General features: G+C 38.1%; 1 protein-coding gene across 2 annotated transcripts; it reads left to right on the top strand.

The window, feature by feature from the left end:
* Positions 1-39322: 39322 nt before the first annotated feature.
* Positions 39323-122972, top strand: LOC127159541 (BAH and coiled-coil domain-containing protein 1). Of its 2 annotated transcripts, XM_051102351.1 has the most exons (29): positions 39323-39525; positions 41909-42213; positions 85189-85371; positions 93356-93481; positions 93622-95775; positions 96084-96198; positions 96289-96494; positions 96653-96808; positions 98676-98920; positions 99495-99840; positions 100541-101410; positions 102100-102269; positions 102830-102966; positions 103280-103393; positions 109823-109937; positions 110082-110289; positions 111213-111407; positions 113024-113197; positions 113286-113545; positions 113895-113975; positions 114187-114316; positions 114435-114552; positions 115067-115142; positions 117144-117252; positions 117392-117502; positions 118124-118261; positions 118456-119669; positions 120138-120374; positions 120754-122972. In XM_051102351.1, exons 2-29 carry the CDS (start codon positions 42042-42044, stop codon positions 120961-120963), a joined length of 8370 nt encoding a protein of 2789 aa, XP_050958308.1. In that variant the 5' UTR covers positions 39323-39525; positions 41909-42041; the 3' UTR covers positions 120964-122972. The 2 variants fall into 2 exon arrangements, with proteins under 2 accessions (XP_050958308.1, XP_050958314.1); XM_051102357.1 differs by lacking the exons at positions 39323-39525; positions 41909-42213 and adding an exon at positions 80883-81401.
* The last annotated feature ends 21207 nt before the right edge of the window (positions 122973-144179 follow it).

Below are 144179 nucleotides of genomic sequence, written 5' to 3'. Positions count from 1 at the left end.
CATACAGAAACCCTATTATAATTGTTAAAATGGCCAAGTATCATTAATCTCCATATTAAACTGATCATACAGACCAAACCGTAAGTCGTAGAGACTTAAAACTTGGAGGAACGGTAGTACTCACACCGTCTAAATGTCACCAAGACACGCCCAATTGGCCTGACTGGGGCGCTACAGCGAACAAAAGTACAAAATCGCTTAAAACTCCTTAAAGGAGAAGTCCATTTCCAGAACAACAATTCACAAATAATTTACTCACCCCTTTTGTCATCCAAGATGTTCATGTCCTTCTGTCTTCAGTCGTAAAGAAATTATGGTTTTTGAGGATTTTTCTTCATATAATGGACTTCAGTTGCGCCACCAATTTTGAACTTCAAAAATGTAGTTTAAATGCAGCTTCAAAGGGCTCTAAATGATCCCAGCCGAGGAAGAAGGGTCTTATCTAGCGAAATGATCTGTAATTTTTTTCGGAAAATAAAAATGTGTATACTTTTTAAGCACAAAAGCTCGTGTAGCACAGGTTCTGGCATGCGCGTTCACAACATTACGTACTATTGAATCATGTCGAACGGTCACGTCGAATGTAGGTGGAACTACAGACCCAGTGTTTACAAAGCGAATACATAAAGACTAAGTGCAAGTAAGTCAAACGCTGTTTACAAACAAAAAGGTACAACGTGTCGCCATTCTCGGAGTACACAGACAATGAACTCAGACGTGATTGGTAGTAGTGATGGGGAGTTCGGATCATTTTACCGACTCAGAGTCTCGTTCAGCAAAATGAACGAATCTTTTTTTCAAGTCATTTCGTTAATTTTAGCAAAATCAGCATCACGTGACAGCCTCATAAGATGAACGAACGACTCGAAAAACCTGAAGACTCGAAACAGGAGAACTAATTCCAGTACAGAACCTAATACGATGTTGCGCATGCGCGACTGAATGAATCACTCCCCCGAGACGACTTGTTCTTTGTGAGTCACATTAAAGATTCATTCAAAATGAACGAATTGTTCAAGAACGACCCGTGGACGTGCATCCGAGAGCCTGTGCTACGCGAACTTAAGTGCTTAAAAAGTATACAAATTTTTGTTTTTCAGAAAAAATGACTGATCGTTTCACTAGATAAGACCCTTCTTCCTCAGCTGGGATCATTTAAAGCCCTTTGAAGCTGCATTTAAACTACATTTTTGAAGTTCAAAATCGGGGGCACAATTTAAGTCCATTATATGAAGAAAAATCCTGAAATGCTTTCCTCAAAAAACAATGCACAAAGATTCCCTGGAGAGTGAATATAATTATAATCCAAAAAAGTTGAATTTTTGACTCTGTTGCAAAGGGACGTCAAAAGGTTTGAAAGAGGCAGGGCCGCCTTTACTAAAATGGCTATAGCTTTTGAACGGAATGAGATATCTCTGACAAACATTCAAAAAGTCATGGAGTTTGGCCACTTGGTGGCACTATAAGAGAGAAAAAAAAACAGCCATAACTACGCAACCGTTTGTCCTATCGATGTGAAAATCACTATGCACGGTCTTGGTCCAAAGTGCCACAAGCGTCTATAAGGACATTTTGCGTATCTCAAAAAACATGGCAGCCATAGGCCGATGAATTTTGAGCACCTATTAGTCAAGGTTAACGGAGGCCGACTGGAATAAATCTCGGTGGGCCTGCTTGACTCACGTCCATAAAGGTCTGTAAGAAATTTGAGAATTCACACTTTTCAAGGGCGTAAACGATTGTACGACGCGTGGTTAAATTTTAAATATTTAAATTCTGTGGCAAATTACCTAAAGCTTTTTGATATCATTGATTTAGTTGGTTACAGGTTTGCTAAATAATATGTAATGCCTTTTTTCGTATGTGCTTAAAGTGCTTGAATCCTGGTAATCGCTGCTTGCAGCTATATTTATAATAGCTTTTTAGTTCAGTTTTAACAGAAAAACAATGTAATGTGACTACAATATAAAAATTTTGCACTTTATTATCTTGTTTATGATTTCTTGTTAGTTAATCAAAGAGTTCTTAAAAAAAAAGAATGTGATGTGATTAGAATTTTATAAAATTTGCATTTTATGATATCTTGTTAGCTAATCAGTTATTACCATGCAAGGCCAGTAGGCTTAAATTGTTAGCTTCCATCAACTGAAAGAAAACAAAGAAAGGGAAACATTTAATTTGAGCTTCCATAATATGTTATTTGAATTAAGGCATTAATTAAATGGTTATTTGCCCAAAGATTAAAATTCTGAACATCTTCGAAACAGAAATCATTTTTCAATGATTGACACACCTACATCTAATATGGTGAACACGGAAAAAGCTCAAGTGTCAAATGCATGATGTGCAAAACCCAATGCGGTTTGTTTTAGAGTGTGATGAATGTACATTTGACGGTCTATGTTTATCATATTTGATGCGCTCTATGTTTGTGCATTGATAAAAGTCAAGTGATAAAGTAAGTGATAGTCAAATATCATAAAAATGTTGCTTTCATTATTGTTTTTTTAAAACAGCATTACTTTTAGGGTTGAGTGCAACTCAAAGACTCTAAAAGAGCTCTTTCCTCTTCATCTCATCCTGTCTTTTATAACCCTCTCCAAAAACAACCCTCAAACCCCCCCTGTTGTTGAAAGACAGGGTCATCAGCCCAGTCACCAGCATGAAGTCTCACAGATAGTGAACACTTTGGGGAGACCAAAAGAAGAGAAGATACTGAACAAGGCCAAACACAGCTGTTATACTGTCTCAATGTCTCTTTAAATAAAGCAAATACTGGGTTCAGTCTTTATAGACTTTCTCTGTATAGCTGCCACACTGTGCCAGTCTCACGGTCTGTGTTTAATATGTGCCCTATTCAGTTTCACACAATGTGTTGCAGAGACACTGAGCATTAGACGGCTCTGTTTTACCAAATAAATGCTGTACATGAGACCCTGGTCCAGCAAACCCATTTAAAAGAAAGAGTTCATGCTGAAAGTAACATTTACTTATCCTGGTGACTCATTTATGTGACTTACTTTCTTCCGTTAAACACTGCAGGAGATGTTTTGCAGTCACTTAATTCAAATCTGTCATGTCATATTTGAATAAACGAAAATGTGGATCAAATCAGTGAATAATGACTTAATTTTCAGCCTGGTCCTCACACAAAGCTATTGTATGGCTTCAGAAGACTTTAAATGAAGCATTTTTATGGTGTTTCTTTTTTGTCTGCTTGGAGATACGGGTTTGGGACAACATGAGGGTGAGTAGGCAGACATTTTTTTTTCATTTTTGGATAAGCTGTTTCTTTAGGAGTGCCGTCATGTTAAAAACCTAAACTGGTTTCACGTTAGTGGAAGAACAAAAGGAATGGCAGCCTGTTTTCCTAGCTGGGTTTTGAGTGATGGGCTTGCTGAAGTGACTGATGTGCTTTATTTCTCTAGAAACACATGGTTGTTTTTACATGTCTGTTTGTTTTGGCTGACTTGCAGTGTTGTGAGGTGTGCAGATGGTGGTGGGTCAGCTTTCTTCTTTAGTTACTGTTTTAGATAGATACTTGTAAGTACGTAAACAATGTGGTATAAATAATGTAAAGTAATGTGTAAAGAAATCCAGACTTTAGTCAACATGTGTTCACAATCCATCTAGAGTATAAGGTCTGTTAGCATGTAATGTTAGCAAGTCTACTCTTAGAAGTCCATAAAAATAGGGCCCTACTGTGTTCAAAAGAGGGAATTTTTCGTACTGATCTTTCCATTTATTGTGATGTACAAATCGCACTGTACATAAAGGGTCTGTCACACTACACTTTTTGTTGCAATGACTTGCATTTATAGATTGTTTTCATCAATCGGCCATATTGGCGACACTGAACGTAAACAATGCCACTGAACCCAATGAAACTTGCATATTTAGTAGATTATTGCTGCTGAAAACTATCAATTATTATCATGCTTTGGGCTGTACTTGGTTGGCGAGGAAAAACATTTGGAGTACTATAGACTGCCAAAAGTTATAACAAATCAAGGAGAAGAGTGCAAAAAACTGTCAGAGGAATAAAAGGTGATTGTGGTTGGCTAAACTGAATCAGGATTTTCAGGGCATGAATCTTGACAACATTCGTGTTTATTCTTATTCTAGTCAGTTAGGTGCAATATTAGAAAGCCTAATATCTTAAACAATACTGCTCATGCGTATCTTTACCACCTGTTAAAAAGATCATTGGATGCCCATTTTCCAGTTGATATGATTCTTTATGGTCTTAATGAAAAGTTTATAATATACTTTGGTTAAAAATTCTTAACGTTAGTGTAAAACAACACCCTTTTTACCTTATCAAAATGAGCTCTGCAAAAATCAACCCATTCTGATGGATTGTTCCTTTAAATGCAAATTAGCACTGCTCGCCCCGCCCCTCTCTTCTCTCTGTGGAGTGACGATCTGTGCTTGGAGAGATTGTTTACTTTAGCTGCGAAAGTTGCTAACTAGCCCATTATTAGGAAATGTGATTGCAGAGATTCATACAAAAATCCTTATACTCACTTCTGCTGTAGGTGAAGTTGGATCACGAATGATTTGCACGAACATAGACACATTTATGTAGATCAGGAGGCGCATTCCCCTCACAAACAAACGTAATCTACTGCATCTTCAGCGGCTCAGATGTCGGGAGTAAATGACGACCGCTATGTTCATTATTACATCCAGCAACACAACACCTCAATTGCTCATCTGAGATATTCTTGTCTAACTTACATCGAAACAATGGAGATTGGACTGTTACAGCTGATTTAGGGCGGGTCTGAGGTAAGACGTTCATGTCAGTAAACTATTGTGGGAGCGACCTCTGTGGGTGTGAAGCCACACCGACAGGCATCTGAGAATGGCTTGGTTTGAAAAAGGGGATATTATTTTTACAGATTAATTAAAAACCACTGCATGGATTTTTATCATTATAGGGTAGATTTGTACATATGGCAACACACATTAATGTTCAAACAACATGTAAAAGTGAACTTTGCATCCAATGACCCCTTTAACTTTAGTTTCTCAAAATATTGCACCCTTTCCTGCTTACTAAGTCCTTCTCTATATGATTTAGTAGCTTCCACATGCTTTTTCCATGGTTCAGACAGCATAAATTAGCAGAACAACATAGTATATTAACCATGCAATCCATGCTGTTGTTTACATCTGAGAATAGCCAGTAACTGCCTGGGTAGCTGACCAAATTGCAATGCAAGTGCAAACCCTCCTACACATAAAATTGAGGCAGACAGAAGTCGCAAGCTCGTGAATTTTTCTGCATTCCACAGTTTCAGTTTGGTGAACTCCAATCTACGAATTCCAAACATTTTGGAATTTTGATGTGTTACATGTTGAATTATGTTTTTTAAATAAGATGCTGTAAAGTGTGAAAAGTCTAGTGTTACTGCAGATTTTAAAGGGGTCATCGGATGCCCATTTTCTACAAGTTGATATGATTCTTTAGGGTCTTAATGAAAAGTCTATAACATACTTTGGTTAAAATTTCTCAATGGTAGTGTAAAACAACACCCTTTTCACTAAAAAAAACCCCTCAAACTCAAAAAAACTATTTCAGTGCATGTCCCTTTAAATGCTAATGAGCTCTGCTCACCCCGCCCCTCTCTTCTGTGGGGTGACGAGCAGTTCTCTTGATACTGTGAACTTTAGCCACATTTAGTCGCGGAACTTGCTAACTAGCACATTATTATGAAAGGTGATTTGCAAAGATTCATAAAAAAAGATGTAGATGAAGCTGAATGATTTGCGCGAACAGGTGCATTTAGGTAGATCATAGGGCTCATTCCCTTCAAAAGCGAAAGTAATCCTCTGCATTTTCTGCAGCTCAGATGTTGAGGAGTAAATGACGACTGCTATGTTCATTATTATATCCAACGACAGATCACCTCAATCGCTTAGGAGACATTCTTGTCTACTCCTGCTCCGGCATCGAAATAATGGCGGACGTCACACGGTGAAGAATCTGAGAATGGCTTGATTTGAGAAAGGGGTAATGAAAAAAAAAAAACACTGGGTGGATTTTTATCATCACATGTAAAAGTGCATCTAATGACCCCTTTAATGGATAATGTCCTGGCAAAATTACAAGCTAATTTTTTCTGTTTATTTTTTTATTGATTTTTGTTTCTTATATATATTCTCTGTTTCTTTATAAGACTTTATAAGTCTCAGCACCGGACAGAATGCCTACAATCTGTTCATGTCAGTAAATTGTTATGGAAGTTCTATAAACAAAACCACATCAAGAAATGTAAAACAGAAAGCATATGGAAATATGCAGACTTCACAGGGCCTAGACTGTGTGTGAAATAATGATTTAAGACATACATAATTTTCCACTAAAAAGGAGCTTTTTAGGAACAATTGTAATTGTTTATGTTTGCATGGTGCACCTGTTCTTTTATTGGCTAGTTTCTACTATCTTGTTGGAAACAGAGAGTAAAGTCAGAGAATTTAGTGGTTTAGTTTGTGACCCCTTTTATGTTCTCAATTAGTGAGTGTGACAAATCTCTGTAAAAAGGGTCAGATTTCAGTCAAAACACTTAGTAGGTGTGATGTACCTAACCAAGGTGCCACCAGAATAAGCTGCAAAGTGGACCAGATTTTGTCCTTAATCAGGCTTTCTCATTTGTAAGTTGCTTTGGATGAAAGCATCTCCTCAGTCAATAAATGTAAATGTAAAATCCTGGCTACACAAAACCATACGGTCTATGTTCCATACACTGATCTGAAGAACCTGTAAATGTAACACCAAGAACATTTTCATCTCTAAAGGACCATAGAGCAACTCAAAAACTATACAGCCAAAAGAGGTTCTTGACAAGACAAGAATAGGTGCTGTAAGGAACCATTCAACAGCCTTTACTTTTAAGAGCATTTCAGTGGTTTCACAACAGATCTGTAAAGACCCACATAAACCGTCTCATGTTCAGATGCAGGGCAGATCTGGTATGTCCCATCTGTGTAGTAACCATGTGCTCATTCCTGTGCTGCACACTGGCGGCAGACAAGGTGCAATTTGTTCCATTTGGACTATAACTGTCAGGAAGAGATATACCCCCACTTAAATAGCAGCCCATAATCTCCTCCACTCCCCATATTATCCTAATTGAACCCATGGGCTGCCAACCCCATCAATAGCTGAGCTCATCTCCAAATTAATAAAACATAGGCCCCCAAAGCACGGCCACATTACAGCTGAAGGCACATGGATACAGGGGCAGAAAATGGGCATTAGTCAAAACACAAAATCTGGAACATGCAGAAAAAAAAAATATATACATATTGGTTTGCAAAAATATTTATTTTCATCCAAAATAAGTCTGTGAGCAGGTTTTGTAGATGTCTATTAGCAGTTACGTAATGTATGTTATGCAATCAGATTACTTTTTAAAAGTAACAAATATCTGAGTTACTTTTTCAAGTAATGGAAAATACTTTGTTTTCCCTTTTATTCACTGACACCTCTTCTGTCCCTGTGTTGAGAGAAATAGGGAATGAGGTGCAGAGGAAGAGACACTTTCCTCAGCCAGAGGCTCATTAATTTCACTTTTGGTAAAAGGGCTTTTACAGCTGCCAAAAATATAACCTTTGGGTTTTTTGTTATTAAAAACAAATAAGCAAGCCCAGCCCAGGTGCAAAAAGTAACACAAAAGTATAATGCATTACTTTCTGTAAAAAGTAACTAAGTAACACAATTAGTTACTTTTTATGGAGTGACGCAATATTGTAATGCATTACTTTTTGAGTAATTTTCTCCAACACTTGAGATGTTCATGTAACACTTAGCATAAAACCTTTAAATTTGCTAGCATTTCAGCCTAGAATATTTCAGAAGTGAAGAATCTTTTGCCCATTAACACATCAAAACCCAACAGCATGGACGTGTATTGTTCTGTTCAAAAGACTGCTAATAATGCAGCGTGTTAGACACGTGTAACATTGCACTCCCCGTATTTACTGGCACAGTGAGGGGGGTATCATAATAAGACTGTGCCTGTAATGAAAGCAACTTTAAATGGAGGCTAACGCAGGCAGTGTGAAGCCTTTATTAAATACATTTATCATGTAGCGGTAACAGTCACCGCAGTCAGTATTTTAATAAGTGGCCTGTACTCCAGTGTTTTGCTTCAGTGAGAGACCCGTACTCATGCCGAGAGCAAAACAGATCAGCGCTCACAACACATACAAACACAGCATGTCTTTGTTCTTTTTCTCTACGCTACACGGCACTGCTTTCTTTCTTGGCAGCAAATACAAAACAAAAAATTTCCAGGGAGCTTGCTGTTTCATCGCTCGTACCTCTCGCATTTCAGGTTTTGTATCCTTGATTTCTCTTGTCTAAAACAGACAAGGTTGCTTGTAGAGAAACCAAAGGCAGCGGGCCCTTGAGTACTCCTCAAATGCTCTTGCTATTCAGCTTCCTGTTTTCAGTATGACAAAGGAAGCTAGCAGCATGTAATGAATGCGGAATGCTGTTCAAGATGCTGTTACAGTTAGGTCCTCAAGGCTAGAATTTCAAAACTCTTCTCGTCTGCTTCCCAACATACAACCCGAGGTGAAATGAATCTCCACGTCGACTGCTGCCACATCGATCACTTGGTCAAAATCGCTGATGGGATGAAGGCCGCTGCCCAGCTGAGGTATGCTATTGAAGAAGCTTGTCTAGATTCTGATTTACATACTAGGAATAATCAAATCATCCTGAAAAGAACAGAAAAAGTGTCACAAAGCGCTATGCGAATGTTGTGTGTATCACGGTGAATGACAACCCTGCACTGATCTCATTACGGAGATGACCTACATAAAGTCAAGGCCCAATTCAGCTGAATTATTGCAAGAAATGATAAGCTGAGGTCTGAAATAGCAGCAGCTCGAGATGTGAAACCCCTTCGGCTGTTCGTGACAGTGTCGTAGTACTTGAGACCGGACCTGGTTTTCAGTCTCGAGTCAAAGTCCTTATTATAATGTACTTGGAAGCATTTGGACTTGGTCTTAAATCGAACTCAGTCTTGAGTACTACTGCAGATATGTTTTGTAGTAGTGACACTGATGCGAAACCAGAGTTTATTCTTCCCAAAGAAAAGCACATTCAGATTCGTTGTCTTGTCTTGGACTCGAAGCTAAATGGCATGCATGCATACATACACACACAGTACATACACACAGCACAGAATACACACACTCATTTTAATGTTTTCATACGGAAAATATGTTTTTTAGTGCTTTTGATCACTGACTTTAAGATACACAGTGCTCTTTACAAGACATTTTGGAGATGTGCATATGCTATTCTCTTCTGGTTTCGAATATTACAACACTGGGCTGTGAGAATAATAATACAAGGCTTAAGCCTAGTCCCAGACTAAAATCTTGAGTTGTTTCAACTAAAAGAAACTTGCACTAACTGATCTTAATATCAGTACCTTTGTTTTGTCTCAAGATGGACACCATTAATGTTTTTTTTTCATGTTTATAAAAATACTTAAATTTACCAGTATGTGAAGTTCAGTGTAAGGGAATCTTCTTGAAACTGTAGTTTAACCAGCTACAAGCTACTCGTAAATTAAAGTAGTTAAAGGAGAAGTCCACTTCCAGAGCAAAAATTTACAGATAATGTACTCACCCCCTTGTCATCCAAGATGTTCATGTCTTTCTTTTAACAGTCGTAAAGAAATTATGTTTTTTGAGAAAAACAGTGCAGCATTTTTCTCCATATAGTAGACTTCTATGGTGCCCCATGTTTGAACTTCCAAAGTGCAGTTTAAATGCAGCTTCAAACGATCCCAGCTGAGGAAGAAGGGTCTCATCTAGCGAAATGATCGGTTATTTTCATAAAAATAATACAAATTATATACTTTTTAATGTCAGATGCTCGCCTTGTCATACTCTGCCTGAACTCAGTTTTTTTCCGGTTCATGACACTTAGCGTATGTTGAAAAACTCCTATCTCATGATCTCCCTCAACTTCAAAATCGTCCTATATCTGTCACGGGTATGTAGGATGAAGCACACGGTGAAGGGGTAATCCAAAATAGAGTCTTTAATTTATCCAAGAACACAGGAGACATCTACCCAATACAACTTTAACGCAAGACAAGGTAACTGAGGAAAACACCAGGCTTATAAACACAGGGAACGTAGGAACTAAGGCTGGGGCAAAAACATTGAACACAAAGTCCAGGATCCTGACAACATCGCTGTTTTACCTTTTTTGTTAAGGGTGTTTAATCTTCTTTGCACTGGGTTGGGGTACTTCTGTAGGATGATTTTGAAATGATTCTTGAAGTTAAGGGAGAAAATACGATTGGAGTTTTTTTTCGACATACCCTAACTGCCTTGAACCAGAATACACAGAGTTCAGACAGAGCAAGACGAGACGAGCGTTTGAGATTAAAAAGTATTTAAATACTTACACCATATATAATACTCCACCATACCTGTCCATTATATGGAGAAATATCCTGAGATGTTTCCCTCAAAAAAACATAATTTCCTTTCGCGTGAAGAAAGAAAGACATGAACATCTTGGATAACAAGGGGGTGAGTACATTATCTGTACATTTTTGTTCTGGAAGTGAACTTCTCCTTTAAGCTACATTCAAGCTGGCCTTCTGAAAAATTATTTTAATTATTTTATTTATTTATTTTTTAAATTTATTTTTTACATATGGCAAATAATGGAATAAATGTTAATGAAGAAATATAATGAAGTTATAAGTAAAATACAATGAAGTTATGAGGAAAAGATATTTGGGGTTTAAAACAATATACTGTAAAGCAATCATGATTTTAAAAAATAGGGTGAATTAGGGTGAAGGGTAGGTGAATTTGATTGGGACACATTTTTCTGCATTATTTAAATTACAAAAAGTGTCCCAATAGTTAGATTTTGTAAACTATCCGATTCACACAATAATAAAATATAGTAATATAGTTACATTATCTCAAACTGATTGTAAAAGTGCAAAATTGCTACAAACATGACATCAGTGCAAGAACAAAATATGCAACTTATCAGAGTTTTAAAATAAGCAGGTTAAAGTCACAGCATGCTGTATTTACTGACTGGAGCCGCTCTGAGATGTCAATCATCAGCTGGGCTTTGTGTGGAATCCCGCCACAACCATCCTTTGCCAAATGATACGCACACTATATTGCGATTTTATTTTCTGTTTGATTAGTGTTCATGACAAAACTTGGGGCGGGGTGGGGGTGGGGGGGTGTTCATGACAAAACGTCATTATACTATGATGGTTCATCATTGCAAAATAGACATTTGATTAGAGTGCAATAAGTCGTCAATGTAGACCAAATTTTAATCTTTGTTTTGCATAAAATACAGTTGATTCATGTGAAATATGCAAAATCATCGATCTCTTGCCAGTGGCCAGACCCCAAGACGCAAGATGCGTGACATCACAACAGATGGCGGTATTAAATAAATTTAGTTTGTGATCTAGATTCTAGTCAGATGACGCTGCGCTGCACTACAGAATGTAGTAAAATGGAATGTAGCTTTTGGTCACACTACAACACTACTTGCTGGAAAAAGTAATTAGCTACTGGAAAAGCTACGCTGTTTTAAAAGTAGCTGACCTACTGTCACGCTACTAGAAAATGCACCAATAGCCTCACGGTTAGTGTGCCAACATACAGTGCATTTGCGCTCACGGTGACCTGAGTACGAATCCCGGCTTGTGGTCCTTTGCCAATCCCACTCCCCTTTCTCTTCACCAAATGCTTTCCTGTCTAATCTACACTGTCCTGTCCAAATAAAGGCATAAAAAAGCCCATAAATAAATCTTTAAAAGAAGAAAAGAAAATGTAGTTATGTTAGCTATCTACTCCCCAACACTGGGGAAGTTGTAACATTACCTGTAAATTACCAGTATTTTTGGTGTGTGAACGCAGAGTGACCAGTATGAGCACGTACAAGTTCAGAAGGTGCTGACGTATAACGTCCACTTTAGGCCAATCATAACATTCTGAAGCAGATGACGCATTTACACCGCACTGTGTAGCTCGGTTTGAAGTGGTCTAATACAATGTCTCTGCAAAAGAGTAATTTCTGGTTAATTAGTGGCAAATTAGTGTTAATTAGTGGTCATTTCTAGTTAATGATGTCACAGAATTTACCACTATTTTGAAAGTGTGTGAATGGCATTGTACCGGTAAAAGACGGAACATCATTGCCTGTGTGAACAGTGCATTTTTGTATCGGTAAAGTCCAGTAATTTAACGAAAATTTACTGGTATTACTGTGTGAAAGGGGCTTATGAGACTAACTCATGATCTGACCCTTTTATATTGATCATTTTAGACATGACACTAGGATACATTGCCTTACTTGCTCAGAAATAGGTTTGAAATATACACGTGAGTCTGTAAATGCAAGCACTTCTAGCTAAGCAAGCTTCATTTCATGCATCCCTGTGCTAAATGTGTCCGAAATGCAATTCAGAACTTAAAGCAAGAAAATGTTGCATTTTCAATGTTCGTTCAAGAGACACTAGCAGGGACTATCATAAATTAAACTGGGATGTGTTTTGCTAAAGCATCATAAGTCGAAGTTGATCATAGAAACCACTGTGCTGTTTAATCTATGTATGCTTGGGACACTTTGGGGAAATGCAGACCTCGTTTATAATACCTACCCTGTTGAAAAAAACAACAACAAAAAAAAAAAAACAGCAAATGCTGGTTAGGTATGTTTTGAAGTATTGCTGCTGGTTTGAGCTGGTTTAAACTGAACATGTGCTGGTCCTTAGCTGGTCCTGAGCAGGCAGTAGTTGCTTAGGACCATCTTAGGACCAGCACATGACCAGCTTAAACCAGCTCATGACCAGTTAAGGACCATCTTAAACCAGCAGCCATGCTACAAAACATACCTAACCAGCATATACTGTTCTTTCAACAGGGTAGAGAGAGCTATATCCTGCTGAAAAACAAAACAAAACAAAAAAACAATAGAAACAATCACAGATATTCTACCACTACAAACATCACAAACCATCAACATTTAACCATTAAAATCATTAAAATGGTTTTCTGTAGTGTGTTTTGGGACATGTTCCATTAGGATTTAGTGGTTTTAACAAGCCACCTATAAAAGGCGAACAATTACCAGTAGAAACCCACAGGGTCCATTGCAGTTTCCATTAAAACCAATACAAGTCCCATTATAAGCAGTAAAACCATTACAAAATTTTGTGATGGTGTCCTGTTTTTTTCAGCAGGGGCCATTAGCATTAGTGTGACTAACTGGCCCATACTAACCAGCAATACCTTTGTATTAAAAAAGTTACTCTTTCGGTGAAGGCTGAAGACAGTCTTGCTGTGCAAGTTAGTTAAAGTAGAAAACTGTCAATGTTTAGCTAGCTAACACAATAATGGCATATCTGGGTTAGTCAGAACTCAAGGATAGTAGAGTTACCTTGAAATGTGTGTGCTGTTTATCAATATGTGTTGTTATTTAGTCTAAAATCAAGCTATCTTTAAATTGTTGTTCCACTATGACAGTAGTTTGAAGATACTGTAGCAGAGGACAATTCACGCTAATGGCCACTTATACAGCTGCGTTTTTGGCAAACACTGTGTGTACTTCTGTAACATTATAGTTTGTATTCTGACACATTTCGGAACACAGCGGTGCATGAAATTAAGCTTGTGTTGCTAGAAGTATCCGTGCTCATGTACCTGCGTATTTGTTTCAGGCCGTACTGTAAACTCCTAGCTACTCATCTATGTGCTGGCCTGTTTTAGCTGCAAAAACTTGTTCTTGAGGTCAGACAAGAGTGGGGCTACTAGAACAGCAGGCAACTAGTCAGAGACAGTATAGCAGACAGTAGTCTGAGCTTGTCTTTGAACGAATGCTGTATTATTTACACTTCACTTCACTGTTGTTTTTGAGTAATTTGAGTTATGTAAGAAATCACACAGCTTGGCTGGTGTTTGTTGCGACAATAAACATTTGATCTTTCAGTAAAACGCTCTTGCTATCATCTGAAGCAACACATTAAACGTCTGACCTCGAGGACACTAACTAGAGAATTTACTACTGTCGTATATTAGAGAGCCACAAGACCTTATGAAGTCCTTCAAGCAGTGTTAGTTTTCGCTCTCCGTCACGCTCTGTTAGTTTTCTCCCCTGTTGCTTCGGAGTGCAATAGCTCTCTCTTTATTTTCATTGGCATTTAAAGAGTGAATGTGCTTGTTTAATGCTGGTGTTTTCAGAGCACACGCAGCGAGCGCTGACCGCCTCGCTCAATGCCCACTAAGATAAGTATGAAAGCATTTCTGCCTGTAAACGCATGTCATCGGAGGGGCAGTAATTGATCGGTTTGCTTCCTTTCTCCTTTGTGTTTGCTTTTTGCTTCAGAAATCCTGAAACTTTGTGACTTCTATTGAGCTTTTTTCTTTTCAAATGGATCTGAAAACAGCAGTCTAGAAAGACAAACACACATTCTCCCTTTTGTTTGCTTTGTACTTTTACTGTATCAGTATATTATCCCAGAAGACAATATTATTGCTTTGATGTTTTATATATATATATATATATAGCTCTGTAGACTTACTGGAGGTCTCAGTTCATAAAAGTAAGAACTAAAGAGTGGATAGCAGCTAGGATTATTTGGGTCACATTTTATTTTAAGGTCCAATTCTCACTATTAACTAACTGTTATCTATGACTTTTGCCTCAATAAACTCTGCTTATTAATAGTTGGTAAGGTAGTTGTTAAGTTTAGATATGGGGTGAGATAAGGATGTTGAATATGATCATGCAGTATATGTGCTTTGAAAGTACTACACTCTAAAACTGCTGGGTTAAAAACAACCTAGCGTGTGACCCAGCGCTTGGGTTAAATGTTTAACCCAACCTTCTGGGTAGTAACCCAACCGGTGGGTTGGCCCATATTTTACCCAGCACTGGGTTGTATTAAACCTAGCATTTAAACAACCAATATGTTAGTAATATGCATGTTAATAAGCAACTACACTCTAAAAAATGCTGGGTTGTTTTTAATATGTTTACCCAGGTGCTGTGTAGTTTTTTTTTAACCCAAATGCTGGGTTCAGCTTGTTGTGTCATTTTACTGGGTTATTTTTTAATATTTTTTACTTGCTGGATCATTTTTAACGCTGGGTTATTATTATTTTTTTTTTCTTTATTGGGTTATTTTTAATATTTTTTACTTGCTGGGTCATTTTTAATGCTGGGTTATTTTTTTCTACCCAAATGCAGGGTTAAAAGGGATCATCGGATGCCCATTTTTCATAAGCTGATATGATTATTAATAGACACAATGGCGATCGGGTAGGATTGTTACAGCTGTTTTACCCAACCAGCTGGGTCAAAATAACCCAGCATGTGTTCTGTCCAATATATACTCAGCGCTGGGTTGCCAAATAACCCAATAGTGTTCCCTAATCTAAACTGTTACTGAAATCTCTTGCAGACGATCATATCTTGTCAGCTGAATCATGGCTGAATATCACAAATCTCATGGCCAAGAATATGTCTATATTAAATATCAAAAGAAAACAAATGAATTCCAGTGTCATTGTGCCCATTGATTGATTGATAAATAAATGAATAAATTAATGAATGAATAAAAAAATAATTCTCAGTATTAACTAACAATTAACTATGACTTTTGGCTCAATAAACTCCTAATTCTCTGCTTATTAATAGTTAGTAGGGTTGTTGTTATGTTTGGCTATACAGGATTTAAAATATGATCCTAAGACATTAATATATGCTCTAAAAAGTACTATTAAACAGCCAATATGCTAGTAATATACATGCTAATAAGCTACTAGTTAAATAGTGATAACTGGTCTTTAAAAAAAAGTGTAAGTAAATAAATAAATATTAATGTGATAGAAATAATGCTATAAGACTGTAACTGGAAAATATTCTATTAATAATCATTTGTATGCTACTGAGAATCATCATCGAAAATAATGTCACATGTTCATGTTTTCCTGAGATTCACCATGACAAATCTGAGCACAAATTTGAGACATTTTTCAGCTCTTCTGAAACTCTAGAGGAGACGCATATAAGGTCCCAGCCAACATTTGTATGTGGGGCCCATATGGGTATGAACTGGACTTAAAAATGGGCCCCATATAGGATTGTCCGTGGGTTGCATAATGGCCCGATATTAACTGCCCACATGGATTTCATATAGGATTGCACTTGTCACAAGGTGGGACCCAACTGGGCAACATGCACATGACCCATCTCGGTCCCAGCTTTAACCCAGCTAACATTTGATTGTGGGGCCCATGTGGGTTTGAAATGGGCTGAAACATGGGCTCTATGTGGGATTGTCCGTGGGTTCCATAATGGCCCAATTTTAATTGCCCACATGGATTCCATATGGGATTGCACTTGCCACTGGGACCCAACTGGGCAACATGTGCAAGACCCATCTCGGTCCCAGCTTTTGGGGACTGGGGACTTTTCTTAAGGGGGTCATCGGATGCAAAGTTCACTTTTACATGTTGTTTGAACATTAATGTGTGTTAGCAGTGTATGTACAAATCTACCCTATTATGATAAAAGTCCATGCAGTGGTTTTTAATTAATCTGTAAAAATAATATCCCCTTTTTCAAACCGAGCCATTCTTAGATGCCTGTTGGTGTGGCGTCACACTGACAGAGGCCGCTTCCACCATAGTTGATTGACATTAGCGTGTTACCTCAGATCAGCTGTAGCAGTCCAACCTCCATTGTTTCGATGCCGGAGCAGGGATGTAAGTTAGACAAGAATATCTCAGATTAAACGATTGAGGTGTTGTGTTGCTGGATGTAATAATGAACATAGTGGTCGTCTATGTTCACGCAAATCGTTTGTGATCCAGCTTCACTTACAGCAGAAGTGAGTATAAGATATTTTTAAATGAATTTCTGCAATAACCTTTCCTAATAACACACTAAATTCAGCTACAGTAAACAATCTCTTTGAGCATAGCTCGTCACTCCACAGAGAGAAGAGAGGGGTGGGGCGAGCAGAGCTCATTTGTATTTAAAGGAACAATCCCTCAGAATGGGATGATTTTTGCAGACCTCATTTTGACAAGGTAAAAAGGGTGTTTTTTAACACAACCATTAAGAATTTTTATAGACTTTTCATTAAGACCCTTAAGAATCATATCAACTTGTGGAAAATGGGCATCCGATGACCCCTTTAAGAGAAAAATCTGAGCAGTAAATCCTTAGTTTGCTCTCCATCTAATATCCTTGCTTTTTAGGAGAAACAATTTTGATTGTGTTGTTCCCTATAGGGATGCCATCTCTCTCTGATTTGCAAAAGCACTAAATGATTGCTATGTATTTTCATTAGTGATTTCCCTTATTTTTAAAGACAGAAACACAAAACAGATGTTTGCAAAGGTACATCTGGCACAGCTGGAGAGCCGAGAGCATCTTCGACCTCCCAGGTGTGTGAGGTGGCACACATTGCCTCTTCAATATCCACATTTATAATAAGATATCCTCGCATATTGGACTCTGCCTTTAGTCACAACACATGACCCTATACGCTCACTCATGCTCTGAAGGCAGACACAATGCACAATGTTGTGTGTTGACTGCAAGAAGCCATCATGACCTTCCCCCGAGTCTGTCACCACATGATCTCATTCTTGGTCATAGTGGCAAAAATGGTGTTTGCAGTTCAGTGGTGTTTATGTAGAAAGAGCGCAGAAATTACAAAGTGATTATTTATCCATCGCCATCATCACAGTACCCAAAGCCTCTTCTGACAAACAGGTCGAACACACAAGTGCAAAGATGTGACAAAGAGCGTTTTTACTGTATAATGAAAAGTCCAGCAGAAGTTGATTCAAGTCAAGTTGAATTGAATCTAATCAAATCTCTTAAATGCATTAGTCACTGCAGCAATTGTAGTGTTTTTTTTTTTTTTTCTGAGTTGAGTCGAATCAGTCAAACTGAATTGAATCAAGTTTACATTAGTCACTGGTCTACTTGACATTTATTTTCATCCACTCTCATTAACCCCATTTTCCTTTTAATTATTTCTTTCATCATTTTTTTTCCTCTTGTTTCTCTACTGGTCCATTGTTCTTTTGCTCTAATGACCCACACATCTCCTGAATCATCACATCTGCAGAAAACTTTAGACAAATAAGGATGAGGAACATTCAAATTAAAGGGAACATGAAAAAAAAAAAAAAAAAAAAAAAAAAAAAAATAGAGATAGAAAACATGTCAAAACTACTTCACTGCATGTTAGATTTATGCTGGGTGCATGAGGAAAAACTGTATACTGTATGTGATAATAAAAGACTTTCAATAAATACAAGGGCAAGACATATTCAAACATTTTTCTGTTCATTGTACTTATTTTATGGACAAACGTGTCCTTGTTCTGTGGTCTTTTTATTGATATAGAAAGAACTCCAGTTCAGTGTCAGAAGAAAAGACGCATGATTTGTTTCCTTCTCAACGCATCTGAATCCTCAGTGTGTCTTCACAGTCTCAGGTAATCGTTTTACTAGTGTTTTTCTTTACTCTCAGAGCAGGAATTGGCTTTGACAAAGCTCAGCTCTTTCCACAGCTGACAGGCTATGTGTTTGGTTTTAATTGAGCCCCATTTTCATCTGCTCAAATGGAAAGCACATGGAAAAAGCCTTGCACCTGGATCTGATCAGCTACTGAGTCAGACAGCCGCACACTCAAATTCCCAGAGCCAGAAGACTAAAAAAGGAGATTCCTCAATATTTTTAGAGAAGATCTAAACTGAATGTTTTTACTGGTTATTATTTAGTCATTTGGCACAGATGTGCTATGTAGGTTTAAACCTTCATTACTTTTGACATGAGAGACACTTGTCAGTCAATGGTAGTTTTCAGTTTCAACCACTAGAGGGAGATCAGCACACTGTGCTATCAATTCGGACACATATTCTCAGCATGCAAATTAAATTTCAAATTAGATATTTAACTTTAAGTGTAGTTCACTCAAAACTGCAAATTCTACCATTGTGTACTCTTGTTGTTCAAAGGTATTTAAAAAGATATTTTGAGAAAAAAAAATCCCACAGAAGAAACAGACATGGTGTTTTGTAAATTATGAGTGAACTTTCCTTTCAGATGCCTTGAATTATTTCCTATTCTTGTACTAAATATAACTAGATTTGCAGTTCCTCATAGAAAAAGCAGTGCTTAAAATGCATTACTAAAAAGTTTAGATTTTACATTCCAAAAGGGTTTTTGCAGCTATGCCATAGAAGAACCACTTTTGGTTCCCCAAAGAACCTTTCAGTGAACAGTTCCTCAAAGAACCATTTTGAAGAACATTTTAAAAATCTAAAGAACCTTTTTTCGACTATAAAGAAACGTTTCTGCATTTGAAAGTTTCCATCGATGTTCAAAGTTCTTCACTGATGCCAATAGAGAACCTTTATTTTTAAGAGTGCAGCTTTGGTTCTGTAAATAAACAGAACTAAACAGTACCTTTGGTATGTTAAATAAAAGGGCTGCTCTGATGCACAAATAAATATAAATGTTAATTTTAACATTTCTTCCATCTACCCATCTTTGATTTTTTTCTTTCTTATTAAAAAGGACAGTGTCTGACTTTGGGGAGCTATACTGTTGGACAAAGCCTTTCTTTACGCCTCAGTGGAATCTGAGCAGGTGTGTGGAGTGACAGCTGTGGCCGGATCCAGATGTTTAGCAAATGGAATCCCATATATCTTGATGAAGGTGGGGAAAAAAATCCAGTGATGCATGAATCACATTTATTGCATTTTACATTCAAATTCAGCTTTAAGCAAAATTTACCCTAAAAATAAAACCTCTCACTGTCTATAGAAGCCTAATTTTTTACCACAAAATAAAAGAAATCTGTTGGAAATCTGAGAAAAGTCAGAACTGTGAGGTATAAACACAGAATTGCAAGTTTATATCACGCAAGCAGTCCATATTCCAAGTCTTGCAAAATGATACTGTGTGAAAACAGATCCACATATACAGTAAACTATTATTCCTTGAGATTCTCCCTCTCTGCTGCAGTTTTTGTAAAAAAAGAAAATGTAATATTCTGCACTTCACTTTTCTAAACTTCTGAAAAGTGAAAAAAAAGACAGATTTTTAAAAAAAATTCTGGCTAAAGTGTTAGAAGTAGCAGTCTGTGTATAGACATACACTTCTCAAAGGTGAGTAAGAAAGCATCTGATGTAAATATGGAGAGGAGATCATCATAACCTTACACGGATGATACTTTTCCTCTCCTCCTTCCAGCTTTACTGTCCACATCTGGTTTGACCATCCACCCCCCCAAACGCACCTCATCAATCCTGCGTGTCATCATTACCACAGTCTCTCTCATTGCCAAAGTAAGCTGTGACACACAGACGTGAAAATGATGAATGGATTTTTCCGGACAGGAAACGACGGCCGAGGAGACACCCTGCATACTCTCATCTCCACAGCAATTTTTCATTCAGCTTCCCTCTGCCATGTCTCCCCAGCCCTGTCACTGCTCTATAGACAGCGTACAGCAAAATCACATCAAGATACCACAAAAAAGTCTGTTTTTCCTGTTGTGTTCTTCTTGGTATGGTCTTAATCTCACGCTTGTGTGAGGCTCATGCCGCCCACCAGCCACGGGCGGCATTCCTCGGCAGGGTGGACTCGATGTTGGTCAACACAAATAATAGTGAGAAAACTCCAAAACCGGCCATCCTCTCATTTCTTCTGTCTATATTTAAACTGTACATTGATTTGGGTGGAACGGTCAACCAGACTCCTCCACCGTCTAGAGGACATTCACATCTACAGATACGACACTGTGTCCAACTACGCCTGCAGTATGAAAGCAGAAAGAGTTTTTAAAATTTTAAAGGGATAGCTCATCCCAAAATTATTACTTACCCATATGTCATTCCAAACCCTTAGGTTCATCTCTGAAACACAAATTAAGATATTTTTAATGAAATCCGAGAGGTTTCTGTTCCTCCACTCAAAGTCCATGCAACAGAAACCCAGAAGATCCAAAAAAAGGTCATAAAGGCATATTAATTGAGTAGTCCAATCCAAATTTCGTGAAGGGATAGCTGAACTGAAGAGACTGAATGTTTAGGCTTGAGCTGAATAATGACACTATTAAATTCTATAGAGTGTTCACAATTAAGTCACAATTTGGTCAGTTACCCAGATGCGCAGCAATATTTGAAATACTCGGATGTAAACAACAGCATGGATTGCACGGTAAATGTATACTGAATACAATGTTTTGCTAATTTATGCTGTCTAAACCACAGAGAAAATGTGCTGAAGCCGCTAAATCATATAGAGAAGGACTTAGTAAGCAGGAAAGGGTGTAATATTTTAACAAACTAAAGTTAATAGGTAGTAAAGATACATATGAGCAGTATTAATTAAGATATTAGCCTAATATGTCACCTATCTGACCGGAAATGATAAGAACAAACACGAAAGTTGTCAAGATTCTTGTCCTGGAAATCCTGGTTCAGTCTGGCCAACCACAAATGCCTTTTGTTCCTCAGACAGTTTTTTTCACTGTCCTTGATTTATTATAACTTTTGGCAGTCTATAGTACTCCAAATGTTTTTCTGACTTCAGGTAGCCTAGTACTTATGCTGCATTCTGTTACTAAACAAAACTTGAAATTCAGATTTTTCCCACCTCCTACTTGGATATAATGTCTAGAACTGTGGTTCCCAACCACGTTCCTGGAGGCCCCCCAACACTGCACATTTTGCATCTATTCTTTGTCTTAAACACCCATTTCAGGTATTGGAGTCTCTACTAATGAGCTGATGATCTGAAAAGTCTATAATATACTTTGGTTAAAAATTCTCAATGGTTGTGTAAAACAGCAACCTTTTTACCTTGTCAAAATCAGCTCTGCAAAAATCATCCTATTCTGGTCGAGGCTGCTTTAAATGCAAATGAGCTCTGCTCACCTCTTCTCTCTGTGGATTGATGAGCCTGTTTACTTTAGCCGCATTTAGCCGCGTTTAGCCGCTAAACTTGCTAACTAGCACATTATTAGGAAAGGCGATCACAAAGATTCATAAAAAACCCTTATACTCACTTCTGCTGTAAGTGAAGCTGGATCACGAATGATTTGCACGAACATAGACACATTTATGTAGATGCATTCCCTTCACAAACAAACGTAATCCACTGCATCTTCAGCGGCTCAGATGTGGGAATAAATGACAACCACTATGTTCATTATTACATCCAGCAGCACAACACCTCAATTGCTCAATTCTTGTCTAACTTACATCCCTGCTCCGGCATCGAAACATGGAGGCTGGACAACTGATCTTAGATAAGACGCTCATGTCAATCAACTATCGTGGGAGCAGCCTCTGTGGGTGTGACGCAACAACGACAGGCATCTGAGAATGGCTCGATTTGAAAAAGGGGATATTATTTTTACAGATTAATTAAAAACCACTGCATGAATTTTTATCATTATAGGGTAGATTTGTACATACACTGCCAACAAACATTAATGTTCAAACAGCATGTAAAAGTAAACTTAGTATCTGATGACCCCTTTAAGGAGACATGGAAAACATGCAGTGTTGGGGGACCTCCAGGAATGTGGTTGGGAACCACTGGTCTAGAACACCTCTTGAAGTCAGACATCCGACCTGTGAACTTGGGGCAGATCAACCAACCCCGACTTCAGCAAGACATGTCATTTGACGTCACTGCTTCCAATAAGCTACGTCATGTCAAACTTAAAAACATTACACATCAAGTTTATAAAATTATACCTTCATTTTTGCTTTTCGTCTGCTGTTTTTAAAATGAATGGCAGCCTTTTATGTTAATTTTTTCCCCTGTTTTTTGGCATAATTGACACAAAAACACAAAATATTCTGGTTGGCAACATGATAGTGACATGATAATAAATGTAACTTATTAAGGTTGAAAGTGAAGTTGGATGTTCCCACTTCAGATCTCATCTGAAACGTGGCTTTAGGATAGCAAAGTCTACTAAAGGAGGTAGAGCACTCTGGAATAGCCTTCCTGATACCGTTTGTGGTTCAGACACACTCTTTCTGTATAAATCTAGATCACTATTTCCCAATCCTGGTCCTGGAGAACCCTCAACACTGTGCATTTTAGAAGTCACAATTCAGCTCATCAGCATGTTAGTAAATGCTCCAAGACCTCAAATGTGTGTGTCAGATTTGAGAGGCATCAGAAGCGTATAGTGTTGGGGTTCTCCACAACCAGGACTAGGAACCACTGATACAGTTTTAGCTGTTTTTTGTTTTTTTTTTTTTTTTTTTTTTTTCAGCAGGGATTCCAGTCATGGGGTACCACTACTCCGCATATTTTAGTATGTTTCTCTTATCTGACACTCTTGGTTCAGTTCATGGATCTAAATGAGCTGATGATTTGAATCAGGTGCGTTAAATAAGGAAGACATACGAAATGTGCAGAGCAGTAGATCCCTACGGTTAAAACTGAGAACCACTGATCTAGATTAAGGACACAACTCTTTAACCAAGCATTCACATAATTTATCTCATAACCCTGTACTCCAGTTATATCTGATCAAATGCACATAATTATTTTTTGCTTGAAAAATCATGAACAGCAGCTACACTAATTGTTTCCCTGCTTGTTTTATTGTTTCTACACCAGGATGCCCAACCTGAAGGAATTGTGCCTACAGCCTCTGATGAAGATTTTAGATTACCCACCACCTGAGAAGAGATGAGGCTAACCCCTGCAAAGACTTCACATGACGCCAACTTTGAAGAAATATACAAAACTGCCACATTTTCCTTACATAGTCATTGTGATTACAACATGTAATCAGTGGCTTAATTGTTTCACAGTTTCTGTTTGAATACATGTCATTTACTACCTGCGTGATTTGTATTGTCTACATTTCTGCCATATGGTCATTACTTTGACAGTCATCTCTTATAACATATTACTATTAACTGCACAGTAGAAACATGCATCGCCTGTAAAACTGCTTTGAAATTCTATAAAAAAGCGCTATACAAATAAACTTGAATGGAACTGAATTGAATTTATTTCTGTAAAGCTACTGCCATGAACCGCTATATAAATAAAGGTGACTTGACTTGACTAGACTAGTGACCAATCAATAATCATTTAAAAATAAGAAAAAGACCACTTAAGAAAGAGACAAAGCTAAACATGCTGAAACTGCTTGAAGTTTAATTGAATGACCTAATGGCTTCATTAATTTGACGTGCATTTAGCAGAATGACATATAATGTTGTATTATGTATTAGGGGCAAGATCTGGTTTCTTCCTGTATTCACATATGCTCATATTTCATCATGAGACTATACAGTAGCCTATTTTTCTCAGAGGACTATGAAGACGTCATTGTTGCATTCAGCCATGCCAGGTCATCTGCCATAACACAATGAAGTCCAATGGTTTTTTTTAAAGTTAACATTACTGAACAATCTGTAATGCACTGTCCTAGTGTCAAACAGTATCAGGACTAAACTGTAGAACTGGACTTGTGTGAAGGACTTCTCTTTGTATAAAATGCCATTGGAATAACGTTAAAGAAAACTCTTGAAAGAATAAAATAAATAAATAAATAAAATTGAATGCTGAATATGAGTAGGTGGAGATATGCGTACATATTGGGACTTACAAAAGAAGTGGACAATATAAGTAACTACTAACTTCCTCGGCACATAATTTTGACTAGGACATGGAAGTTGAAGGTCAAGTAATTCATTATTTTCATTAAGGTCATTATTTTCTAGCATTGCTGTAACCTTTAAAACACTACAGTTGAACACAATTACTGCCGTAACTATAGTCAAGAAAGACTGCATCACGTACAACTGTAGCCTAAAACAACAGCAGCAGTAAAACAATGGTACAATCAACAATTAACCAAAAATGGAAAGTTATTTTGGAAGCAGAATCAATTTAGACATTACTTATTTATTTATGTTGATGAAGGATTACAAAGGCAAATGTTTTTATTTCTTCAGCGTTTTGATTTCACATATTTCATATATTATACTATACAATGTTTTTCAAGCATCCACAAAAGAAAATTCAATTTAATTGCACTTAATATTTATAATGTAATCAGAACCAACATTTTTCCAATTCTAACTATTCTATTCTGACAGCAATGAAATTACTAAAATACACACTCACTGAATTATTATTTTGAATCTGTAAATTGTCATGTACTCTAAACTGATGCACTTGAATGGACCAGAATTTAAAATTACACATGAGAGATATAATATATAATGTTTCGTTATTACCTTGGTTACATGTGCATTATGATGTGACATTAAAAACACAGATTTAGCATTTTGTCACACTACACTGCTACTGCTACAGAAAGAAGTAGCTCATTAGTGGAAAAGCTACACAGTTTTATAAACGAGAACCTTCACACTATTGGTAAATGTAGTTAAGTTGCTGAAATGCTGCTACTTTTGACTTGCCAAATCAATGTTTTAATCTAATGCAGTGACATTCAGACATTTTTATGTGTGACTTAAGTGTCATTTTCTACAGCGTTATCACAAACAACACACTTACACATGTGTGCAAACACACTGTAGAAGTAAAACTTGGAATCGTTAATGATCTAGGAAGGTACCGTACGAGTTAACATCAGGCAATTTCCAAACTGTGTTTTTGCACCCTTTAACACTTGAAACCCTTCAACAAGCATTGTGAAAGGTATATGCGATTGTCACTTCAAGGAAGTTTTTTTTTTCATAATTTATGGTCATGTGACCCAGGGTGGTGAGTTCTTGTGATTCATTTTAAAGCTAGATGTTTGCTAGAGTTTAAGTAAACGTATATATACAGAATAATTGCTTTGTTTTATTTCTGAGATTTTACATACATTTTTTGTCACACATTTCAAATGAAGTTTAAATGGGTGTAATAGGTAAGAAATATATTAAACAGTAAAACTACTTGCAGTGTCCAAAGAAGAGATGTCAAGTTTTTCAGTAGAGGGCAGGGAGGGAAAACACACTTACGAAGCATATTTTAAAACACCCCTTACAAAATCTGCATTTGTTTATAGCAATTATAATAACAGCAATAATAAAAAAAGTTCCTGTTGTAAGAACAGCTAATGGGGTGATGGGATTGTAATAGGAACATTCCATATAACCATAATAAGAAAATTAGACTTTCTTTTATTGTTCCCTCCACCTAGTGTGTTCCAAACGGCTTCATTTTAACACGCAAATGCCCTGTTCCCTCCAAAGTCCCCACTTTAATGTCTCTGACCTTCGGAGTGAGTAGGGCATTGGGATGCTTGCTTCTGACTGGAACCCATCTATAATCAGCAAGCCCACAATTAAAACCACCCGCTGAACAAACAGTTTGGTGTTCCTCTGCAGAGAGCAGCCATCTCTTTCCATGCTGCACAAAAACAGCCATGTAGCAATGTAGCACTGTTAAACTTCCAAACTGCTCCAGCTGTAATGACCTCTTTGTTTGCTATTCACTGTTGTGATGAGAATGAAAAATCAACGCTGGGATGTTGGAGTTTTGTGGATGTCACATAATGAAAATACAACACACTGCAGAATACATAATAAAACACAATAATCAGTGTTGGGGGGGGGGTTAACACATTACAAGTAATGCAAATTGTGTAATCAGATTACTTTTTTCAAGTAACTAGTAATGCATTACTTTTTTAATTTATTATTGATTAAAATACAGTACTGTGCAAAAGTTTTAGGCCACTAGTATTTTCACCAGCTAAAAATGGTTTAATGTAAGTTATTTCTATCATTGGCTGTAGTGTGTCAGTAAAAAATATCGGTTTACATTTCCAAACATTCTGTTTGCCATTAATTGTAATAATCTAGTGAGATTTTTGTTTGCACAAGGAGTCTGACAACAGTCAGTGCTCCACACTGATCTAATCTCATCATCATCCAGTCTTCCTGGAATGACAATGAAGACACAGAACAAACTGAAACAGAGTAAATCCAGAAGAACTGTGGCAACGTCTCCAAGATGCTTCAAGAGACCTACCTGCAAAGCTACCTGAAATATTTTGCGCAAGTGCACCTAGGGCAAAAGCTGCTGTAAATGCAAAGAATGGTCGCACCAAATGTTGATTTCATTTAGTTAATAGAAGGCAATTGATAAAGAAAATCTATTTATGACAGCATCCTCATTTTACAGCATTTTTACACAAGTGCCTAAAACTTTAACAGTGCTGCAGCTTTGCAGGTAGGTTTCTTGAAGCATCCTGGAGACTTTGTCACAGTTCTTCTGGATTTAGTCTGTCTGAGTTTGTGCTGTTTCTTCATGTCATTCCAGACAGACTGGATGATGATGAGATCAGATCTCTGTGCAGAGCACTCGCTGTTGTCAGACTCCTTGTGCAAACAAAAATCTCACTGGATTATTACGATTAATGGTAAAATGAATGTTTGGAAATGTAATCTGATATTTCCTACTGACACACTACAGCAAAAGAATGACTTTAACTGACTTTAAACCATTTTTTAGCTGATGAAAATACTAGTGGCCTAAGACTTTTGCACAGTACTGTATATAAGTTACTCTTTCAAATAAGTAATGTAGGTTCTCATTTATTGACTAACAGCTCGCCTGGCCCCATGTTATGAGAAATCAGCAGTAAGTGCAGAGGCGTTATGTGCACTGTGTAACATGTTGGTTACTGTAGTTCTAGACTAAATGTGAATGTGCATTTATTCACCTCACTTGCACAAAAATGTAAACTCAGAATATGACACAAACCTGCAATAACTAAATCTGTTAAATAACACAAAAGATCCTTTTTGAATTGAACCCAATTTTATTAAACCGTGTCTTTGCTGCTGACCTACAATAATCCAGTTCATCCATACTAATAAACAAAAATGATTTACAGAAACATTTGTGTTTCATTTTTCATTTATTTTTTTTATTTTTGAGAGAGTTGGAATTTCTTCCCCTTCGTCCTATTCTTCATGCAATCCAGAATTACGGTAGAGCTGAAAAGTTTGTTTGAGCTGCGCCCTCTACCTTACAGACGTGAATTACATTTCCTGCAGGCTGAGGCTTATTTGTTTCACATTTGGTGTGAAAGGGCTTTTACCTTTGCCAATAATAGAACTTTCTTATCCTAAAAACAAACAAGAAAGCCTGGCCCAGATGAGAAAAAGTAACAAAAAAGTAACTAAATTAAAGTCTGTAAAGTTCTGTAAAGTAAAGTTCTATAAAAAGCAACTAAGAATAAAGTAATAAAGTGCATAGGTCATATTATCTCAATGTCAAATGCAGAAACATTAATTCATGTGTTCATGACCTTAAGGATAGATTAATGTAGATAGCAGCTAGAGTTATTTTTATTAATTTTTTAAATTTTGCAAATTACTTATAAAGCCCTACTGTAAATGATTTAGCACCTCAGTACTTGAGCGAGCTCTCACCACATTATAGTCCTTCATGTCTGCTGCATTCTCAAAGCTCTGGCCATTTGATAATACCTAGAATATCAAAATCAACTGAGGGCTCATTTTCTCATTTAGCACTCAGATTCTGGAACAATCTACCTAACACTGTTCAGGAGGCAGACACACTATGTCAGTTTAAATCTAGTCCCATCTCTTTAACCTGGCTTACACATAACACACTAACACATTTCTATAATTCAAATCCATTTAAAGATTGTTAGGCTGCATTAACTAGGTCAGCCGGAACCGGGCACACTCCCCATAACACCCAATGTACTTGTTGCATCATAAGAAGAATGGCATCTACGCTAATATTAGTCTCTTTCGTTCTTATTCCGCGGTCACCGTAGCCACCCAGATTCAGCCCTGAATGTCAACTAGATGAGACCCAGAGACAGATCCCCAGTGAAGATCAGCACAAGACCACAGGAACCAGATGAGTCCTCTGCACAATCTGACTTTACTGCAACATGGAACAAACTGCTGGTTTGTCTGGCCAGAGGAGAACTGGCCCCCTGACTGAGCCTGGTTTCTCCCAAGGTTTTTTACTCCATTTATGTCACCAATAGAGTTTTGGTTCCTTGCCGCTGTCGCCTCTGGCTTGCTTAGTTGGGAACACTTAATTTCCAGCGATATTGTATACTATTTGTACTGAACTGAGCTGGATGATGACATCACTGAATTTGATGAAATATAAGTAACACAATGTTGTAACTTTCTCCAACAATGACAAAAATAATTTGTCTTTAGAGATATCATGAACCATATCCACTGGTGTCATTAGAATTACCTGTAGTATGAGTCCTCTGTAATAGGTGAAAAGCTTTTCATTCACTTTTTTGAATTCAAAAACAAAACATTATTCTGGGAGGGAAAGCAACTGTGTTATATAATTTCACCAACAAAAGCTAGCATCATACAAAAAGATTTCAGGTAGGATGGGTATGTGTCAAGGAGGAATCGAGACATGAAAGAATGCATCTCCTGGGATTGGATGCATCTGAGGATGCGCTTCTGTGTCAACATCCTGAACGGAAGCTTGTGAAGGGCCCAATTCAAGACTCGCAGATCCAGGATTGGCCGGAGGCCACCACTTTTCTTGGGTATGATAGAGTAAGGGCTGTAAAACCTCTGTTTCATCTCGGCTGGAGGGACAGGCTTGATTGCACCCTTTACCAGCAGGACAGGGCGCCTCAAGAATGCTGCTGAACCTGGGGGGGTCACCTGGCGAACTGTCTCTGCAAGTGGCACCAAAGGCGCCAAAGGTGGTGCAGCGGTGGGGAACCTTGCTGGACAACCCAGAAGGCATGACGTCCTGGGTCACACCAACAGGATTCCGGGTGTCCCCGAAGGGACTGGCTAGAGATGCGTGAGGAGGCATTTCATCCTCGAACCATGGTCTCTTGACCACTGGCGATAGGGGCATTGACACTGGTGTGGACGAGAGTGAGGAAGCGGTGCGTCGCTCACTGTCAATCCATGAGTCTTAAAACCCAGAGGAAGAGGAAACTGCTCTTTTTTTTTTTTTTTTGAAAAAGTGGGTACCATTGGACAGTTTTTGAACAGAGAAAACAAAAACAGAAGATTCTCTGCCTGTCCCTCCTCTGGGGAAAGAAGTGGCACTGTCCCCCCACCTCCTGAGAAAGAGCAGCTGCCACAATCTCCGGGTTGTCTGTGTCAGGGCCGCATTGTTGTCTTCCTGTAGGATTTAGCATGGGCCTGAGAGACAGGGGCCAGTAGCCTCGTGGCTAGTGTGCCAACATACAGTGACCCGAGTTCGAATCCGAATCCCGTCTTGTGGTCCTTTGCCGATCCCACTCCCCTCTCTCCACCCAGTGCTTCCCTCTCTGTTCTCCACTTTCCTATCTAAATAAAGGCATAAAAAACCCCAAAATATAACTTAAGAAAACCCAAAGATTTCAAGCTTGGTCTCAAAACTGGCTTCACATGGAAAGATAGACTATGGGTCTTCATGCACAACAGGTTCAAATGGAGGTGTAAATGAATATGTGTCACAGCTCACTAGCCAACGTTTTCCCAGCGGAGCACTTTGGGCCTTCCTCAGGCAGTCAGAAAGGCATGGAGCAACCTCAGAATCACATATGTGGCTTTCTTACCATTTGTCTCTTTTGTTCAGATTTAGTCAGTGGTGATTTAGGGGGAAAATGGGCACGCTGTGATGTTGTAAGAGCAATGATTGTGTGGTCAAAGCAGCAGACAGCAGATGTGGACTTACATCTTAGATTAGAAGCTTACTGAAGCTCAGACCTGCTATACTGCTGCTGCTCCCTGCTGAAAATAACAAAGTGGCTGCTCACCAGCATATTGTATATTGGTGGCTGGTTCCCAGCATGTGCAAGTTTGTGGTGCGCTGGTGTCCCCACTAGGTGCCTGTACCACAAAGCCGGTTTGGGTTGCTAGCCACACATCACTCACACATCCCAAATAACTGTGAGCACCAGAACATTTCTGACAGTCACTCCCACTGTCTCAGATGCTTTAAATGAAAACACACTGTACAGTGGAAAAAAAATGGACAAATTTAGATTTTCATTATAATGATTTATTCCAAAGATTAATGAGATTCATGGGTCTTTTTTGGTCAGCGTTGTAAGGCAAACTTTAAATGTGTATTATTGTTTCATGATTCTTTGGTAACTAAAACTATTTTCCACTCCATATTCCATGCTTCCATGTTCATTATAAAATAATACACAAACTTTTTTACATGAACAATCCTTTGCATAAACATTAATACATCAGCTATTTTTAATATTTTATTTAGCTTTTTTTTCTTCATTTCAACAATCCTCTCAAGCTTCTGTGGTGTTTCTTCTTACTGTGTAAATGTGTTTTCATTCTTCACATTTATAATGATTGTAACACTGTTCATTGTTCAAAGATCTCATCAGATCAGATGTCAGTTGGGCTTACTGCTTACTGAAGGGAATTGCAGTGTCATTCTTGCTTCACTTTATGGATATCTTCTCCAAATGTCATATAACGAATGTACCACTTCAACAAGGTTGCATTTCTTCAAGGTTGTATCTAAACCAATACTGTAACCCTGAGCTTGTTCAACTTGTTTCAAAGTAATGGCCAAGCATCTCCCTCTACATACATTCATTGACTATGTTTGGGGCCTGTGGAAGAAAAATTTATTTTACTCATCTATGTGCTTATGGAATATTGTGTAAGGGTCTGCTTTATTTGAACCTGCTGTGAGGATGACGTAAGAGAAGGGTATCGGGGCCCTAAATATAAAGGTTTGATTCTTGGGAATATGACGTAGCAGAATGTAGTTATCTGACTCTTACTATGTGTGGAAAGTTACCGGTTAGGAGATGTAACCTTGAAGGCTGGGGGAGTGAGCCCTCCCTTCTGGGTCGCACTCTGCAACAACCTGTGTTTCTGTATGACTGTCTGACCTTCTTTGCAAAGAATACATTTATAAAAGACATTTGACTGAGTTTGTCTCTTACTTTGGTGAGAGTCGGTTTTATTTTGCCACAACAATTTGGTGTCAGAAGTGGACTTCCTTGGATGTGCCTTCTGGACCCGAGAACGGATGGTGATTGATCATCCTGGACTTAGAAGTCACAGCCCTACCCTGATTAGATTGAGGGATGAGGGACTGACCGCCAGGGCCCGGGAGGGACACCACTGGAATCAGTAAACAAACCCAGGTGGCATCAGAACTCTCCGGTAAGAGACAGATCAAAATATTCTAAAGACATTTGAATGAGTTTGTCTCTTACTTTGGTGAGAGTCGGGTTATTTTGCCACAACAGGGCCTTATTTCTAATTTCATGAGTGGAAAGCATATAGTGACTGTTTTTATTACTGTAGATGCACTCAGTAATGTCTCATTAAAGCAGTTTTTACATTAATGCACTGCAAGAATTACTTCATCTACCTTTTGTTGCTCACTGAAAGGACTGCCACTCCCAACTGTATTAGTATTACAGCCATATAAAATGCTTCCAAAGTCAGTCCATCTGGTGCAGTGATTCTCAAACCTGTCTTGGAGACCACTAGTGCTGCACATTTTCACCCTTATTGGACAGACAAGTCTTGTAGGCTACACCAGGAGTGTCCAGTGCTTCTCCTGAAGGGTCACTTTCTTCTAGAGTTTAACACCACCACGCCTGCCTGAAGATTTTGATTAGCTTGTTCAGATGTGTTTAACTTTCTTGGCCCTACAAGAACAGGACTGGATATGAGTCAGTGTTTCCTAACTCCTTTGCTGGAGGCACCACAAGCGTACAGATTTAAGAAGCCTTCCCTATCTGACACATCCACTGGAATCCTCTACAATTGAGTTGAGACAGGTGTGTCCGAGTTTCGAAATGTATAGTCTTTGGCTACGTCTACATTAATCTGGATACATTTAAAAACAGCGTTTTCGTTTTAAAACAATCTCTGTCAACACTAGAGGTTCCAAAAATTTCTCATCCACACTGAAACGTTGGAGAACGTTAAATTCACCTTACTGCGCCTATGGTTAACTCCTGGTTTAGACTACAAGTCTTGTCTGTCCAACAAGGGAGAAAATGTGCTATACTAGGTGCCTCCAGGAAAGTTTTGAGAACTACTGCACCAGATGGACTGACTTTGGAAGCATTTTACATGGCTATAATACTAATACAATTGGGAAGTGGCAGTCCTTTCAGTGAGCAACAGGGAACAGATCTAATATGTTTTCATGCAATTATTCTGGTAGGATAATTTTATTTATGAAAATATCTTTAGCATTTACTGATGCGTCCAGGTCGTTTTGCTGTAGGACAGCAATAAGAAGGTTTGCACTTACGTCACAGTTTGGTCAGTTACCCGGATGCATGGCCATATTAGTGATACTCGGATGTAAACAACAGCATGGATTGCACGGTTAATGTACTACTGAACATGTTCTGCTAATTTATGTTGTCTAAACTATGTGGAAGCTGCTAAATTATATAGAGAAGGACTTAAGCTGGGCGCACAGTAGGCCAATTTTAAGCCTGATATGCACCCACAACGTTCGGGGGGCGTGGCCTAATTCGAAGCTTGTCGCAAATGATTTTTTGTCCAAAAAATCCTCTATTGTGTGGTGTCATTATGATTATTTAACTGCTTCCGATCAAGTCGAAGCATCCCCAAACTCAAATTGTAAATATCAAACATGTTTGATATTTAGGATTCTTGATCTGGCTGCCTCTAACATGATACCCAATGAGAGCGAGCAAGCGTCACTTACCAGATGTTGTGTGCTTCTATAGCTGAAAATTGGCAGCCACAAAAATGCCACGAAAGCAGATACATCACCCATTTTCTTTTTTATACTTTGCTTTTCACTGTGTAACAGAACGCGCACCAAGAGAGCCAGCTGACGACGTCGATTGTCTTCCATTTGCTTTTCTTCGCTAGTCATGTTTGATCTCGGGAGTCTCCATGAGATCTCGTGTCACTGTGAAATTTTTTTCTACATTTAACAAGTGTGTGGTCTTGCGGTCTGGTCGATTCATCTAGTGTGTGTGTTCACAGAATTATAAGGTAAAAAATCATCTAGAACTGTCTTTATGTCTGTGGTCACCCATGGTTAAATCGGTTAAGATTTGAAAATCGGTTAGTGTGCAGCCAGCCTTAGTAAGCAGGAAAGGGCACGATATTTTGAGAATCTAAAGTTAATAGTTGGTAAAGATACATATGAGCAGTATTAAGTAAGATATTAGCCTAATATTTCACCTAGTTGACCGGAAACTGACTCTTGCGCTGGATATCCTGGTTCAGTTGTTGGCCAACCACAAACACCTTCTATCCTCAAACCCTCTATTGTGAGTACATTTTCTGCCATCTTTGCTGAACTGTAACATAAAGAGTGTAGAAAAGTAACATATATTTAGGAACAGTGTGAAAGTGACTATTGGTACAATATGCGTCACACGACTAAACCGGTGTCATTGTTTTTAAAAGCCTTTGTTTTAACAATTCACATTGCAATGCGAAAACAGCATTGTCAAATTTATCCACTTTGGAAAGTGTTTTCAAAAACCTCAGTTTTCCTTGACAAAAATGCAGTCTCTGTATGGACGGAAGGCCAAAACGGAGAGAAAATGATGTGTTTTCAAAAGAAAACATTTATGTGGACAAGGCCTTGTGGTGCCTACAGGAAGAGTACTGGGAAACACTTGTTTAAACCAGTGTTTCTCAACCCCATTTCTCATGACCCATCTCCCAGAATGTTTTAACTTACTGACACTGATTTACCTCATCAGCTTGTTAGTGTATTAAATAGAGAGACATATAAAACATTCTGTGAGGTGAGTGCCAGGTCCTGGAGCTGAGAAACACTAGCCTAAACTAATGAGCTGATTCGGGTCTGTTTGATGAGACATACAAAAATGAGTGTTGCACTGCTCCTGGAGAGCTTCCATCCAGCTCTCCAGAGTTTAACACCAACTCTAATCAAAAACATCTAAACCAGCTAATCTAAGTTAAGTGTCCAGCATTAAATGAAAATGACAGGCAGGTGTGTTGGAGCTGGGTTGGAACTGAAGCCTGCAGGAAGGTATGCCTCCTGGAACAGGGTTGGCTAACATGATCCTTTGGGGAGGTGTTTCCTAAGCTGCATTCCATTTCACTTATAGACAGACACTTGCAAACTTCCCTAAGCACTTCCCTTCGGGGGAATCCCTGCTGCCATTTTGAAGTGCGTGAGGTGGACCAGGGAAGTTTATATGGACAGACCCTCGAGCTCTCAAGGGAGCACATCTATTTCATATGTACACTTCAGGCAGCTCCATGTATCACAATGCAACACGATTGTGACGTCACAGTGGATCATGTTTAATTTACCTCTACCCAAAAAAACTCTATATGAACTAAATCCCATATACATATAGTATTCTGCATTAAACAAATTCAGAAGGGAAAAAATGTAAATAGTAAATCAACTCTATTTGCAAATTCAAAGTGATCAAAGGGTTAGAACATTCCGATTCAGCCCAAAGCAAGGGTTTTGCCAGTAGTGGGCAACATAATCAATGACGTACATCCAAGTCAACAAGACGGAGGGAAGTTAGTGAGTGGAATGGAGTCCTACAGGCAAACCAACAATAAACATTTTGGATGTCTTACTTATCTAACCCATTATTTTTAGGTCTTGAGGTCTCTACTAATGAGCTGAATCAGGTGTGTTTGATTAGGAAGAATTTAAAAATTTGTACGGATGGTGTGCCTCCAGGAACAGGGCTGGGGAACAAATGATGCCTATGTTATTGTTTGTGGAGAGGTTTGCCCACATTATTTGACACTTTTGCTTGTGCATGATATTGCATCCACACTTAGAGGTGTCAGTATAAGGCTTGAATAGCTGCCATATTGTTTAGCACATAAAAAACTAAAAATACTGAGTGCACCTTTAATACTAGATTTCTTTAAATAATAATAACATGAATTATAAAGCATAGTTATTCCCAAAATGAAATTTTGAATTGTGTCTATACTCATGTTGTTTCAAACCTGTACTTTCTCAACTGTTTTAAAAACCAATTTGAATTGAAAGTAATTTAAATCTATTCAATTCAACTCCATGAACTTTAGCACAAATGATTAACTGAACGATGCTTAAAAGCGCTAAAATTTATTTATAAAGTTTGCAATACTAATTAAAACACATACACATTTCCACACACACAGCATATTTTGAGAAGAAAGGAGAAAATCATCACGTTGGTTCATTATAATCTTGGATATTTATTATACATATGAGAATGTATTTTAAAATCCTGCTGCAATCTGCTGCTTACATACAATTTCAAATGTGTTATGCTTCATGATTTTGTCATCAAATCCTAATAAGATATGCAAGATTTTGTCCAAATCCTGGCAACAGTTTAAAAACAGTTTATGTTTTCTTTCTTTCTTTCTTTCTTTTTAACAGAAATGTACAGTCTGGCATTTAATTTATTTCTTCCAAACAAAAAGCAAGTGTATCTTTGTGGAATACATTAAAGAAATAATATATAGAACACAGAGATACTCAAATGGCAGCAAAGGGGTTAACTGAGACAGCTGACGTAAGTATTTGGGGGTTGGTAAATTTAAAGTTACAGAGAGATCATTAGTACCATCCATCTAGGATTTATTAATACATATTAAATAAGGTTCTCAGATGATCAGCACTGGTAAAACTGATCTGTCATATGCGATCATGTGATCATTTATGACAGATCAATTTGATATCACTTGCAATTGTTTATTAAAGCAAGCAGAAAAAAAGGCTGGTCTGTAAAAAGGCTTTCCCAGAAATTACTTGCTGATATTTGTGTTTAGTGTCAGGTTATCTCATTGAACATCTATTATGCACATTTCAGCATGAATCATGAGTACAAAAATAATCAAATTTAAATATTTATTGCATATAGGGTTACATGTACTGTATATGATAACTGCACATTGATTTCCCACCTCTGTAAATCAAATAAATTACATGTTTTTAGCATTCCATGTTCTATCAACCATATTTTCACTGAAGAGTAGAAAACAAATGCTTTATTTTTTATTTTTACCAGCAGCCAGTGTGGACTAAATTATTCTGTGCTACATTTAAATTCAGACCTAACACAGCAATTCTCATTTGGATGTAAAAATTGCTTTGAAGTGGCATCATCAGCAAATTCAGTATTTTTTCCTCTATGCACTTTAAAGCAGCCTTTATTAGATGCAAACGGTTGAGTGTTTGGGCCTATGCAGTCCTGTCCATTGGTTTATTTAATGCAATACAACTGGCCTGAATGGGACACACAAAGACAAACACTGTTCTCTATATGCTGTTTTTTTTTTTTTTTTTTTTTAGTAACAAGTAACAAATGGCTGTATCAAAAGAAAAAAAAAATGAATTACAGTAAAACGCACAAAAAATCTAAACTGTACAGACAAAGCAGTTAAATAGGCTAAGCAAAGACAGACAAAGCAGGGGGATTTTTTGTTTGTTAAAAAGAATTGCATTTGTTTTGCATATACTCAAAATGACAAACAATGTCCAGGCTCAATTTGTAAGGAGGACCTATTGCAAGATGTAGCAATATTTTTTTTGGAAAACATACCTTACTTGCGTGATTTATAAAAGGCTTTTGGTATATTTATTTGTTTTATATTTTACATCGTTTACACCAAAACATAAATATGAAAGCCAATTTTGTGTCTCCTTAGAGAAACAGTTCTTGCTTCCTTTGAGCTGGAGAGATAAAGCTAGACTGTGAATCAGAGACCTGTCATTCAATCCTCGTCATATGTTCTTCTTTCTAAAGTGAAATTGCTCATTCTGTATACATTTATTTTCACTACATTTCTGTACATATAATTCACACTGACACAGGGTCCAGATGATGAGGAGGAAAAAATATACAATGTATTAAATGTATCTCACTACACATTCCGGTATGTACACATCACTACACAAGGTCAGGATTGAGAGAAAAATAACATAATTTTATAGAATTTTGCTGTGCATGAGACAATTTTTATGTAACCTGAAAATCTCAAACATTAGAAGGCCAAAATGGCCAAAGGGCTAAAAATGTAATTAGATTGCAGGATAAATATACATATAGTTATGCAGTCTACTATTTGTAAAAGCACATTTCCTCTTAGATAAGAGCACATACCTTTCAAGGAAACAGATTGAAGAAAAGAATGTAAACACAGTCTGATAAGTTACACTTCTTAATGTACCTTTAATGTATTGTCTTAAAATATCTTAGCGGAGCGTTTTCGCGTGTCCTTGTTTCAATTCAGTCGGTCATTAATCTTAATTTATCTATCCTTCAGTATAAACGAGTTCGAGTAAGGCTGATCCAAACTACTCTTTTTCCGTTTTTCTTCATTCGTACTGATGTGTTCAGAAATCCGCCTTGCGACTGCACGGTGTTTATCCGTTCCAGATCCGAAGGTATCGCACAACGAATTTTTTAATCCTCCAACATATCGAACATTTATTTCTCTACTTCTTAACGTGTTCTCCGAGTATAGCTCCAGGGCCATAGAGGGTCCGCCTTTTGGAGCGCCTTGAAACTGTTCCTTCTTATCTGTTTTCATCATCTAACCTGGGACGCCTTGAAACCGCAGATCCAGTTATTTCTTTCTTTTTTTCAGATAGCCCAATGCGGACTGGCGAGCAGCCAATCAGAGTCTTGTTTACGCTCTTTGAGTGACAAAACGCTGGCAACGGGCCAACCAATCAAATCCTCCTCAAATGGAGCCTTTTTTAAACGCGTGTTCATAAACCCACACACGGGCTATTAGCGTTAAATAACCTAATGCAAACTATAACATACAGTGCAGCTGAAATCATTTCTGCACTTAAGGTATTTATGGCAATGTTGCACTTACACACCCATTTTTGAAGCCTCTATAGTGTTTACACTCAATAGTGTTTGTTTTTATTCATCACATGTATTGAAGGATAGATTATTTTTATAGAAAATACATGACATAAATACCTGCTCAACGTTGGTAAAGACAGCAGCTACGCAGTAAATTCCTCCAGGTCGGAATCCTGTGCTCGTTTGAAAAATAAATATTTAAGGTTTTAACACACTGTGTGCAGTCTTTAGTATTCAGCTTGAATTTGCCGCTCGCCTCATTGCTCTCGTTCTCCACGTCGAATTCCCATTGGTTACTGATTTCGACCAATCAGAGTGCGGAGTGTCCCCGGGCGAGAGACGCCAGCTCATTATCATTCGTGAATCTGACCAATGAGCGCGTGTGTTTACTCTCCCGGAGTTGAGAGGCACGATCGGCGCCGGACAAGAGAATCGCCGTTCGGAGACTCGATTCGCGACTTCAGTGGCCTATAGAAGCCCGAGACCGGCGAGCGACAACTGCTTCAATCGTATGAGAGGAATTAGGACTGAACCACTGAAATATGCTTTTTAAAATAAGCGACATCATTGCTCTGAATATTTTTCTTGATTTCTAATTAAAATTATTTATTGTTATGCAAGGATATAACATACCAGTAAGTAATTCATTTATTTTTTATGTCATGGTTGTGTCGCCTTACGTCGAATAAAATCAAAAAGGCCTTCAAAGAAATAAAGAAAATAATGCTACTGGAACAGTACAAACAATTATGCTGGAACATCCAAAGAGGAAATGGAAAACCTATAAATATAGCATAATTAATAAATATAGACACTTAATCACCGTGCTACAGCCCGGATTTTTTCGCTTCATTTAAAGATTGTAATTTACATTTCTAAGGCATTTGTTTCATATGTAATTTTGCGAAATGAATATTTCTCACTTCAAGCTTGTACGGCCTTGTTCAGTTTACTACTCAAATTACAAGTGATATTTTCAGGAATTCTGTAATCACGCACATATTTAAAATATCATCTGTATTGATATAGTAGTTGTTGCGCTTTTCTGTTTACTATTTCTTATATCTACAAATGAATATATATATATTTTTATTGTTACATTTGAAATATTTTCTCTAAAGATACTGCATCGCAGTCCCTGATTTGAAACATGACAAGGAAAAAAATAAAAATGAAACGTGCATCATCCAAATTTCCAGTTGTCCTTTATTATCAGATTCAGATCGGTGTTTTTCTTCGCTGATCAATGCTTACTTGTAATCATCGATTCTGATTTTCTTTCGGATCGGCATGAGAGAGGCTCGTTTCACTGCTTGTGTCCGGGCAGCGCGTTTCTCCCAGCCGAATAACATTACCGACATACAAGCTGTAAAATATTGTGATTTTCTTTGTGAGTTTCTGTTTTCGACGAGCACAAGATTCCCAGTTGAGTTATCGCTTTTCCTCACTTTGACATATTAAGACAGATTTTCAAGCATTTTACTTTGTGCATTGTCATGCACGAGACAAAAACAACTGCTGTATTTGCGTCGGGATTATGCAAATATTTAACAACATTCACGTTTCGGCTGTTGATACAAAGCATTAAGTATTCAATTGCATGCAGAGGCTTAGATTAAAACAAAGCATGCCGTGTGATTGAATGTTGTGAGCTCGAAATGGACGGCTGTTGTGGAGTATTGGAGCTGCACGGTAATGGCTGACGGAGAGCAGCAGTCCTCACACGGAGACAAAAGCTGCTTGCTGTAAGGCCACCTTGGTTTGTATGCATGGCCTGCTACAGCAGAAAACACTGAATTTATTTCATATGATATATTCTTAAAATGCTGTAATTGATAGTAACCCTCGAATATCAATTGAGGAACCCCCTTCAAAATTAATTTATTTAGTGACATTCTGCATTTTCTTCAAATCTAGTCACCAGAAAGAGAGAGCACAAAGCCTTGTTGAAGGGAAGAGATAAAACAAATGAATATTAGCACAATATCAGCTGGAACTTGACACTAGATATTGTCTGTTAGGTTCTGATAGATTTAATTGCTCCACATAAAAGCTAAAACAGGTCAACCAGATAAAAGGAAATTGCAGTTGTTTACATGCGTACGCACACACATACACACACACACACACACACACACACACTCTTGTGTTTCAAGGTATTCTGATAAAAGCTAAAAAGGGATTTTTGTTAGCAAATGGTATTTAGTTTTCATGTTGTTGCTTTTTATTTTAATCATAATGGTTTTGTATATATTGCTATATTAAAAGGGAACTGATGCCATGTTTATTCAAAGAGCATGTTTCCACTATCCTACTATATGTGAAACAAAATATTGACATTATAATATAAAATATCGTATGATATATAAAATACCACACTTCTTTTTTTATATATATTTAATTCATGTGCATCTAATAAATGTCATAATTTTATTTTTTTTCATTCACATCATGCATATATCCAAAAACACTATTTATTTCATCAGATATCATTAATGTGTAAATGGTTTGTTCAGTTTTCTAACAATGAAAAAAAAAAAAAAAAACTGACGGGGCTGAAGCCAATACATTCATATTCTGAAAACAATATATGTCACTTGTTGTCAAGTCAGTGTTTGCATATCATTTGTTTGCCATCAAAATGCGTGCATGCTTGCACTTGTAAAACACGAAGATACTATTTCAATTTAAAACACATTTTTTTCTCCGTCCTCGAAAAGGTGTGCTTCTTTATCACGTATCCATACACTCGTATCCATACACTAAGAGTCGGTCTCTATTAGGCCTATTCAATCACTGCCATCTATGGCCTTTTCACATCTCTTTCACATCAATTCAATGGACGCTTAAAAAACGAATGCAGTTCTTCTCTAAGTGAATGTGCATCAAATTTAGGTCTCGATTTATATTCCAGTTTTCTTATATGTGACGAATACTGAGAGCATTAAGCAGATGTATGTCAGCTGTAGTGGTGTGCCATTCCGAGATTATAACGTCTCTTCTTTTCTTTCTTTGTAGAAAAGATGATTGAGGACTTCAACCTGAGCAGGAGAGGCGAGCTTTTCACTGAAGCAAACGCAGACGGATTACAGTACATAGGTTTCATCTGATTTCCGCTTGATTTTGGATTATATCGGCTGTTTTCTTTGGAATGGAGGGTCGTGATTTCTCCGCTCCAGCACATCTCCTTTCAGAGCGGGCCACTCTAGTGCATCGCGCCGCCTCTCGCATCTCCTCCTCCGGCCACGGCTCCGTGCAACATGCGCCTCATTTTCCACCCGGGAAATATTATCCATCTCACTTACCGATGGCGGCGCATTCAGGTTTGTTGCGTTTTCTTTGATTCGCTGTCATTTCTATGGAAGCTCCACAAGGATTTCACACACTGTTTCAGAAAATAGCGAATGTTCATGTTTAGATTTAGGCCTGTTTTTGATTATTGCTGATTTATGTTTAGGATTTATTATGATATAGCTACACTGCTCTAGAAAAACTACAATGTAACATCAAAGACTTTTAAATCCACATAGCAATCCAAGAACCATATACACGAAAATCTGGTTACAGAAGGTTTTATTATTATTATTATTTTGCTTATTTTAAGTGCTACAAAGAACCAACGTAGATAGATTTAGCTGATATTACCTTTTTTTGTTTGTTATGCTCATTTCCTGATTGAAGTCCATTCTTCAGACTTAAAATCCTTGTGTCTACATAAACCGAACTGAGGAGGTGTAAATGTGATTTTGATAAATATGAGATGAGCACATCTCGGTTTAATATGAATTGTGATAGGCAACGGTTATTGTGTATTTAACAGCTGATGTTTTTTGTAAGGTATAAATTGCCCTTCAAATTACGATTTAAGAACAGACTCAACGCTTTGAATACCAAAATGCTTTTTTTTTTTCATTTATATTTAATATTTGAGTATTACTGGTGGTATATTTTTAAGTTTAAAGTTAATAGCCTCAATTCGAGCTTTCTGATTATTTTAGAATACAGAATACAGTGTTGCTGTAAGAATAAGCAATTAGATTTAGTCAGATACAATTTCCTTAATATTTTGCACCATTCTTGAACTAAGATCCAAACGGTCCATTTTACATTGTTCAACAATACTTAAGTAATTCCCCATTCATAGACAATAATAAATAAAAATCAGTAGAATGAAGAATATGCTTGTTTTGCACTATTGAGGCCTTAATGTTCCAAGTCACATAAATATTGCCATTCATTGTCTTGCATTTAGATAATTTTGAAAACAATTTAGAAAACCTATCAAAGTTATGATTTTAGAATTATTTAGAATCATTATTAGGCTATAAATTATTATAACCCATTTATACTGCTAAATGTATTACATTTTATTAAAAAGAAAATGCTTATAATAGAAATAGCTACAATAAGGCAATTGTTCCAGCAGTTTCCATACACTCATGTACACTTATATTTATAGTGGTAGATGTATCCATTTGCTCTTGGGCAATGGGTATTTAGGCTAATGTTAGCTAAAGGGTGCAGGTGTGCTGTTAACCGGATATGACAATGTCTTTTGGTCGTACACTCACAGCTTGCGCCACCATGCAGCCGTGCCCTTAACTGTCATCACTGTTCAATGATTGAGACAGGTGAGGCATTGTACCTAGATAAAATTCACAGAGCCCAGAGTTTTATAGCTTTGTCTGGAATATTACCGTCTCAACCATGTCTCCTACTTGATTCATGTGGTGACATTCAACTTGTGTGTTATTACCACACCTCCACCACTACACCTTTATTCTAGACCAGGATGACAAAGGGCAATTTTGCATTGTCTAAGGTTGATAAAAAGCTCAGGTTTTTACACTGTTGTATGTATCTAGCAGGACATGTGAAAGAGAATGCACATTAGTGATAGAATGATATATATTTGAGATATTGATCATCGACTTAATAAATGTGCTATTTTACAGTGGACATTATTCTTTTTTTCATATTTGGCCCCACTTCATATTAGCTGGCATTAACTACTATGTACTTACATTTAAATCATTTGATACAATTGTGTATCACATACACAGGTTTTTACATTGTACTTATATTTTTAAAAATACCTGCAAGTAATTACGTGTAATTAATTTCTGCAATTACATTTATAATTACATTGTTAAACCATCCCTTACATCTTAACCCACACTTAAACCTACCCATTCCAGGAAATACCACCCATACCTGTCTCTAACCTTATCTGTATGTGGTAAAGTGTTTTGCAATACAGTTTGAACACTAAGTACATTTTTTGATGTAAGTACATAGTAGTTAACACCTCATATTTAACAGTGGGTTTTGAATAAATATTGTTTAATATATGTGTATAAAATATATGACATCCGCCATTAAAGGCACAAATGTGTAATTTCTGTTTCCTGAACGTTCCTCCTGTCTGCCATTTGGCGGACAAACAGATACCAATTGAGCTGACTGGGATGCTCAATGCAATGCTGTCATAGCTTAACTCAATCAACATATTATTGTGCAGAGTGTGCATGTTATTCTGCATGGAAAAAATGTAACAAAATATTAAATACCTAAATTAAAAAAAATATATGTAACTTAAACACCATTATTTGTTTAATTAAGGCAAAGCTAAGAAAAGCACCATGGTCATGCAAACCAAGCTGGACAGTCACCAAACCAGTTTTTTTCTCGTTAAGTGAACGGACCGGTCAATAGCGTCCCACAGGCGTAAAGGGGGTGTAGCTGCGTTAGTGGATTCGCTCTATCCCTCCAGGGACTGCCTCCCTCACGGCCTCACATGAATTCTTTACAAAGAACATGAATATTTCAGGGAATTGATGTACAAATGCATTCAGATGCAGGTTGGGATCCAGACTCAGTGAAAGACCTTCTGTGGTGTCTTTCAGTGGCTTTATTATTCAGCTGCTATTGGACTCGGAGGCTTGTAGAGACAGAGGCTGCTGTCGCAACGCTCTCTTGGCTTTGAAACAGCGCTGTTCCTCAAAGACTTATGAAATATGGGCTCATTTCGGAGAAAGCTCTCAATTTCACTTCTCCTCTCTCGGTTATTTCAGTTGATCCTTTTGGTTTGATGCTTATGTTTAGATTGAAGTTGCAGTTTTGTGCTCATCTTGGGGCAATGTTTTGCGGTGTATACCTTACCTGTTACAGGAAAAGAGATCAAATGATTCTCAACTGAGCATTAAAAATGTGACTTTGTCATGGTTTCTTCTTTAAAACCTCATGCATGTGAAACTGAGATGTTCCTGATTTGCATTTGTAACAAGTTTTACTATTATGCATACTTAGGGTTAGGCATCTTAATTGTCATAGACCTAAATTAAAAGAGAGGTCATATCTATAGACCAGAATATCATATAGATGGTATCATTCTTAAAAAAAGTTCCAAAATGGGGTTCTAAAGTGGGTTCCACAAAGAACTTTCAGTGAATGGTTCTTAAATAACTCTTTTTTCCAGTAACACTTTATTTTACGGTTTCTTAACTAGTTAGTTCTTAAATTATTAGCATGCACATTACTAGAATATTTGCCATTTATTAATACTAATTAAGCACATATTAATGCCTTATTCTACATGATCTTATTCTACATCCTTAATCCTACCCAATACCTAAACTTAACAACTACCTTAGTAACTATTAATAAGCAGCAAATTAGGAATCTATTAAAGAAAAAGTCCTTTAGTGAATAAGTAGAATGTAGTGAATAAGTGGTACCCTATTCTAAAGTGTTACCATTTTTTTCTTGTAATTTTCTTGTAATAATTTAAAGTAACTTATTCCACTATAAAGAACCTCTTTGTTCAGTGGAACGATTCTATGAATGTTAAAAGTTCCTCATTTTTTTACTTTAAATCAGTTAAAGTTGTTTCATAACCAAAGTTGTTTTCAACCACTGAAACAACCACAATCACCCACAAAATCGTAGCATCAACACCACTCCCATTTAAAGAAAATCTAAAAAAAATCTAGCTATTTCTACTCTTTATGTGCCTTCATTTCTTAATTTATCTATTTAAACACCATCATGACTGGTTTATGGAGTTGTTTGATGGATCCTTTCTTGAAAAATTTCTAATTTTAAAACATCATGTGTAAGCATATTGTTATTGAGGCTTGATGTTGCATTAAACATTTGGTCTCCATTTCCTCCAAACCCTTGATTCTCCTGTTCTTCTTACCATGTCTTGTCTGGGGGGGTTGAGTTGGCTTCCTTCCTGCAACCCCCCACACCACAAACACGCACACACACAAACCAGAACCATTGTTTCCGATCACAGCTTTGTGTGTGTTTTACAGCATGTTGCTCAAAGATAAAAACACACCCTCCCTCCTCTTTTATTGTCTTGGAGGGGCAGAACGTCCCTGTCTGTCCCCTCATTCTTATATCCTGCCTGGATATCCCAGCAACCCTGTTCTGTTTACAGGTTAACCCCGCTGACTGCCGCTTACCCTTGTGTTTTACTTTCCAGAGGGGAATAAATAACTGTACTGAGAGATTTTATTAAAGGGCTCATTGCGTGAATGTCTCAGAAGAGGGGGTATGGGGATGTAAAGGCAGGCACAGGTGTTTAGTGCTGTTATGAAAGCATGTCTGGTGTTTATGGCAGACCTGATGAAGGGGTTTGTAGGGAGATATGAGGTTGGCAAGCCATAAAGTCTCTCTCACTTCCCAACAATCTCAAATAGCAGTTTTAGGGCCCACATCAAGGCCTTCACTGATATTGTTAGAAACCGTTTCTATTCTTATCCTGCATGCTTTAAAAAACATGAAATGAAAATGTAATGCACTCACCTGCTCTCTGTAAACTTTTAATCAGTGCACATTAATAAAAAAAAAAAACAATCTTTCTTCTTTCATCAAAATATATAATAAATTGCTCCGCCTCTACAATAACCCTCCTCTCCAACCACCGTGTTTCAAATTGGCGATGTTACACAAATCTTTCAAAATCCAATCAATTCTTGTTAAGTGTTTTAATGTTTTGTGTGTGGCTGTAGACAGAGATTCTGTGGAAAACCCAACCTTGCTAAAACCAGCACCCGACTTAAAGCCTGTTCACACCAAGGACGATAACTATAACAATAAAGTTTTAACAGTCATTCCAATTCTATGAGAATTAGGAAGCCGGCGCCACAACGATGGTGATATTGTTCCTCTGTGTCGTTACTGTTGGAAGCAGTTTCAGAACGTTATTTTTCCATCTGATGGACAATAAAAACACTGACAATCAGCCAGTCAGAATCTACCAGACTTCATCAGAGCTTCAGCATGTAAAGCAGCAGATGACAAAACTGCAGTGCACTTCTAATAAAGAGAATGTTATCATGCTGATATGGATGATAATGTATTTATTGTTATAGTCATTTTTAAAGAAGTTCACTTCCAGAACAAAAATTGACAGATAATGTAGTCACCCCCTTGTCATCTAAGATGTCATGTCTTTCTTTCTTTCTGTCGTAAAGAAATTATGTTTCTTGAGAAAACCAGTGGACTTTTATGGTGCCCGCAAGTTTGAACTTCCAAAATGCAGTTTAAATGCAGCTTCAAAGGGCTCTAAACTATCCCAACCGAGGAAGAAGGGTCTTATCTAGCAAAATGATCAGTTATTTTCTAAAAAAAAGTACAATTTATATACTTTTTAACCTCAAATGCTAATCTTGTCTATTCTCTGTGATGCGCATGCAAATTCTGTGTAATCCTCCAACTTCAAAATCATCCTACATTGCTGCAGAAGTTCCAACCCAAGTGTTTATGAAGTGAACATGCGAAGAAGATCAAATGCCCTTTACAAAAAAGTTAAAACAGAGATGTAGGATGATTTTGAAGTTGAAATGAGATGGGAGTTTTTCAACATACCCTAATTGTATTGACCCGGATTACCAGTGTTGCTAAGTCTGTGGGTTTCCAGTGGGGGAACCCCGCCAAAAAAGCATGTATTTTACCCCCGGAATTTTTAATGGGGAACCCCCTCAAAACATGATTGGGCTACTTTTGGGCTAGTTTTGAGAAGCAGTTGGGTGGGTTTTGTTGTGAAAACCTGGCAACCCTGTGGATTACACAGAGTTTGCATGCGTGTCACAGGAAATAGACAAGACGAACTTTTGAGGTTAAAAATTATATAAATTGCACATTTTTTGGGAAAATCACCAATTTTTTCACTAGATAAGACCCATCTTCCTTGGCTGGGATCATTTAGAGCCCTTTGAAACTATATTTTGGAAGTTTAAACTTGTGGGCACCATAGAAGTCCACTATATGGAGAGAAACCTGAAATGTTTTCCTCAAGAAACATCATTTCTTTATGACTGAAGAACGAAAGACACAAACATTTTGGATGACAAGGGGGTGAGTAAATTATCTGTAAATTGTTGTTCTGGAAGTGAACTACTTCTTTAACATTATCGTTCTTGGTGTGAACTGACCTTTACTCTACCTTTACCACAGACTGTTCCAAGATGTCCTCTTTCAACAATTTTAATGAATTCAGAAATTGTAAAAGCTGCATAAATATGTTTTTGTGCATCATTTTGTGCTTAATTTATTGACCTGATTAACAGCTTTGCTGGGGAAGAATTAGCTAAAGGATTTTTTGATTGAACAGTATGTTTGTGTGTGAATGTGTGTACAATTAGCAATAGTTTGGGGATCAAATTGTCCCCAGAAGTAAGGTAAATTGGACAGAACTTGGAGAACTTCACTTGGAGACGTCTGGGGACATTTTTGTTTGTAAAAAAACAATCCATAAAGTAAATAAACTGCCTGACAGATTTTAAAACAAAACATTTTCTTTAAGGGGTAGAATCTACATTAGGCTTAGTCTATAGTAATTACAAATGGCTTTATAGAAAAACAACAGCAGTCTATGTCTTCGTTTCCACAGCTTGTAAACGTGAGTTGTAACTAATTTGACAAAACACCTCTTTCATGACATTTTGGGACGTTGTCATTTGAAATCATGTAAAAATAGGGCACAACGTGCTGTATTAATGTGAAGAAATTTTAGTATTATATTTGGAGAGTTACTAATTATAACTGGCTTTATATAAGAACAATGGAAGTCTATGTAATGTTCAAATTTAGTTTGATAAGCGTGTGCATGCAGCGTGGCACTGTGCCACACAGCCGTGGCGTCCCCTCACGCTGCAGGTCAGGCGGGCACTGAAACCCTACACAAAGAAGACAAGCTGGGCGGGCAATCCTTCCTGTATCACATAACCGTATCACGTTTTCAAACCCTGCCGCAAATTTTACACTTCAGCAGAGGAAGCTCACACTTCCCTTAACCTACAGCAGCTTTCGAAGAATAAACCATTAAACAAGACAAGCAAAAGAGATGTTTAGTGGACCTGCAGGTGAAGGAAGCCGTCTCTCTCCCTCTGTCTGTCTCCCTCTCATCAGGCGGCCTCAGGCCAACCGCCGCTTGTGGTTGTGCTGCATGTGACAGCTGTTAGACATTATTAACGGCTCAAGCAGAAAATCCAGATTACTTGTTTTTAATTTCAATTTTATTATTGTAATCTTTCAGAGAAAAGAGCAGAGGAAAGCATGTTGTGTATTGGATGGAGGTGGATTGTGGGTCTGTGTTTTGAGGCGTGTGTACTGACCTCAATAATGGGTCTGTCTCATGATGAACCTCTGAGAGCTGTCATATTCCTAACAACAATGTCCCATTAGTTAACAATAGTTAATGTGTTAATCAGGGGTGGGAATCTTTCAGTACCTCGTATCAGTTCTTGGTTACACGATTTGATTAAAAAGCAGTTTACGATTTGTAAAAAAAATTTTCATTACGATTCACAATTTATCATCACATTTTTTGTGCACACTGGACACCAAACGCATCAGTATTTTGATTGGTAATGCGTTAATTAGGGGTGGGAATCTTTCGGTACCTCATTCTTCGTTTCACAATTCGATTAAAAAACAGTTTGGGATTTTTACATTTTTAAATTACGACTTTTTTTGTGCACACTGGACTCCAAACACACCAGTATTTTGATTATTAATGCGCTAATTAGGGGTGGGAATCTTTGGGTACCTCATATAGATTCTTGGTTTCACAATTCGATTAAAAAACATTTTTTTTTTTTTTACAATTTTTAAATTACAAATCACAATTTATCATCACATTTTTGTGTACACTGGACACAGAACGCATCAGTATTTTGATTGTTAATGTGTTCATTAGGGGTGGGAATCTTTCGGTACCTCATATTGATTCTTGGTTTCACGATTCGATTAAAAAACAGTTTACGATTTTTAAATTTTTAAACTACGATTCACAATTTTTCATAATTTTATTTTTTGTGCTCACTGGACATCAGACACACCAGTATTTTGATTGTTAATGTGTTAATTAGGGGTGGCAATCTTTCGGTACCTCATAACGATTCTTGTTTTCGTGATTCGATTAAAAAACAGTTTACGATTTTTTGATTTTTAAATTACGATTCTCAATTTTTCATCACATTTTTTTGTGCACACTGGACACCAAATGCACCAATATTTTGATTGTTAATGCATTAATTAGGGGTGGGAATCTTTCGGTACCTCATATCGATTCTTGGGTCCATGATTCAATTAAAAACAGTTCCGATTTTTTATTTTTATTTTAAAATTACGATTAAATTATGTTTTTTCACACTGGACACCAAACGCACCAGTATTTTTATACAAAAACACACTATAATATGGGTAGTCCTGATTTAGGAAATCAGTGTTTACTATTAACTATTAACTTCCTAATAAATCAGAAATATTTTAACAAAAGATCAGTAATTAATGTAATAATTTTCCAAACACTAGCTGAAAATGGGGTATTTTTGAAAATGGGCGATTTTTGAAATTTGTGAATCAATGCAAATCGCTAAAAAAAAGTAAATGTGAAAATAAACATTGACTAAGATTAATAAATGCTTTAGAAGTATATTTCTTTATTGTGTACAATTATGGTATTTATGGTCAAACAGTCATGGTTACCTGATAATGGCGAAAAATCTATCCCTTAGTTTGTACAAGCAAACAAAAATGTCTTGACACATCCTACATTGTCCCACTGAATTTAGTTTTTATTTGTATTTGTAACTGAACTTAACATGTTTAAATGAACTAAGAGATTCTGCACTATTATTTTTATTACATTACTGTGCGCACTTTGTCAGTTTGTTTTGATCATCTTTCATTAAAGCGAAATTACTTCTGCTGACTTTCAGCTGACACAACCAGTGCCACGTGGACAAAAACAAAACAAAACAATATACATCTAATTCACATCCTTAACATCCAATCAAATCCCAATTACATTTTCATATAGTAAATATACTGCTGATTATGTTGTCTTTAATCATTTTTACACTCCCTAATGCTTCATACACAAAATGTCATTACGTAGCTAATAAGTAGCAAAACACTCTTATATTGCTTTGATTGTGTCAAGTTAAACTTTTGTTCCTTACTATCAGTTCACACTCACGAATGACAATTTGTCACTAATTGGCTGTGTAAGTCATCAGAGTGACAGACTTGACTGATACACTGTACTGAGTAAGAGTTGTGCCAATAAATATACATGCCGGATTCTTTTCAAGGATGTGTCGGCCTTTTGTGCATAAACAAAGATTAGCATCAGAAATTCCAATTTAATCAGTCTCAAGGGAGGATGAACGCAGCTGCCTGTGTCTCAAATGCACAGCAACTTGTTGCGCTCGGAGTGAGCGTATAGAATGCATTGTCATTTTGCTCCTCACAGACACTCCTGAAGATATGAATCTGACTCAAACCTTTTTAAAACAAGGACTCTACATTTGTGGAACGGTTATAATCATACTAACATCTAATTTTATAAGCTACTAATTGGCCTGAGACCAATACTGATTGTAGTAGAGTAGAGAAGGCAAAAATCTGGTAGATACAATAGTGAGTAGAATGCTCATGTCAAATTTTTGATTTACCTCTATATATAAACAAAAATTTGCACACTGTACATGGTATACATACTGTATATTACAGAAATAGTAACAGTAGTATGATAATATGCATAGCCTTTGTCCTCAGTCTGCCCTAGTGCACACTTTGACCACTAGGGTACACTGCCTCCTCTTTCTCTCTCTGTCTTTTTCTCTCTCTTTAGCTCTGATCAGTATTTTTTTTCCCTGTCAGATGGGAGGTTAAATGACAGCAGTGATTTTTATGTTTTTAAAGAAAGAAATGTGAGAAAATCTGAAATAAAGCCTTATTCACATGATTGTATTCACTTGTGTAATATTATTTATTTCTATTCTGAAAACCTTTGGACAGAACCAGTTACTGGAGAACAGGTGAGCAGCACTATTTGTTCACAGTAATGATTTGAACACATCACCTTTGGTGTTTTACTCATCTCTCAGTGTTTGTTCTCCAAATGTGAATGATGCCTCAAATCATTCGGCCCATTGAGGAGAAGTGTTTTGTTACTTTTCTAACCATTCGGGTTTATGATTTTTTACCTGGCGGATGATGAAATGTCAATAAATCCTGACAATAAATCCTCTAGAATTGCACAGAAGGATCCATATCTACACAACTTAAGGCCCCTTTTGACACGGGCTAGTAATTGACCATCAAGAAACCACCTACGGCAATATTGTGGCTACAGATCATTTCAAAGCAGCTTCACATTAACAAAAAGAAAAATAACAGTGTTAATGTTGTAAAATTGAAATTATAAGGAAGTTTAATTTAGTTACAAGCGGCTCTACATTAGACAATAGTGTTATTATTCAGCTCAAGCCAGTTTGATGTTTATTCAATTCAGTTCGAAGTTAAAACTCAGTTCTCATCTGATAATGCCAGTGCAGTAAACCTGTTAATATTATTGAATATGAATTGCCTTTAAACCCCTCCAGTGTAGTTCACTCACATTTTCTCCCTTAAATAGTAAGATTTCTGCTGGAAATTTGAAACAGTAGCTGTTTGAGACTCTTCGCTTCTAGGATGTGTGCTAAAAGCACATCGTTTAGAGTAGAGACGGTTAAAGAGGTTAGTGCGAGGGATTAGAATTGTATAACATCTATCTAATATTAAAGAGACAGCTGCGGTGCAGGAGTTAATCCCGTGCTATGGGGCAGGAGTGATGATGATTCCTCTCTGGAGGCCATGGGGAGATCCAGGCTGGATTTATGGCTCTAAGGGCGTTTCGTGGCAGGAGTGGCCCGCGCCGGGCCTGCCTGGACTGATCAACAACACCCCTGCCCCCCCTCCCCAAACTCACTGTGGCAGGTGTTTTGAGTAAACGGCTGCGGGTCCAGGCACAGAGCCCAATGTACGCAATGAGAGCCAGGTGTCAACACCTCACTCCATCTCTCTCTCCTTGATTATTTTATATACTTTACAATATTGCCAAAACAATGCAGATTAAATACTATATATATAGTTTTTGAACAGTAAGATTTTTAATGTTTTTTAAAGGTTATGTCTCTTCTGCTCATTAAGCCTGCATTTATTTGATCCAAAGTATAGGTAAAACTGTAAAAAAAAATTAAATATTTGTACTATTTAAAATGTTTTCTTTTTGAGTATATTTTAAAATGTAATTGATTCCTGTGATCAAAGCTAAATTTTCAGCATCATTACTCCAGTGTCACGTGATCCTTTAGAAATCATTCTAATATGCTGATTTGCTGTTTAAGAAACATTTATTATTATTATCATCAATATTTAAAACAGCTGAGTAATTTTTTTCAGGATTCTTTGATGAATAGAAAGATCCAAAGGTCAGCATTTATCTAAAATAAAAAGCTTTTGTAACATTATGCACTATACCATTCAAAGCTTGGAGTCAGTATATTTTTATTTATTTATTTATTTATTTTTTGGGAGATAAATTCCAGAAATTATTATTTATTTTTTTTTTTTATTTAGCAAGGATGTTTTAAATTGATCAAACGCAATGATAAAGACATTTCAAAATTCTATTTCAGATAAATACTGTTCTGGACTTTCTATTCATCGAAGAAACCTGAAAAAAAAAAAAAAAAAAAAAAAAAAAAAAAAAAAAAACATCTGTTTCCAACATAATAACAACAATAAGAAATGTTTTTGAGCAACAAATCAGAATATTAGAATGATTTCTGAAGAATCATGTGACTGGAGTAATGATGCTAAAAATTCAGCTATAAAATCACAGGAATAAACTGCATTTTAAAATATATTAAAATAGCAATCAGTTATTTTAGTAGTAAAAATATTTCCAAATGTTACAGTTTTTGCTGTGCTTTGGTTCAAATAAATGCAGGCTTGGTGAGCAGAAGAGACTTCCTTAATAAGTTTTTTTTTTTTTTTTTTTTTTTTCATTCATTATCTTACTGTTCAAAAACTTTTGACTGGTAGTGTATATATATTCAATAATGATTGCCTAATAATATATGAACATAAACATAAAAATCTCTATTCATGATTATTTTACATATTGTCATATGTATATGTGTTACATATACATATGTTTTACAAAATTGTCAAAACATCAATGCAGATAATAGTAGTAGTAATAATAATAATAATGTACAAATATATATGTATATATATATATATAGAGAGAGAGAGAGAGAGAGAGAGAGAGAGAGATACATAGATCAAAAAAAAAGGCATAATGGCAATCACCCTGTCATTCCCAAGTGTTGCTAAATGTTGTTTGTTAATATTGTTTTAATAACTTCAATAACATAATGTTTTAAATATTGTTTGTCGTGAATTCTTCTGATTTGAAGATAGCATTAAAATGGCTTCATCTAGCTGACTAAAAATATGGCAAAAATAGTAATTATGGTGAATTTTCAAGAATGACGTGTGTCATGAAAGCATCGGTGCTATCAAAGTTGGCTTTTTTTGTAACTTAATCTTCTGTACTGGAAACCAAGGCCTTAACCATAATGGTCCTTTTTATTTAAAGGAACAAAATAAAGAACTCAATTTAAAAGTGATTTATGCAAGTAAAAATAAATAAAGAAAAATAATAAAATAACTAGAATTTATTCCGAAGTAATCTATTTGAATGAATGTATATGATAAAATTCACACATTCACTCTTATTTGTATGTCCGATATGCCAAAATGGATCACTTTATCATAGCTTAAACTTTTAATTGAAAATAGTGTAATTTGAAAAAAAAAAACAAAAAAAAAAAGTTTACATCAAGAGACATTTGTAAAACACTTGTCACTTTTGAAGCGTTACACTGTAATTGATACTCAGATCACTGAGGCAGACCAGCCTAAAAATGTAAAACATGTAATACTTTTTGTCATCCTAAAGACAAAGAAAGAGGGCAATGAAGTGCAGCCGAGCAACATCAAGAATATCAAATATTAAGAGCCGACAATTTGGCCGTATCTGATTACTGCAGGGGACTTGCTCCTCTCAATGTCAGTCGAGTTATGGCCCTGCTGCAAACTATAAATATAAATATCTGACGCACATAAAAAAATTTGTTGCTGATTTTTTTTTTTTTTTTTTATGGTAGGTCCAGTGAATATACTGTCAGGCAAGTACGAGCACTGACTCAGCCAGGCCACCAGAGAAATCCTTATTGTTGAGCTCTAAAAAATAAAGCAGTCTCTCTCCAGCTGAAGTGACAGGTGAATTAATTGGTGCTGATGGTGTGATGAGGGTGTGTTTCTGAGCGAGGTGTGAACTAAGTCAAGTAATGATTACTCTGTTGTGTAGTTGTGGGGGTGGAGGTGGTTAATGCTCGAGGATTGAGGCAAGGTTGAGTTGGGATTTGGGAATGGGGGGTGAGGGGTGTAGGATAGCATCTGATTAATAGCTGGGAATGCTTTGAAGTGACACCCAAGCGCAGCGGCACACTGGGTAATGGTGCTAGTGCGTTTCACTTCTTAGTCTTTATTAGCCTGCATTCTTTCACCGCCATCTCTTTCTTCCGCAGGCGTCATTATTGTACAGTAATAATGGAGCTTTTATTCTTTCATCTTTTCACACGTTGATGCCATTTTTCTCTGTCGTGCTCTGTAAAGCGGCCGATTGTCTCCCATTTTCCGGCTCTCGGTTAGAGGGACGTTGTGAAAAGAGGAAAATGGGTGTCAAGCAAACAGCCGACTCTACACTTGAGTTATGTTTGGAATAGCATTCTAACATACTAACATTAATATGCTACAGTGTGTATACAGTGCACACTATGCAAATGTTCTGTATGGAGCAGACGGATGACTTTTGCCAAAATGTACAACCAGGCACACTGTGTGAGAACTGTAACCCACAAATCAAAAGAAGTTAATATCATGTGAGACCTGTTACATCTCTTTCTCGACTTGTTATTTGTTCAGACTACCAGGAGCCAGACTCGCAAAACATTCTTTAGAATAAAGTAACAGAATAAAATAAAATGTAACACTTTTGTTTATGGACCAGTTCTCACTAGTGGCTTATTAGCATGTTTATTAACCTCATATTGGCTGCTTATTAGTGCTTATAAAGCACATATTCTGCATGAACATATTCTACATCCCTAACACCTACTCATACGCAAACTACCAACTACTAATATGTAGCAAATTTGGAGTTTATTGAAGCAAAAGTTATACTTAATAGTTAGTTCATAGTGAGAATTGGAGCTTAAAATAACTACCTGATCTCATGATGAAAACGTACCTATGAGAACTTTTTCATATGTCATGAAATCACTGTAGTTTCCAACAGAAATGAACACTAGAGGCGATAAAACAGTGAGCACTTGTAATTGTTTTCATACGTATTTATGATTACAGCTCCATATGTTTCGCTTTCTGGACATAACAAACTTGCTTGGTAGCTCAGCCGGCATGGAATTGGACTTAGGATGCTTGGGTGCGAATCCCGTCAAAAACATGACTCGTGATGAAACAGCTAAAAGATGAGAGATACAAGCTAAAACAGCATGCTTGCGTTTGCGTTTTTACGTCACATTCGCTTTTGTTCATACTATTGGGTAGGTTTAGGTGTAGTTGTACATTATTTTAAAACGTCACAGAGCATTAGTTATAGCACCACTCAACACACATTTCAAGTCAGAACTGCGGTGACACGTACAAAACTAAAAATGTACCATATATGCATTCATCTGTTCCAGGGGGAAAAAACGAACACTGTTTTACACACATTTCACATCGAATATATCTTAAAAAGTACATTGCGGTACGTATTCCGCGTCTTTCCAAAAAGCTCCCACAGGTACGTTTTCATCATGAGTTGTAAATTAAAATGTATCCAAATAAAAATAACAGAAGAAAATAAATAGTCATTTTCTAACTTTTGAAACTGCAATTTCATTAGAAAGGTGCGAATATTTTGTATTGCCAAAGAACATGAAAATATCTTTTTTCTTATCATGATTTTTCTTAAGACACAACAAATTCAAATTCTTGAATATAATGTTCTTGAAAGTCATCGTAAATAACTATGGATACATCCATCTTGTCTTTAATCCCCAAAAGTAAAATGTTTAACAAATTTATAAGGTTGAATCAAATGCATTGAGGTAATTAAAGGGTTACTTTTGTCAGCAATGTAATTAACGCGATCAACACCCAGAAACGTAGCCAGGAGAACGGTAAAATAATCCATGTGACATTAGGGGTTCCACCATAATTTTACAAAGCTACGAGAATACTTTCTGTACAGAATGAAAACAAAATTAACTTTATTCAACAATTTGTCTCCTCCGCGTCACCCCAGCGCCATTTTCGAGAATATCCACTGAACGCAAAACGCTGTTTTTTGACAGCTGCGCCACGTGGATACATCCTGTGTATATTTACACTTTTATTTGAATGAAAACTATTTATCCGTAGTTGGTTATGGTGCAGCTGACAGAGAATTAATTGCATACGCTGTTTGCATTCAATGGATACTCTCGAAATTGGCACTAGGGTGATTGCAGTAGAGACGAATTGTTAAATAAATTTGTAATTTTTGTTTTCTTTGAGTACAAAAAGTATTCTCGTAGCTTCATTCAAAATTACTGGTTGTACCCCTGATGTCACATGGATTATTTTACAGATCTCCTTGCTGTATTTCTGGATGTTGAGTGTGTTTTTTTAGATTACATTGCTGTCTATGGGAGGGACAGAAAGTTGTCAGAATGCATTAAAAATATCTTAATTTGTGTTCCGAAGACGAACAAAGCTTTTATGGGTTTGGAACGACATAGGGGTAAGTGATTAATGACACTATTTTCATTTTGGGGTGGAGTAACCCTCTAAGCATTACAACATAACACTAGCTGCATAAAATATATATAATACTGCTGTGAGGGTTGAACACAAGTACTGTGATTTTACACCAATTTTCAAAATGAAAACAATACATGCAGTGACTTTTTGTAGGATTCGATAGTCAAAAACAACTCTACAAAAACATGTCAAATAGAGATCTCGTCTTTCATTTCTGTAGTTGTTATTGAATAATGAATGATGAACTTCAGTCACAAAATAATATATATTTAATATGGAATATTATTAGTATATATTATTATATATAATGTTTAAATTGTTTGTTACAACAGCATATTTGACAGAGATAAAACTATTTAAAAATCTGGAATCTGAGGGTGCAAAAAACAAACAAACAAACAAACAAAAATCGCTTTTGAAGTTGTTTAAATGAAGTTCTTAGCAATGCATATTACTAATCAGAAATTAAATTTTGATATATTTATGGTAGAGCATTTTCAAAGTATCTTCACGGAACGTGATTTTAATTTTGACCCATACAATGTATTGTTGGCTACTGCTATAAATATACCCATGCTACTTATGACTGGCTTTGTGGTCCAGGATCCCACATATATATTTATGTATGTGTATATTTATTTATTTTAAGTTTTCATTTTGCAATGTGGTATTCTACTGTTTGAAACATTTCCCACTGCATATTGCATATTGCATACTATTTCACCCCCTGTTTTTAAATAGTAGTCAGCATACTGCGTTTACTGCGCGGTATTCAGTAAGTAGTCAGTATTCCTCTCCAAACATAAGCATGGCTTTGGGAGGGACAGACACTTGCTTTTGGTCTGCTTGTGTTTGTGTGTTGCTTGGCTGTGAGTTGCGAGTTATGTATTAGTCGCAGGACAGCGTGCTGTTTCCTGCGAGATGGCGATAATTGCAGAGAGGTCAGGCTATGATTACAGGCTGCCTGATGCTCTGATGTGTCTTCGTCTTTCTCTGGCGGTGTGTCAGAAGCTGCTCAAGTGGCTGAGAGCCTCTAGCCATTCCTTTGTAAAGATGGGCGTGTGTGTATCTATTTGCGTGTGTGTAGTGTTTTGTTCGTTTACAGGCTGTTTCATCTCACTTTTCAGCTTGTTGTTGCATTTAGTCTTGCGGAGCCAGACCTTTGACTGAATGGTAAAAGGTCTGGTCCATATTACAGCTTATTCTGGCAAAGAACCACCCATTTAGACAGAAAGGTCTAAGTGACTGACATGGAAAACCAGCGATCAGGTTTCGTTTTTATTATCTGAGGTAGATTATTACAGCAATAATAAACGGTTAAATAACGATAAGGCAGATGCCGCAAACAATTTAGAAAACAGTTCTATTCAGAAATTAAATTTCACAAACATAACTTAGAAAACATAGCAGAGTATAGAGTTCAGAATAGAGGACTTTACTAGTTCTCATCATAAATACACTGTAAAAAAATCTGTTTTGTACCTTTGTAATACACTGATAACCACCAAAAGCAGGTGGTGATGAGAAAGTCACATGATGAACCAAAGCCCATCACAAACAGCTTTTAAATATGAACATATATAGAAGGTGCACAGTGTCAGTCACACAAACACTAAACACCATCATGGTGACTGAAATTGAAATAATGCAGTAAAAATTTATGTGTGTATATATATATATATATATATATATATATATATACAGTCTTTTACCGTTTAACGGGGTTTTACTGTAGCATTTTTACAGTTTTTTACTGTTAAATTCACGGTCATTTTTCACCGTGTACAACCTTGTTTTCAAAAAACAATTTGCCTGTTAAAACAATCTTACATTCCTTAACTCGAAATTATAATGCTCAAAAATTGACAGCATGATGGGAAGATAATCTATTTTTTTGCAGTAATTGTAGTAACTGTTTTTTATTATCAACTTTTTAACCCTGCTACCAAATTTATTGACAGAAATAAGTCAAAATGACTATTTTTAAGATTTTAAGATTTCTTTATAAGTTTACAGAAAGCACTTTATTCTTTCAGCTGTCAATAAAAGTGTAGTACTTTTATGTCCATTTAAATTTTTCTCCCCCAAAATAACTGCAAAGTCTTCATATTTTGTCTGGGTCATTTTATCAGTTGCGACACGCTGCTGTAAATTAAGGAGCATTAACGCATCTCTCCGAATGATTCAGCTCACCCTTTGAAACTTTATGATATTCCATCAAATTTAGTTATCAGCAGTTACACAGTGTACTTGTTCCTTGCAGAAAATGCTTGTCTCTACATTTATAGGAAGGCTGTAACTTTAATGTGAATTAGGACCTGACCAGTAAAGCGTAGTAAAATCACTGTATTACCTGCAGTCATTGGATTTACAGAGAGATCACAGGCAGCTGCACGGGATCTTGTCCTGGGCCCTTTTTAGAGGTCATTACACAGCTTAGTTCAATCTCATTAGAAGTCTTCATATGCACTTTAAAACAATGATTTTAGTTTAATTTAAACAAAACATGTCTTTCTAAACTTTCTGTTACTAAAATCATACCAGTCAGATTTTTTGGGAAACTGAACTAAAAGACCAATTTTGTCCCGCATGTGAATATGTCAGTCAGACTACAACTGACCTTGGCATTGTGCACTTGTTCTGAAAGATCGAGTTGATGCACAACGTGTACATATTTCTTCAATATTCAGTCACTCATATCTTGATTATATCTTGACCAAGAACTGCATGTTCTTTATAACAGCTACGTTGTAAATCAGCATCCTGATGGAACTATGGAAATTTATAAGTGACTAAAGCCATATTTACACTTCAGGACTTGATTTGGTTTATGTTTTGTTGACCATATCTGTTTTTGTTTTTTTTTGTTTTTTTTTGCTGACCAGTGTTCATAATCTTTTAAAAGTGACCTATGACCAATATCTGCATTTACATTTTACACTTGACAAAACAACCCAACGTAGATGTACTGACACGTTAACAGGGTTGCTAGGTCTAAAAAAAAACAGGCCAATTGCTAATCAGAACTAGCCCAAAACTAGCCGACAGGGGGACCCCTCTGTTGAAGAAACATTCCAGAAGAAGGGAGGAGATTGCTTTAATCAGTGGACAAAAAAGTAAGCTGCATAGCCCAAAATTATCCCAATTCCATGATAAAACTGCAGACTTGGCAACACTGCAGAAAAGTGCCCACCTTTTTCAATGATGTCATTTTTTCAATGATGTACGACTTGCATTGATAATGGAATATCCCATGGCATGGCAGATGCAAATACATGTATCTGATTTATTTTCACATTTGAAAGAAGCTTGAATCTGATCTGAGCATATCTGAATACATGTGCTTTTTTCTTGCTTAGATGTTTGTGGGTCATATCCAGTCTGTTCCACAAAAATTGGGAATTGGGTCACTTGAACCATGTAATGTAAATGTGACCTGATTTGAATCACTTAAGTTATGCAGCAGCTCCATGCACAACACAAATATTAGATGAACTACCTTGTTGGTATTAAATAATCTATCATGATAACTCTCAGAGGGTTTGGCACGGTAATATACATGACAATGTTAATGTGTTTGGTCTTGGTGAAACAGTTTTGACTTGCTGCTCCTGCTGTTGCTGCTGTGGCAGAGCACCTACCGAGACTTGCTACTGCCAGTACTTCCACAACATGCTGCTTGAGCATGTAAGAAATACTGCTGCTGCACATATATCATATAAGTCTAACTCCCATTTGTAGCATACATGAATCACCCTGTAGCAGGTCTATACAGGTGGAGTTGGGGAAGGTGGAGGGTTCCTGAAGCACTTAGTTAGACCTATATCACTGCACCAGCTAGCTTTTCATGACAGAACTTTGAATTTATTTAGCCAATATTGCTCTTAGCAGAATGCATTTTTTACTGAGCTTGTCACAATACATTCTGGAATTACCTGCCTTTTTCGAAAATATGTTGAAACTAATTTTCTGTGAGAATCATGCCATGAGCTACCACCACTGCGTCCTTGAGCAAGACACTTAACCCCAGGTTACTCCAGAAGCTCTGTTGCTGCAGTGAGGTCACAGTACTGCTCTTTGGCAACATGGTGTGGTTATTGTGGAAACAAATTCCATTAGCCTTGGTCAAGTGATTAAACATCAAGTAAAAATGTGTAAAAATGTGATGCATACCAAATCTGAAGTTACCCAACACTGTAAAACAACAACAACAACAATAATAATAATAAAATAAATAAATAAAATAAAACAAAACAAAAACACAATAAGTCAACTTAAAATAATTTGTTACCCTGCTGCCTTCAAATTTTAAGTTTAGTCAACTCAAATAAGTTTAGTCAACTTGAAATGTTAAGTTGTACTAAGTGACAACTTAGATATTTGAGTTGACAAAAAATTTGGTTTGTTAAACTTAAAAGCTGGGTAAGTTACCCAGCAGCCATAAAATTGTAAGTTAAATCAACTCAAATATCTAAGTTTTCACTTAGTACAACTTAACATTTCAAGTTGACTAAACGTTTTGAGTTGACTGAACTTAAAAGTTTAAGGCAGCAGGGTAACAAATTATTTTAAGTTGACTCAACAAATTGGTTTTTACAGTGAAGAGCATCACGCTTAACGCTACGTAGGTCAGAATCAACAAAGCAATGCTGGCTTGATTCTAACATCTACATTATTACGAAAGCATACAAATTACTTCAGAACAGAACCAACTCTCACTATTAACTAGTTGCTTATTAGCATGCATATTACTAGCATATTGGCTGTTTATTAGTACTTACAAAGCACATGTTAATGTCTTATTCTGCATGACCATATTTTAGATCCCTTAATCCTACTCCATACCTAAACTTAACAACTACCTCAGCTATTGATAAGCAGCAAATAAAGAGTTTACTGAGGCAAAAGTCATACTTAAAAGTGATAACTGGTCCCCAAACTAAACTGTTAACTAAATAGTAAATTCTGCTGGTGTTTATCTACACTGAACTGCTTAGTAGGAGCCTTTTGTCTTACAGAGTCATGTCTGTAAGTCTTATTCTGTGGTCCCCCGACAGGTTTGGCGTTGTTGTAGAAGTGTAAATGTGTATATGCATATATGTTTCAGCAGATACTGACAGTCACATTGACAGGTGGGATGTGTTTGGAAAGTGAGAGCTTACTGGCATGCAAGTGTGTCCATATATATACACACAGACACACACACACATAGCTAGATCTCAGGCAATGTTCTTCAGTGAGACACTTATACTGCCGCTGAACAGATGGCCTCCTAATGAACACTCATATGAAGTCCTTCAATTCTTTATCATCAGTTTACCACATGGCCGCAGTTACTTTCATTTCTATTCTGCCTTATAGTTGAAACATGTCTCTAAAGGCGGACTGTTAAAGTAATGAACTGGATACTGCATTCAGTTTCATTAAAAATCTGACCTAAGTTGAATTGGACCCGGAGCTGTGCTTCTGTGTTTATGTTGAAGATGCAGATGTAAATGCATTTATTTGACTTATGTATTTTCACAGTGATGCCATTGAAAAACCATTCTGGGTTCTCTAAAGAACCTTTCAATAAACAGTTCTTAAAAGAAATTTTTTTTCAATGTGTAAAGAACATTTAAATAATTTAAAGAATGTTATTCCACTATAAAGATTCCGTAAATGTTAAAAGTTGTTCATGGTACCATCAATGGCAAGTAAGATCCTCTATTTTTAAATGTGTATAGTACAAAAGCATCACAGTAAACCAAAAATGTAAATTTTTAAGCCATACAAATCAATGTACATCAACGAATCAATGTACATCAATGAATGTAAGATATTCAGTGGTAAGCAATGCAGCAACTGGGTGAATCTCTCAAACTGGCCAGGGACTGTGGGCCATCCTGACTGTTGAGCCCTGGGAACTTGATTAACCTCAAAATAAACAGTATACCAACATCTCGGTTAACAGTTTACTTATTTGTACCATTGCATGGTATATGTTGTCATCATGCCACCCCCCGAAATAGTTCCTGTTAGCCTGCAATGCCAAGGTCACGGGTTTGATTCCCAGGGAATCACACATACTGATTAAAAAAAGAAAGAAAGAAAAAAATATACAGTTGGATATACTGTAAGGTGCTTTGGATAAAAATATCCGGCAAATGAATAAATGCAAATGTAATGCATGAAGGTGAGTTGCATGTGTTTGCAGTATGTGACATCTGTGTCTTTCACCTGAACATGTAACGCTTGTTTTTATGTGACAGCGCGTGTGTGTTTGAAGACGTGCTGCTCTGAAACACTGCTATAACTGTGAGTGATTTTATGAGCGTGCCAGAACACCCCGCCAACTCACGGTTTCCCGGCGGGCCGGGCGGCCGTTCCAGCACGCTCCATCTGGGGAGAGTGTGCGTCATGTGCCGTGTAAATCAGTGTGACTTTACAGTATGTGGCGTGTGTGTGTGTGTGTGATAGTCATACAGTATTTTGTGATCTTGCAATCCACAGTCCCCAGTCAGGGCTGCAACGGTGACCCAAAAAATACAAACAAAAAATAAAACTTGGTGACAATAACTAAAAATACAATCACAATTTGCTGGCAAATTGGAAATCCTACAGGGTAATTCAAGGGGTGAATTTGAGGTTTTAAGAAATTTATTTTGTGAGGAAGAGTTAGCTAACTAAAATCTTTATTTCCTGCCCTGCATTTTAGCATTTTTTTGTTATGTTGTAACAACAAATAGTGCAATATCTAACTCTCAAAAGAATGACTCTTATGAGCTCTTTCTTTTACATTAGTCATTTTTTTCCTCACTTTGAATCAGTGTGTAACAATTGACTCACTCACTAAACTGTGAGTCATCTTCGATCATGCAACATTGATATGAACTATTATGTATCCTATAGGGTTTGTCAGATTTTAGGCATAAATATTGAAATGACAGTTTGTACAAACTCATAACTGAGCTTTGTTGTAATATAAGGTATTCTAGTGGATACGATATTATTATTATTATTTTTTTTTGTTATTATTTAGCTTAATCGGGCCCAATTTTTGAAGTTAAATCGGCTGTAATAATAGGAACGTTGAAAGTTAAAGTGCAAAGTAGGGGAGAAAAACTGTAATAAAAAAAAATGATCATGCAAAACATAAGTTGCTTAAAAATAATGTAATTAAGTTATTTACAAAACATGACAATTAACTGATCAAATGAATCACATAAATAAATATTTGCAATAAAAGCTCTCATTTAAAGATTACTCAAATCTTAATTGTAACAGAATTTATAGGTTTAAACCTATCGACTAAAAATTTTTCTGGTTGACTAGTAGTCCTTTATTTTAAGCAATAGTCAACTATTAGTCGCACGTGTATTAATAAACCATATAAATCATAATAATGAGCTTTTAATTGCCTACATAGTCTAATGAGCGCTCAAACGCATACATAATGCTTGCCATAGGGCACCGACAGATATAATAATTCTGAATGTTTCAGGGAAAAACAGCAAGGAGACTACATTAACATTTAGTTAACTAGTGCAACTAGTGCTTTCTTTGTTTCTGGCTTAAGAGATGAGTTCGGCAACACTGACTCATCTCCGAAGTAGTGGATGCACCTGTAAGTTTCATACGGATTACACTTCTCTATAGATATATTTTTCATGTCTGTAGGTCAAGTAGGTCAGAGTTTCGATGTTTTGCGCTCAAAATCACAGAGACCGAGACAGCAGAAAGCGCAATCTGTCTGCTTTAATTATTTTACAAAAGTGCAACGTTTTGTTGTTATTGTGAGTGCACACAAAACTTAGGGTCTTTACAGATTCTAAAGATGTATTACTTTGATCTGTATTAGCAAAAATGACGGAGTATTTTAAGAGCAAGTGACCGCACCGGCGCCTCCATCTGTCATGCAGTAAGCACGCTACTGTTCAGCTTCCACACTTGAACTGCTCATTTTTTTTACGTTAACATTAGATTTGGATGTCCTACCTGATGTACTATGCTACCACATAGACTAGCCGTTAATGATGTGGCCGTCATGGACTGTGTGACTGCCACTTCCTGTGGATTTTTTTTCTGCGACTAAATGACTAATAAAATTTTGGTCGACCAAGCCTCTTCTTGTCGACTAACTTCTCGTCGATATATATATATATATATATATATATATATATATAGTGAGATTTCAGCAAAATTGTCAATTAGTGTAGAGATGTAGAGGTGTAGCGATGTAGAGAGGAATTCATGTCACCAATTTGAATACAAACTTTTGGGGAGCATAAAAAATCTGATTGCACAGATTCCTATTGAAATGACTAGATTTCACATACAAAATTGTGCAAAAACAATGGTAAAGGTGACCTTCAGTTTATCATTTATAGAGTCCACAGCAAACCATACAGCCTGAACATGTTTTTGTATTGTATCTGTGTTTTTTATTGTGTATTTTTTATTGTTGTATTAAATTGCTGGCCTGCATACACACTGTTAATAGTAATGGTAGTAGTTATAGTATTAACTCACACTAAATTAACTGATGGCCCTAAAACAATTAGTTGCATTCTAAAAGTTTAATTTTAGGAGCCAGTGGCTGTCTAGTGATTCTCTTAGTCTGAATCCCTGCTGACTGATGGGCTTAAAAGAATAATCTTTTTATTTGTCACATTTGATCTCTTCTCTTTTTTGACTCATAATATAACACTGTTATCATTCACAGTATTGTGTCGATTTTATGAGAGCAGTTAAGGGCTTTATCAAAATCCTGTGTCATCTGTAAATGATATACACTAGCTTTTAAAGGCGGCGTCTCACTTGGAAACTCAGAATAACTTGATTCTGGTGTGTGATACCAAATCTTCCAACTGCTTTTGCTGAAATCTCGCCCTCTTCTGTCAGATATCTGTCACACTCACCGATTAAAAATGAAAAATGGGGGAGACAGACCAAATGCCTGCCTCCGATGTTTCTCTCCCATTGTCACAGACTGCAGAAAAAAGAACTGCAGTATTAAGCGAAAATGAACGACAGAAATAGACTGAATTGGGAATGTCCTAAAAGTATATGTTCCCTTTATAGTCGTTTACTGCTTTTTGCCTTTTGTAAAATTTTAGGTAGAAAACTACCAAACTATTACAAATTTCATTAAAACGCTATTAAACTAAAGCTTTCTAAATTTCAAAAGGTCCATAACACTCTGTATACATTATTTTCTCTCTTTCTCACACACACATTGGGTTTCCATGTTTTATAGGTTCAGTCCAGTGGCGTAATGTGCACAAGTGTATTTTAGAAGGTCAGTAACACTGTTTTGAACATTCAACACCCAGAGCCAGAATTATCAGTTATATAAATTATACATAACCAGTGGCTCCAGGTTAAGTTTCAGCCTGTGTATTTTAGTAGATGTGTCTATCTACCTTTTGAGTTCTCTTGTCACATTTGCTGCTTTTTTCATGCCAGGACATCTTAGGTCTAGTTCTGCTCAGTAGCCTTATATTACCCTGAACACTCATCCTGCTGTTCCACAGACACTTCTGACTTGACATGAAAGGTTGCTGAAACATGTTGTTCTGCTTTGCTGCGTGAGAAAGCTTGTAGAAATGCTACATCCCCCTCACCAGTCATTCTGTTCTCCATCTGATATTCCCATGATCCACACCAGCACTCTTGCTTTCCTTCCAACCCCTCTGTCAAAACTCAGCCAGGCCAGCTGACATGTTTTATGGGAATAAAGCCTTCATGTAAAAGAGGCTCAGCTAATACATGCTAAGCCACACCTTCAAAGCTCCGCATTTACTGTAAAGCCTGTGGAGGGAAACTGAGCTTCATTTAAGATAAATGGTGCCAGCTCTGTGAGAAATCATCTGGAAAAGTTGAGTTTTTAGGCGCTGAGTAAGAGAGTTAAAGAATTAAAGGTTTCAGGAAATCTGAAGAGAGCTTGCACCTCAGTCATTCATTTGCAAACAGACACTTTCATTTGAAGCCTTTTTAATCAGACAAAAGCATAGAGGGACAGATAATACTGATGTACTCTAAATTAAAACATTTAATTTGACATTATTGTACATTATTATATACTCAAGTGTGTTAAGAAACAGTCATGAAAGTGTAGCATCTTTAAGTACATTTAAGTGGCTATTTATTTCATTATTTTATCTGCAACTACAGTTTTTAATATACTTTTAAGACTTGAAGAACACCACAAGTGCACACAGAATACAATTAAGGGCACTTCTTTTCAGAAGGGATATTATGACATTCAAAATCATCACACTATACAGGTTAGATATTGTGGTAAATGGTGAAATCACCCTAACTGTGAGCAGTGTTGGGGAAAGTTGCTTTTAAACTGTAATGAATTACGTTACTTTTCCATTATTTTCTGTCATCTGGGCTGTGTCTGCTTATTTGTTTTTAATAACAAAACCCCCAAAGGTTATATTTTTGGCGACTGGAAAGACCCTTTCACACCAAAAGTGAAATTAATAAGCCTCAGGCTGAAGGAAGTGCCTCTGCACCTTACTCTCTCAACATGACTTGTTGACTTCTCATGACTTCTCTCAAATTCTCTCAACAAAAAGTAACTTGCATTATTTATTTGAAAAAAAAAAAAGTAAAAGTAATGTGTTATATTGCTACTTTGCTAATTATGTATCTCATGTTACTTGTAATGTGTTACCCCCAACACTGACTGTGATTGTGCATTGTGCAGGGTCAAATTCAAATTGTTTTGATAATTATTGGCCTAGAGAGTGTAGAGAATTGTACTGCAGTTTTTTTTTTTTTTCAGACTGAGCGAAAAACCTAGGAGTAGTTTTCAACAGTAGGTTTTTTAAATAATGTCAAACATTCAAACAGCAATTTGATTGACAGCAGTAGTCCTAGAGGCAAAGTTGTTTAGAATCAGGAGATCGATCGTATGATGGGATGTTTGATGTATGATGAACGTTTTCTGCAAGTTGAGGCAATTTACCATAGAAACCTTTTTAACTGTTATAGTGCCAGCTGTGGTCTGATCCCCTTAAAACTTTGCATGCTTGTTTAGAATCACATGTCCCATGTGCTCAGCAGGTTTTGTGAAGTCTTGAGTTTTTCTTTAGGATTTATAGAATTTTGGGTAAATTCAGACAGGCCTCTTTATAACTTCTCAAAGGGTAAATGCAAACTTTTTTGGATAATTATTGGCCTAGAGAGTCCAGAATGAGTGAAAAACCTACAACTATTTGATTGAAAGCAGTGGTTCTAAGAGGCAAATTTGTCCAGAATGAGGAGATCTATTGTATGATACCAATATTGTATATATTTGTGAAAAGTGCAACGTACAATTGTTTGTGCCCTTGAAAAACGCGATATCGCCCCCAGTCGATTTCTTTCAAATTCTCTCAGACCTTTGGGGCCATGAGTCGAACAGACCCACCAAGTTTCATTCTGATCAGCCTCCGTTAACCTTATCTAACAGGTGCTCAAACTTCGTCGGCCAATGGCAGCCATGTTTTTTGAGTTACATAAATGTGCACACCCTTTTTCACGTTGATAGGAAATGGTTACACAGTTATAGCCATTTTTTTCCTCTTATAGCGCCACTAAGTGGCCAAGCTCAGCAATTTTTTTCCTGTGACCTTAGACTGAGCTTTTACATAAGTGCTTTGCGTTTGGCGGAGATATCTCATTTCGTTCCGGAGGTATAGGCATTTTACTAAAAGTGGCCCTGCCGCTTTCGAACATTTTGGCGCCCTTTTCCAATGGTGGTTTGAAAGTTCAACTTTTTTTGATAATTATCGATATTCACTTTCCAGAGAACCTTTCTGCACTGGTTTGGCTCTGATCGGGCAAAAAAACCTACGTCTAGTTCGCAAAAGTAGGTTTTTCTAAAAATGTGAAATATTGATAATCCATGACCAATTTAACAATTACAATAGGGTTTGTAATTTATTATCTAAATGAATAAATTTTTTGCCTATGGACTGTGACATTGGGCTTCATGCGACTGCAAAAAAGTTGCTTGGAAAATGGAAAAATGGATGAACCGATCTGCTGAAATTAATGAGTTATGAGAGAACAAACTTTCAAGAATAGTGCATTTAATTGTTGACTCAAATTGGTTATGAGGCTGTCCAACACACTGTGACGCTACATCACTGCTTCTTGGGAAAAAATGTATTTGTGTATGTGTGTCTTTGTGTTGTCTTTTAGATCTTGATGCTTTGATTGCAGTAGCAACCTCTGTCTGCAAGCACAGAGTCCAGATGTACAGCATCTGTGTTTTGCTTTCTCACTGTCTCAGAGGACATAGGCTAGAAACCTGTTCATTCTCAGAAAGAAGCTCTGTACAAACATACAATAAAAATTGCTGAAAAGATCACACAAGACACACAGCATGAGGCCACGCCAGGACTGTACGCTGACATCACAGTAGAAATCTGGCAATTTGTACTCAAGACAAGGAAGTATTGCAAACAAGTAATGCAAAGTGATTATAAGTTCAATTGAATTCAAAAACTTGTGTAACCATCCAGAGCAAAACATTTCAACAATGGGCCTGTTTTGTACCAGATTCTTTGTCCTTTTAAAATTGACACAGGATCACCCAAAACCACCATAGCAGTTTTTACAAGCAGCACTGCTTTATGTTTCTCTTCATCTGCTCGTCTTCCAGCTGCTGTGACCTTCTATTTCTTATACAAATTGCAGGAAACACTCCTAAATTTGCTCATCCTCCACAGAAGGCCCCATTCGGGCAGATGTTTAACAGACTCTGGAATGCATTCCACGAATGACCAGCATCTGTCCATAGGCAGCATAACTCAAGTTTAATGCAGGTTCTGGCATATGTAGCTCATGTTTAGTGAGCTGGTTGACCTTTAGTTACCCTGTTGAAAAAAAAAAAAAAAACAGCATATGCTGGTTAGGTATGTTTTGAAGCATGGTAGCTGGTTTGAGTTGGTTTAAGCTGGTCTTTAGTTGGTCATGAGCTGGTTTAAGGAACTAGTTGCTCAGGACCAGCTTAAACCAGCTCATGACCAACTAAGGATCATCTTAAACCAGTTGCTTCAAAACATACCTAACCCGCATATGCTGTTTTGTCAACAGGGTAGTCACAAGACAATGGTAGAAGAGACTAGATAATGTGGGGTGTGCTAAGTCATACATGTTCAAGAAGGAATCAGAGAGAGTTCGAAATTGGTCTTATAAAACCAAATTATGATTGTTTCTAGTGCAAGAAACTAAGGGCTCAGTGTTGGCCAGGTTAGCAATCTCAATTTGGCAATTTGCAATTGCCTGTAGATGCCGTAACTACACAAATATGCAAAAAACAAAAATGTTCATTATTTTAATGTCACCAGTGACGCACCAATTTGCAAAAATTGGCAACATGATGGTGACACAGATATATGGGTCCTGCATCAGTTGAGCAACAGCCACTGAGATGAATGGGAATGCTAACGGATAGCTCTCCAGGTATTATAGACCTTGCATGAAACCTTGACTATAAGTGAAGTGTAGGAGGGCAAACTAAAGCAGGACGTTACAGTTCTTTGTCGTACTGGGACTCTGATTTATGTGGATACGACAACGCAGCGTACCAAGCCTCTCTCAAACTGATGAACGAGTCAGCGGGGCCAAAGACAACGAGAGAGAGGCATTTGTAAAAGAAAAGGACTTTAAAAGTTGAAGGGTGATAAGAAGGAGGAGGAGAAGGGAGGTGAGAGGGGAGGACAGGAATTGGAGATGAAGAGAGTAACAAAGGAACGACGTAGAGGAAAGGAAAACTGAGCGATGGAGTTGTGGAAGAAAAAGACACATGGAAGAAGTGAAAAGAGGAAACATAAAGACATTGAAGAGTAAATCAACCCTAAAGATGGAAGAGCTCACTGGAGTAGTGTAGAGTAGATTTATATAGCGCTGCTTCATGTATCATAGATTATCCATACAACAGCCTCTCTGGAGATCCTTACATATAATAAAAACTAAAGTGACTGGAGCTGTGTTTATGTGGCAGTTTGTATACTCAGGATAATCTCAGGAAAGCAGAGAAAATCAAGAACATGTCCTGATCATAGGTTGCCCCAAAATCAAAAGAAAAATACAATTGTATTTTGCAAAAAAACAAAAATGAAGCCTATAGATTTTTACACTGCAGAAATCATTTTTCATTAGTATTTTTGTCTTGTTTTGAGATGTAAATGTTTGTGCAGTCTTAAAAGGAATTGCTCACCCAAAAAGTGAACATTGTCATCACTTACTCACCTTCAAGTTGTTCCAAATCTGTGTATTTCTTTCTTCTGCTGAACACAAATGTTAGTGTTCAGCAGAAATACTGGTAAGCAAACAGTTTCTGGTAGCATTGTCTTCCGTTTTATTTTTTCCACACTATGGAAATCAGTGACTGCCAGGTATGGAAGCTCATTTTCACCACTGAACAAAAAATAAAAAAAGGTAATTGAGACATTTTGTCTCACAATTCTGACTTTTTTTCTCACGATTTTGAGTTTACCTCTCAGAATTGGAAGATATAAACTCACAATTGCGAGAAATAAAGTCAGAATTGCAAGATAAAAACTTGTAATTCTGACTATCTCGCAATATGTTGACTTTTTATATCTCGCAATTCTGACTTTTTTTCTGAGAACTGTGAGATGTAAACTCACAATTGTTAGTTATAAAGTCCAGTTTTAAGGGAAAAAAGACTGTTCTCAAAGTTGCGCGATTATATTGCACAGTTCTCACTTAATAACTCAGAATTGCATGTTATAAAGTCAGAACTGTCAGAATTGTTTATACAGTTTATATACTTTATTTCTCAGAATTGTGAGTTCATGTCTTAATTCTGACTTCATTTTTCAGAATTGCATGATATAAATACACTTCTGACTTTTTTTTTCTCAGAACTGCATGATATAAACTCACAGTTCTGACTTAATTTCTCTGAATTGCGACATAAACTCACAATTCTGACTTTTTTTCTTAGAACTGTGTGATAAGAACTCACAATTCTGATAACCGTAATTTTTCCCTTCAAAATGGGACTTTATACCTCAATTGCAAGACTCAACAGTCAGAATTGCAAGAAAAAGTCCGAATTGTGAGATATAAACTGGCATTTGCAAGAAAAAGTCAGAATTGCGAGAAAAAAACAAACAAAAAAAAAAACCTTTTTTTTTTTTTATTTTGTATTCAGTGGCGGAAATGGGTTTCCATAATCAGGTGAGTAAATGATGACAGTGTGAACTATCCCTTTTAGACTTGCGTCAGAGATATCATGATTCATGTTGACAAAATTTAGTGACGCTTGACAAAATTTTACAGTTGGGTTACTTCAGTGCTTCTCAAACCTGTCTAGGAGAATTGCACCACTGAACATTTTGGATATTCAAGTCTTTTTTTCTGGTGATTTTGGTCCAGCGTGATTTTGTATGACACCGCAGAAGTAGACACCAAGTAATGAACAAAACCATGCTGCTTATTGAGAATAGTTGGAAGTTTTATTCAAAACTTCTACAGTTTTAATGAATAAGGTTTATTGAGTAGTTAAGACATCAGAGTTGCGGTAACAATAATTAGATTTTTTTTGCAATGCACTAATGAGTATTTGATGAGAAAATGTGCTTAATTGACATAAAAATAATCTCATGATGTAAACACCATCTTAAACGTCTTAATGATCTTCATTTGATTGTAGCATAATGTCATTTCTTTCTTTGTTTTGAAGAAAGATATATAAGACCCAGACAAGATTTGTGAGATTCACCCACTCGGTCTAGCTTAATCCATCTGAGTTACATACGCGCAGCAGTGCAAACCGTCTGGTTGTCCATGGTTACCTGTTTTCTTGAGCTTATTGGTCGCACAGCTGAAAAAAGACCACCCAGTTTTTGACTGCAGGGGGTCCTTTGATGTGGCGAGGGCAAATGTGTGGGCCATGGGTTTGAAGCCCTCTTAAAACACACTCGCACACTTTAACAGCCTCCAGAGTGGCGTCAGTGTATGTAGTCAAAGGCTTGAGTTACACACACAGCTCTACTACATTGCACTTTTCTTGCACACATTCGAATCGTGTGGTCAGTTTATTGGAAGAAAAATAAGTATGCAATCTGGACATTACACTAATATAGTCTATTTTTCAATTAAACTCAAGTTCAGGAGTAAAAACAGTAATGGTATTTCCGTGGGGCTCCCACACAGTTGCTGTATCTCGACTCTAGAGACTCTGGCCCTCAAAACATGACATTCATTCTCACCCCCGCATGCAATGAGAAACCAACGGATTGAGCAACAGCGGCCCGAAACAAACCAGATCCGTTAAAATTCCCCGTACTTTTTCCCGTACTAGTCATGTGAAGTCACGTTTGGGTGGAATAAGTGGCTGGATTTGGGAGCTCAGTCAGTATTGAACACGATGACTCAAGCCCAGCTCAGTTCAAACAGATGGCAGCTCTTAACAATGGATCAGAGACACATAGATCTCTGTGTTCTAGGAGCCCCAACTGAGATCCCACACCACCTACACTGCTCTACAGCCATGCTTCCAGCTTCAAGTCTGTGAGAAACCCACCTGACGGCAGTTTACACTGTTCATCTATCCACCAGAGCTGTGACTGTTTAGAGTGAGCACGAAGGTCTTTAACATGGTAGTTATGGTAGTTGCTATTTCATTTACTTACACATAACATCATTAAAACCCTGATTTGGGGTAGTTTTCACCATGTTTTGAGTGATTTCATGAAATATAATATCTCTGATAACTGCCTTGTCATTTGGTTTGGTTTAAAGCAGGGGTATTCCATTGAATTTCCATTAAGTACAGTATCTAAGACTCTATTTCCATCTGGTATTAACATCTGTTTTGGGCAACCCAATCAACCAAAACACCCCAGACCACAGTAAACCAGCTAAAACCAGTATTCATGCTTTAAAACCTACCTAAGCAGAATATGCTGTTTCTTTCAACAGGGATACGTTTGCAGATATTTAGGAAACATGCTAAGATCACATACTTGAAATGTGTGTTCCGTGTCGGAATGTCTGTTTTAGTTTTGGTCTTCGTTTTTCTGCATACAGACAATTCATTCTATAGTTTTTCTGAACCCCGGGTTGCCAGCTGGTTGAAAACACAGTGTATCACAGTCATGGGAGCCAGCAAACAAACTGAGTCAGAGATCAGAGATTCTACCCAACCCGAAAAGCCTTGGCATCCTTCTAAACAACTCTTTGTCCAGAGGCATATTAAAACGCAGATAAATCAATTGATTTAAAGTATGTAAGGCTCATCGCCATCCATTGTCAATTGCAGTCTTTCCAGTTGGGTGTCCTCTATCTGGCAACCTGCATGAGTGTTGAGGCTAGGGAGGAGGGGATGGGAGAAACAACACTCAATTGTTTTTAATTTATTATATTTTCAATTTGAACTGCAGTACCCACTTCTACCACTAGCTGTCAAAATTACACCTCCACCTTTAAACATTATGTGTGGTTTTTAAAACAATATAACCATTCAGCTTAAATTGTACAAAATTTCACAAAGCATGCAATGAGACTCAGCTCATGTGTGGAACATCTGAAGTAAAAAGAAACAAAACAAAACAATGACTGCCATGCTATAGAAGTATCGAAATTTCAACAATCTTTTGAGTCCAACTATGCAAGTATCAAGGTACCAAAGGCCTTGTTGGCAGCGCACTCACATATAGTGCTGTTGCGCTGCGGGCGTCCCGAGTTCGAGTGCTGGCTCACAAACCTTTCCCAATCCTGCGCCTCCCCCCCTCCCACTTCGCTTTCTATGTACATACTGTCCTATCATAATAAAGTACATGTCCTAAAATAAATCTCTTAAAAAAAGGAAACAGGTCGGCACCGATAGCCTTGTGGGCAATGTGCCGACATACAGCGTCACTGCGCTCTGGGAGTCCCGTGTTTGAGTCCCAACTCGAGGACCTTTCCTGATCCCGCCCCCGTCTCTCTGTCCCACTTTGCTTCCTGTCACCTCTGATCTGTCCTGTCTTAATAAAGACAAAAAAAATGCCAAAAAAAAAGGAAGCAGATACAAGCAGTATTAGTTTTTTTCTCTTTTATTATTATTTTGTTTCATATTAACAACATATAGACAATGGCAGGTCTATTAAATTCTATATACAATGCAAGACCAAATGCACATATTCAAGATTTTGAGACATGCCAAATATTTTGTCACCTATTTACTTTTTCTTATGACAAACTGACTGTGTCTCAGTATACTGCAGAAGGACTGTAATGTTATATTTTTAATTTATTTAATAAATTCATACTGAAGTACCTGTACTTTTACAATTTTTAATGCGTATCAGTGTCTAATATGTTGTTATCTGAGTCCAGTAGTGAGAAAGAGTGTGTCTCATTAGTCAAAGAGCCTGAAATAAGCTTTCTGGGTCTGAGCAGCTCTCTGAAATTATTTTCCATATCAGCACCACTGCACAAGCCCTGTGGGGGAAGAAATCGGATTTTCTCTCCGTTGTGCCAATGGGAAGCATCATGGGAAAGGGGAGCAGATTGGATTGTAGGGAGATGGGCTGACGCAGCTGTGGGCGGCTCTTTATATGTGTGTGAGAGTTTGAGAACGTGGCGGATGAGGCGGAACACAATCTAAATTTCGTGTCACTGAAAAAGACTTTGAATTCTGAAATCGGGTCTAGGTGAATAATGTTGAGAGCTGAGAGGCACAAAGAAAAACTATTTTTATATCACCATATTAGAATATTTTCTGAGCCGGTGTACTTCATATGCTTTAGTACAATGGTGTGAATGTGAGAAAAAAGACAAACATCAAGTCCTCAGCACGTTTTTGTCCTACCCAGTCGTGACATGACAAGCATAATTTTGGCAATAGCTTGGTTTCTATCTTGCTGGTCCATCTGCTGTGCAGAGCAGCACATTAAACATCAGATATCATCTGACTGGCTGTGATTTTGTCACTTCACACAGCATTTTCAATGAGGAAAGAAATTATTTGATGCTGTAAATTTCAAGTTAAACTTGTTTGAATTACAGTTACTAGCATCAGACAGTCGCTATGTATGTGTGTTATACAAATATACTGGACCTAACCTCCCCAGGCAAAACTAGTTCTATCAGAATATGTCTTCAGAGAGTTTGTGCTACTGGTGTAGACAGCTCCATTCATAATGGGATTGTTCTAGTTTTGTTGCGCTGGGTTTCTCGCTTTCAGTATAGACAGGATGCTAGCCGGTGGTGAAGAGTGGAATTTAATAAAGTGAGAGTGGGATGAAAGAACAACATGAGGTGTTTGGAGAGAAAACAGTGTGTAGCGGGAGTCCACTCCTCTCTGCGCCAAATGGCAGGAATCTGGCGAGAATCACGGCTCCTGTAAGGTGATGTATGTAGTAAAGCTTTCGGGAGGCTGAGAGTGAACTGACTTGGGTTTAGTTGGCTGATTCTGTACATATTCTGGCCAATGGCTGCTGCGTCTCAGCATTTAAGATTGAATTTAAAAGAATAGTTAATCCAAAAATGAAGTCTATTTATCATCGTCTATTTATCTTTATATTAAAGCATGCACGTCTTGTTATTTCTCAAAACAATAGAGTTAGAGGAGTCATTACACCCATGCTGTGGTACAAAAAGTACAAAGTAAAAGTAAAAGTAGTGTGATGAAACAAAGAAAAGCTCACAAACTCACAAGTAAAGAGGCTGAATCATTCTAACAAATTACTGTCTGGATTTAGCAAAGTGGTTACAGAGTTAATGTCAACTTACTGACAATAGTTTTATTTGCTTGTACTTAATTTCTTATGAAACATCATGTAGACAATTTTCTTATGAGGTTTAAGGGATTCAGAGTAAGCAGTAAAACACATCTGGGTTTTTGATGGATAACGTGGCTTGTGTGATCGTGTAAAAGCATAAATAAAACTTGTGGCAGGTTTTTGAAAAGCATGCATGTTCATGGAATAACTAAATAAATAAAGCAACTGAAAAGTGTGGAAAGAGGTGCTTACTGATGGCACTGCATGCTTGCAGAGCACAAATTCAGAGTATGGGACACCATACTTGGCCACACATCAAGTCATTTTCAATGTCAGATTCACTTATCAATCAAATCTAGCAATAAGTAGCTTTCTGCATAGTCAATTATCAAAAGATTTATCTATAATAAATGCATAAAGGTACTTTTTAAAATTAAGTTTTCAAATCTCTTTCACACTTAGAGTCATTGAAACCTTCCATGCTCATGATTTAGGGAACTGTCCCTGAGTGATTGAGTGCATGTGTGAGTGAAAGTGAGAGAGAAAAAAACGACCAGGATTAACTTCCTCTTCTATTCTGTTGATGAATTTCCAAATTTGGAAGGCCTTAGTCACCATGGTAACAAAGCATGACTCAGCATCCTGCAACACCCCCCAAACCGTTTTTATTTAGTTGTTCACACTCTCAGTTTTTTTCCTATCTGTCTCAAGCTCTTTTAAACACACAACCAAACATATTTATAAAATATTTTTTTTTCTGTAAAATTAAGTATATGGAAGTAAATAAGCAATATGATAAATTTAAATAAATAAGTAAACAAATATTTTTTGCACTGGCATAGAAACTAAAATACATATGAACAGGCCTTCTTTTTCTAAAATGCAAGTTATTCAATATTAACTTATTTGTTGAACTGTTGTAAAAAAAAAAAAAAGAGTAGAATATTATTGTGCTGTTGTACTGAAAACCCTCTAAGCTCCAGTGCTATGGCGAATATAAAACAGCTTGGACTGTCTACATTTCATTTTTGAGAATGTTTCGGATGAATAGAGTGAACTTACACACACAATCCATGCAAACAAAACCTATGCTCTTCTTGAAAGCTATCATTGTTTGAGAGAGGCTAGACTTTCTGCCATGTCACCGCTCATTCTGGCCCTGTTATTTACCGTTCCCATAAAACGTGTCCTCTGCAGAGCTTGATATCCAGACAGCCATCCATTAGCCTGTTTGTCTGAGGTTCGAGCCCCTATCAGTGAGCAATCCATGTGAAAACAGACCTTTAGAAATGATTTATTTTTTTTTTAGGCTGAAGCCAACTGCACCCTAGGGTGAGGCTGACACAACTGGTATTAGCGCATATGTTCCTGCAATGCCTTTATCAATACTGACAGCTGCTGTGTTTTATTTCATTTCTTTAACACTCTGTTCATGTGAGTTCAGCTGGTGGCTATTCAGTCTCCCTTCTACAAGCTCAAATTATCCCTGGTTATTTCTACCTGATCTCATGACGAAAACTTACGTGTGCATGGGAACTTTTCGCAAGGCACGAAATACGTACCAATAAGTACATATCACTGCAATTTCCAACAGAAATGAACACTAGAGGCTGTAAAACAGAGCATTTGTAATAATTTTCATACAGAGCTCCATATGTTTCACTTTCCGGACGTAACAAGCTTGCTCGGTAGCTGAATTGAACTTAAGATGTGGAATCCTTGGGTACGAATCCTGTGAAAAATATGGCAATGAAAGAGCTAAAAGATGAGAGATCAAAAACCAAGCCAAAATGGCATGCTTGATTGCTTTTTTTTATGTCACATTCGCTTTTATTAATACTGTTGGGTTTAGGTGTAGTGCAGATGGTACGTTATTTTAAAACGTCACAGAGCATTAGAGTAATAGTGCCACTCAATGGATATTTCACATCAGAATTGCAGTGACACGTACAAAATCAACATCACATAAAATGTGTACCATATGTACTTCTATCTGTTCCGGGGAAATAAATCGAACACTCTTTAAGTGTCACTCAGTGGACATTTCACATCGAATATGTCATGAAACCTACATGGTGGTATGTGTTTCGTGTCTTGCAAAAATTCCCACAGGTACGTTTTCATCATGAGATCAGGTAGGGCTATTTAAAGGTTAGTTAAATTTTGTCATTTACTCACTTACTATAGACAAAACTATGACTTTTTCCCTTTAAAAACAACAGGAACATTTTGATTTACGCTGCTGATTTCCATACCATGAAAGCAAAAGCATGATAAAAGAATGTGAACAACTTGTGCACTCCATTTCATGTTTGCCTTACAATCTGAAATCTACTTATTGGAAATCTTCCCCACCGCTACAGCTCCTGAATCTTATTTCTGCTTCTGCATATTACAACTTTGTGCATGACAATCAATTGTGTTCAGAATCAATGAAGTCAAACTTGCCAGGACTTATGCACCATGTTTAACTATTCTTGTATATTATGTTATTAAGCAGATGCACTTGCTATTTAAAGAGTTTTTAGCCCACATAAATACTTGTGTTGACTCACTGAGGTTTAGTTTGATTTATCCCCATCTTGTTGGCTCAATGAAAGTAAACAATTGGGGTTCAAAAGTCTCATTAGTTTTGGTTGAAGCAACGTGTCAGTTCAGTTTACATTAGACATAAAATCTTGGACAAGAAATACTCGTCACACCACCCTCTTTGATTTTGAGTTTTGTGGCTAACCACCAAGCCACTGTACAAACACTGGCTGCCACCTCACACACACACAACCTCGATTCCACCACTTCCTCTGCCCTTATCGTTTTGTCACATTTTCACTTTATCCAACTCTTCTCTAAGTAAACACCCTTCTCTCGCTCTCTTCTTCTGCTACACCCACGGACGAACCACATCCATACTCAGCTGACAAGAACGCACTGAGCTTGGAGTGTCGGAAGCATGTGCAACCGATCCCTCCTCTTTCTTTTTTCACGTGCTTTCCTCCTCTTCCCACATGAGTCCTGGAACCTCTCCAGCTTGACTCACTCTGGTACTGGTCAGATTGGGACCGCTGTCTGACAGACCCCCTCCAATTTACATGCTCACCCACTCACCAACTCACACACACACACTCATCCAGATTGGCCCCTGAGGGTCCCTCCACTTCCCGCTCTACACGTCCCTCCAGCATTGTGAAACAGGAGCGCCATCCCAGTTGTCTACAAACCAATAGGAATGTTTGGCTACCAATTCTTCTAATGTTTTCAAGATGGCTTTGACTCTTATAAGGAAATCCCCCCAGTTTAGTAGCCATTTGAAATTCCTGCTCCTTTTTTACAGCGAGGAAGTGTTTTCTGAGTCACAGGGCGAGAGCCAGTCGTGCGCCCCAGTCTGTCTGAGGCTAGGGAGTTTGGAGGAGCGCTCGCTGTTGATACGTGAGGATTGTACGAGGTGCCGAGACTCTTATGAGAGTCTGAGGTTCTGCTTTTTTGAACTCCAGATCTAACATCTGTTTTCTGTAAACGATAAAGAACAGAGGACTCAAGTGACCCTTACGGGATGTTTTTACTGGGTAAGTCAAAGTGAGACTATTTCCCTACTGCTGAAATACTTTTTTGCTTCTATTCCAGCCACTGTAGCCTGTAGTGTGTGGTTTGCATGGAATGCAGTGGTTACTGAACCAGGACAACTGTTTCTTTAGGACCCTTGCTTCTTCATTAGGCACTTACCGGAGAGCGGATTAGACTGTTTATACGTAATTTCCTCTTCACTTGTTTGTTATTCCATTATTTGGAATATTTTGGAACTGTTCCGGCAGTATCTGCAACCTGCATGTTCATGTGCTTACCACTTCTAGACTCTATTAGACTCTACAGAGGGATAAGCAGTAATTCAAGTTTAGAACAGTGTGTGTGTCTCTGCTTTCAACAGCGATGTGGTATGAGCCCATGGTTAATATGAGCAATCCAAGCAGTGAGTCCAAACTGACGATGTCATGTCTAAGTGTTACTTACCGCCTTTGACACAGGCCCGCGATCAGTTATTGCCCTCTAAGGCTTCACTCCACCAATAGAAGACAAATTGCTCAACTTTCATCAGATCAGTGTAAAAGAGCAAGTTACCAACACCCCAGACCGGCTCAGCCCACAGAGCGTCTGGTTTGGATGAGGCCATGCTGTTCTCACTCATCTTTCCCGTTCTTGCCATCCCCATGACAACAGCACCATCAGACGCCTCCCTCTGAGCTGACTAGGAGCTGAATGAATCTTCCTGCCTCCGTTAACGGGTGGCAGGGCCATGGCATCCACTGTGGCGGCACATGAGAACCAGTGTGTACACATAGGATGTGCCAGGACCCCGCTGGTTTTTACAAGCCTGTGGGTGTATGTGTGGTTCCTAGGGATTGGTGGATTCGCTTATTTGTGTGTGCGTTGATGTCGGCAGTCCATTCGTGCTTTTCGGGTATAATAGGATTTTTTTATATAAAAGGATTAAAATTTGCTGTCTTGGATCAGCAGTGACGGATGCACATGACCTGGATGTTTCTTAAGCCTTCATGGTAAAACCAGACTGGCATGACCTAAGATGTAAACAGTGTCAGGTCAGAAAATAGGTACATTACGAGTGTTGGCTTAGCTGAGCAGTGCCTCGTCTTGCTTTTAATGACCTGCTAAATAAACCCCTGAACTCAGATCCACTCCAGAGCTCACTTTAATTGGCATCCACCCCTGGTTGTGTGTTTACACCTCTACCCATCAGTTCAGTAGCTTTTTCTTGAATAGGACATCTGCATTACATTGCAAATTAGCATTTGAATGTGAGGTTGAGACAGTGACCCTGACTTGGTGTTTGTTCTGACTACAGTTTGTACAGTCCAATTGATCAAACAGCACTTGGGTTTATGCTGATTAAAGATTATGTCATTAATGTGAATGGGTGGGGCATGGGGAGTGGTAAAGTCTCCACCCTGTCTTTCATGTGCCCAGTGTCTTGGTACGGCCCACAGTTTTCTAGCTGGATACTGTGGAGGGCAGGACAGAGAGTGGGTGGCTGTCTAAAGTTTGTAATTACAATACTCCTCCTGTTAGTTCCTAAGAAGGCCACTTCCATTTCCCTCCACCTCCAGTTTCCTGGATGCTTATCTGTCATGGGATAAATTGCAAAGTGTACATTAGTGTTTTTGTCCTTTGTTCTCATGTGATCACACTTGATTGCCTTTGACACTGGAGTGGTCTTGCTTTACTCTGCTGCGTGGACTCAGAGTGAGATGTCTGTGTTCTGTTAACATCAGACCAGCAGTGTTTATGTATTTTGTTTGGAGCCTCGCCTGTTCAGTGTTGTGTGTTTGGCTGTATATGATTGAAATATTAGCTCATAAGCTTGGTACATTGAATATTTTTAGTAAGGCTGCAAATATTTGTACAGTTGACTGTGGCAATCACTATTTCTGTCTCTTACGGAAAAAAGTTATAAAGAAACAACTGCAATATTTTTCATCATTAAAGACATGATTCGACTGGCATGAGCCCTGAAATGGACTCCATCCATTCAGGGTGTTTTCCTGTCTTTGGCCTGAGATTCTGTAATTGGCTCCAGCATCCACATGTGTATCTAATACCGTAACTTCAGAAGATCATAAGTCATAAGATCCACAGGTAGAAATCTGGGAGTATAATTAAAACCATGCTTAATCAGTATGTCATTCTCTATCTCTGTCTATGAATAATAGTCCAGCAAGCAGTTACAGGGGTGTTGCTCTGACTGGTCAATTACTCATCTTTGTCTAGCGAAGTGCAAATGCAAGGGTTGATATAATTCTAACAGTTATTACGAATAGGGGCAAACAGGGTCGTAGTGAGAGCTCAGAAAGGACTCACATTTTGTAGTCACCATAAAATGTCTTTGTGTAATTATGATGCAGTCTAAGGCCCAGACTACAGGATTTACGATGCCAGACTGAAGATGTAGAGTCAAAGGTTAAAATGCTGATTTACTAAGGCCGTAAATTCTGTATAAAGTGTTAGCTTGTTTAGGCCAGGCTTGTGAGGATCTCATCATGCTAATATTCTCTCCAAATCAGTGGTTGAGAATGTGTTTTTGCACATTCTTTGGACCCTCAGAGAAAAACATGGAAACGTTCTGGAGGGTGTCAAACTGATGCTGTAACTCTGAGGTCGAAATGCAACTGAATGTTTTTTGGATTCTTCATGTACAGAGAGTGTGAGAATTAGACTGGAGGATGGTGGAAAATTCCAGCAGGAGAGAAGAAGGTACCACAGTGAAGAAGGCCACTGACTGAAATGAAGTGAAAAAGAGAGCACGGTTCAGGGCAAGACTAAGGCCGTGAGAGTGAACGATAAAAAGAAAAAAAGGGTAATGGAGAAAGGGGGAGGAAAAATTGGGAAGGGAATTCACAGGAGAGAGAGAAAGAAAGGAGAGAAAGATAGGGTGTGCATTCATCTGTGAGATGAGATATCTGTCCAGTGATGACTTGACGTATCTCTGATGTCTCAGGGCTAAACTATATTATGTATGTGTATTGTGTGTGTGCTGAATGGGTGGTGTCCACTCTTGTTGTGGAGAATGAATAGATCTGGCAGACATTACCAGCTAACCTCTGAGCTGACCAGACAAGCTCCCAGGGCACAAGCAAGTCAGTTTGATATTTGTTGCTTAAAAAAGTAACCCAATAACTAGTCTCAGCTTCAAGCACACACACACATACCATCTTGCACCATCATTTTACTACATAGAAAGCTGCAAAAAAAAAAAAAAGAAATATATGAAGAAGGATTGCTTGAGGCACTTTGTAAAAAAGTTATTCTTGAGTACAACAGTATATCCTACACTCACGATTATTCACGATTTATTTGCCACCAAACATAAAGCATAGTTGTTTAATGAATATACTGTTCTAATGCCCTTTCCTGTCTAAGTGGGTGGTTCTTGGCCAAAATATACAACAATCAGGACTAAACCAGTGTTTCCCAACCCTGTTAATGGAGGTACATCAACAGTCACATTTATCTGAGCCATTCATTTCAGGTCTTGGAGTCTCAACTGAGCTGATGGATTGAATCAAGTGTGTTTGATTAGGGATAGTTCATAAATGTGCAGTGTTGGTATTCCTCCAGGAACAGGGTTGGGAAACTTTGCACTATACTTTATGCTGATAATCAAACACTGAAAAGCTCCAAAAAAATAAGCCAAGAGTGTATAGACAACAGGCGCTAGTTAAGTCAGCCAACTGAAATGTAAGTCTTTAAATCCGTACGCTGAGATATGTCATGCCACAACACAGTGTTCACGTGTCAGTCAGCACACCTAACTGCTCCACCCTCCTTCCCCTCTCCACACAGGCAGTGGACTGATGGGCAACTCCTCAGCGTCCTTCATGGGGACGTTCCTGGCCAGCAGTCTAGGCTCCCCTCCCTCACACCCACCACACCCTTCCAGAGCACCGTCCTCTCCCTCTTCTCCTCCTTATCGTGGGGGTCCTCACTCCAGCGCCTCTCAGATCTGGTTCCCCCACTCACATGAAGGTAAGATGGCTCAGTTCCACTCACCCGCTCATCTGTCTTGTCTGGATATGTGTCCATCCATGTGTTTGTGCCTCTGGACTTTCTCATCAAGAGGAAGCAGCTCTCTCTTTTTTATGCTCTGTGAAATGTGCCGCCCCAGTGGTTTTCGGCAGTGCAGAAAGGGGACAAAAGTTCAGCCAAAGAATCTTGTGGTCTGTGATGTGCATCAACAAGAATTTATGCACACAATGTGCAAACTCAGACACACACAAAACATTGGAGGAAGAACAAGCTAAATGGTCAACAGCATCACAGCTGTCGTGTAAAAGCCAGTGTGGCTTTTCCCACCATGCCTTATACTAGCTTGGCCTGAGACTGAGCCACACCCGGCCCCCAGCCTGCCAAATCAAGAGCCGGCCTCCTCCAGCACTGGCTCTGGATCCCTACAGATGACAGACTACTACAACTCCGCAGAGAGCGCAATATAGAGAGAGAGACGGCAAGAGTAGGAGATGCCCAGGCATGCCCAATGCCACTCGGCACTTATTCACACATAAATCCCCTCCGGGCCACGTCCAAATGTGCCAAACAGTCATAAACCATTAGGAGTTCATCCGTGTGTTGTTTGTGTAATCCACAAACTCAAGCTCTCTGAGCGCTGCACTATCCCCATGCCTGTTATCACTACACCCCAGTCTATTTTCACTCTGCTTCTGGTATGGTGGAAGACAACCCTGTTCCATTTGAAGTTCACACTAGGAGGAGGTGTGTGGAGATGACTTACCTTATTGAGCCTATCAATCGGCGTGAAGTCAGGGCCACCATTTTGAAGATTTTTGATTCTGGTCAAGAACCACCAATTAAAAGGTAGAGTTCAATTTTGGGACTTAAGGATGCCATGAACCTCACAAACCAAGGCAAATACAGAAACTTGCTCTTTCCTGTTTGTCTTAATATAGAAGCCTGGTAAACTGTTGGCAGACCGATAAAAGCCTGTGAACCCAGACTCCAGGAAATTACACACAGACAACCAGTCAGAATGCAATTTTGTAAAACCTCTTCCCATTTTATGTGCAGTATGCATCAGATGGTCTGTGGGTGTTCCGTCTATGGCTAGGACTAGTATAGGACTAGCTCACCGGTAGTCAAGAGATTGTGACAAAACATGCACTACCTGCCAGGCAATGAACAGACCAAAACCCAAAGATGTTGGTTTGTCTCTTGACCAATGGCACATTGATCATTATCCCAAAGAAGCTGGACAGTTTTAATAGGAATGATGATAATAGTTACGTTACTAAGTAATAAGGCTGATTATGAGTGGGATTATGATAGCAAGCTATTATCTGTATTGCAGTTTAATTGTGCAGAACATGGTGTGAAAGTGATTGAATCCAGGCTTGCCATCAGCATCATTCAACTCTCTCCTCTTTAAGATAATTGCAAATTGTCTTTTCTTCAGTTTACATAAAAAAGCAAGTGATCAAAATGAGAAGCACAATTACCCAGCCTATTCTCTACACCCTGTGGGACGGAGTCTCCCGCCAGCAGCAGCATAAGCGTATCTGATAGAGTACTTTGAAGATATACTAAAATTCCTTATGCCTCAACTGTCTGTGAACAGTTTATTATGGCACTATTATCAATGTAAGTTATTTCTGAATATATTGTGTTTGTTTATAAAATCTGATTTATTGTGATATGATCGTTTAAGGAAAAATATCAAGAATACAGTATCTGTTGTCACTACATAACCTGATCCATATTTAATATGCACCTGTCTGCAGTAAGCACTGTGGGGTGTGTTATTATCCTAAAAATATTTTCAAAATCAGTCATTTTTTCTGGTACAAATTTACGTGACAAGCAAATTTTGCTTAGTTTTTTTCATAGGATATTTCTTTACGCATATGAATTAAGCATAAACATAAATCTAACACAATTTAAATATGAAAAATGCCAATGACAGTTTTATTCATTTCCTGACTACTGTAATGCTCAAGGACATATCTGATGCTAAACTACAAATATCTTAAAGGGGTCATATGATGCGATTTCACGTTTTACTTTGTTTTTGGAGTGTTACAAGCTGTTTGTGCATATATAAAATCTGTAAATCTGTAAAGTTGCAGAGATTAAAGTCTCAAACCCAAAGTGATATTCTTTATAAAAATTAAGACTTTTAAGTCACGCTTTCTAAAACGGCTCATTCAAACACAACCCCACAAACCTACGTCACTGTATGGGAAGATTAGCCACCAAAATGTATATGCAAAGAAAGAAGGCGTAACTGTAGTATTGTTGCAGCTGCTGCCATGTTGTGGAGACACTGTGTTTCGTTGTGAAAGCAAAAGGCCTTTCAAACGAGTACACAACTAGAAATCTGTGGTTAAGTTAAACTTACCACTGTTCCAAAACAGTACAATGCAAATATTCAAGTGTGTGCAGCGCATTTTAGGGAGGACTGTTTCCTGAACCTGGGAGAGTAGCCTTTAATGTCAGCTGTGTACACTGTAAAGAGGGGCAATTCCAACTTTGAAAGGACAGTCTATTGCTTCTGACTCACAGCCTGTAAGTATGTTTTCATATTTAAAGAATTTGCTGTTGGCTATTCAAACGAGAGTTTTGAGCAGTGTAGAGTCGTGCTTGTTGTTTGTCGTTTCTACGGTCACAAATGCAGACATGGTGTTATGTTTATCGCAGCGCGATACAACGCAATGTGTAAAAAGACAATATAAGTCATTATAATCAGTAATTATGTCCCCACTGGATCCAACAAATGCCTCATTTATAATGGGTTTTACTGTTTTTGTCTCATCGTGCCGGGACACGGCATTATAGCATGCTAAGGGGCGTAATAACATTTCCATCACACGCCTTCGGCCAATCACAACGCACCAGATATCTGGCTAATCAGAGCACACCGCACTTTTCAGAACGATGAGCTTTATAAAAATTGACACATTTCAGAAAGGCGGGGCAGTGAGAAGCAACAATACTTTACAGTATGTGGAAATTAAAGTGTTTTTGAACCTCAAACCATGTAAACACATTGCATTACACCAAATACACAAAATAATGTTCTTTTTAGCAACATCATATGACCCCTTTAAGGACAAATCACCATACTGCACTTGGCAAATAAATTTTGCACTGAAATGCATTACTTTAACTGTTTTAAAGGGGTCATCGGATGCCCATTTTCCATAAGTTGATATGATTCTTTAGGGTCTTAATGAAAAGTCCATAATATACTTTGGTTAAAAATTCTCAATTGTTGTGTAAAACAACACCCTTTTTGCCTTGTCAAAATGAGCTCTGCAAAAATCGTCCTGTTCTGGTTGAGGCTGCTTTAAATGTTAATGAGCTCCGCTCACCTTGCCCCTCTCTTCTCTCTGTGGAGTGACGAGCCTGTTTACTTTAGCCGCATTTAGCCACATTTAGCTGCTAAACTTGCTAACTAGCATGTTATTAGGAAAGGTGATTGCACAGATTCATAAAAAAACCCTTCTGCTGTAGGTGAAGCTGGATCACAAATGATTTGTGCGAACACAGATGCATTTATTTAGATCGGGAGGTGCATTCCCTTCACAAACAAACATAATCCACTGCATCTTCAGCGGCTCAGATGTCAGGAGTAAATAACGACCACTGTTCATTATTACATCCAGCAACACAACACCTCAATCTCTCAATCAGAGATATTACAGGGAATTTACATCCCAGCTCCGGCATCGAAACAGTGGAGGTCCGACTGTTACGGCTGATGTAAGGCGGGTCTGAGGTAAGATGCTCATGTCAATCAACTATGGTGGGAGTGGCCTCTGTCGGTGTGATGCCACACCGACAGGCATCTGAGAATGGCTTGATTTAAAAAAGGGGATATTATTTTTACAGATTAATTAAAAACCACTGCATGGATTTTTATCATTATAGGGTAGATGTGTACATACACTGCCAACACACATTAATGTTCAAACAACATGTAAAAGTGAACTTTACATCTGATGCCCCCTTTTAAATAAATGTAATTTGATTAAGCTGGCATTAGCTCAGGCAGAATAAACATTTAACTTCCGCACAACTGCCCTGGGTTCCTATGGGACTTGTCTCTTAAAGGAGTTGACTGCAACTGTATTAATCTCTTGATGCATGACCACATAATGTCATAACAGTGCGTATGAAGTCACTTCAGCCCATAAACAACAACTATATTCAATTTCTTGTAGAAGGGGGAAGTAAAATACACAAAACACAGGGAAAGCCTAGCAGGCACATTGCCAGCTGGTCTGTGTCCAAATTACAGCTTTAACCGTGCCAAACAGAGGCTGCCATCCTCAGCTTTCTCTTTCCTACCCCATTTTTTTTTCACTGAAATGATGCTGGTTCTTGTGCCGGACCTGGTGCTTGGCTGGGCAATCTGTGAGCATCTCTCAGAATGGTAGTTTCTTCACTGACTTGAGAACCAAATTTAACAATCTGAACTTGCAGTCTTACAAATTGTGACATATTTAATATCTGAAGCAATCTGACTAAGTGTCGTTATGCCATCACAAGCTGCTGCAAAAGAAATGATTTTAAACAAAGAACGAAAACTGAACATCAGTTCAGAACGCGTCACTAATGTTAGCAGTTCTTGGGTCAAAACCGTTTTGCGGCCAGTATGCTTTTTTTTTTTTTTTTTTTTTTTTGGCACAGAATCACTTTTTCCATGGTGAAACAGTTGCAGATTAGCCACCAGGTCCCTGGTGGTGGAAGAAGGGCTTCTGTCTCTTTATAGCCCTCATGCATCACTTGTTTCATCTCCCTCAATCCAATCATGTGTTTTCTCTGTCTGTAGAATGCAGGCTGTCCTCTCCTCCCCCTCCTCCATTGCCAGGCTCCATCACTTCCTTTCAATTAGCAGTCCTGATGAGTACCATTCACCTCCTCCCATCCTCCTCTGTCTTTCCTCTCCACCCTCTGCCATTTTTGTACTGCTCTGTCACTTCTTCTCAATTTGCGATCTCGACAGGCAGCTTTATCTGCCCCTCTCTGTCTCTCCTCAAACAATTTACTCTGGGCTATTTACTGATGCATGCTTGTATGCGCTGTCATGAGCAGACACAGGAGGAACGATTGGCTGTCCATGTGAACAGGAAGATTGAGAGATAGGATTAGCAGGGATGTGCAAAATGTGTACCATTAGCATTTGTAGAAGTTCCAGCTCTCTTCAAAGAATCTGTCTGCGTAATAACAGCTTTATTGTCTGGGAATGAGCTTATACGATAAAATGCTTTTTAACTGGTTTGAGCATAACGTTGGCTCTTCTTTAATTCACGAGTTGAAATTTGAAAGAAATGTGCCACAACCCACAAGCTATTAAAATGACAGGATGAGAGATTTAATTAATTGTAACTAAAAGAAATTCAGCAAAATCACAAAGTTCTGCTCAAAATAATTAAGAAAGACAGTAGAACCATTCAGCACTATAATTGTTTTCAGATAATAATGACATAAAAATTAGATTTGCTATGATATATTATTTTACCATGATCAATAAAATGTTAATGTATTAGTTAATGTATTAAATGTATTTAAATATGTCTGAAACAATACAAAATAATTGTTCTGTAATTTGTAATTCAAACTGTAAAACAAATTTATTTATAGCAGTTCCAAATTATTTATACTACTTCAAATTCCAATTTTAATTCTGCATCCTGAATTCAAGGCAACAACCATTAGCTATCACCACTATAGCAGGGCATTTAATCTCAGGTTGCTCCCAGGGGGACTGAACCTGTAATAAATTCATGGCACGGTTCTGTGGCAAAACCATTTGAAATTGTTATATGGAAACAAATATCATCTGCGTGTTTTCCAAACATATTATGGTCCTGCTATGTTCTTTATGCACTGTTTAGGTGCAGTGAGCCTTTAGCTCTTCTTTTTTTTTTTTGCTGATTTTGAGAAAAGTCTCCACAGTTTTTCCTGTAAATATCCTGGAATAAGCTGCAGTAGCATCTTACTTGGATAATAACAGTTCTGCATGTGCTGAGTGAGCTGGTGTCAATCATTTGCAGACAGCTGCCGTCTCTGTGAGTGCAACAGTGTTAGCAGCATTAATGTCAGCACTAAGCAGTAAAACCTGCCTCATCTAGCCTGCTGGCACAGCACCTTCCCTTGTCCTGGCCAGATTAACAGCTGAATGTGCAGTGCAATGCCCAGCGGTGCCCGCTCACCTGCCCTAAGAGGCCTCTGCTTAGCACCGAGCAACCAGCCACTATCGGGTGCAACCAGACGTCACTGTGAAACGGGATTACGCTGCCAAGTGTCACACATAGAAACACAAAGACACCAGAGAAACAGCCGAAGACTGATTTGCATAACGCAAGCTTGTATCACACTTTTGCAAAACCCACAGAAGTAATGTATTGTTCAAAAGGAGCCTTATTTTCTCCCATTCTTAAATGAACTGGCATAAATGAATGTGCTTATTAATGCTGACATGCAGTGAGAATAAAAATGGAGCTTGCAATTATCACCTTCCTCTGTGTGTTTAAAGAAAACCGAGCCTCTGTATGACTGGAGGAGTTTTTATATTCTTACATGTCTGAACTGCGTTATAGGGATAGTTCATGGAAAAAAAAATTCTGTCATCATTTACTTTAGTCATTTCAAACATGTGTGACTTTTATATATATATATATATATATTTTTTTTTTTTTTGATCATTTGATATCTTGTTTTTGAACATACCGTGAAAATCAGTGTGTCCAAAACAATACCGACTTCTTTGTATGACTGATTAAAAAATCATTTTTTTCAAAATATGACGTAAAAGGACCTAAAGGAATAGTATATATATATATATATATATTAGGTTACCCAGATTCTTCAAAATATATTTCAGCAGGAGAAAGTAATTTATACAGGTTTATAACAATTTTAGTTGAGTAAATGATGACAGAATTTTAGTTTTTGAATGAACTACCCCTTTAGAGACTAGACTATTAATATTTTCTTCAGAATGTTTTATAGAAGGTAAAAGTGTTATCTTCACCGACCTGAGAATGCACAGAATAAATAAATAAATAAATGCAAACTGGACAATCTGATACAAAAATAACTGAGGGGCTGGAATTATTACATCACCTCACCTCTCTCTTTAAACATAATACCATGCGGATTGCAGCAGGTTAACTGTTTTTGGTGGATAAGAAAATATTTCCTGTTCCTCAGTAATGTAATGTACTCTGAAAAAAATGTCATAAATATCACTCTCGAATAAGTATTTTAAATGTCACAGTCAATCAGAGCACTATAATTGTCCCAGAAAGTTATAAGGCTAACATTTATCACATATTTAAAGGTTACAGTCTTCTCCTTTACTAAGCTTCAAAGGCTTGTGCTTGAAAGGTGTTTGGTTTTCTTGTAAATTCTTTCCCCATGGCTTTGTTGTGTTAGTCACAGATTTTGGAGAGTCGAGACAGCTGAAATAAAATTGATCCTTGGCCTTTTTCTAAAATCACCACATGTTCTGCTGTGAGAAATCTTTGCTTATTGTTTTACAGTGTTATCTCTTACCTCAGCATTGGGAACTCTTGTGAGATTAGCATGGTGAGAACCATATGTTCAGGAGACAAAATTCATCCATTACTTCAATCCCCAAGACTGAACTTGTCTTCTTGTTTGCATTGCAAACCCAAATAGGAATGGCAAATATGACATCCAAAGCCTGTGGTTATTGGTGAATATGGAACACCAGCTGCATTGGAACAGGGGGATTAGATCCGGACCAAAATGCTTACAGCCAAAAGAAATGTGGCTTAGTGATTATTGTCTTGTTATCAGAGCTTTCTATGCCTTATTGCTCTCCTTCCTCCTTCTCACACTCTTACCTCCACTTCTTCTTTTGCTACTGTATGTCTACAATTCTCTCAGACTTCATCTCTCTAATTTTATCCTTCTGAATATTTGCACTGATACGATGACCTTCTTTTTTCTTTTCTTTTTTTTACAGCAGTCCCAGGGTATCCTCGCTTCTCAGGGAGTCTAGCCCACACCTTTCTTCCCATAAGCCATTTAGATCACCATGCCAACAGCGGGGTCCTCTATGGACAGCACCGTTTCTATGATACTCAAAAAGGTGGGCAAAATGACAATTCTGGAATTGACAATTCTGACTATTTCATATGTTTTATATGCAGCTCTCAGTCTCCAAATATGATAGCATAGTTCCATAAATTGACCCTCATGATTAACAGCCCTATCTGATCTACTTTACAGAGAACTTCTACTTAAGAAGCCTCCCGTCCCAGCCCCCACTCATCTCAGCCAATCACAACATCCAGCCCATGTCAAGGGCAGGATCAGGACAACCCCAGGGCTCATGCAGCAGGGACAGAGATGCAGGAAGTGGGATGAGCCTACAAAAGGGTCTTAAAGAGCCTAGCTTAGACAGAGGTGTGGTTTCATCTGCAAAAGATAAAGACAGGCCTAGTAATAAACATGATTCTAAAGATCGCCATCACCACCAAATGCCCCATCATCATTCACATCAACCGCAGCTCCACCCACAACACCCAGCCACTATGGAAGAGATGAACGGCAGGGGGCACAAAGCCTCTCTGCCTATGGAGTATAAGGAACATCCACAGAGCATGGGAAAACCTCTTAGTGCCTGTCTGCTCAATGGAAAGATGCTAAATGGGGACCATGGAACTGGGGCAAAAGGCTCCATGACTGCTTGTGGTGGGGATGGGGTGGGTAGAGGTCACATAGGGTCCAATAATGTCCAAAACAGACACGTGGGTGGTGGCACTAATGGGCGCTGTGGTAAAGAGGCGATAAGTGGGGAGATGCAGATCAGTGAACAGCCTCCTACAGACTGTCTGGAGCGAGGCCAGGCACTGCAGCATTCTTTGCCCTACTCTGTGCCTCCTCCACTGCCCATGGCTGCTGGAGGGGGGCATCCTAGTGGCTTCCACTGTCTGCAGCTCCATCCTGGCCACCCCCATCATCCACACCAAAATCGCCACTCACATCATCACCCTGACTTTTTCTGCCCTCCACCGCCAGCCCCCATGGGAAATCCTTCCGTACACGATAAAGGAATCAATAGTGGTGGCTGCAGAGACCCCAAAGTGACTGGAGCCACATTTGTTCCATCTGTTAGCCACCTTGGGGAGAAAACTGGAGGCCCCTTCCAGATGGGCAGCTCAGAGTGCCAGGGGGTTGGGGGCGGAGGGAACAGTGTCAAGGACAAGACCATGGAAAAGACTGGCAATGGGGGGCATCATGGTAACTGGCCCAGGAAACAACAGCATCAACCTCCGACCCAGCAGCAGCATCCCTACAGAAAAGCTGAAAAAGCCCCTGACTGGATGCACAACCACAACCACAACCACCATCATCACCTACAGCAACAACAGCAGCAACAGCAGCAAAGCCATTCCCAGCAACACCAGACTGTGCGCTCCCGCAGTGCTGACTGCATCAACAGTATGGAAACAGACATCTTCAGATCTACACTGACTCAAGAGACAAAGACTGTTCATCCTCTACCCAACCAAACCAACACCAATTCCCAGCCCTACAGAGACTGCTCACACTCCGGGCCTCCAACCATTCCCTCGCCTCTTGCTGGAAAGACCATGACCCAGCACACGGGTGGAGGAGGACATGGAAGCTGCTCTATGCAGCGAGATGGACAGAAGGTTGCCCGCATTCGCCACCAACAGCACAGTAGGGCTGGCCCCGATACCCCTGGCACAGACATGGCCCAGGCTACTGGGAACCAGGAGATGAAGCGGAAGATGGAAATGTCTCCTTATGGCTACAACAACAATGCGCAGCATCACCAACATCAGCAGCCATCAGTGCCACCTTGGGCCATGCAACCTCATCACATCCACTCTGAAGAGAACCAGCACAAAGCTTACATGGAAGCTAATAGTGGAGCTGCCAACAACAGACCACCCACACAACAGCAGCACCAGACAGCAGGAATGGGTCCTCCTCCGCCTCCTCCTCTTCATCCAGCTCCTCCTCAAAATCAGCAGGAGGTCACAAACTCACAGGGAGAGAACAGTGCCATGAAAAACCTTCTGAAGTACAGCAACCAGCAGCCTCTCCTCCTGTCCCAGAAGAGCCCATTTGGAGGGCTTGGGAACCTCAAAACAGGGCCTAATGGCACCAGCTGCTCTATTCAGGGAGGCAAGCAGACCCTACCCTCCAGGAAAGGCCAAAGCCATGAAAGCGACCGAGCTGACTGCGGTGGACGTGGCCGGGAGATAGGAGATGCCCCACATGTAGAGGGGGAGGTGCGACAGCCTCCGGTAGGGATTGCTGTTGCTGTGGCAAGACAGAGAGAGCCACCATGCCAAGCATCAGGCAGCCATCCCAGCAGTCGACAGGGGCGGGTGCACTCCACCATGAAAGGTAAGCTTGACCTTTGATCTGTCAGGGCCTTCCTAAACAAACAACAGGCAGGGACCCAGAGCAGTTTGTTTATTCATGACCTCTGGAAGACTTCATTGATGAAAAATAAATAGCAGAACTTGCCAAGACCCAAAGTGGAAACAGCTTTTCCCTCTTACAGCTGAAAATGCTGGTGCAGGGGGAGAGAGAGCACACATGCCACTGTAGAGAAAGGCTGCTCAACAGCTGTTTGCATGCTGAGTGCCAAAGACAGTGAGAGTTGCAGATGAGTGAAAATCATTGATGTAAATTTGTTAACCATTTTGTAGGCACTCCACGCTCCATGTATCCTTCAGATTCACCAGGAGAGGAGGAGAGGAAAAGGACGAGTGTAGAACACATGGGCCACCGGTGCTTAGAGAGAGAACGAGATGTGTATATCAGGTGAATGATCCACCCCTCACACACTTCTTTTTCACTTGCTACACATGCTCAACCCCTGACCTTTTACCTGTCTCCAATCTGGCTTTGCAGGGATAACAAGGAAAGGGTGGAATTTGCACACATCCATCCCTCAAACAGTTGCCATGGTGACCTCACCTCTCACATCATGGTGCCAGGTGGCACTTCCATGCAGTCGAGCCAATTAGGAGACCCAGCTGCACATACACATTCTGCTCACCACCACTGGATGCCACGAACAGGAAGTCCCTCCCTCTGGATGACAGGTCACTCCTATGGTCAGTAATGTTGAGTATAAAATGTGTCTTCAGTCTTTTTCTTGTTCTGCTTTTGGTCATTGTGAAGTTCATATGTTCATTCCTGCTTCTACTAATAAATTTACGTTTTAGAAATGATAAACTTTGTTGTACCCTTAAAGTTATCTGATGTTTTGTAGGTATTGGCCACACAACTCTGCACCAGAATCTCCCACCTGGGTTTTCTGCAGCTATGCCTGCACCTCTTCAACCAGTTCTACCCCTGCCCCAGGACCCCTCCACCCAACTGGTGGTGCTGCCCAGTGAGCCTGCCTCACACCCGGCTACTCACCTTGGTATGCCATGCTGTTTTCTGCCTAGTATTCTAATTTCCTCCCATATCCTCAATTTATTTGCCCTGCTGAGCCTGACCCATTTGTCAGATTTAGCATTCATTCTTTTTGTGAGGCACACAGCAGCTCTCATGGGTTTCTACCTGAAAATTTTACTGTCAGGTTGCCAAGCCTGAAAAATTATGCTCAAGTTTCAAGGATACAAGTTCACTTTAAACCAAGTCCACACTATATGGCCCAAACTTGTCGACGCTCTTGTAGTGTGCACACTTCAATAACATGCTCTGACAAGTTGCAGGATTACAGAAGGTTTTAAAATTGTTTGTTTGAAATATAGTCGACTAGTCTTTAGATGTCCACCATGTCCCAAGGAATAAGAGAGCCGCTATGAATAACAGCCAATGAAATTTCTAAAATAAAATGATGAAAACATGCAAGAGGAGAGCACACAATCGCACAAACTGTTTCCTGTCAACCACCTGCTCCACCCCCACATGGTCTGGGTCAGGATGCTTTCACCACCCCCCTCAAATCTACTGCCATATGTGCTCTAAAACACGTTGACGTAAGAATACCTCCCAGCCTTATAAGTCTACACAGGCCTCTGCTCCACAAACAGGCTGTGAAATCTAATTATCTTCATGTCTTCGAAGGCACACTTCCTTCCGTGCTCCACAGGAATTCCAGCTGAAAGGGGAAGTGCATCCACAAAAGTCTTCCCCCGGGAAACATTAGTTAAGCTGGGTTAATGTTCCAGAGCAAAGGTCCGTGATGTGTCAAGGCAAGCACAGGGGGTGGGAGAGGAGGGGTCAGGCTGAACATGCACATTAATGATGCTATGTGAAATAGGAAGAGTAGAAAAACACATCTGACTTGCGGAGGCAGGGGCTGAAGATGTGTCATTGTGGATGTGCACGGCTGGATTTCTGTTCCTGCCAGGGGAACGGTAGGAGTTTATCCCTGACATGGGAACTGAGAAGTCGCCTAGACTACATGCTGTAGTATGGGTCCACTGTGGTTTTCAAAGAAGGGGATTTTTTTTCAAGGGAGTGAATATAGTTTGTCAAATGCCAAGCTTCTCATGCTAATATTTATTCTAATGGGAACTGCTTCCATTTGTTCACTTTCATCTTAAACAAATATAATTGTTATTGAAAGCATATATCATTTGGTACACATTTGGGTTGGAGACTTCTAGTGTGAGAAAGATTGAGGGAGGAATGTAGTAAGTGTGAGAAAACGAAAGTGGTGAACAGGGAGCAAGACACCGTGGAGCGTGGGAGTGCTGGTTGATGGGTCTCTCTCTCCCATGCACTCAGTGTAGGCCAGAGTTATTATAGATATAAAAATCTCACAAGGTCTCAACTTATTTGTATTTTTTTTTTTGCTTTTTTGTTTTCATTTTTTTGAATAAACCACGCCTTAACAAATAAGTAGGGGCTCTTTTGATAGAACACATCGACTTATTGTCAGAAGTTGACATAAAACCAGCTAGTATTAAATAATCCAAGACTTTGTATCCATTCCTTCATATTGTAGTGCATATTTATATTTGTTTTAGTTTTCAATCTCATGCTCGTTTTTATTTTTTTTGTTAAAAAAAAAAAAAAAAAAAAACATTACTAGTTGTCTTTATAGTTTTCATAAGAGATAATATCCTCAGTATAGACTGTGCTTGCATAAGATGTGAATAGGTGTCTCATCTGTATAAGTAACTGTGGAAGCAGGTGCTATGTGTATGTTTAAATGGTTCAGTTAAAGGTGTTGATCTCTATGTGAGACCCTACGTGAGATATATTAACATTCTGTTGCCTAACATGGCCTTCAGCATGATTCCACACAACACTAACACTTCCGTTTCTCTCATTAGATGTGATGGAGCAGCCTGGTCTGTGGCCCCCAGTCTACAGGGCTCGAGGGGCCCACTCCCACATGCAGCATCCTGCTGTGTATCCTCGTTCACAGTTTCTACGGCAACAAGAGCTTTATGCTCTCCAGCAACACCAGCAGCTGCAGCATCAGCAACACCCCAGCCATCACACGCCACCACCTCCATCACACAGAGCAGCAAACAACATAGAGCTGCAGCAGAGAGCCACAGCCGATCACAGCCAGGTACATAAAAATGCACAACCCCTCATATAACCATTGTATAGCAGAGTGTACAAAATGCAGTGGTTTAGAAACAGCTGGGCTTACAAATGAGCTAATGCGTGACACCTGATACTGAGAGAGGATGCACTCCTCTCCATGGAACTAGACAGTCGTTTTTGTGTGCAGGGAAGTAAACAACATTTGGAGCCAATAAATCATGAGTTTCATTTTAAAAAATCCCCTTATAAAACCACAACTGCTCCCTAGGATCCATAACTTCCTCCAAGGTCCAGTTACATTCTAGACATACACAACCAAATGCAGCCAACAATGGACTGTGGCAAGACTAGACCAAGCACTACTCTTCTTGATTGCAGGTCTAAATCAATAGATCTGAGCAAGTAGGGCCTAAATGAAAACCTGATTCAGCAAAACAGGGGTGCCAAATTGCAATTACATTGATGTGAGGATTGCATGACCTGGCAGACTTCAAAATATTTTAACAGTTTCCTTTAATTAACCAAACTGCCCAGATCTCATTTTGGGGATTGAATTCTCTTTATGAATTTTCCCATCTAATTCTTTCGATGCTCAGGTGCAAAAGAAACCAGAAGAGCAGAGCATGGAGCTAGAAGACATTCTCTCTGACCCCAGGACTCCCAAACCTGCTAAGTGCTATGCCTACGGCCCATCCAACCGGACCTCCTCACCTCCCAGGGGCTCCACTGCCCACTTGTCACCCTGCTGCCAGTCCCCTTGTATGCGGCCTCACCCTAAAAGCACACCCTCTACTCCCTGTCCTGCCCCAAGTCCAATAGCTGCTACACCCCGCTCACCAGCCATCAGCCCTTCTCCATCACAGTTGCACAAAACTGTTGAGTCCCAGGAAAAGAGGGTGGAAGGCCAGCCACCACAAGACTATCCCCAATCCATGGAGCCTGGTAATGATTTATTCTTCTTTATATAACTATTAGAAATGCAATGCAATATTTTTACTTGTTGACTTGCAATAGTTTTGTCTGTCTTAGCGTCATGCCGAGGTGATCTGGAATTTGTGTGGTTGTTCACTCTAGATTTGTGTCTTTGAAGCTAAGGTTCCTGCATCAAGTCATCACGTCTCAAAAACACATGAGCCACATGTTGGTTGTTATTCATGCTGAGCCCCTCATGCAGAAACAATCAGGCCTTTTTTTAGACTCTGTGGCTCTGTGTGGGCGGCTATATAGGCAAGAACACGATTGACTAAGCTGCTGATAGATGCAGAAAATGGCTGCCAGCTCAGCTCCCCAGCGCCATCACATCAGTAATGATGGAGAAACACCTTGTCCAGACTCACTCCCATCCCCCAGCTCCACACCCTCTTTATCATCATTAACACCTCACTAACTGTTACAGCCTGCCAGAGGGTACAACAGTGTCAGAAAGAGAGCCCTGTTCTACCTCAGAATTACCTCCTTAACAGCTGCACTTCTTAAAGTTAAATCAAGATCAAGGCATAGTGTCCCTGTCATGTGGAATGAAATGTGTTCTTCTTCAGACCTCTGGTGCAAAGCTTATTAAACGTGTCACCCTTATAAGATTGTCAAAAATAAGACAATTTTGTTTGCACAACTGAGCTTTGTTTATGTTTCCCTGTCACAGATCTACCACCAGGATATACCTATCCAGAAATCAACATGGGATATAGAAATGGCCCGACCACTCAAGATGTACAACTGGCAGAGCCTGCTGATCTGGAGGCTGTTCAGACTGAACCTGTTGAACACTCTCCTCCAGCTCTCTCCAGCTTGGGAGAGGGCCTAGAATGTCATGCAATGGTGAGGCCACTCCAAGAACCACAAGAGCCAACAACGGAAGTTGATGCCACTAGTCTGGTTGTGGAACAGCCTGAGGGTGTATTTGTGGAAGGGGAGGATGTCGAGACAGTCATGGCCATGGGCTGCTGTGAACCCGCAGAGGATAATCAGGAAAAGGAGCACACCGAGATAATTTGCATGCCTGCTGAAGTTTCAGGCTGTGAAGTAGGACAGGTACCTACCCTATCATCTGAGGAAGTAATCCATCAAGAAGAACCAATTGTTACCTTTGAGGAAGAAGTGGGTGAACATATACCTCCTCAAGAGAGTGAAGACACTGACACACTGAAGGATCAGAGACCTCCAGTACCACAACCATGTGTCTCTGATTGTTCACTCAACCAGCTGCCAAACACCACCGCCCAAGCAGAGGTTGTAGTGGTTGCTGAGGAAGATCAAGAGAAAAACTGTGTGAAGGTTCTATCCCCAACTATGAATACCTGCTCCCAGAGTCTCACAACAAGTTACTGGAGTTTGGAGCTCTTGATTGCAGCAGCCTTTTGTGGTGACTGTCCTCCTCCTTCACCACCTTCCTCTTATCAATCCCAGAGATATTGTGGCCCACTAAACTCAACCTGTCATGGCATGGAATTGCTGAGTGAGCTGGCTGATCTGGAACTGCAACGGTATCACCAAAGTTGTGGTAAAACTCAAGGTATGTTACTGAAAGGTTAACAATGACAAAAGGGTTACATTTTGCTTCAGGACCCAGATATTTAATGAAAAATCTCTACCGTTTCCATTTCTTCCGCTGTTAAGCTTTCTGCAAAAGGTTGTTTGTTTGTTTCTAAATAGGACTCATTTGTGAAAAGGTGGTTTGTAATCAAAAGCAGTTGGTGTTTTGACTCCAGAGCATTGTCTAGGCTAATTAGCTATTTAACCTCTTTTTAAAGCTTCCCTCATATTATCATGTTTTTTATTCATGCAAGAGAATGTATAGTGGTTGTTAGAGACCCAGAAGATATACTAAAGAAGAATACTAAAATTGTGAATACAGTATTCACTTTTTATGAATTTGTTTAAGATCTATTTGTTCTCTGTTGAGCTAGTAGATTTTGTTGAAACACATCACATAGTTGGCTTGGTAATACACAGTTTTAGCTGAATGAGGAAACCCTTCATCCTGTGATATCTTATAGAGCAATCTGCATCTGTTTCATGAAGTACAATCTGATATTTTCAAATCCAAACATAAATTAGCCCTTCATTTCTGTCTTTCCTACAACATCTGTTTCCTGCTAGCATAGCTACCAGATAAATAGCTAATTCATCCTATTTATATGGTAAATTTCGCAGAATGAGAGCCATAATATATTCTTGTTGTGTTTCTTTTTTTCATCAAAGGAGAAGATCAATGGATTTTTGACCTGCAGAGTCTTGCTACTTTGGCAGCAGCTCGTGCCCTAGAATTGGGCTCACAGGACAGCAGCACCACAGATGCTGAGAAGCAGTTCCCTGCTCGAAGAACTCTCAACTTGCGCAGAAAATGCAGCTGGACTCCACGGCATGAGCCGGTAACACATCCTTGTTTTTTTTTATAAGCATAAGCTAGAATGGATAAACATTTGCTAAGTTTTTTATTATATATCTAGCGATAGAACACAAGAAATATGTTAATTAAATCTTTACTGCCATCCCATCTCTCTAGACCAGGGTTATCCAGACTCGGTCCTGGAGGGTCACTGTCCTGCAAAGTTTAGCTCCAACCCAAATTAAACACACCTGAATCAGCTAATCAAGCTCTTACTAGGCCAGGGGTGCCCAAGCTCGGTCCTGCAGAGTTTAGTTCCAACTTGACTCAACACATCTGCCTGGAAGTTTCTAGAATGCCTAGTAAGAACTTGATTAGCTCATTCAGGTGTGTCCAATTGGGGTTGGAGCTAAACTCTGCAGGACACCAACCCTCCAGGACCGGGTTTGGACACCCCTGATCTATTCTCTAGTCAAGGACTGTAACAAACTAAAAGTTGGATAACAGAACAGTATTAACTCAAGGCCAGAACAAGAAGTCTGTCCTGAGGTCATCCAAGACTGGAGCAACTAAGGGAATGGTTGTTTGATTTGGTTGCTCTAGGTGTGCCCAGTGAAAGGTACCATGGACAGTATGGATGGGCAGGAGTTGGAGATGCGAGTGAGGCTAGCAGAGCTGCAACAGCGTTACAAAGAGAAGCAGAAAGAACTGGCTAAACTCCAAAGGAAGCATGATCACCAGTAAGCACCATACACCATCACAAAACAATTACATTGTTTAATTCTTTATACATAACCACTTTGAATTTACAAGTCCGTCATACCACAAGAGCTGAACTGCAATGGTTGCTAGTAGGCGTCCCTAGTTATGGTTGTCCTAGTAACAGTTATGAACGTCAGTACCCCTAAAATGTCATTCTATGCTAAAAATAATCACCTGTCTAAAAAAATTATTATTTTTGCGACTATGTTTTTTTTGACACTAGTGGCACAAAAAATTACACACTTCATAATGAAAGCATGTTTAGCAAAAGGAAACCATGTTTTTCTTTAGGAAAGAGGAGACTCCTCGCAGTCCAGCACGTCGAGGCCCTGGTAGACCACGCAAACGCAAATCAGTCCCTGGTCTTGGTTCTGGGGCCCTTAATGAACCCCAGAAAAAAGTAAAGTAAGTATCTCCTGTTCCCCTGTCCTCTTAGCCGGCATCTCACAGACACACACACACACAGCAGATAAGCCTCCCATATCAGCACAACCCAGCAGACGACTCCACAAACCATAAACAGGAAACAGAAGAACTCATCTGACCTCGGTGAGGAAGTCCAGTTACGCTTTATCTTTCCTAATCAGTACTGGGCTTGAATTGCATTACATGCATTTGGCAGCGCAAAGTGGTTGGCTGTGTCTTCATATCTCCTTGCGAAGGTTCCACTCTGTGTTTGCTTGTTTCAGGCTTATAGACAGTATCCTAAATCTGTGTACATTAACTATGTGTGTGTGCTTGTCAATAAACATGTTCAGTGTCTGCCAATCGCTGATGTGAATGGCATGCCTGTCCTGCAGCAGCCGGGGGGGGAGATTCAACAGGCCGTGGATGTAATTAGAGCGCTGTGAATTCTCCTCTAATCTATTTTATTACCAGGAATGTGACAGATTCTTGTCGTTTAGCACTTAGGTCAGTGCAGGCCAGGAGAAGAGGAGGTCACGTTGACACATGCATTGTTACACTGCAATTAATTAGTGTGCGAGTGTGCTGTTGTGACAGCAAAAAACAAGGCAGTTTGCTAGATTTGGGAACTATGACTATAGTTAGGATTCCTCAATGCCTGCTGGTATAGAGAGGATCTGTCAATGTTTGGATTTCTCCAGAGCTTTGAAGAGTGTTATTGACACTCCAAACACCCCCAAAACCTCCTTCTATCTCTTTTTCTCATTGTGTTCCTGGCCGTCCCACTGTCATGTCACTTCCTCTCTGTTTCCGCCCGCCTGCCTCTGCCCTCGTGCCAACCAGCCGCCACAGTATGATTCCATATGACAGTGACACCCAGACGCACGGGCAGGCAGCCAGGGCCCCTCACCGAGGGCAGTGTGTTTGTGTGTGTGTGCTTGTCTACTGTATATAAAGGAGGGCAGTGTGTCTTGTAGCATTTAACAGGCTAGCAGCCAGATATTCATTGTGTACAACATCACACTAGATTTTCTGCTATTGTGCTCAGGGCTGTGCTGCATACTCACCCTTTGGCAAAAATAATTGTTTAATCCAAAACGTAATTTATGTGCAGTGATATTTTATTGTTTTATTAATATGTATTTTTAATACATAAATTTTTAATTAAGTTTATTTAAGTTTCTAGCTGAAATGAACACTAGAGGCAGTAAAACATCAAAAACGACAGTTCGCAAAGAACTTCACTGACAGGCGATAATGCCGAATCCACCATTTTGTCCGACAAACAAATCAGACCGTATAGTAGAACCTGAAAAATTGTGTGCATTGACACACTGCAGTTGAAATAAAATACATTATGCTGTTCATTCATGTTTATTTCATGCTTTAAGTAAAAATAAAAAGACGATCGATTCATGTGTGCTGCTTGAACAGCTGAGGCAATACAGCGATTTGTCACGACATATTAAAGAGCCACAAAGTGGTATTTATTGTTTGAATTTCTTAAAAAAAGGACAAAATTTTAAAGCTGAGACCTTGTTTTATACCAGAAGTAACCTGCTCTGTCGTGTCTTTTGGCATGTTGTCAGTTTCCTCTATGCTCCACAACGTTTTTTTTCCATGTGAGAACGTGTGGTGTGTGAGTGGCATTGTTTGTTGGACATAGCAATAGTGACTAAGGAGGGCGGGTTTTTAGCAAAGGGTCAGTTGGAGCTGATTATTGTTTTGTAAATACTTGCACAATATTGTGTTATGACTTGTAAACTAATACACTTTGACATTTGCATAACTGAACCAGCTCCATAATTATGGCTTTTATGACATACACCGGTAGCTTACCCGGTAGAGCATTGCACTTGTGATGTGGAGTGCTCAGGTACGAGTCATGTAAAATGCAATTCATGATAAAAAAAGCTCAAGGGCTTAAAGAATTATGCTAAAATGGCACGATTGCCTCAGCAAATGCATATTTATCTCACGCCAGATTCTTATTTATCCATTTCAGATGAAACTGATCTTGCTTTTAGCAACACTCACTGGATATTTCACTTTTAAAGTGTCATGTAATGTGCAAGAAGCAGAGTAATATCATTTAGCAGAAATGTCGCCACTGGCACAAGTAAACAAAGTCTAAACTGAGGGTAAAGAACCGATTTAGCAAGTAACTTCCCCTCAGGCCACCTGGGCTTGTTTTGACAGCTAAAGGTGGATTTTTTTATGAATCAAATTCAGATGGTATGCTAAGTAGAATCAGGTTTGGAACCTGAATCCTTAAATTCTTTACAATCCCTGTGCAGTTGTAATCTTTACAAACTGTGCTGTTTTGGTATATGATAGGTATATGACAGTATATGTTGTGGGTAACAGTGCGATACTGCATTGCATAACAAGACACTATTAACAGACAGGTTCACATGTTCAGTATTTTCTCTAGTGCAGGTGACTGCATTGAGGCATTGTCACTTGCTGCTTTCCATTTAGCCTCTTGTGATTGAGGGCAGTGGGTCAGTAGGTAATAACTCTAGCTCACATCCAATGTATGTGTGTGTGTTTGTGTCTGACAGCGTGTCTGTGCTTAAAATTCCTTACAAGGATGTTCAATGTGTATGTGTGTGTTTGAAAGAGCTGTTTAATTAGCCGCCGTGAGCATGCACCAAGGGGTGGGGCCATGTCACATTGTGTTTGTCAGTTCGTTGTGTGGTGGGGTCTCACGGGGGAAAGAACACACACTCCACTGCGGCCTCTGTCCCTGTGCCTGTCAATCACACACCCAAACACCAGCGTATATACATTCTGTTCTTGTGTGCACATATACACACTACTAGGCTATTTGAGTGTCAACAGACAGAAGGGGCGTTTCCATTATAGATTTGCGCAAAACGACAACAGTATTTTATAAATGTTGATTAAAAAAAGTATTGCGAAATGGCGTTTCCTTTAACCGATGTTATGCGACTAAAGCGTAATTTTTTTCCCCCTCTTGTGATAAGTCATGGCTTTTTTTTCATGATAAGTCAATGGATTTTGGTGGGATTTTGGCTATATTTAATCGAAAGAGGCATATGTGTGTATCAATAAAGCAGCATGGAGAGTCTAAGACAGGATTGCCAAAACTCTGTCCTGGAGGGCCTGCAGAGTTTAGCTCCAACTTGCCTCAACACACATGCCAGGAAGTTTCTAGTATGCCTAGTAAGAGCTTGATTAGCTGATTCAGGTGTGTCTAATTGGGGTTGGAGCTAAACTCTGCAGGACAGCGGCCCTCCAGGACAGAGTTTTGGCACCTCTGGTCTAAGCATTAATGGCAGGGAAAGCCCCTTATACTTGAAAGCGGCCATGTCGAGTAATCAGCAAAATACCCGAAGTGGTGCGTTCCACATGTTAAAACCTTTTAAAAATCATGACAAAGCATCATGCTAGTAAGAATTCACAAACGCTATGACTCAATTAAATAAGCATATGCGATGCAGGTTTAATATATGAGACATAATATATGACATGTGTAGAGCGTCTCAAACTCCATCTCTGCATGTTGTTGTGATTTTGGGATTATTATAATGTTTGCCTGGGAACGCAACATGCGCTATTTCATCAGATTTGTAAGTCTTTTAGAAACCTATGCAAACACAGGAGAATACATCATTATCTTTCTCAATTATGCAAACTGTTCATCGTGAATTTCAAAATAAACCCTCACTCTGAGTTTACACGTTTTGTCCACATATCAAGAAATGACAGTGGCTGTAGCTTTTCTGTCATAAAGAAATGGCCAAATATTTAAAATTAAGTAGATACTTGAATTAAATGTTGTTGAGTCAATATTAAACAAGGATTAGATCGCGCAGTAAAGTGTAAAGACAATCGTCAGGCCATTGATGCCCTCTGCAGGCATTTGATATAATAAGTAATGCACATTAGTTCTATTGTTTTTTACACATTATGTATTTTAACAATTTTGTTCAATAAAACCATATGATTACCTGCTTTTGATGCATTATTTGAACTACTTATTATTGCCTTATTATTGTTATTATATATGTATTTCACATAATTTTAAAGGCTATTGTTCACTTAGGTCTATTTTTATGACTACAAAAATATATATATAATTATCCGATTACTTGATTAATTGTCAGAATAATCGGCAGATTACTCGATTACCAAAATAATCATTAGTGACAGCCCTAGTTATAGTACATTGAAGAATGATCATATGGCTTTTTATATACACCATGTGAAAAAAAAAAAAGTTTTGTGAAATATTCCTTTTTAGAACTGCCTGAAAAACCACCTCGTGCGAGCATAAAAACTTTTTTGCGATATATGGGAGTTTTTGCCAAATTGATGCGTTTCCATTAGGTGTATTTTCAATTCGTCATTTCATTTTGCGCGATTTGAAGGATATAATGCACTGACTCTATCCCACAGGAAAGAAAAATCAAAAGAGATATTTTTATTATCCCAGGACAGCAATGAGTTCAAATGGAGATCAAATGGAGACATTGACATTTCCTGTGAAAAAGACTCCAGCAATCTTCCAAGACGTCCTAAACTGTAATCTGTTTTACTAAGATTCCAAGTCCTGCATTACAGATGTCAACATGAACTCAATCTTTTCTTATAAAATTTACTACACAGAAAGATCATTATTTTTAGAGCCATATATCTCTAAAAATATTATTATATTATTATAGAGATATATACCATGTCCTAATGTGTTCAGCCTGCCCACTAACAAGCAGTTTTTTGTCTATTCATGTAAGATTTTGCACCAGTGTGGGCAACGATAGCTACTACATGCTGCAGAAATAAAACCCAGGCAATTACCAAATATCCTGGTTAGATGTACCTGAATTTGACTATCAAATTACTTTATCTTAAGAAACAATAGGCCTGTTCACACTGAGGATGACAACCATAATGATGACTTTAATAATGTTCTAATTATGTGAGAACAGGGAAATCCACACCACAACAAAATAGCACCATGGCGGATTGTTATCGGAATATACCAGAATGACTTTCAGAAGATTTTTTCTGCTTAATAATGATAACATTGACAGCTAATGAGAATCCATCAGACTTTAAAGAAATGGAATATTTAAAGCTGCTGATGACATAACTGGTCATCCATTGGTGTGGATGCTAATATAAGTATCGTTATAGTAATTTTTACTGTTATCTTTCTTGGTGTGAGGCAAAGGTGGTACTTAAATGAAACGCAACTGAGATCTCCTTTATGTCTCCTGAGCTTTGAAAGAACAACCTCAGACAGCATTTTCCCCTGGGATTACGTAAGCAGAAGCACATTACAGCAAACAAAATCTCAATTAGGTTTCCACAAAGACAGCCTCTCTAGAGATGTCTAACGGCGATTAAACAGCTCATGTGACTGACGGCACACTAGCGCTCAGCTCTTTGCTGGAGGATGGAAGGTAATCTTTTGTCTGTGTGCCGTCGGTCTAGCGTTCGTTCAGTCTGTTGGGCAGGTTTCCAGGGAAATTCAAGGGCATTCTCTCCCAGCCTGCTTTCAGAGCCGAGGGGGACACGCTGCCTCGCTGATATGGAAATACAACTGTGAGGGCTCTGATATTCACCAAGAACAATAGCGTCAAACATGCAGTGCCCTCAAACGGCTCGCTCTGTCTTTTCAAAGCGACCGGCCCCTTTTTTTGTAGCAGGAATCTCCCCTGATAATTCACGCAGGGCTTTTTATCCAGCAACTGCCCTCGGACAGTGGCGGAATGGCCGTCTGATCGCGGTTCCTCAAGCGTGAGGTGTGGAGACCATGCTTTTTTCTTCACTCTTTCGATGCTCATCACAGGAAGAGCAGGGAGCGATTTGAGCCCACTGAGAGGCAGCTCAGCCTCGTTCTCTCTCTGATCTGTCTTTCTAGCTTTCTCTTTTCATACCGACACTGCCTGAGCTGTAGGGGTGTTTCGGTCATGAATGACTCAGTGATTTTGAACAAGTATTTTAAGTAAACAAATCGTTCTCGTTCACTTCTGTTCTCGGGTTTTGTTCATTGATGTCTCTCTTTTGAAGTGCCTGATTTCGAGACTGATGATAGCATGCATAAATAGCATTATAGTGCAGTTTCTTAAGGAGGATTTCATTGGTTGGACCTACTGAGTGAATATAGTCATTGTTAAACGAGATGGAGCTGCGCTGAACAAATTGGGCATTTCTGTGATCACTTTGTTGCAGTTTGTGGAGAAATCAGTTATGATTTCTTGAAATTTTAGTAAAGGACAGTAAGAAGCGATTTTGTTGCAAGCGACCTTTGAACAAATATGCTGAGTGAATGATTTAATGACTTACAAAACACCAAGACACATGATAGCGAAGGGATAATGATGTAAAGAGTCTCAATGAACATATTCTGGGAGGAATCAAAATATCACTGAGCCTCTATTGTACTTTGATTGACAGGTTGGTGGGGGCGGGGCTAAGCCCACTAGCAGAGGAGCACCGGGGAGGTGGAGAATCGCAAAAGAAGAAGAAAAAATTGTCCAATCGAGGATTTGGCCGACTCAGCTCTACACAGGTCAGTGTCCACACATGAGTCCTTTCTTCTCTTGCTTCTCTTCACTTTTTTGGAGGCTTAGTGAAGGATTAAAAAGTAGCCCAGAATAATTCTTAATGTTGGTCAGATTCCCTCAGTACATCTACTCATACTGTTCTCTCTTAGATGAAGTCACAGTGTTATCGGAAGAATAGCACCCTTGATCAACAAATAACTCAACTCAAGCAGAAGGTCCCAGGTGGACGACACACATCTGGAGCTACGTCAAGAGACCCAGAGTTTTCCTCAACATCTAAGAGCCTGTATTCTGGCTCCAAAAGAGATTCCACACAGCTCAGTGCAGCCAATGAGTCTGAGAGCCTAAGCGATACAGGTAAAATCTATTTTCTGTAATACCATTGTGTCATATCAGTCATGTGGCTTTAACAGACAAAACTAAGATGATGCACTGTAACATTAAACAACAGAATATGACTCACCCACAATAACAAGATAACCTAGTAGTCAACCTAAAGCTACCTCTCATGATAAAAAAACATACTCTGGAATCTTTTTCACAAGACATACCACTGCAGTTCCTACAGAAATTAACACTGGCAGCGGTAAAACAGCGCACACTTGTAAATGTTTTCGTACAGAGTTATGATTACAGCTACATATGTTTCGCTTCTGGGATGTACCAAGCTTGCTTGGTAAGAATTGGACTTAAGATGTGGAATCCTTGGGTTTGAATCTCATCAAAAACATGACTCATGATGAAAGAGCTGAAAGATGAGAGATCGGAAAACAAGCTAAAACGGCTTGCTTGTGTTTTTACGTTACATTCACTTTGGTTTATACTACTGGGTAGTTAATGCCACTCAACGGACATTTCAAGTCAGAAAATGTACCATATGTATGTCCGTCTGTTACGGGGAACGAACACTCTTTTAGGGACACCCAGTGGACATTTCACATCGAGTATGTCACAAACCTACATGACGATACATATCGCGAAAAAGTTCCCAGAGGTACGTTTTCGTCCTGAGACCAGGTTGACCTAAATACACTAATTTTTACCAAAAAAACTATTTTTGCAGTTAAAATCAGGAAGAAATAACTTTTTAAGGTAACGATTGTAGGTTACCACTTTTTACAGTGTAGTCTTTTGGGTACTTGTGTAGTCAGAAGAACTGAAATTCTGCATTTTTTGACTAAATGATGGAGCACAACTTTCACAAGCTCTGCAATGTCCTTGCAATGCAATCAATGGCAGTTTTCTCTGATGTATTTATGAATACATGGACTTATTTCCAGCCACGAGTGGGGACAGCGGGACACAGGAGTGCTGGAAAAGGCACGAGCCAGTGGCACTTAAAAAGGAAAGAAAGAAAAGTCCTGGATCAGCAGCTTGTTTGCAGCAGCCAAGGGCCAGGATCCCACAGGGCAGAGGACAGGAAGTGGATGAGGACGGGGAGACGTCCCCCCCTGAGAGCGAGTCCTCTGAGCAAGGTGAGAGTCAGCCTGTTTGTGTCATCTGGGGAAAGTAAGAAAAGCTTAGTAAAGCTTTCAAACGTGTCACAATAATTCCACACAATATTTCTTAAATGAATGCATATGCCCCTAGCGACACAGAGAAAAGTTGTTAGTAAGGAGAGGGCAGTGTGCGTGTACATGGGAAAACATTTATGTGTTAGGGGCCATTCACACCGAACGAGCCTTTGTGTCAAAATACACAAGATGCAGCGCTTAGGAATTACAAGACTACTTGCTTTTGTAAACAAAATCTTGCATTGCTTGCCCCACCTCTGGGGTCTTCTGATTAGTCCGCTGTTTTGTAATTTTCAATGAGCAGCACTGCATGTAAAAGTTGAAATTCTTTTATTGATGTCTTAAAAATGTGGACTCGTGCAGAATGCTGCAAAAGAGACGAGACATGAGCACAACACTCATACACGTCTATCTAGTGCGTTTGCATAGAACAACAATGGAAAAGGTAGCGCATAGGAATGGAAAAACACATTCTATGTGAACAGCCCCTTAGTCTGGTGCAGGGGTGGGCAAGTTCGGTCCTAGAGAGCCGTAGTCCTGCAGAGTTCAACTCCAACTTTAATCAAACAAATACTTGAACAAGCTAATCAATGTCTTTAGGATTACTAAAGCTATAGGAAGATGAGGTTACTTTTTTCAGGGATGGAGCTGAACTTTGCAGGACTGTGGCTCTCTAAGACCGAACTTCCCTACCCCTGGTCTAGTGTAAGCAGACTTTTGGTCAGGTCTACTTTATTTGGTTCACCTAGGGTATATTCACACCTGTCGTGTTTGGTTCGAATGAATCGAACTCAAGTTCATTTCAACCCTTGGTGCGGATCTTTGGGGCAGGTGTGAATACAGCAGTCACACTTGGGTGCGGACCAAACAACCGTACCGAGACCCAGCTGAAGAGGTTCCAAATGAACTCTGGTATGGTTAAATGGATGAACCAATCAATGGATGACCTTAAGCACACATGTGGTTTTGTTTACAGTTTTTGGTTCACTTTCAAAAAGGGCAGTGTGAAAGCGAACTGCACCAAACAAACAAACAAAAAATCAACACTGTATTTGGTCCGAACCAAAGCAGATGAACTAGCGGATTTTCCTGGTGTGAAAACAGGGTAGATAGGAGGATCATATGACCAACATGTAAAGCAATTAAATAAATCTTAATTTGTTTTTACATGTAATTTAGGGGTGGGTTTATCTGCAAAAATTGATACCACAGGAATAGAATGGCATGGAATGAATGCAAATCTAGATTACCAAACACTTTGTGGGAAATGCAGGAAAATGTCAGTCCAAAAGTTTTAAATATCAATAACTTCACTGATGGAAAATCAAAAAGAATATGAAATTGTTCCCATGGCTGTCTAGTTTACTTGCTACTTCAGAAACCCCCTGAAAACAACACTATAACTCAATGTTTCATATGGCATACAAATGTTTGCACAGTAAAAGATTTCCAAATTAGATCAAGATGTAGTTGTACGGCATTTCTTTATAGCGATTCCAACATATTATGTTTAGATATTTATATATATTATAGTCAGATGTGAACAGCCATACTGAAATGCCATTTTCATGATACAGAGGAAGATGAAGAGGAAGGCAGTTATGGCAGTGAGGAAGGCCAAGACATCAAAGCTCCGACGTTCAGGGATTTGCCGTTCAGCCCGGCCGTTAGGGGCCCTTCCACTTTCTCTGTTGTCAAACTGGAAGCCAATCAGAAGGCGAAGATTAAGCGGGAACGACAAGAACTTTATGGTAAAGGCCATCAAGAAGCTCAGTGATTTGCCACGCCATACCTGCGTTTTTGATTCTAACCCTTTCTCTTTTTGTTAAACCCATTCAGGATCTCAGTTTCGAGCTGTAACAGATGGGGACGTGAAGGTAAAACGACGGCCCCCCTGTAGATCCGTCCCCATCACTGTCTCCAAACCTCCAGGTGTCAGAAGGCGACCAGGCAGGCCAAGACTGCAGGACAAACGCTGGCCTGGGATCGCAGGCAGGCCGGGTCATTACAGAAAGAGTAGCAGCCTTCTCTCATTTCCCAGCAGCAGCAGTGAAAGGCTGAAGAGAGCCACTCGGAAGAGCAACATGCTGAGAGCCACGGTATGCAATGTGAAATGTGGCTGTTATCTGATTGGCTTGAGTAGATGGTGGGTGTGCTGCACACATTTGTGGATTGTCAGCGTCTTGACACTAGAAATGTTTCAAAGTCCACAAATGCACAGAAAGTCCTTCACAAATGTACAGCGAGCGATCCCCAAATACGTGCAGCAATCTACAAATGCACAAAATGAATGCTTTGCAAAGCTGTGTTTGTAGTATAAAAAGATGTTCCAAAAAGTGAAAAAGAGTAAGAATTATTAGGTATCTCCAAATTGTGGACTGGTTTCATAACTTAGATGCCCATGATTGTCTGCAACTAATCATTGATTTTTTTTTTTTTTACCTTTAGAGGAGAACTTACTGGTCAACCGAGGCCCAGTCTCAAGACAGTGATGATAACGGCAGCACTCGGAGAACCAGACTTCGAGAGGTACACACAGAAACACGAGCATTCACAATTGTTGGCACATTTAACACTTGTCTTCTCTTGCTGAGTAAGAAGCGACATCCTGTAAAGGTGATGTTCACACGTTCTGACGTTTAGTCTAAAGAAGTGAGGACAATTTTTGCTGAATGTGGAGAAAGAGTTTTCCTCCATTTCCTTCAAGCGATTCAGTGTCTGTGATGTTTCTGTGCTTCAGTCTAAAGGTCGAGCAGTCAGCCGTCTGATGGAGAGTTTTGCAGCAGATGAGGGCTTCCATCTGGGTGAGGACAGTAGCTTCTCAGAGGAGGATGAGAGGAAGGTGTCATCGAATAGCAGAAGTGCTCCAGGTAAATGGATTCTTGTAGTGATTTCACCACAAATGACAGGTGTTGTCAGGCATGACGTGAAGTCATTGTTTGTCATTTAAAATTGTGTTTTGAGTTGTACTTTCCTTTTATTTTGCAGCTCCTCCAAACTGTTTTCTGACCAAAGAGCTCCTGACAGATGGACTCAAGGTTCTGATCTCCAAAGAAGATGAACTGCTGTATGCTGCTCGTGTGCAACCCCTGGAGTCGCCTGATGTGTAAGTGTGCTGTATAATACACACACAAACTCATAAATGCCCTTTCGAAGTATTTGTACTAAGCTTATTGGAAAGCCCAGGTGGAATTTTCAATTTGGGGGGAAAATCTGTGGAATTCTGCAGAATATTTAGTTAATGAAACAGCACTGTTTGTGAATGACAAGTGGGCATTTGGTGTGTGTGTGTGTGCTTAGGAGATGCACCTGTCTTAAACTCCTGTTGCTGTATTTTGGACCAAGACATGTTGATTGACGTTACCCCAATAGGATTATGCTCACTACCACAGTTAAATGAGCAGTCATTATCACCCACTAGTTTCCCACAGTTCTTAGTTGGTTGCAAAAGTCAGCCTGCATCACTTCCTCTAAGCCCTCTGTTCAGCAGTAAAAGTGTTGCTGAAGAGAATCAGTCACAGCCAATGAAAGTGAGCCCTCTGTAGGAGTTTGACACGGACGGCCAAGCATTACACACACCACTGAAAATAACTCCTTTGTACTTTCTGCTCTCTCTCCAGCTACAGTATTGTTATCGACGGGGAGAGAGGAAACCGACCCAGAATCTACTCCCTGGAGCAACTCTTGCAGGAAGCCGTGAGTTTCCCACTTACAGCAAACAAACCTGCCTACGCTCTGAGCTTTGGCCTCTCAGGACCCACACACATCACCACATCCTCCAAAATCCCCTCTTCCATTAAAGAGCAGCATAAAACAATATCCTCTTTCCTGCGATCCCTATACACAATGCCATTTCCTAAAGTCCTGTTTCCAGCACACCTTTTGCCTCACTTTTCTTCACATCACTTCAGGCTCTACCCATGTTCACACCTTTTCACCTAGAACACTGCACACATTAGCACACATGCTCTTCTTGACACTTTCCATCAATATGGAACATTTCAGCGTACCAGTACATCTAAAGCTTTATAGGGAAGAAATGCCAGTCCCTGTAAAAAATAAAAATCATCTCATCTTTCCAAACCTATATGATTTTGCCTAACCAGACATGGTAAAGCTAGTTTAAAAAAACAGTCATAGCCAATTTTATGGATAACTGGCAATAAGACTAAGTGTCCCAAAAGCTGTCCTGCCCCATTTAGCTTCACTACATCTAGGTGTTTCTGAACACAAAAGATGCATCTTTTGTGCACCCCCACTAGGAAGGATGCTCAACATTAGTCATATAGGTTATAACAACATTATAGTTAATCTAAGCCAATGGACTGTAATTACACAGTGTAAACCACAATGCATTCTTGGCGCCCATTCAGTTTTGCTTATAGCATGAAGTTTCCTTCGTGTTCATGTGTTTGTGTTGGGAGAGATCAGTGGAGTTGACTCACTTGTTTTCCACTTTTCTAATAACACTTAAGGATCAGTACCACTCAAACAAAACATTGTCTTACATGTCTTTATTAGGGCTGTCAAACGGTACCGAAATTTTAAAAAAGTCCATTTCCCGCTCACATTTGAGCGCTATTGAGCCGATTTTTAAACATTGCTGATTGGCCATAGTGTTCACGCGCTCAACAGACATGACTGTGATTGGCTACAATGATAAGCGCTTCACGCTCCTCACCGAGCGCTCACAAATAAGCACAACATGCAATGTTTAAAAATCGTCTCAACATTGCTCAAATGTGAGCGGGAAATTGACGTTTTCAAAATTTCGGTACCGAAAGTACCGAACCCGGTACCGTTTGACAGCCCTAGTCTTTACATACTCTACGGTATATATTATTATTTTTAGTGACCAGTGTCAACCAATCGATAGTTAACTTCCTAAATGCTGATTAGTCAATACAGTGTTCTTACAGTGTTCTTATTGAATTCGTCTTACACTTAATGTCTTTTACCAATTAGTCTATATTTTCACATACACCACAGGTAAAATTTTGCTATGCATGCAGTATATGCTTATACAATACAATTTAATATTAGAGAATTTGGCATAATAAATAACTAAAATTAAACATTTAAACAGTATTTACTAATTTGTCTTTAAATGATTTGAAAGCATATCCAGTGAGTGCAAAGTTGGTCATTCTATATATTTTTGTATATATTTTTGGTTGGTTCTCCGTTTCTCTCTCTCTCTCACACACACACACTTGTTATTCAGCTGTCTCATTGTGTAAACGGTCTACAGCAGCTGTCTCTAATTACACTGAACTTCCACGTTTTCAGAGCGTTCCATTCCTCCATGTACCTTTGACACCAATCTACACGCACAACCTTCCAGCTTCACGTCCCATCAGTCAGAGAGCGCCTGTTACCATAGCAACAGTAAATTAAAGAAACCTGAAAGGGGTTTGAGCTGAATGGGGAGATCTGGGTGCTCTGTTAGACAGAGAAACGCTGCAAACCTGCAATCACAGTCGCTCCATTCACACACTCCTCATTATTACTCAGCAAGTTAGTGTTTACCGCACCTCCGCTTCCGTGGCTTTCAGCCCTAACATGCTGGCATGAGATAAGTGCTGCTTTCATGAGAGCCTCACTGATTGACTTCTGTGTGTGTCATTTATCATCCTGGGAGTCCAAAACCACTTTCACTGGCATTGCCTGACAGAAGTTTGTTCCTGTGTGTGTTAGGTACTGGATGTACGCCCTGACACTGAGGCTGTTCTAAAAGAAGGGACTAGAGTGTGTGCTTACTGGAGTGAGCGCTCGCGCTGTCTTTACCCGGGATATGTGCGAAGGGGTGAGGCATAGACCTAATTTCCTCTCTTCTTTGAATCAAAAAATCGTTTATCTTCCAAAAATTTGACATATCAATTAAAGATTTAAAGAACTACTGTAAAGCATTTCAATTAAATTAACTATTTCTGGTAATCTTTTAGGAGGTGATGAATGTAAACCTGGTGGGGTTATGGTGGAGTTTGATGATGGAGATAGAGGATGGATCTCTCTCTCCAATATTCGCTTTCTTCCTCCTGGTTACCAAATCCAATGTAGGTCCCGCTTTGTTTTTTATAATTCGACCTCACTTGACATTATTTTCAGAATTTGTCATTAGCTCTGTTCTAAGTATCTAATGAGCTACCTCTGCCTACACCAGGGATCTCCAACCCTGCTCCTGGAGAGTTACTATCAGTGCTGAACACCTCAATTAGCTGGTTCAGGTGTTTTTGATTGGGGTTGGAGCTGAAATCTGTAGGATGGTAGCTCTCCTGGAGCAGGGTTGGAGACCCCTGGTCTACACAGGCAGCATACTACCCTGAAGTGAAGACAAGCATACCATTTGGGTGCTGGTCCCCAAACGGCATCTTGAATAGCTTCATTAGCAGAGTCGACCAGTCAACCAGTCATTTGAGATCTGACTAATATTCACATCTGATTCTGAGTTTTGCATTAGTAAATGCTTAGCTAACAAAGCAATATTCTACTAAACACAAAAATAGATTGCCTTATCTAGAATGGATATGGTGTCTTGAAACACTTCAAGGTTGGTAACTCACTAGCATTTGGAACAGAGCTTCTATAGTTGATTCTTATACTTCACATATATTTGACATGCATAGTAAAGGTCAATAAAAAAATGTCAAAAAATTTCACCTCCTCTGCCCTTTCAGGTCCTGATTTGAGTCCTAGACCCATCTCTGAGGGGCAGCTTGACAAAAATAGCTCCATGCTAGAAAACAAGACATTGAGTGAAAGAACAGCAAGAACAGACAGATTCAAAGCGCAGGAAAAGCCTGTCAGAAGACCAGGTAAAACTTTCTACAATAAACCACCAGAGAACATATTTAACTTTATGTCTTGGTCTCAAAACCTAGTAGGCTACCTATCTAGACAGCTTTCCAAATGTACCTATGATGCAGAAAATGTCCAAAAATGCTGTCCAAGACTCTGTGAATATTGATCGTCCTAGAGTTCACTGTAAATGTTTAACATTTCTTTACAGGGAGGCCGAAAGGTTCAGGGCTAAAGAAGACTCTGTCAGACAGTGTACCCAAGAGCTCAGCACCTGCTGTGACATGGCCATCAGTGGCAGCACCCAGGAAGAGAATGCCTGTTAACTTTTTCCAGCTCAATGGCTCAGCCTCGAAGAAGGTCTTGAAAGGCAGGGTGGCAGAAACATCCTCTCGACCTTCAGTCTCCATGACGACACCAACCAAAGGCCTCTTTAGCAGTAGCTCCTTTGAGGTTGACTCCTTCAGCAGCATAGCTAACGGTTATTCATCCTTTGGCAGCCAAACATCTGGGATTTCACTGGAGGGCAAGAACAGTTCTTATGGTCAAAAGAAGAGGACTGAGGAGCCAGCACCACCTCGGGGCAAGAAATCTGAATTTCTAGTCAAATTGGACCATGAAGGAGTAACATCTCCAAAGACTAAAAACAGTAAGGCTCTCCTGTTGCTGGGAGCTTCAGGATTTGGCTCCAATGGGGTGGGTGGTTTGCCCAGGGCAGAGGCTTACTCACACCCAGTTCTGCTGGTCAAGGACAACAGGAAAGGAGATGGCTCACGAGCAGAGCTCCTGCTGAAAGGGACAACAGTCCAGAGGAAGCCATCACCATCATTGCGCATGAGTGAGTATGGAGACTTGAACCTTGGCTGCCACAGGGACTGCCACAGCTCCTACTCAGACATGGATGAGGAAGAGGAAGAAGTGGAAAGGAGGACGGCCCGTGCCGCACTTGCTTCTGCCTCTGGAGGTTTGAGAACAGCTGGCCGTTTTCTCTCACGCATCTCAGTCTCCTCGTCTTCCTCTGGTTCTTCAAGTTCTTCCAGCTCAGGCTCTCTCTCGAGTTCCAGTCTGTGCTCCTCTGAAAATGACTCATCTTACAGCTCGGAGGATGAGGAAAGCTCCACGCTGCTGCTCCAAAGCTGCTTGACCCCCCACCATTCTTTGCTCCAGTCCCCTGAACCCCCTGTGGGACCCCCACGGCACTCCTTTGTGGCCAAAGCTGTGGCAGTGTCCAGTGCCAAAGGTGGGCATAGCAACCACAGTACTAACAGCAAGCCACAGAAGAGGAAAGAGTGTCCCAGTTCACTCTCCAAAACCTCTAAAGATCTGGTTAAGAGGCAACGCCTTCTAGCAGACCAGACCAAACCCAGAGTGTCACCCATCCTGCCATCTAGACAGCTGTGGAGGTGGTCAGGAAACCCCACACAAGTGAGTCATTGTTGAAAGATAACTTCTTTGTTCATTAATTTAGTAATTGGTGATCTAATTGAACCCAGTTTAACATGAAACATCAGCCACACGTTGTCCTAAAGATTTTAAACACTTCAAGTCAGTGGGGCTTTTAAAGCTTTGTTCTGAGCTGTCCTGCTGTGTAAAATTCTGACTCAACTAGGGATGAGGTAATTCTGAGGTAATGAGATTCTTAGTACAAGTATCAAGGCTTGTGGATTGGTACTAATCGTTATAGTTACCCATGTCAAAATAGTGCATCCCTAGTCTCAGCCGTCCCTAGTCTGGTGTAAGTTCTAACCAGTGCCTACATTTAATAAGCTGTTTAGAGGGTGGTTAACTATAGTGCAAACAGTAGCAGATGGGCCTAAACTTCAGTTTTAAGCAAATTAAATCATTGTTGTATGCAAATATCTGCAAAAATTCTAAAGCTCTCTTTATCCACAGCGGCGTGGACTTAAGGGAAAGGCTCGGAAGCTTTTCTACAAGGCCATAGTACGTGGCAAGGACATGGTGCGGGTAGGAGACTGTGCTGTGTTCCTTTCGACTGGGCAGCCTCATTTGCCATTAATCGGCCGCATTGAGAGTTTCTGGGAGTCATGGCAAAGCAGCATGGTCGTAAAAGTCCAGTGGTTCTACCACCCTGAAGAGACCAAGCTAGGCAAGAGACATCGCGATGGCAAAGTAAGTATCCAGATATATGGAGGTCTGTCAGTCATGATGAACTTTTAGATGATTGTGCTACACATATTTGATTTATGTTAAAATAAGCTGAGTAACTAAAAGTACCACAGCTGAGAAAATTATACGGTATTGGTAGAATCGGCTCAAGTGGGTTTTGGTTCATTCTCTGGATATTAAATCATGCTGTCACTGTTTCATAACCTTCCTGGAGCATTCAGTCACGAAACATAATAAATATTCATTAGCATAGTAGAAATCATAAATTTGCACCCAGGTGATAATTCGTTCGAGTTAGGAGCGCTAGTCAGTGTTTGTCCTCATGTCAATGCCGGCAGGTGGCAAGAGATGTTGTAGGAAATTAATTTTGCATTCTTTTTAGCATGCTCTGTACCAGTCATGCCATGAGGATGAAAACAACGTCCAGACAATCTCTCATAAGTGTCAAGTGGTCACACGTGAGGAATACGAGCGATTGACCCGCAACAAGAAGGCTGATGGGAGCTATCATGACCTGTACTACCTGGCCGGCACTTACGACCCCACCAGCGGCCAGCTGCTCACTGCAGACGGGATGTCTATACTCTGTTAGCACTGGACTTGCATGTCTGCGTATACTACTGAGTTGTCTTTGGTCCAAAGTCAGAGATGTTGCACTGCAAATAAGAGGTTGGACTTTCTGACAGAGGACCAGGAAGTAGGCTACCACCCTCTTACCCATAAACTCTGTCTACTCTGAGGAGATATGTGCATGCTCCTCCTAGCGATACCTTAGAGTACAGTAGATGCAGTTTGTCCATGGTCCTAATTCTCTTCTGAGGTTTTCTAACGAACATATTATGGATCTAATTTTATATCTGATCTTAGATCACCAAAGCAAAACTCTTGGTTTGGAGAACATGGTGGATGATTATGAAGACTTGAGCCATGTTGTAGGCAATGGCTGTGTGGGGGCGCGCTCCGCACGTCACTCTTATGATTCCAGGGATATTTAAGTACATATAGATCTAAATATATATTAAGTTCATTTATGTATATATAGGGAATTATTTCCTATTAAGCCATACACTTCAGTACCTCTTAACATGTCTTTTTATTCAGGTGTATATTGTACAGGACAGGTTGCTGGTGTTTTGTTTTTGTTTGTGTGTGTGTGTGTTTTTCTTTGTTGTTGTCTATATGTAAATATTTGAAGCTATTTTATATAAGTGTAATGTACAGAGGCTTATCTTACCATGTTCTGATTGATTTATTTTTGTATAAGTGAGTGATATAGTAGTTGTTGATTTCTGTGAGAGGGTGGACTGATGATGTATGCATTGCACTGCACACGGCCTGCTGATACAGTGAGAGAGGAGTCGTCCCTGCCCTGTTTTCTCATTCAGAGAAAAGGGTTACACAGGGCGCCGTCCTTTTATCGGCTGCACTTTGGGCATTTTTTCCTTTAATGTCTTACTCCATTTTTTTTTACACGCTTAATGTTCAAACAAAGAGAAAAAAGTATTGACACCTTAAAATGGTTCTACCAATCTGACATCAGTGGCAAAATTGAATCAGAGTCTACAAAATAAGGAGAGTAAAATGGTAAATCTCATAAAGAAACGTCCAGGTCATATTTCGCTTCGAAATCATGAAGAAATCACAAAGCCTGATTTTAAGACCATTTAAATGAACAAATAGTGACATTAAGCACAATGTCATTCTCATTACCATAATACAGAAATGAAAATCAGAAGGTCTGCCTGGACACCATGATTTTTTTGTTCTTGGCCTAATTTGTGAGATTCACCTAAAATACTGGTATGTAAAACCAGAAGTACCTGAAAAAGAATTCCGACATGTGTTATTACTGTATCTGATGCATTTTTTGTTTTCAAATGCATCCTGCACTGTATTTACATATTTCTTTGCTTTTCAACCAAGTTTTTTAGCGCATTTTTAAATTTAGCACCCATCAAAAGGGGTATTTCGATTGATGGTGAAATACACCTGATTCTTTATCTTAGTATCCCAGGGTCAGGGCACTAAAAGCAAGGGATTGTTAGAGCACTAGGCACAGCTGGAGTTCATCGAGAAGTTGGCGTACAGTCAGACTGTACTCCATGCACTCATTTTTCACTGTGAGGGACAATCGCATTCATGCATGAAGGAGCATCCACTGTTTGAAAGGCTCACACAATCATAGCATTCTTCTTTTGTGCCAAAAATAGTCAGTTCTGATTATGCAATCTTCACTGTATTGTACAAGTATTATTTTTTTATTGTTGTTGTTTTATCGTTTAGTGTTTATTTATTGTCAGTGTTACTGTTTCATTACAAAACCAATAGATCATGATGAAAACGTCTTATTTGCTGGGATCTATTTGACCCAAAAGTGTCGTACTAACGTGCATATGGCTTGAGCTACAGTCAGACCTTCACCTCTTGCGACCCCATTAACAACAGCTTCGGCCCCGCAGGGGAAGTGACGTTGTTCACTGACCCTCTCAGTTTCCTGACCGTTTACCCCCATCCTTTCAGATTTACAAATGAACTTCTAGAATCTCCCCAATGCCACGTTTGGCCGTGTAATTTGCTTTTTGCAGAGAGTGTGAAAGAAAAGCGAGCACACTTTTCTTTCCCACAATACAATGCTCTCAACTTGACCTTTCATTTTCAGTGTGATGACTGAATAAGTATCAGCTCTCTCTTTCTTGACTCATTATTTGATCAAAACGCCAAATGTGAATTACACTTAAAATTGGACTTTTATTTTCAATGATTTCGACAAATTAGGCAGTTCTGCACAGTATTAAGTAATACATAGCCTGTGCTGATGACTTGTTCCCCATTAATAGTTTGACTACATATTTCCAGTATGATTGATATGTGTGATGTTAGGATTTGTTTATTTAAAAATCTCCTCATGTAATCAGAGCAAGGTTTATATAAAAGGTCTGCGTGTCTGTGTGTGTGCCTTTTTGTACTCTGCCTTTACGTTTGACTGTTTTGACACAAGAGGGCACTGGATAGAGTTGTGAATGTACTTAGCATATGTTAAGCATGCATATTATTTAAGGACCTGTCTGTATGTCACACAGCTCTAGTCGTTATACACACAGATTCAGAGTTGCTGTTGGTTACAATCTCCTTTTAAATCAGGGGAGAAACTTAATTAGTGTTCCCAAATGAAGGTCAAAGGTGTTTTGTTGCGGAGGGAACAAGGGTATTCAGGTCAGCACGTCTGATATGTTACAAGAGCAGGTCACTTGTTCATGGCAAAGGTGCAATACTACTTTGGTTAAATATTTGAACGGCACTCAGAATTTCTAAGCTTTTTGCAAAGGCTGGTGGGTAACAGGAAGTGATAAGGAGGACGCAGGAACGTCTGTCCTATTAAGCAGCTTTCTTTAAATGCCACAAGGCATGTACTTAATATTCCGCTTGTCCAAGAATCTCTGATAAATGAGATGTTCTAACTTTGTTAAATGAAAAATTATGTATATCTTTATATGTTTATTTTGTTCCATTATATTTTTTTTCTTTCTTTGCTTTGAAACATTGTAAAGACTGTACATGTGTAAAGTAAGGTTTGATTTTGGGGTAAACATTTTACAAAAAAAAAAAAAAAAAAAAAAATCTTTATGAGTATCAACTGTAAACGTGGTTTAGTATTACAATTTTTTTATAGAGGGCTTATGAATAAATATCACATTAAAAAAATCCTTGGACTTTCATTTAATTTGACTTGATCTTGTGGAAACGTCAGTTATTGGTGGAGTACTTCTTTTTTTAAAAAAAGTAAATGGGTCACTTTCCTAATATACACGTATGTGTGTGTGGTTCAGGTGGTTAAAAAATTTACCCACAATGATAGTAAAATGTGAAATGTTTGATTTTATGGGTATAGTTTTAATCCTCATGAAGAAACAGCTTATAAATCATGCTAAATTTAGTTTTTACAAAAAGCTGTGAGGGTTGCGTTTATGGTTAGGGGATATAATATACAGTTTGAGTTTGTACAGTATAAGGATCATTATGTCTATGGAAAGTCCCCGGAAAACATGGAAACATAAATGTGTGTGTGTGGTCCAGGTATTCCCTATGTTGTAACAAGGTTATGAAATTTTTGATTCTCTGGGGAGAAAAATATCCCCATGAGGAAAACAGTTTATAAATCATACTAAATCATACTTTATGTAAAAATGCATAATGTTAAAAGGTTAGGTTTATATCCATGCATTATAAAATCCCAACGTGTGTGTGTGCTTGGCAAAGCTGACAGGCTGTCCTACCACAACAACATCCAGAATTTGTGAATCTTCTCCAGGTAAGTTAGGTGGCTCATCATTAACGTAACAGGAGGAGTCTCTAAAGATAAACAAAAAAAGTCATACCAGACATTAACATGAGCAGATCTGTGTGTAATAGCAGCTTCTCAATACCATTTCTCAACGTTATAGTCATTTTATGGCAAGAGAATTTTTACCAATAACTTAGCTGTTTTATAATAGTCGAGAACAGTATATTAACAGTATTACAAACGATAACCCTGGTGAAAAAACAGCATATGCTGGTAGGTATATTTTGATGCTGGGATGCTGGTTAGGTAGGTTTTGATGCTGGTTTATGCTGGTCCTATGCTGGACTAGCATAAACCAGCAATGGACCAGCATAAACCAGCAAAGGACCATTTAAACCAACATCAAAACCTACGTAACCAGCATCCCAGCATCAAAACCTACCTACCAGCATATGCTGTTTTTTTCACCAGGGAACAACCAGTGAAATCTGCCATAGTAAGTATATTTCCTAATAAAGCATAACTTAGTTTCTTTAGGCAAATTCTATAAATAAAATATATAATATTCTTTCGTCATATGACAAGTTGTGCCTTATTCATGAAGCTAAAACCATCAGTGTGAGCTACTCACGGCGACAGGATTTTTTTTTTTTCATTCAGATGTCCTAACACAAACTCCGACAACAATTTAATTTAATTATCGACATATAGTAATGCAAAACACAAAATGTTTAAAGCTATGTGCTCTAATAGCAAATTCTCACAGTCAGTTTGATCGTAATTGATTATCAAACGGCTCCCTCACGTACAATGCACGATGAGTGATTGACAGAAAGTGAGTGGGACCATATTTATTGGCTAATAGATTTGGTTTTTTTTTCAGTTTTTTTTTTTTTGTTTGTTTCTTTTTTTTTTAAATAACAAAATGGTTTAGTTAGTTCGTTGGTTAGTTAGTTAGTAAACTATATAAATCAGAATCAGTATCAGAATGTACTGGTGTAATGTCTACTGGTGTTAAATATTTGGGTCATTATCACCATAGAGTGCCTTTTAATCCTCACAATACTCACAAATGTTGGTCTTAATGTCCCATTAGCTTTATGTCATGTCATAAACAGTAGACACTCAAGCACTATGGAAACATTTTAGCTGAGGTCTTACACATTTTATTTTTTATTTTAATTTTAATGTTTTTTAGATAATTATGGCCCATTATTTCAAGCATAAACCATAAGATATGTCCACCCTGCCATGGACACATATATTACTGTTAAATACATTTTCGTTGCAATATTAAGATTCAAAGGATATCTTCTGAAAGGTATAATGTCCCTTTCCTAAAAAGGGTTATTTGTTTGCTTTCAAATTATAAATGTATAAAAGATTTTATGTAAACAATGTGTTTTTAAAGAAACTTGTACAATTCACATATTCATTTTTCCTTATTTGGAGAAAACTGTTTGCATGTTATTACCCCCACACCTAGCTATTGAACACACTGGATTATACAGATATGATTTAATTATTATTTAAAATATTATTTTAAAATATGAAGATGACAGGGTGGACCAGCACATGACATGGTGGATACATAAAGCAGAACACACTAAGCATGACAATATATGACAGTGAAGCACGTATTTAACTTTGAAAAAAATAATTTTCCCATTTATTTTAGTTTTTATCAATATGCACAGTTTTTAGCACATGTCCCTATCGAGTCTAAGTGGCTGACAGGGTGGACATTTTGGAACAACAACACAGTGGATATTTTGAGCTTCAGTTAGCATGTTAGCTTACAACAAACTGTGACTAGCTAAATAGTCTGGTTGTGAAGAGGTATATTTGGTATATTTAAACTTACATATTTTGAAAATACTGTATTCTAATCACTTCAGGCATATTTTATGCCGACGGGGTGGACATGTTAAGCTTTGGCAAAGAAAGTAAGCAAACTCATACAAAGAAAATTTGTCAGCTGAAAAGTCACCAACTTACTCACCTCAAACATTGAAATTCCCACCACTGAAGACACAAAATATTTGTTGTCCTGATTTCACTAAAGGGGGTGACCTTTTCTTAAAGGGGCAGATTCCCCAATACGACAGGGTGGACAACCATTCAAGGGACATGGACAAACTCTTCTTTTTTATTAAATAAAAATATCGTTTTTATTACCAAATGATCAATACACTTTTGAGTAATCTCATATTTAACAAAATATTCACAGGAGAATAAAACTTTTACATTTTATGATTTGACTATTCTACTGTCATTCAAATTTAATGGGCAGTGCATGGGACATAGCAAAATAACACGCATCCTCCTACACAAAACTTTAAAAAATCTAGAAAATGAGCCAAGTAATGTTTTTGTTATGAATATGAAAACTTATATAACACACCCTTTCATAGTCATGTTTGTGTTAAGTTATCATGTCAAATTTAGTACAGGACACCAAAAGGCACCCTACAGTGATAATGACCCATTTATTACATTTTATATGAATAATTCTAAATATTTATTTCAGTTCAGCCTGATACGTGCATACAAACACTGCTGTGGTAGAAAACGGTCCTGTTAGACTGTATTTATTTTTACTTGGATTCAAATCTAAAAAAAATAAATAAATAAAGTTTCCTGCAGACATAAGGGTTTCAATGTGTAATTCCAAGTCTCGAGTTGCTATTCACAGCAATCTTTTTTTAGACGACTGACTGGCAAACAAACATATATATTCATTTCTGGTATGGATATTTGTATTTGAAGTGTAAATTTCTCTTCAGTGTTGATAAAAAAATGAATGGGGTGATAACAATAGTAAACAAGTTGTTTTTCCATTCTTCCACTATTGACATGTTTCTGACAATAGGAGCATATCACTGATTACATTTTTAAAAATGCAAATGTTAAATGTTTCCTATATTTTCACTGGGTTACATCAGGTTTATCAGTTCATCCTCTCCACCCTCTGGCAATACTGTTTGTGTGTTAGTTAATTATTTGACAGCAGCTGCCCTCCATTAGCTGTTTCATTGTGGTACGCAATCAGAGAACACAATTCAGGTCAGTAACCTTTTCTGAGTTGTGAGGGGGATGTTTGCAGGGCTGTAGTGTTTAATGGGAGCCCAAAAGTCCTGCATAGACTCATCTAGTTTGTTGTTTAGCTCTGTCAAGGCCTGTAGTTTGAGCGACTAATTTCTTCTCACTGTATGAAAACTGACTGCTCTTATTAAATAATATATATTAATTTATTGAAGTGAAGCAGGTGTGGCAACACACTCTAATGTTCATTGGTGACTAATTTGAATTAACTCATACATCTAATTTGTATGTTTTCTTACAATCTGCTTATGCACCATTGACGGTTAAGTTTAGGGATGGGGTTAGGGGTGTACACTGATGCTTTTTTCTGCAAAATGTATGAATCACTTTGTCTGAATTCAGGTGAAATACGTTTTCTCATGAGATCAGGTTGGGTATGTTTTATAGAAGCCCTGCCTACTTAAATACTAACTACATAAAAAAAAAAAAAAAAAAAAAACATATTAAAGGCTTTTACAAAACAGCTTTTTTATTTATTTATTTACTGTTTCTAAGAGACCTTTCTAATTCTTTAAAAAAACATCCAGCAGCATACCTCACCCCTCTTTGTTTCAGGTGCATTGACTGTTGTCTACCGGAGAAATGCCATCCAGGGCAAACATCGGCACCTCATAAATGTCTCACCCTCTGCGTGACCCTGTTGGCTCCGGGTGTGCGGAGGGGTTCTGAGAGCTCAATGAGGTGCTACAAGACATGAACAGGACCAGCGCTCGACTTACACACTAACTCAACTTTAATGGGAATTTAATGATCTCTCTTGCTGGAGGACTTGTGCGTATTACAGAGTTGGTGGAAAAACTGGAGCTATAAGTACTGCTGGAGCAAACGCTGTAGATGAGACAAGAGAGCTGTTTGTGAAGGCTTTCGGCCTGGTGCTCGTTTCAGAAATCTTTTTAAGGCAGCAAGCGGAAATACATTTTATTGTGCTAAATCTATATGAAGTGTTGAATTAATACTGTAAATACAGGAAAAGTTTTAAAGTCAACTGAGTCATTTAGACACCACTTTGGAATTTGGAAATGACTAAAACCATAGATGTGACTCTGGACCACAAAACCAGTCTTAAGTAGCACGGGTATATTTGTAGCAATAGCCAAAAATATATTTTATGGGACAAAATTATCAAATTTTCTTTTATGGCAAAAATCATTAGGATATTAACCCTTTAACTGTCACCCATCCCTTCAGTGGGACGCCACTTCACCATATTACAAATAAATCCTAATTTAATCATGACACACTATATAGCGTTGAAAAGGCCTAAGACTCCTAAATAGATATTTTACCACTGTTTTGTGTTACAAATTATGTAGGAAAATGTTCTTCGTTGAATTTTTCCCTATCACGCTTTAGAAATCATAAGAAAGTATATATCAATTGAAAACCTAAATTCTCCAAATTCATCCTTTGAAAACCATTTTAAAATCAGACATTGCATTACCATGGAAAATGTATATCAAAATCATATTAAAAAAGTGTTCGTTCATGAATTATAAAGTTTCAGGCAAAGCTTCAGACAAGATTAGACAAGAATATCTCAGACTGAGCGATTGAGGTGTTGTGTTGCTGGACGTAATAATGAACGTAGTGGTCGTCATTTACTCCCGACATCTGAGCAGCTGAAGATGCAGTGGATTAAGTTTGTTTGTGAAGGGAATGCACCTCCCGATCTACATAAATGCATCTATGTTTGTGCGAATCATTCGTGATCCAGCTTCACTTACAGCAGAAGTAAGTATAAGGGTCTTTTTAATGAGTCTTAGCCATCACCTTTCCTAATAACGTGCTAGTTAGCAAGTTTAGCAGCTAAATGCGGCTAAAGTAAACAGGCTCGTCACTCCACAGAGAGAAGAGAGGGGCGGGGCGAGCAGAGCTCATTAACATTTAAAGCAGCCTCAACCAGAACAGGATGATTTTTGCAGAGCTGATTTTGGCAAGGTGATTGTGGAAAATGGGCATTCGATGACCCCTTTAAAAAAATCACCCTTATGACTGGTTTTGTGGTCCAGGGTCACATATAGCCTATATGAACAGAATTTCAAATGATTTATAAAAACAACACTATATATGATTGACTTAAAAACATTTTTTTTAAGTATATAACTAAAAACAACCCTGAAAACTATAATATGAAGTTCATTGCAAAATTATTGATTGTGCTCTAGAGGAAAGTATAGTTGCTGCTAAGTTGTAATGATGCTTTTTTCATGATTTTCTAATGATTGGTGATTGAAATCACAGACCTGTACTGAAGCATATTATTGCTTAACCTCAAAGCTCAAGGTAGGTCTGTCTTGAAGATTCACGTTGTCATTATTCAAATCAGTTTTTTTTTTTAATTTAATACATAATTGTCAGTACAGTTTAAAGAGAGTGTCTTATAATTGTGCAGTTCTACTGTATGTGTGTGAGTGAGTGTGTGTTTGAGCATCAGGCAGGACTCGGATCCAGTTTGGTTAGTCTAATCCACATCTCTGCTGCTGATTGCTTTAGACTTGTACTGTAGACATAGATTTGTTTTCAGCAATACTCACAGCTTTACACAAGATTACGGACTCTCCCGTCCACATATGTTTCCTCTCTGTGTAAAGCAGTCACTTATACAGTGTCAACCCCACAAGTCTCTGTTATTTCCACCTGTTATTGGCACTTAAATTTGTTATGTCTGGATTGAGACAGTTTAAAAACAAGCCAATAAATTTTGTCTCAGTGCACTCTGGATCTTGTTAGTGTTGCACTTAAAAGAAACTTTTGTTGAAAGTCACAGAGAAATGAAATGTTCAGAACACATAAACAAGAGCACTTACAGTGTGTTTAAAAAGCTTTGTGGCAATACTTGTGTGACATACTCCAAAATGTAGCTCAGTTTCTTTTATCAGCTTCATGCATGCAATGTTTTTATGAGCTCAGATTAACAAAATTGTTTTGATGTCCACAGACACATTATACATTAAACTACCCATCAAGTCAATCTAAGAGCGGTCTTGAATGAGACCTTTGTTTGGTGCTGCACACGGCTGGTTGTTGATTAGGGAGTTCCTGTTTTCCGAGCATTAACTCCGACCCAGCGGCAGTGCTTGGAGTGGCCCCATGGGGGTGCCATGAGGCTCTGGAGCAGAAAGGATGACTGCACATTGGCACTGAAGGTTATCATGGGAAATTAAAAAGCCAAGGTTGTCTGTGGGCTAATTCCAAATGTCATTTTGGTTCCTTTTAGGGATGCTGCTTGTAGGGCTGTTCCACATGTAAGAATCCCTTTATGAACAGTTCATCCACAAGGCCATTAGCTAAGTGTACTTACAAGACATTTGCTTTATTTGCCACATTGTATCAAGGTAATTGTCAGATTCAAAATACATTGAAGTATGGCTTCGTATAAAGTGTACCAAATGCACACAGATATAGACTGCATGTTGGGGTGTTGGGGATTGACTACATTTAACAGAATTATGTAATTTAATTGTAAAATAAATGTAACTGTGTGTTCTATTTTCACACAGATTTGATTTATTTCTTTCCCAAATTGCACTGACTGCTCTAAAATATGAGACACCAACGTTTCAGGAGACACAGAATAGGACACATGCTTGTTCTGTAACTGTTTTATTTCCTTTTTGGATTTATGTACACTGCCCTCCAAAAGTTTGAAAACACCCCTGGCAAAGTGTGGTTTTGGATGATATCAGCATAAATCCTTATCATTCTTTGGTGCAAATACATTAAAGTAACTTGACATTATCATTGAAGACCAGCAATAATCATTTTCATTTTGATGACATAATAATGGCAATATATACATGTCAAAGTCAGACATGCCCCTTTGCCAGCTGTGATGCCTGGTTACTGGTTTAAATGATAAACTTGGCCCAGGTTTTTAAAAGATGTTTGGGTCAGCACACCTTAATAGCTTCAACAATTGATTGCCAATTTAGTTTAGAATACAATGAATTTAGGCCCAGTTTTTAATTTTGTTCTGTGTATAAACTGTTTATGTAATAAAATATGTTTTCGTAGTTTGTGTTGTCCCTTATCAGTGCAAAATTATCGCAAATTAATAAGGATTCATGCCAATATTGTCCAAAACCCCACTTTTCTAGGGTGTTTCCAAACTTTTGGAGGGCAGTGTATATGCTTTATTTTTTAAGATTGACTGTTTTGACATTGAGTGTTTCCTGTCATAGCTATGCAAAGATTGGATTTCAAAAAGTTGTCATAGCTATTAAACTATATCTTGTTATGATTTTAAATCTGTGTTTAATGTCAGAACCATCTCAAAGTCAGAAGAAGTGCTAAAATCTGATTTTGTCGTGACTGTGCATTAAAATTGAATTAAGTGATAGAGGATTTTTACAGTAATTTATTGTAAGTGCTACTGTAAGGTTAACCCTGCTTGGTTTAAATGTTTGAAAATGAATAGCAGTTGAAAACATTCATTAGAAATTTTAAAAAAGTATTCAAATGTAATCAGTTATATCGCTTAGTAAAGTAACTAAATTTCATAAAATAATTTGTTTACAAAAAATGTAGTAATTTAATAAAGGAATTAAACTAGTTACAAAATCCATAACCTATTACATTTTCAAAGTAACCTTCCCAACACTGCATGGGAACAGGCATAAAGAGGCGGACAGCAGTAAAGTATTTTCACTCTGCTTTAAAAGTACTTTTCAAGTGTCAGTGTTTTTCGTTAAAAAAAACGTTTATATACGTTTTACATTAAATATAAGGTAATACTTAATTACATTAGAAATCTAGTACTGTATTACTTTTACTTAAATTGATAGTAATTCAAAGATTTAAGTACAAGAAAGTACTACATTTTTAATGGTAAAACAAAAACAACGTTTATTAATGAATTGTAGTGCAGTAAAAAGTACCATATTATGCTTTGGAATGAAGTGAAGTAAAAGTTTTCCAAAGAAAAACACTCTGATAGGGTACAGATACTTTTAAATTTACTTGACAAAAGTAAAAATACTGTTAGAGTAGGTGAAAAACAGTATGTATATATATATATATATATAGTAGATTGCTGATTTTATACACTCTGTAATAAGTAAAATTTCTTTATTGCCATCTATGCTTTCATGAAGAACCATTAAACATTCTTTTTGGAACCCAAAATGGCATTACTGTGAAACTTTCAATCATCCAATCTACCAAATGAAAAGAGATAAATACAGGCAATATAAATGTGGATTATGACCCAATGAACTCTGTTTGAGCTCTGAGAAGATCACTGAAAATACACTGGCACCGCTTCAGCAAGTAAAAGGAAATTGTTTTTTTTTGTTTTTTTGTTTTTTAATTGCCTGCAATGTAAATGTGGTGGCCTTCATTCTGCTCACTCTCAATATGTGGAGAGAGAATTTTTACAATAGTCCAAATGACCCCCAAAACACACAGTGGACAGCAATACAACATGTGTCCTTGTTGCATATTACATGTACTTAAAACAGTAATTACAAGCAACAAACCCTAAACCAAGCCTTAACCCTATAATAAGTACATGTTGTTAATTAATACTACAATTTTACAAGGAGAGATTAAAGTATATTTTTTGCAGTTACACTTTATTTTAAGATGTCCTTGCTACAGTGTAATTATACAGTTAAGTACTGAGTAATATTAATTAACTACATGTACTTAATATGGTTAGGGTTAGGATTAGGGATTCCTAGGGATGCCTAAGTCACTATATTACAATTAAATCCTATTCTAATTATGACAAATCATATATCGTTGGAAAGGTCTAAGACTCCTACACTGCCCTACAGAAGTTTAGAAACACCCCTGGTGTGTGGTTTTGGACAATATCAGCATAAATCCTTATCGTTTTTTGGTGCAAATACATTAAAGTAACTTGACATTATCATTGAAGACCAGCAATAATCATTTTCGTTTGATTACATAATAATGGCAATATATACATGTCAAAGTCAGACATGCCCCTTTGCCAGCTGTGATGCCTGGTTACTGGTTTAAACTTGGCCCAGGTTTTTAAAAGATTTTTGGGTCAGCACACCTTAATAGCTTCAACAATTGATTGCCAATTAAGTTTAGAATACAATGAATTTAGGCCCAGATTATGCAGAGCTGTAATAGCTGCTAATGGTGGATATTTTGATGAATCGAAAATTTAATTTTTTTTTTTTTTTTTTTTTTTTTTTATGTATAAACTGTTTATGAAATAAAATATGTTTTCGTAGTTTGTGTTGTCCCTTATCAGTGCAATATTATCACAAATTAAAAAGGATTCATGCCAATATTGCCCAAAACCCCACTTTTCTAGGGCGGTAATAGATTAATTTTTGACAGGAGTGCACCTCAAAAATCTACATCATAACAGAGTTCTGACCTTTGTCACCAAAAGACTTTTTAGAAATGATCATGAATTATCTATTAATCGAAAGTTTAAAACCTCAAAATTCATCCCTTGAAACCCATTTTAAAATCTGGGACATTGCATTACTGGTACTTCAAAATCATATTAGAAAATATATGTGTTAATGAATTACAACAATTTAAGTGTGGATTTGACCTTTTACATCTATGTTCAAATATGGGGCTGACAGTTAAAGGGTTAAAGTAGGGCAGTAGCGTCATGTAACAAACCGAAAGCAAACATAATAAATTCTGTACATAAACAATACAGATATAGATAATTAAATATGTGACCCTGGTCTGGACCACAAAACCAGTCATACAGATACATTTTGAAACTGACCCTTATGAATATAAATAAGCTTTCCATTGATGTTTGTTAGAATAGGACAATATTTGGCAGAGATACAACTATTTAAAAATCTGGAATCTGAGGGTGCAAAAAATCTAAATATTAAGAAAACTGCCTTTAAAGTTGTCCAAATGAAGATCTTAGCAATGCATATTCCTAATCAAAAATTAAGTTTTGATATATTTATGGTAGAAAATGTACAAAATATCTTTATGGAACATGATCTTTAATCAATATCCTAATGATTTTTAGCATAAAAGAAAAATCCACAATTCTGACTCATAAAATGTATTTTTGGGTATTGCTACAAATATACCTGTGCTACTTATGACTGATTTTGTGCTCCAAGGTCACATACAGGCAAATACATCACATTACCTTCCAAAATCATCAGTGATGCCATTGGTTGAGCAGAAACTTGACCTATCCGGTCATTCTAAAGTTGACTGGAGATGATGGAGATGGTTCTGATGCTCTTTCAGGTGTGTGTCGTGTTTATTCCATACAGAGCAGCAGCCTCCTGAAGCCCGGCTGTATTTGCACAGCACTCTGCCAGTATTTACTCAGGACTGCAGGGCTGTAAACAGCTCAGCGAGAGAGAGAATGATAGCTGCATACTCTCTTCTATAGCTCCCCTTCTCAGGTATTTTTTTTTTATTAGCTGCTGTAATGCCATATTGACATTTACATTTGGATAGCTGATTTAATTTAAATAATACTTTCATTATCTGGCTAGAGAGTAAAGATATTGTTCATCGTTGTTCATATGATTATTCAGCTATTTGTTCAAAGACAAGAATCAAAATAATTTGAATAGAAATTACAGTGAAATAGAATTGTTTTATTTAAATATACTGAAATGATCTGCTATAGAAAGCACCAAACAAAGCTTCAGTGATATCCCTCATCTCATTTCCAAAATCAAGAAAAAGAGGTAACATTTTATTTTAAGGACAAATTCTCACTATTAGTTGCTTATTAGCATGCCTATTACTAGCATATTAGCTGTTTATTAGTACTTATAAAGCACATATTAATGCCTTATTCTGCATGTTCATATTTTAGATCCCTTAATCCTACCCCATACCTAAACAACTAATTAACTAACTATAAATACGCAGCAAATAAGGAGTTTGTTCATGGAAAACTCGTAGTTAAAGGAGAATTTCCCTTCCAGAACAAAAATTGACAGATAATATACTCACCCCCTTGTTATCCAAGATGTTCATGTCTTTCTTTCTTCAGTCATAAGGAAATTATGTTTTTTGAGGAAAACTGCTTCAAATGATCCCAAATGTGGTTGTAAACGATCCCAGCCAAGGAAAAAGGGTCTTATCTAGCGAAGCGATCAGTTATTTTCATAAAAATAGTACACTTTATATACTTTTTAATGTCAAATGCTCATCTTTTCTTGGTCTCCCTGAGCTCTGTGTATTCTGGCTCAAGACAGTTAGGGTATGTTGAAAAACTTGTATCGTATTTTCTCCCTCAACTTCAAAATCATCAAGATCTTCTTTGCATGTTCACTTTGCAAAGACTGGGTCGGTACTTCTGCAGAGATGTAGGATGATTTTGAAATGATTTTTGAAGTTGAGGGAGAAAGTACGATTGGAGTATTTCGACATACCCTAACTGTCTTGAGCCAGAATACACAGAGTTCAGGCAGAGGAAGACAAGATGAGATTAAAAAGTATTTAAATTGTATTTTTTAAATGAAAATAACAGATCGTTTCTATTAAATGGAGAAAAATCCTGAAATTTTCCCCTCAAAAAATCATTTCTTTACGACTGAAGAAAGAAAGACATGAACATCTTGGATGACAAGGGGGCGAGTACATTATCTGTAAATTGTTGTTCTGGAAATGGACTTCTCCTTTAATACTGAATATGCATTCCCTATTCTAAAGTGTTACCTTAGCAGCTGCGAGTGTGTGTGTGTGTGTGTGCACGTGTGTGAGAAACTCTTGCTGAGTCAGTAGCAGAGGAACCTGAGAGAAGGTCAGCAGGCCTCTGAGACTGAGCACCAGACATCAATCTTCACATGATATCTTCCAATACAATGTGTCCGTGTGTGCATCTGCACTAGAAGTGAGTGAATTTGTCACATCATAAGAGTGAGTTCAAGTTTTGCGGTGACAAGAGCAAATATGGATGTTAGCAATGCAGTAAAAATAAACAGAGTTTATCTTAATGCAAATTAACAGCAATGCAAAACCAGAGACTACAGATGAGTCCGCAGACAATGGAGCTCATGTGATCTGTCTCCTGTTATAGCAGCCATCAGTGTGTCAGTGTGATTTCAGCAATATATACTGTATATATATATATATATTTTTTTTTTTAGAAAAATCATGTTCATTTGACAAATTCCCAGTAAAGAACTACAGAACTACACTACCCATAATGCTAAAGATTCACTATACTATAATGAAGTTTTAGATATATATACACTACCAGTCAAAAATTTTTGAACAGTAAAATTTTTAATGATTTTTTTTTAAATAAATCTCACAAAGCCTGCATTTATTTGATCCAAAGTACAGCAAAAACAGTAAAAAATGTAAAATATTTTTACTATTTAAAATAATAATCATTTATTCGTGTGATTTCAAAGCTGAATTTTTAGCATCATTACTCCAGTCACATGATCCTTCAGAAATTATTCTTATATTCTGATTTGCTGCGCAAAAATCATTTATTATTATTATTATTATTATTATTATTATTATTATTATTATTATATTGAAAACAGCTGAGTGGATTTTTTTTTCAGGTTGCTTTGATGAATACAAAGTTAAAAAGGACACTGAAGACTGGAGTAATAATGCTGAAAATGTAGCTTTGATCACAGGAATAAATTACATTTGAAAATATATTTAGATTATTTTAAATACTGAAAATATTTCAAAATGTTATTGTTTTTGCTGTACTTTGGATCAAATAAGTGCAGGCTTGGTGAGCTTAAAAATTAAAAAGCTTACTGTTCAAAAACTTTTGACTGGTAGTGTATTTATATACCTTTCATTTCATATCAAAGTTAGAGTAAAGCTAGTAAAAGTAAAGTGCTGGTTAGTTAAAAATAAAATGTTGCTAAAATATTTATTATATGCTAAAATATTTGCTAAATATGCTAAAATATTTATTTTCTGAAGAAAAAAAAAAGGAAAACAAAGGCAGCTGAAAAAGTCTCTTGGAAAGTCATTGCACTCTCTGTGCAAGTATTCTACTAGTGAACAACAGTATATATGTTGACGATAAATTCATATGGGTGAACTAGCCAGAAAAAAAAAAAAAAGACAAATCTACCAATCAGAGCACTGGTAAAACACCTACTATAGCATGAAATTTTAGCTGTACATATACAAAACTTTTAAAAATGTAATTTTTCTGAAATAAATAAATGGAAAACGCTCTTCTAGAACCAAGGCAGCAGAAAAAGTCTTTGTTCAAGTATTTCCTTGACAGTAAAACTTCCACCAGCCCCTTACTTACACCTGCATTTAAGGGTGATCTGCACTGTGCATGCAATTTAAAAAAAGCGCAGAATATCTTGATCAGTTCAGACATACCCTCTTATTTATGGTGACTGATGATGTCATCGTTGTCATGGTAACAGCAGCTAAATGTCGCTGCACAAGGGCCTTTTAACATGCACACAGAGGCCTAATCACATTGGAGGAGTTCTGGAATTCATCCAAGCTATTATTCCTTCTATCCCTATGAATTCCATATCTTCAGTCAACGCTCACAGAATCACTGCGAGCGATTGTGCCACGCAGCTCAGATACACCCACCACATCTGCTCACTGAGAGCACTTAGATCTGCTCAATAGCTCATTGTGAGATGCTTCGCCAATCCTTCCGCTTGTTCCTCCTCCCCCCTTAGCTCTTTCTCCTAAATTTTCAAGTCAGTTTTAGTCCAATTCACCCTGTTGCCTGTACTTGTTCTATCTAGGGTCAGAAATTAACCAGGGCTCTGGGTCAAAAATGGCACTGAAACTCAGCATTGTTATATTCCAAGATACAGTAAATGCTTTGACCTCTTCACCTTTATTTTTTTAGTGAAGTGACTACAGTGACCTGTAGCTGTCAACTGCACAGAGGTGAGTCTTGTTGAATGTTAAACTAGAATGAAGTGCATTTGATGGGGAAAACCACTCCCAACAACTCCATCACTTGAAACAGGCAATTACATGAACATTTTCTGTGAGGGTAGAGCCGTATAATCTACACAAACAAAAGGACTGCAATTATAATAATTTTAACATGTAATAATGTTTCATGTATCAACAACGGCATTTGATAAAATATTTCACATAAATGGATGACATTCTGTGTACATCTGGGCTGTAGTAATTGGGTCAAATGTGATTTGTGACTGATAATGCAACAGGACAAAGTTCATTACAGCCAAAGTAATACAATCTGCATATATTATATACAGGTCAAAAGTTTACACACCTGTTCCCAAAATGTTAATTCTTTTACCAAAATTAAGAGAGATCATACAAAATGCACATTGTTTTTTATTTAGTAATGACTTGAATAAGATATTTCACATGAAAGTTGTTTACATATAGTCCACAAGAGAAAACAGTAGTTTAATTTATAAAAATAACCCCTTTCAAATTTTACATACATTTGTTGTTACCCGAATGATCCACATTCATGTTATTATAATTTTTTTGTTTGTTTAGTGAAAGTTGTTCATGAGTCACTTTTTTCTCTGAACAGTTAAACTGTTCTTCAGAAAATTCCTCAGGTCCCACAAATTCTTTGAATTATTTGAACCCTTTCCAGCAATGACTGTATGATTTTGAGATCCATCTTTTCACACTGAGGACGACATCTGGGAAACATGTAAGTATCTTCTGTATCTTCTGTATCTTCTGAAGGGCAATATTAACAATGAAAACATATGACATTTAGGCAAAATAAGAAAAATGTACACATCTTCTTTCTGTTCAAAAGTGTTCATGCCCCGGCTCCTAATATATCGTTTTTCCTTCTGGCGCATCAGTGAGTGTTTGAACCTTCTGTAATAGTTGCATACGAGTCCCTCAGTTGTCCTCAGTGTGAAAAGATGAATCTCAAAATCATACAGTCATTGTTGGAAAAGGGTTAAAATACACAAAAATTCTAGAAAACCAATGAATTTTTAGGACCTGAAGGATTTTTCTGAAGAACAGCGGCCAGTTTAACTGTTTAGGACAAACAAGGGACTCATGACAACAACAGAATTAAACAAGAATCAAGTGTATGAAAACTTTTGAACAGGGTCATTTTTATAAATTCAACTATTATTTTCTCTTGTGGACTATATGTAAACATCTTTTATGTGAAATATCTTATTCAGGTCAGTACTAAATAAAAAATAATATGCGTTTTTGTAAGATCCCACTTATTTTGGTAAAATGATTAACATTTTGCAGATTCTGCAAGATGTATGTAAATTTTTGACCTCAACTGCACCTTTTTAATTAGCATTTTATTTTTACATTTTAAAATATCACATAAATAAATGACTAGGTTGTTGATGCTGATTAAAAATAAATAAATAAACAAAAGAAAGCAATAAACATCAACCCCTGACATATAGCAGTGTAGTTTCAAATAAAATAATAATAATAATAATAATAATAATAATAACAATATGCTTACAAACAGTACATCCTCATAAAGAAAAAAAAAGCACCTGAACACTTTAGGGTGCCAATATTGCCCATTAATGAAAAAGTTTTGGGACACTTATCACTCTCCTCCGTCTGTGATAAATGATCTGTCATATTCTCTTTCTCTGTGTCTGTCTATCTCTCTCGTTTTCGTCTTTCTCTGAGTAGATTAGTGGAGCGGCAGATGGGGTTACTGCCCAACTGAGACACACAGGTGGCTCATTCAGAGCTCTAATGAGTAAGAGAGTTGGGTGAGGACACACACACACACACACACACACACACAAACGCCACACAGGAAGTTCCATGCAACAGCAGCCTCACACACAAACCACAGAATGAGCGATGTCCCTGCGGTGTGTGTTGGGTTTGGAGGGGTGAAGAGGAGAGCGCTGTGTTTCCATAAAACTGCTGCTCAGTGTGAAGTGTAAAATAGGGTCAGCTGTTGCCAAACCCAGAGCAGCGTCTGCCAAAATCACTAAACACGTCCAAACCACTTGTCTTCTGCAGATCCAGAGTAACACTCACAACCTCAGTCTCTGACAGAGCTATTGCTGATAAATCCATAGTGTGGACTTTCTTTCATCAATAAATCACACGGGATATCTGTTTGTTTGTACGTACAGAAGTGGTTACAAATTCAAATGTTTTGGAGAACAACCTGGTAGTTTTGATCCAGACTTCAACTCCTGACAAATCTTTTTTGTTTGTGTGTCTTCTGAGTATCATCAACACATCAGGCTTTTATGGCTCATACAGTGCACTCTTAAAAATAAGGGTGCTTCACAATGTCATAGAAGAACTTTTTTTGTTTAAATGGTTCCATAAAGAACCTTTACCATCTGAAGAACCAAGGTTCTTTTTGTGAAAGAAGGTTTTTCAGACTATAAAAAGGTAAGAAAGAGATGGTTCTTTAAAGAACTTTTGACTGAATGGTTCTTTGTGGAACCAAAAATGGTTCTTCTATGGCATCACTGTGAAGAACCTTTTAAAGCACCTTTATTTTTAAAAGTTTATGATATAGTGAAATAAGGTGCTCATACATGAGGAGAAAAAAAATCCGATTAATTCTGATATATAAATGGACAAAAAGTAAACTGAAAGTCTCAAAAAGCATAAAACGGATAAAACGCTCAAAATGCATATAAATATCAGCTTTCACTCTTTATCGCTGTATTTTTTTTTTTGTTTTGTTTTTTGTTTTTTGTTTTTTTACCAGTTTCAACTTCAAAACGTAAGTTTAGCAGCTGCATCAAAATTTTAAGTTAAATCATTTCAACTCATGTTAAATCAACTTAAAAGTACAAGTCATTTAAACTTATTTTAGTTGAAATGACTCGTACTTATAAGCTGATTTAAATTTTTGAGGCAGCTTCTGAACTTGTTTTTAAGTTGAAATTGGAGAAAATTTTGAGTGTATAAAAAACTAAAGTTTTCACAGCAAAAAGAAACATGCTGAAGGTGTGTGTTTTTACAATTATATTAATAAGCCTTTTACTTGCTAAATAAGGACAGATGGCATGTAGAAGATTTTCTTTTCCAGCAAAGTTTTTTGATCATGAAGCTTAGGGGCTTATAAATTTGTAAAATGTATGCATCAAATCTGAAACACTTTGTTTTACAGGGTTAAAATAATTGATCTAGCTAATTTGGGAATTTTACAGAACTGAAACAAAAAGGTATATAACATGCTTATTGTACAATACAGTTAGAGCTTTTCTTAAAATTATGTGCGATGAAAGATTAAGTTGTTAGAAATGAATGCATGTCTCTAGTATCTCCTTATTTTACAGATTAAGTACTGTTACTAGTTCAAAAATATGCTTTTAATTCTTGCATCTGGCTAGACATAGCAATGTTTTGAAGCACTGAAAATTAATGCATCTACATCATTTCATATTTCAGTATAAAATTCTGATACTTTCCATTAATATTAAAAATTATGTTATGATAAAAATGTAATTTTATCTTGTTTACCTTATAACTCCCTTGTGCTGTGAAGTTCTGTTAATTATATAAGTATATCGTTTCCACCAGTAAAAATAGTCTGAAATATTTGAATACAAACAAACAGTGTTCTACTAAATATCAGCACTTGTTGAACAAACAAAAGACAAATATTCTATAGAAAAAATAATGGGAAAAATCCATTATTATGATGATAGTTTGAACATTTCAAATGTTTTTTTCCCCCCCTCATACTGAAGGCTCCTTGATTCATTTTGAGAGTGTCAGTTTGAATGTTTTTGAGTTTTAGCACACACAAACACACGCGCACACACACACACACACACACACACACACACACACACACACACACACACATTAGTGAGGGTTGAGAGGAGAATTGGAGCAGCTGCGGAGGTCTCCTCTCTGATTTACTGTGTACTTCTGAAGGACTTAATGACTACAGTGGCTGACAGCTCTTAACCCTTTGAGACTCTGAGGATAATGTAATGTGATCCGCCGTCCCCTTTTGGGCAGCTCACACACACATGCACATTTGTTAAATTGAGCCCTGACTTGCACCACCTGTACGCTGTCTCAGGGCAGTTGAGGAAGAGATGAGGAAGACCGTAATGCCCTCTTACATTTCACACACGTACACTGCCACCAACTGACCACTGCTACAACTGCACATCATGACATTTACACTAAAAGGAATAGTTCACACACATAAAAAAAGATAACATTCTGTCATCAATTACTTTTCCTTTTGTCATTTCAAGCCTGTATGATTTTCTTTCTTCTGCTGAACACAAAAGAAGATAATTTGAGATGAACTCATTCATGTAGGTTTGAAACAACATGAGGGTGAATACATAATGGCAGAATTTGGGTGAATTATCTTTTAAGGCAATAGTTTGCACAAAAATAATTAAAATAATTCTGATCATATACTTATTCTTATTTTAGTTCCAAACCTGTATGCATTTATTTCTTCTGTGGAGCACAAAGACAACCATTGGGGTCCAAACAATGTTAAGCATCACTGACACTGATATTTACGTCTAATTAGAGTATATAGTACAATCAGAGTATAGTTATTTTTTATGGATTGCATAATTTCATATTGTTCACACAATGATAGTAAATTATTCATAATTTACTGATTCTCTCTAATTCTTTTTTTTTTCTCTCTCTCTCTCTTTTAAATTTTCCTTTCTAAAAATCCCACTATGTTATATCATATACCATTTCACATATGTCATATAAGTAAATTTGCAAAACATGCCTTTGATTTTGGAGGAAAAAGCACCTCTCAAGCTATTAGACTAAACACTGGTGATGTATAACTGTGTTCATCATATCCAGTGACCTAAAGTTGATTGAAATGGTTGATTCTGGAAGTACGGACAAAAAAAAAAAAAAAAAAAAAAAAAAAAAAAAAAGGCGTGTAATATTGTTGTTTTCATGTTTTTAACAAACAGTTCATATAAAATTACTGGTTTCATAAAAGTTATTGTCAAGCAAACATCTTAAAATGAAATATTTGCTTGAAATATCTCTGAAAAAGTTTATTTAAGTTAATTTAACAACACATTTGCATGTTTACAATTTCTGATGTCAGTTAATGGACATATTGACTTGCAGGTTAACACATAAAATATAGATATTTGATATTTTTAGTGGTCAGGTTTTTTAATTAATTTTAATTTACAGTTTTATGATTTAATTGATTATTATCTTTTTATCAACCCACAAATCCACTACAGTTCTTACATTAAGCCCACTTTGGGAAACCCTGGTTTGATGTTTAATGGCTTTTTTATTAGGTTGAAAAAAAATTGTAGATTTTCTTTCTCTTAGCTTTTTTATATTAAAACACGTTAGATAAAACAGTAATCTAAAAGCACTCAGAATGCATTACCTAAAATGAGTACCCCAGTATAAAATAAATATACTAAAATGTATTTAAAACACATTAATTTCATGCTATGTATACTACAAATACATTTACTTATTGTGTACTTAATAAAAATACCCTGCAATTGTACTGGTAGTATACTAAA

The sequence above is a fragment of the Labeo rohita genome, chromosome 3, assembly GCF_022985175.1.
Source record: "Labeo rohita strain BAU-BD-2019 chromosome 3, IGBB_LRoh.1.0, whole genome shotgun sequence".
Lineage (NCBI taxonomy): Eukaryota > Metazoa > Chordata > Actinopteri > Cypriniformes > Cyprinidae > Labeo > Labeo rohita.
The sequence above is the reverse complement of the archived record's forward strand: the minus strand, read 5'-3'. Positions and strand labels throughout refer to the sequence as shown.

Coding starts and splice junctions, on each gene's coding strand:
- LOC127159541 (XM_051102351.1), top strand. CDS start 42,042: ATGGAGGGTCGTGATTTCTCCGCTCCAGCACATCTCCTTTCAGAGCGG. Junction 42,214..85,188: donor ACCGATGGCGGCGCATTCAG/GTTTGTTGCGTT, acceptor CTCTCCACACAG/GCAGTGGACTGATGGGCAAC. Junction 85,372..93,355: donor GTTCCCCCACTCACATGAAG/GTAAGATGGCTC, acceptor TTTTTTTTACAG/CAGTCCCAGGGTATCCTCGC.